General features: G+C 32.4%; 7 protein-coding genes, 1 long non-coding RNA gene and 1 pseudogene across 8 annotated transcripts; 5 read left to right on the forward strand and 4 right to left on the reverse strand.

The window, feature by feature from the left end:
• Nucleotides 1-1,280: 1,280 nt before the first annotated feature.
• On the forward strand, nt 1,281-2,837 carry LOC131616432 (uncharacterized). Its single transcript, XR_009288097.1, has 3 exons — nt 1,281-1,574; nt 1,848-1,887; nt 2,381-2,837. It is a non-coding gene; the product is annotated as an uncharacterized LOC131616432 (long non-coding RNA).
• A 2,217-nt stretch (nt 2,838-5,054) lies between these two features.
• Nucleotides 5,055-7,268, forward strand: LOC131619942 (uncharacterized). Its single transcript, XM_058890981.1, has 4 exons — nt 5,055-5,900; nt 5,998-6,056; nt 6,202-6,534; nt 6,695-7,268. The coding sequence occupies exons 1-4, from the start codon at nt 5,055-5,057 to the stop codon at nt 7,266-7,268; spliced, it is 1,812 nt and encodes a 603-aa protein (XP_058746964.1).
• Nucleotides 7,269-12,885: 5,617 nt separating this feature from the next.
• On the reverse strand, nt 12,886-14,975 carry LOC131616430 (mitochondrial intermembrane space import and assembly protein 40 homolog). Its single transcript, XM_058887759.1, has 4 exons — nt 14,754-14,975; nt 14,598-14,629; nt 14,373-14,498; nt 12,886-13,331 (listed from the first exon to the last, which is right to left on the reverse strand). Exons 1-4 carry the CDS (start codon nt 14,851-14,853, stop codon nt 13,143-13,145), a joined length of 447 nt encoding a protein of 148 aa, XP_058743742.1. The 5' UTR covers nt 14,854-14,975; the 3' UTR covers nt 12,886-13,142.
• Nucleotides 14,976-24,436: 9,461 nt separating this feature from the next.
• Nucleotides 24,437-26,405, forward strand: LOC131616424 (protein NODULATION SIGNALING PATHWAY 1-like). The gene has a single exon (XM_058887754.1). The coding sequence runs from the start codon at nt 24,606-24,608 to the stop codon at nt 26,268-26,270; it is 1,665 nt and encodes a 554-aa protein (XP_058743737.1). The 5' UTR covers nt 24,437-24,605; the 3' UTR covers nt 26,271-26,405.
• A 113-nt stretch (nt 26,406-26,518) lies between these two features.
• LOC131616425 (E3 ubiquitin-protein ligase SPL2-like) lies at nt 26,519-29,169 on the reverse strand. Its single transcript, XM_058887755.1, has 6 exons — nt 28,726-29,169; nt 28,505-28,606; nt 28,108-28,275; nt 27,858-27,979; nt 27,346-27,465; nt 26,519-27,097 (listed from the first exon to the last, which is right to left on the reverse strand). Exons 1-6 carry the CDS (start codon nt 29,089-29,091, stop codon nt 26,812-26,814), a joined length of 1,164 nt encoding a protein of 387 aa, XP_058743738.1. The 5' UTR covers nt 29,092-29,169; the 3' UTR covers nt 26,519-26,811.
• Nucleotides 29,170-37,798: 8,629 nt separating this feature from the next.
• On the forward strand, nt 37,799-38,501 carry LOC131616427 (auxin-binding protein ABP19b-like). The gene has a single exon (XM_058887757.1). It carries the CDS (start codon nt 37,799-37,801, stop codon nt 38,438-38,440), a length of 642 nt encoding a protein of 213 aa, XP_058743740.1. The 3' UTR covers nt 38,441-38,501.
• Nucleotides 38,502-43,647: 5,146 nt separating this feature from the next.
• Nucleotides 43,648-70,241, forward strand: LOC131619943 (uncharacterized; annotated as a pseudogene).
• Nucleotides 70,242-77,791: 7,550 nt separating this feature from the next.
• LOC131619944 (F-box/kelch-repeat protein At3g23880-like) lies at nt 77,792-79,102 on the reverse strand. The gene has a single exon (XM_058890982.1). The coding sequence runs from the start codon at nt 79,100-79,102 to the stop codon at nt 77,792-77,794; it is 1,311 nt and encodes a 436-aa protein (XP_058746965.1).
• A 5,589-nt stretch (nt 79,103-84,691) lies between these two features.
• Nucleotides 84,692-88,478, reverse strand: LOC131616433 (probable GTP diphosphokinase RSH2, chloroplastic). Its single transcript, XM_058887760.1, has 6 exons — nt 87,377-88,478; nt 87,085-87,270; nt 86,108-86,568; nt 85,767-85,925; nt 85,333-85,684; nt 84,692-85,122 (listed from the first exon to the last, which is right to left on the reverse strand). The coding sequence occupies exons 1-6, from the start codon at nt 88,088-88,090 to the stop codon at nt 84,814-84,816; spliced, it is 2,181 nt and encodes a 726-aa protein (XP_058743743.1). The 5' UTR covers nt 88,091-88,478; the 3' UTR covers nt 84,692-84,813.
• Between the last annotated feature and the right edge of the window lie 55,701 nt (nt 88,479-144,179).

Raw genomic sequence — 144,179 nt, forward strand, 5'->3', positions numbered from 1 at the left:
TTTGTGACATAACAATTTTACTTGTCTAACACTACAATAGCAGTGTCACGTCTTAAACGGAGAAAGACGGAAAATCTTAAAAATTATAAAATAAAAAGATTAAAATGTTAAATTTTAAACTTCCAAAGTATTTAAGCATAATTTTTTTAAAAAAATTTACAAACTGATTTATAACTTAGAAAAAAAGTTATATAAAAAAAAATCTTATTCAACAGAACTTAAACTCATCTTTTGAATATGTGTCACTTGTTTTATACTAGAATAAAATAATTTAATTACAATATATTATAAAAAAAATTTACACTATCAATTAATTTTATTGTTGATTAATTTAAAATATTTAACTTTTATATTAATTTTTTATATAAAATAAAATAATACAATTGAATAATTATGATATATGGTGTAAAAAAATTTACACTAAAGAAGCATAGCAATTAAACTCAAAATAAAATGTATTCGTTGTATAAATAATACTCCAACTCTTATTTTGGAGTATATTAAATTTTCATTAACTAAACTACACAAATTATAAGAGCTCCAGCACTTATTTTTAGAGCCAAGTTCGTTGAATATAAGTTTAAATGTCTCTTTGCTCTATAGCAGCCCCATGGACATGGGTTTGAATATTATAAGCATTTTGTTTTGTCTTTTTCTTTGTCCTTTCTATGAAAATAAATAAACTATGTTGTATGACACATATTCTAACTTCTAAGTAAGTGTGCGGAATTGAGTCAAAAAGAAAAGTTTGTGAGCAGAATTGAGTCAAAAGAAAAAGAATTTGTAGGCGGAATATTTTGTTACAATTCTATGGTACAAGAAAGTAGATTTTTCTTAAATTAAAAAGTTGGTCTTTTAATTCTAATGTATGTTTCATATTAGTCTTATATTTAATATTCTTTTAATTCTTTTTAACTAAATTATTCTATTTAGTTAATTTTTAATTTTAAATATTTAAAATGTAATAATATTATTGACTATCTCATAAGTTTTATTATATTTTTAAAATTTAAATTATTCAATCTTTTTATTAAAATAATATTATTGAATTTTGTAGATCTATTAATCTACAATATAAAAAAGTTCAATGCTCTGGAAAATACCATTATGCCCCTCTCTTCATTTGGCTCGTCCACGTGGATGCTCTCTTCATCCACCTTGCTACCTTTTTTTTCCATCTTTTCATCTTTCTTTCTCTATATCTTACCAACTTGCCTATTCATTTTTCTTTTTCCATCATCTGCTTATAAGATTTCAAATATTTTTTTTAACATCATTTCTCATCAACTGTGTAATAGTAACCAAACTAACCTACTATGCTTGTATTTGGTACTTTTAACCCCCCTCCTTCAATATTTTTCTCTCATAACAAACACTCTTCTTCTCTTTCTTCTTTTTCTTCCTTATGTTTCTAATCTTTTCCACTTTCACTTCACCTTCTTCTTTAACAAAATGTTTTCTTCTTTTTTCTGCTTTGTCTTTCTCATCTTCAACTTTGTTTTTGATGATCTATTATATTGTATTTTGTGTTTTGCAGATATATTAAAAGTTGTTCATCTTCATCAAGAAATAAAGTAAACTTTTCAATGTCTATCGGTTCTCTCTCTTCTTCCACAACACCTCTCTCTCTCTCTCTCTCTCTCTCTCTCTCTCTCTCTCTCTCTCTCTCTCTCTCTCTCTCTCTCTCTCTCTCTCTCTCTCTCTCTCTCTCTCTATCTCTCTATCTCACATTCTCCTTTGTTTTTCTTCTACTTCATATTCTCTCATTCTCACATTCATTTTTATCTCGTTACTTTATCTTCATAAATGTTTTACAATTTTATTTAACATTTTTTTTGTTTTTTTAGGTTGCAAATCTATACCGACAGGAACCCCATGTCGATCTAGGTATAAGTTTCAAATTGTAGATCTTTTTGTTTCTTCCATTGAATATTTATGTGCTATAAGTTTGAGTTTTTTATATATTTTCTAAATACTTCTTTTTATTTTTTATTTTATCAAAGATTTCATATTCCATAATTTTTTCATATATTTCTGAAAATAAATTTCTATTTTATTCACTCCAAAAATATTTATAAAGTTTTGCACTCGGTTTTTCATATATTTCTAAATATTAATTTTTATTTCTATTCAATTCACTTCAAAAAGATTGATAAAGTTATGATCATTATACCACTTTATTTGTAATGAAAGATAACATTTTTTTATGATTACTATATAAATGATACTTAATTTGTATTTATCCGAAAACAAGGGATATTTGAAGTTTTTTCTTATTTATTTTCAACTTTATTATTATTATTATTATTATTATTATTATTATTATATTCTATTGATTATCTTATATAATGACTAAAAAAAATTGTTGTCATTTTTTTAGGAGCAAACATGATAATTGAAGCAGAGATCCATGATATCATCACTTGCAAGAAGATATCATCATTTTTAAAAAAACCATCTAGAAGTGGGAGAAAAATTTGTGAGTAAGATAGTAAATGGTTTAGAAGAAGTAGAAGTGTCAGAGAGAAAGAGAGAGATTGAGAATAAAATAACATAAAAGAGTTAAGAAGAGGTGTGGGAGAAATAATTAAGTGTAACATATATTATAAATCAGAAATTTTCATACGGTAGAAATACGAAAAGTTGATTCTTTATAAAATAATATTTTAATTTAAATTATACCACAAATGTATTAATTGAATGAAATTATGTCAGATTACATGTGGTTTCTATTAAACTAGTAGGAAACCCGTGCTATCGCACGGGTCTGGTCGAGGTTTCACATTACATGTATCTAAATATCACTTGTAAAGTTCTTTTATATAAATCAACCATATATATTTAACCAAAATGCAAACAAATTTTAGTCAATGTTAATCCCAAAAACATAATAGTTAACAATGAAAGAGCTAATAATACATCAATTTTTTTAGCTCTTTAAGTAAAAACAATAAACACATGGATTCATATTACACGTATCAATGACTAAATTATTAAATATGACATCATATTTTCAGTTAGATAACATTAATATATTTATAACTTATAATACATAATATAACTTATTTTGCAGTTCATAAATATTCACGTAATTTCAATCAATAACTGATATCTCATAGATATATTCACATCTACCGTCAATTAATTTTATAACTTCAAATATATAAAACAGTAACAAAAGAAATAGTTAAAAGATAGACATTAAAATGATCCGTCAATCACTCGTATCTCATAGATACGTTCACATCTACCCGTCAATTCAGATGAGTTAAGAAACCCCAGTTGAATACAAATGAGTTAATTCTAAAAATTTAGGCTTAATACATCCTTTGGTCCCTCAGTTTAATTTTAGGTTTCAGTTCAGTCCCTGATGTAATTAACGTTACGTTGTGGTCCCTTATTTGTACTTCCGTTAGAGCATGTTGTCCTTTCTGTTAAGTTTTATGTTTTTCTGTTAGTTTTTGCCTTGTTAGCAGTCCAGCTGGGCATCAGTAGCTGACATGGATTTATGATTAAAAAATGAAGGAACATTTCTGACGTTCCTTATTTCTTTCTCATCTATCATATTCATTTCACGTTTTCTCCCACAACCCCCTTTCGTTCACTAGGGTTCGTGAATGATTCATCTTCATACATAGTTCATTCCCAGCTTCATCTTCGTGCAGTAAGGTACCATGCGTTAAATGTTATCAGTACTGATTTCTTACATTTTCCTTCATATCTCCTACTGGAACTTCGTTCATCTATCATACTGATGGTTCTTTCGTCTTCATTTGTTAGGGTTTGTGGAACAAGAAGACATTCTACAATCTGAGATAAGGTATGAATGATGTTTTGCATTTATAGTTTTGTTACGTTACCTGTTTTTCTCATTTAGGGTTTTACATAATCCGTGTTTAGGTAATGGATACTCGTTTTGTATGCATTGTTCATCACGGGGGTGTGTTTTCTGAGTTCACGAAATTAGGGTACAATGGGTTAGAGGAAATCTGGCATGTGGATCCTGATTTTTGGAGTTATTTCGAAGTACTAGATGGGTTAAATGAGTTAGGTTATCCAGACATAGATAGTCTTTGGTATCATGACGAAATGGAGAGCAATAGCATTGTTGAGTTGACAGATGACATAGGAACTAGGAGGATGCATGTAATAGCTGAGTTGACTGGGGAAGTCCATTTATATGTTTTGTATCCTGTGCTAGAACCAGATATTATTGAGGATATTGGCGGAGTTGAAACTAATGTAACAAACACAATGGATAAAGGAGAGATAAATGATGATAGTTTAGGAGACATGGAGAATGTAGTAGGGACCACTGAAGATTCACTTAATATAGAAGCTGAAGTTGAAGGTACAGACACAGATATGGAATATGGAGACAAGGGGACCACAGAGGTAGAACAAGTTGGTGGGACCATGGAATCAGGACATAGTGAGGGGACCAAAGAAGCAGTAGCGGTTGAGGGACTAAACTGTAACATGGAAGATACTGGGGGACTGAACTGTGACAAAGATGTTGAAGTTGATCTGAACTTTGAGAAGGAGGTTGAATCTGAACTGAACTTTGAAGAAGAGTTACCAGGTGGTGATGTTGAGGGGACCAAAGATACTGATGGACTGAAAAGTGGTAGTGAAGATAGTGCAATAGGAATAAACTTTGAAGATTCTGATAATGATGTGGTGATGACTGAAGCAGTGGCAGTTGATGATGCTGAAATATCTGAGGATGGGACAAAAAAGGGTATGGGAAAAGGGAAAAGTAAAGGAAAAGTTAAAGCTAAGAGGAAGGGGAATGGGGAGGGGAAGGGGAAGGGGAAGGTAAAAGGGAAGGGAAGATTGGAATACCTAGTAAGAAGAAAGTTAGTGAGTGTGTCACATCTGGGGAAAAAAGCCTTTTAGTTGATGATGAGGTAGATGAAGAAGAAATACAAGTAAATTTGAAGGGTTTGAGTGATGTTGAGACTGACAACAGTGAAGTAGGATTTAATGAATGTTTTAGTGAGGATGATTGTGTGACAAAGACTCTATTTCAAACCTTCAAAATGCCTAAAACTATGGAGGATTATAAGTGGGAGTTAGGAACATACTTTGCAACTAACCAAGACTTCAAGGATGCCATAAGGACATATGCCATACACAATGGTAGGGACATGAAGTTCAAGAAAAATGATAAAAAAAGGATGAGAGTGATATGTAAAAAAGGGTGTCCATGGGAGGCATATTGTGCCAAAATTCAGAATGAGGAAACATGGCAGCTCAGGAAGATTGTTGACAAACATACTTGTATTAGGGATTTCAAGGTAAATTTGTTAAACTCAAAATGGCTGAGTAGTAAGATACAGAAAAATGTTAGAGAGAATCCTAATTTAAGGCTAGCTGACATTATGGAAAAAACTCAACAGAAATGGAATGTGGGAATCAATAGAACTCTTGCATACAGGGCCAAGACAAAGGCAATTGACATTGTTGATGGCTCATTTAGAGAACAATATAAAAGGATACATGACTATGCACATGAACTTCCAAGGGCCAATCCTGGTTCAACAGTCAAAGTAACCAGTCAACCATTCCAAGGTGAAGAAGAAAGCATTGAGAATCCTCAAAGTCAACTGAGTCCCCATTTTCAGAGAATGTACATTTGTTTTAAGGCATGCAAGGACAGCTTCTTTAAGTGCGGGCCTATAATAGGATTGGATGGATGCTTCTTGAAGGGTTATTATGGTGGACAGTTTCTTGCTGCAATTGGGAGGGATCCCAATGATCAGATGATGCCTATTGCTTATGCTGTGGTGGAGGGAGACACCAAAGATTCATGGAGTTGGTTCCTTGAGTTGCTGATAGCTGATCTTGGTGGGGAAAGGATTTGCAAAACTTACACTTTCATAAGTGATCAACAAAAGGTACTCTTCTGTATAATTTGTATATTTGCATAAGGGACTGATGTATAATTTGTATATTTCCATAAGGGACTGATGTATAATTTGTATATTTTCTTAGGGACTATTAACAGCCCTAGAAGAACTATTGCCTCAAGTGGATCAGAGGTTCTGTGTCAGGTAGGATTCAATACATATAATGTTCTGTATATTCATTTGCATTCTTATTGTTCTGTATATTCATTTGCATTTACATTCTTATGTTGGTATGTGTCTGGTATGTTCTGATGACTCATTTACATTCTTATTGTTGGTATTTTTATAGCAATTTTAGAAAGAAATTCCCTGGTGCCAAACTCAAGGAATTGATGTGGAAAGCTGCTACAGCTAGTTATACTAATGCATTTGAAAGGGCTATGCTGGAGATGAAGGGTGTTAATGAGAATGCCTTCAAGCATTTGATAAAGCTGCCAGCTAGATATTGGAGTAAGGCATTCTTCAAGCCATATCCTCTTTGTGATGCCTTGGTGAACAACATGTCAGAGGCTTTCAACTCTGTGTTTGTGACTTCTAAGGCCAAACCTATAATTACCATGCTTGAAGAAATCAGAGTATATCTCATGCAAAGGTGGGAGTCAAATAGAGAGAAAATTGCCAAGTTTGACGGAGATATTTTGCCCAATATCAAGAAAAAACTTACATAGGAATCTGGAAGAACAAACTACTGGATTGTGAGGTATTTGAAAAATCCTATTGTGTGTTGTATAGTGTAGCAATTCTGAGATATTTATTATAGCTATTGTTTGTTGCTTATACAGGCGTGCAGGTGAGATTGACTATGAAGTGAGGCACATCTCAAACAATGGAGAAAAGTATGTGGTGAATTTGTCCACCAAGCTGTGTTCTTGCAGGTTATGGATGCTGACAGGTTTACCTTGTTGTCATGCCATGAGTTGTATGAAATCACAACAACTTGATATTGAAAATTTTGTGCCTGACTGTTACAAAAAATCTGTTTATGAGGCATGTTATGCAAGTGTTATTTTTCCTGTCAATGGAGAAAATCTGTGGGAGAAGAAGGAATATGCTGAATTGCAACCACCACCTATCAAGAGGCAGCCAGGAAGGCCAAAGAAGAAGAGAACTAGAGACCCATCTGAAAGTATAAGGAATGAGACTCAACTCAAAAGAGCAAACTTTGGCATTAAGTGCAGTAGGTGCCACATGATGGGGCACAACAAATCAACATGCAAACTGCCACCACCAAGCCAGTCTGCTCAACCTGAAACTACTCAGCCTGAGCCAATTCAGCATGGACCTAGCCAGCCTGAAGCTACTCAACCTGGAGCTACTCAGCAAGAATCAACCCAGTCTGAAGCAATTCTGAATTAGGCTTTTATGCCCTTATGTATTTTGTGTATTATTTAGTCTGAACAAAAACCTAGGCTTTCATGTCATTTTGTATGTTTTTGTCATCGAACAAGTAATTAGGCTTTCATGCCATTTTGTTATGTTTGTGTCATTGAACAACTTATTATGTTTGTGTCAACAGAACACATAGGTTTTATAATGCAACGTGTTTTATTTTAACTCCTTATGTCAATATTTACATATAGCCATCAATCTACAAGTATACATATAGCCATCAATCTATAAGTATACATATTGTTACAATATCAATCTGCAAGTATACATATTGTTACAATATCAATGCAAGTATACATATTGTTACAATATCAATCTGCAACAATTATCAATTTGCAACAATTTTTACAAGATCAGTATATAACATATAACAGATGGTTAAATAACACTCAATATTGCTAGAAATCAATTCATTCAACCAACATCAAACTTACATACTTTCACAAGATTTGTTACACCTCTATTTCAAATACATAGTTACAAAGACTAAATTAAACCCTAGACTAATAACAGCAAAAACTATTGCATTCTTCAACAATCCTCTCATGCTCAGAACTTCATTCTTCAACTTTAAAATCTTCTTCCTTTGCCTTTCAATCTTTAAATCCCTTCCATCAACAACCTCATCACCAACCCACTTGAAAAAATTGCATCCCTTCTCCATATGATTCCTGTAATTCCTACAGCCCCAAAACTTTTTCCCTACATTAACACTATTTAGATCTGTAACCGTGCGCATCACACACTCTTCTTGGCACCAACAATCAATCCTTTTGCTTCTTAGCACAACAGACCCAAATGACCCACAACTCTGGGTGTTTGATTTTGAGTAGTGACTGGAGTTCGTAGACATCTTCACACGCTCGATTTCCTGGTCACTGAAGAAACAACGAAGAACAAGAGATGAAGGTGATGAATGTAGAAGGAGAGGAGGCACAAGTTTGCCCTAAAATGTGAAAATGGATTCTGATAAATGCAAACATGATAATACGATAATATAATGCACTATGCTGAGTGAGAAATTAAAAAAAAAAATCCTTGTTGGCATGCAAGATCAGCAAATTTAACGTTTTCACACAGAAATTAACGGAATGGATCAACATTCATAACGGAAGTTTCCTTAAGGGACTAACATGTAACGTTTATTACATAGGGGACCAAAGTGAAAACATAAATTAAGTTATGGGACTTCAGGACTAAATAAGCCAAAAATTTATTAAACCTATTTGAGATATTAGCTCATTTTCCCAAACGTAAAATGTATAACAACTCCCGTTAAATGCTTAAGAGTTTCTACATTTAATGTATATTATTATAATATAAAAAATATATAATTTTATAAGTTTAAAAAATATAATTTTAATTAAGAAATTAAACATAGTTAGAGAATAAAATTTACTAAACCTATTTGAGATAGTAGCTCATTTTTTTCAAACCTAAAATGTATGACATCTTCCGTCAAATATTAAAAGTTTCTACGTTTGATGTATACTTAAAATATTTAAAAATTAAACAAATAATAAAAATATGAATATATTAATAGAGTAATTAAATCTATGTACAATTATAAAAAAAATAGAAATTTAAAACCTATGTATGGTAAATAATATATATATTTATTCTCATATATTTAAAATAATCACGTTAAGTAGTCTCCATTGAATAGTGTAATAAATATAAAATCAAAAATTTAAAATGCTTTGTAACTTATTCCCGTTTATAAAAACAATAGTAGTTTATTCAATTTATAAAATTGACTATATTAATAAATTTTTATCTTCTATCATTATTTTTTATGATTACCATTTATCATTAAATTTTCCTGACTACCCATTAACATATTTTTAACATGATTACAATTATGAAGTTAATTTGAAAAAATTCTGAAATTTTTTAATTATTTCATAAGTTTTAAAAAAATACAAAATCTCAATTAATTTTGTTTTGTTTTATTAACCTTTCTATAAAAGTCTAAATAATTTCAAAATAAATTTTATCCCAAATAAGAATCTAAATAATTACAAAATAATTTTTCATAATAGTTTTATTTATAGTTAATATATTACTAAAATTTTAAAAAGAAAAATAAATTTAATAACAACAACCACGTAAATTTTGAATACTAAAAATTATATTATATTTAAAAATTATATGTTTAGACATTAAATTAAAATTTTGAATACTATTTTCATAATACAAAACATATAAATTTGTCACGTATAATGCATATCCTAATTTTGCTAATAGTATAATGACTTTATTCAAGAGAAAGAAAATATTAATGTGAATTTCATTTTTTATTTTATTTTAAAATAACAACTTTTTTATTAATGGTGGTAAATTAAAAAACACAATATATTTTTATTATCAAATTACTTTATTACTTAAATGTTTTTTATCCTCTGTTTGATAAAAATAACGGTTGAGTGATAAACTATCTGATAACTGATATCTTAGACTGATGTCTCATGATGACTGATAGCTTATAACTTATAGACTAAGGACTTATAGCTATAAGCTAATTGAAGTGATTGATAAAATTAGCGGCTCGACTAACTCATAAATTAAAATGATATAAAAGACATTTAATACATAATTATTTTATTTTAAATTAAATTATAAAAGGTAGAAGTGGATTTTAGTTAAAATAATAGGGATAAAAATGGAATAAAAAATGATGAGCTATAAGATAAAACTCTATTTGAAATAGCGTATGAAAAAACAGTTATAAGCTAGTAAAATAAGCTATAAGCTTGTGAAGAAAAGACTATTACCAAACATATCTTTTATTGTCTTAAGAGGTTATAAGTTATAAGCTATAAACTATAAGTTCCAAAAATGTCATGCAAAACAAAACCTTAGTGTAAAGAATTTGGAGTGAAGGGGGGCAACTTAAGAAGTTCATGAAATTATTTAATAAATAGATATTAGATTAGTAAAATATCCTTTTTAAAATATCACACACACACACACACACACACACACACACACACACACACACACACACACACACACACACACATATATATATATATATATATATATATATATATATATATATATCCAGCAGAACAATAATGCAAACCAGCCCGATGTGGGTCGGGAAAGGTTGCAGAGAAGTTCGATACGGGTCAGGAAAGGTTGCAGAGAAGTTATGTGTTTCTCGTTTTTGGATCTCATTCTCATACGTTGAGGTCTCTCTTTTATAGTCTTCCTTGTGAGACAAGGGTAGTCAACGTTATAAAATCATATATGGCTATTGATGTGGCAAATATCACATAAAAAACCTGTTCTAAATGTCTATCAATGTATGTCTTAGAGTCGATTACTTCGCAGGCTAGCTCAGTTGGGCGACTTGGCTGTCCCTTCACAGGCAAGTTCTGATGGGCGACCTGCCTGTGGGCTAGCTCTGCTGGACGACTTGGTTGTCCTTTCTTGGCCTAGCTCTACTGGACGACCTATCTATGGGCTAGCTCCACTAGGTGACTTGGTTGTCCCTTCGTGGGATAGCTCTGCTGGGCGACTTTCTTGTGGGCTAGCTCCGTTGGGCGACTTGGCTGGCTATCCGGGCTAGAAATTAACATTCTGGATAGCAACTCTTCTAGGATGTACTTTAGCCCCCAAGCACGAAGTCTATAAGGATGAAGTGTTTGATTACTTAGATTTTATCCGAGACCAACATCCCGGATAGCAATTTTCCCGGGATGTACATAAGCCCCCCAAGCACGAAGTTTGTATGGGTGAAGTGTTTGATTGCTTAGACTTACGATATGGTCTAGTGTCTTCATCTAATTTGGAACGTTTTTAAAAGATCAAGGGCATGACCGGAATTCATAGCCCCATTTGGAGTTGACGTGTAATTGTTTTAAACCCGTTTGGGGTTCATTGACATTCCAGAGCCTCATGGAAGTCTTAGTTTAAAGTTCCCCCGTGGATGTCTTGGATTAAAGCGCCCCCGTGGATGTCTTGGATTAAAGCACCCCCCCCCCCGTGGTGGTCTTGGATTAAAGTGCCTCTTGTGTAGGTCTTGGGTTAAATCATTCTCGGTGGAGGTCTTAGGGTTAAATCGCCCCTGGTGGAGGTCTTGGATAAAGTGACTCCCGTGGAGGTCTTGGGTTAAATCGCCCCCGGTGGAGGTCTTGTGTTAAATCGTCCCTGGTAGAGTTCTTGGGTTAAATCGCCCCCTATGGAAGTCTTGGGTTTAATCGCCTTTTGTGGAGGTCTTGAGTTAGATCGCCTCTAGTGGAGGTCTTGGGGTAAATAGCCCCCGGTGGAGGTCTTTGTCGTTTTCGGTCCTCGCTCCTGTTGGGGGATAAATCTTTGTTCGATTTTGTCCCCGATGTACAATTGAAATGAAATTAATCGATTAGTAATAATTTTTAAGAAGTTGCCTAGCTTTGCGTCGAGTTCTCGCCCAGACGGGATTAATCGACTTGTTTTCTTCAATCTCCTATTTGTTTTTGTTTGTGCGACATCTTGATTTCTTCTTATCGTAATGGATGTTGGCTTCTCATTGAGAGTTTAATTTCTTCAATATAAGATATTCCGTTGTTCCGAGTTCATCATGTCCTACTTAAAAGCTAAAAAAGGTAGGCTGACTCCCGCCCACGTAGGAAAAAGTGACGACACCCATCTCTTCTTAATAAATTAAACGAATTATTTACAAACGACAGAGACATCTGCTTGCCTTATCTAGTAATGAAAATATGAACCTGTGCTTTTAAAGTTTTTTAAGGCTGATTCTGGCCGCTCTGATACTTATGAGTTATGATCAGGGCTGGCCCAACCTGTTTAGAGGCCTAAAGCAAATTTTAAAGTGAGGCCTTTAAAATGTATTTCAAAATATTAATTTTGTGGTTGTTAAGAGTTGAACTAATACCAAAAAGAAAAGAGGCCTATATTTTACCAATTCAACTATAAAAATATATGTAATTCAAATGTCATTATATATTTTTATATCTAAATAAAAAAAATTTGAGGCCTTTTTTTAAGCCCAAACTTTTGAGGCCTAAAGCCCTAACTTTAGCAGCTTGGCCCTTGGGCCGGCCCTGGTTATGATATGGTGTAGTGTGACACGCCTATTCGTAGGCGACTTGATGAGGGAGTTGAAACTAGAAAACCATAAAAAACATTCTCTTTTTTATTTTTTTTTTAATTTATAAATATTGAATCATTACCAAATTATATGGACATATCATTTAAAAAGGTTTAGGAGCTAAAACCAAATGAGTCGTATATTACAACTGCCAAAAACGCTATTAACCCATAAAATAATTAGCGTAACATAAGATTGATTTATGTCATGCTGGAATTTAAATTCGGATTATTTGTGCATAATCGTGTATTCTAGAAATAGAAATGAGCCTTCTTTCATGCTACAGTTAGAGAAATGTTATTTAAACACAAAATCTTAACATAAAATTCAACAACAAATTATTTGGCTAATGCAATATAAATATATTGTCAATGCAATTCAGTTGATGATTATTAAACATAAAAAAGATGTTTCAGTTTACTAACCCTATACTCAACGCAATTAGTTATAATTTTGAACATCATTAACCGCAATAAAAAATGATTAAAAGGTATAAAAATGATTAAAAGGTATATGTATATAGTTGAAAACTTGAAAATCATGATAATAACATTCTAACTCATGATTAGTTATGTTCAATTGATAGGGAATGTAAAAGTAAGATGGAACGCTCTGATGATTAGTGAATATAGGAGATGTCTCAGGCCCTAATCCAACCTATAATGTTTTCAATCAGGCAAAGCTAATACAAATTTAAAATGAATTTGGCATTCATTCTGTTATTTGAGTAGGACTCAGCTCTTCCCTTAAAGCTTCGACTTTGATTTTTTAGATCTTCTAGATTCCTTAGCCCAATCAGGAGGAGTTATTTTGTATTCTTGGACTGGCTCCGACTTTGTGCTTTCCTCTTCGCCTAGAATGTCCTTAGAGAACGCATCTGGATTGGCTTTGATGCAGCTCTGCAGAGCAACAAATGGACTTACGCAGTCTGAGCCCTACAAAATTGGAGCAATAGCACATTTCAACACTTGATGAAGAATATAGAAATTCAATACCTGTAAATAAAATATTATAAGAACCATAAAACAATAACAACCTAGAACAGTTTGGTTATCACATTTTATTCAGTTATTTGTATTGTTGTTTGCCAGCACCAGACAACCTCCACCATAACTACTTAGCATCAACTGCTGCTGAATGCTCTCTAGTCTACCACTCTGTGCCCTTCTATTTCTAAACATGTTCTCATAACAAATTTTCCAAACAAGTGTTTCTGTTTTCCCATCCCTGAAATTGTTTTTCATATTAACATTACCGAATAGATAATTTTTGTTCCCAAAAGAAGTTTCTCAATTATTTATAAAACAGTTTTCAAAAAGAAAAAAGTGAAAAACTCAAGCAAACAGGCCTCTCTCTGTTGCGAAGGTTTAAGAGAGCAAACAAAGTGTAACCAAGCTCGGTCAGCAATTGCAATTCGTAATTGAGACCGCTTCATCGAAAAATGTATATCTTAAAAACAGCAATTGCGGTTGCACCAACAGTATTCAGTGTTATCAATGGCAGGTCCATGGCAGAGAGCCAAAATCCCACCATACCCGCTGCATTGTGGCGCCGTCATAGTGGATTACGACAGAAAAACCCACAGTATCGGCAGCAGATATTTACCATTGCAGCGAGTCCAAAGACCGCCATTGATATTCGCTATGGCGCCGCCATGGCAGATATTCGATAACACTGATGGTATTCGACAATAATTTTCTCTAATATCATGAACCGCAGTGAAATTTTCATTTAAAACCTTGAATGTAACCACTAGTTGAAGAAACACTAAACTACAAACAAAGTGTCCACCAACTCTATTACAATTCATGAATCTCACATCAAACTAAATATGTTATATTTTCATCAACTAACAGCAAATCAGTTTCACAACACATCTTCTTTCAGTAAACAAAACCTCAAACTCTAAGGTAATCAAGAAAACTAATTTAACTGTAAGAATAAAGTAAAGTATGAAGCAAACCATTAGCACACACCTTTTCTTCAGAAGTACTCTTGAGAAAACAAAGAAACGCCTTTGAGAATTGACCCCCACAAGCACCACTTCTTAGGTCAGCAATACAAGGGCATTCAAGAGCTTTCTGAGCCATTTCCTCAACATTCTGAAAAAATTCAAAAAAATTCCAAATTTTCATCAAATTGATCATCCACCCAACTAGCTAAAAGTTGATATCTTTATATTAAAAAGAAGCCAAACAAACCGCAGTGTTTTGATTTCCATATGCAGCAGCTTCTGAAACAAAACAAAAATCACATTGAAATTGAAATTTCAGCTAGACATTAACACAAACATGTTATGCGCGTGAGCAATGAAACTTGAAAAAAGGATCAAAAGAATAAGAAATGGCAAAACCAACCTGCGATTACAGATTCCAGAGAAGGGGGATTGGAATTTGAACTCGAATCCACTGTGGTTGTGGTGAGTGGTTGTGCTTCAGCGCTTTCAGCTTGACCCATCTTTCTGGTTCTTGTTTCTGTTAAGCAATCAAGATTTAAAGATCAAAATTCAATTTCTTCGTTAATACTTTTTTTCTTCTTCTTTCGAGGCAATTTCTTCTACTTATAGCTAAAACCCTTGAAACCCCTTTGTCAAAGTCAAAATACAACACTAAAACCCTTTATTTCTAGCAGTCTTTTAAAAACCAGACCGGACCGGCCGGCCGGACCGGTCGAACCGGGAATCGGTCTGGTTCAATAGTCGGATCGGGTATGCCATTAACTGGTGGAAACCGGTGAAAACTGGGAAAACCAGAAAACCGGCGGTTAATTGATTTTTTTTTTTAACTTTTTTTTAACATTTCTTTAAAATTTTTTTTTTAATTTTTTTTAAATATATTTAGTAGTGTATTACTTAAATAGCATTCTCACATAGTTTTTTTCTTTAGTGACAAATTAAAAACTTTATTGTCTATTTGTTATTTTTACTAATAAATTTTCTTAAATAGCATAAACATATTGAATTTTATTTGATTTTCTTTTTAGGAGGATCCTATTTTGAATTAAATTTGGTACACATTGGAGTTATTTTATTATAAACTATTCAATTAGATTATGTTGTAATTAGACTTTGTAATTTTTTACTATTTTGTTATGTGTGATACCTTTGTTTAAAATTTGAATTTAAGTTATGAAATTGTGAATTTATGATATGATATTTTTAAAAAATTTAAAAGCTAGTTATATTTTTTTAGAGACTGAATCATCTGGTTTGACCGATTTTATACCTATATAACGACAGGTCTATTCAACTGAGTTATCCGGTTTAATTCGGTTTGGTCGTGCGGTTCGACCAGTGACCCAGTGGTTCGACCGATAAACCAATGACCCAGTACCCTCACCGATTCGATGACCGGTCCGGTTTTTAAAACACTGCTTTCTCGTCAAATTATACGATATTTTGAATATTTTACACAATTTAAAAAATCAATTATTTTTTTGATTTCAAAACAAATGTAGAAGAAAAAAGTTGTTTCTAAATGAATGTGATTTTCACTTTCTAATATAAAAATAATTGCTATTTTTCAATTGTGTACTTTCAATAAATTTATAAGGTTAATTTAGTAAAAAAAAAAACAAATGTTTTGCGACATAATTATTATATTCTTTAATTTGTGCGCAAAAAACTCAAAACGACACGAAAGGAGTAATTTTGTATGAGAAATAGAAATTATGTATAAATTTACACTAGTGTCCTTCATTAATTATATAAAAAAGAGAAATTATGAGAATTGAAAAAACGAAAAGTAATCATCGGGATATTAGAAAAATAGTCATTAATATTGTATTGAAATTATAAAGTGATTTATAATTTGGGACAAAAATTTTTTTACAAAGAAAATTATAATTTGGGAGAGATGAAATATAAAATATAAAATCTTTTCCATAATACATTTTCCTTTATAATTAGAAATTGAGGACTACAGAAGAATTCTTAAAGGCAGCCCATGGATTTTCATAAATTTGTGGTTCATTTTACAAGATTGGGATGGTGTCAAACCCCTGTCTTACATGGAATTATCCACATATAGGGCAGGAGATGATCTATATTCGGGTTGGATTTGGTTCCTTTCTTGTGGATTATCTCAGGTTTAGGTTCTGCTTCAATCTCAGCCCTTAATCTCTCCTTTTTCTCTCTCTTCAAAATTGATTTGTTTTATTTATTTAGTTTTCATGGTTTTTCACCCATTGGATCAACAACATGAGGGATGGCAGCATATATAGGGGCAGAGAGGATCTATATTCGGGTTCAAATATGGGGTATCCCAATTAATGGAAAACCTTTCAAATGGGAATAAAGATTGGTGAAAAAATAGAATAGGTGATTGAAGCAAGCCTTTATGAGATGGAGGACAGGACCAGCATGATCAAAGTCGGAATCAAAATCAGTGTTGTGAAACCTATAAAACGGATTGTATATGAGTAGCACAACTAATGGAGTTAACTAGATTGGTTTTCGCTACCAAAGACTACCAATGTTATGCTTCAACTGTGGCACCATTGGCTGATAAGTGCCAATTTGTAGTGCTTTTTGTGGCACTTATTGTGTTTTTATGTAAATTCCGTTGAATAATCACTTGTTTAGTGTGTAAATAGGTTTAATTTGTTTATACTCATGTTTTGGGGTATTTGTTCCCACCTCCATCAACCTTCATTTTTTGGTAGAGGGAGACTTAGAAACATCAAATGGGGTTGCATCTTGATGATCGAAAGTCGAATTTCTCATTGATTGGTGTTGACAAACCAAATAATGTTTGGTTCCTCTTCTTCTCTTCTCTTTGTATTCTTCATTTTTTGGTTATGTTTGTATATTTAATTTGAACATATGTATATGTATTGATCATGGTGTTGTATAATATATGCTTTACAAATCAATTTTGTGCTTTCCTTGATCTTTTTGCATTTATGTTTGGATTTGTGTTGTTGTAGAGATAAACCTCACAAATTTTGATTAGGGAAGGAAATCTATTAGTTTCTAGATTCTAGAGATAGATTTAGAGCTAATAATTACGTGGGTATCGAAGCTTAATGCTTCAGTGTTGTTTGAGTCGGTTGAGAGATCGTTGACAAGAGTAATATGGTTGCTCTCTCAGCTCAGTGTTGCAGAGATGGGCACTGTTGTGAGCGATATGTGATGATTTTGATGAGTATTGTATGTTGAGTGCGACTTATCGATATGTTTAAGTTTGTTTTAAGTTTGTTATGAGTATTGTATTTTGAATGTATTCTTGTTCATATGTTTAATTCCCACATTTACTTTTTACCAATTCAATCCAAACTAATAACCGTGGACACCGTTGAATGGCAGTTCGATATCACTAATATGTGTGGACACGATAAATTTCCGAATAAATACTTCCAAAACTTTTGTTGCTTGCCGCTTTACCGCTTTAACATTGGCCACAATGAAAAACACTGTCAAAACACTACAATCCCCAAACAGTGCTAATAATGTTAACATTTTTGGGCTGTGGGTGAAAACTAATCAAGGTGGCAGAAGGATCATTCAAAACTCAGAGAAACAACTCATTAGAAATCCTAAGAAAAACATAGTTGAGATACTTAAGATTTTCACGATGGCGATGAAGAATACATAAAGATGGTAATAACAACCCCTTTATTTATATTCGTGGTTAATAAAAAAAAACAGGAAAAATAAATTAAAAATAGAGAGCCCAACTAAATGGATCAATCTAAGTTAAAGCTAAGAAGCCCAATACATAAAAGAAGTTAAGAAGCCCAATACATAAAAGACAAAAATAGCTATAGTTTAACAACAATGATAAACTCAAGAGTATTCATATTTGTTCATCAAGAGTCAAATTTAAAATCAAATTATAAATCAAATCACAACAAGAATAGAGTTTCTAGGAATCATTTTTAAATGTTATACTAGTTGTTAAAATTTTGGTCAATGGGTGAATTTGTACATCTCGTAAAATTTATAAGCTTAGGAATTTCAATGCAAAGTGTGCTTGATTATCTTAAATTTTAAGTAAAATCTATTTTGAATTTGAGCGTTAAAGACACCCATTTACATCCAAAAAAATAAATAAATAAATAAATAAATAAATAAATAGTAAAGCAAAAAAATCAAGCTTGAAGGTCTCTTATTCAAAGTTTAAAATATCTCTTTTAAAGTTTATTTTTAACTTCACACTCTTGGATTGGCATCAAACTAAAAAATAAAAATTATATATATATATATATATATATATATATATATATATATATATATATATATATATATATATGGAATGTATCAAGTATGAGGGTTTTTAAATATATATATATATATATATATATATATATATATATATATATATATATATATATATATATATATATATATATATATATATATATATATATACATACATCGTACTGGTGCATGAAAATAAATTCAATAAACATATGTAACTCTTAAAAAGTTCTTCTTGTTGGTTAAGTAGCTAGAGAATAAACTGAATTTAAATATGAAAGCAAATAAACAAATTAAAAGTACACTGTATAAGTTAAAAGAAAAGATGAAGAAGGGACGCCACGCATAGCTTGCTTACTATTAAATATTTGAAAACAATATTATTATAATTTTAGCATCAGACAAATAATGTTAATTAATACTAATATATAGTAAGTCATTTACATATAAGATTGCTTTTCAAATTCATCGATTTTTACGACATAGATAAGCCAAGGGAAACTACACCAGTAAGTTCCACGAAGGGTTCATGTATGTGCAAATCAACACGTTAATGATTTCTATTTTCGAGTAAGTGTTTGGTTTGTTTCTTCACAAGGGTTGTTTAAAGATTTTATCGGTTTGTCTTCTTGTGATTTATCATTATTTTAAAATAAATGCTTAAGATTAAGGTTATCAGTGTACAATTGTACATGCTAGTAGAAGAATAGAGTTGAACAGAGTGAAATAAATGAAGGGATATGGAAAGAAGATTCCATCTTATCGTTTAAACATGAGAATTTAACAAAATTATAGGAGTATATGACATCTTTCAATTTTCATATTTCCTTAATACTAAAAATATCCTGTCAAAAAATATCAATTTTTTCAACAAAATTTCTGACATATTAAAGATTTTTGGTATGTATAAATTTTTTGATGTTTATTTAAAATTTTTGATAAGTTGTAATTTTTTTGAAAATTTCCGTATTGGAAATTTAGTTGAAAGGAAAAACTTTTGGTACTGTATTAATTCAAAAAAATTTAACAATTAGAATTTTATCGACAGTTTTGTAGGATCGTGATTTTACTGACAATTTTGTGTGGTCTAGAATAAATCCAAAGTTGTATAAATAGGGGTATATGTTATAGAGAAATACATCTCAAAAAATGACTATTCCTCAATTTTTTATTAAGGCAAAGCCTATTTCAACGGAGACAGTCCTCCTGTTGAATTCAAGCTTCCGGATGGCGCCACATCTTTTGCCAACTTGACATACAAGTTGAATGAATTGCTGCCTGATAGCGATAACAGAAGGGTGAGAAAGATTGAATTGATAGTAATGGAATGGTGAAATACAATCTGATTGAGTCGAAGACCGATGAAGATGTGGCAACTTTGTGGAAATCATTTTGTCGTACGACAACTAAGGGGTCGATTGAGTTTGATGCGCAAATTCCAAGATTTTTCGACGACATAATCAAGATGCTGAAACGTCCAGAATCACCGGATAGTACCTAGATTTCCATGTTTAGTTATTTTTAATTTAGTATTGATGTATTGCCTAATGTAATGTTCATCTTTGAATCGAAACATGTAATCGCCAAAAGATTATGCAATAAAAAGTATTGTGATAAGTAGTATGAGTCACAAAAAATACAAAAAAAAATACAACTATCAAATCAAAAATCTAAATAGACCCTTCATGGGTTATGTGTGCTAGACGAGGTAATCCTGTAAAAACCTCACCATCCGGGTTTATCAAAGCTATGAGGCTATCCATAATAACAAGGATCAATTGAAGGTCCACATGGTCATCTGTGTCTAGTGGAGGTGGTGGTGGCACCACGTCGTCAACCTGTACCTCAACATAAGAATCCCTAGCATCAGAAGCCCCCCAGCATTAGAAGACCCTACTGTCAGAGCATCAAGCCTCCTCCTATACTCAACAACACTGCCATGATAAGCTTGTCTGCCCTTCCATCTCCTCTCACGTGGAGCATCCTCTAAGGCATGATGCACTCTCCTATCGCCGATGTGGGGGAAATGCTCATATATCCAAACTGAATAAATAAAAACTAATTAATTTCACATACAACAATTAAATTAAAACAATTAATAAATCCTAGTATACCTGTAATAGACTTAAATTACCAAAAAACTGTTTGGTCTTAGGCACAATCACAACTCCAAGTGTCGTATAAAGCATGGCCAATGCAACTACTCTCCAAGTCCATCATGGAGCTTCTAGGCTACTAAACAACTACAAGTATCGAACATCAATATAACTGTTTGACTTATCCGTAAAGAGAGTGCATGCCATTAAATGTAGCATGTACGCCCTAGCAGCACTCTCATACTTCCCTACCTCCACAAGCTCCTGGTACCTGTCCCGTAGCCAAGAAATCCGAAGATGAAGTCCCCTGTTAAAAACAAACTCTTCTAGCACGGCCTCCTCAGCGACTTGCAGATCCTCTATTACCTGTAGCAATGATGTCTCCTGGTTAGCGACAGGACCTTTAAAAAATCTATCGGCGACGGAAAAATGAAACAACGAGGAGACATAATCCAAAGTGATATTCATCTCTCCAAATGGAAGATTAAAGGAAGATGTCTCCGAGTGCCACCGCTCAACAAAAGTAGACATAAGGGAGGTGTCGAGCATGGTCAGTGAGCAGTCGGCAAACTCTGTATGATTGAAATCATAAACAATATGTCAGACCTGCTCAGGCATCAGACTCAGTGGGAAGTTCTTCAACTTCGAACCGTGTGAGATGCAACCTTCAGGGTCAGACGTTCATGTAGGAAACAAAATTAAAAAAATTATTAGTAAACGTTCAACACATCACAGAACCATAATAAACATTTTACAATTAAAAAATATAACATATATACCTCTTCGCTATACTCTTTATGCGACTTGGTCAACATACCCTGTGAGAACAGATCGATCACTAGGTCCTCTTGAAAAGGCTTCATTTGTGTAAACATATGGATTTGTAGAAGCACGAGCGATGACGTTTGTATTAGTAGGCGTATCATCGCCGGCAACAGGAGGTGTGAGAGGAATGAGAAACACCTCATCAGCATCAGGAACTTGCTCAGCTGACACATGAACCTCCTCAACAGCAACCTCTTCAAGAGGTACCTCATCAGCAATAGGTACAGGTACCTTCACAGCTGCAAGTACCTCCACAATAGCAGGTACCTCCACATTAATAAAGACTCTAGCAGCGCAGCATCGGAGTGCACGAAACTGGCCATGCGTCTGCTCAACCATCTGTTTCTGGTGAGAACTGGTCAGAGCATGTCATCTAACCCGTTGTTGCTCTATCAGTGATCCTATTGGCAATGGTGTTGCTCTTCCCTTTGGTCCTCTGGAAAAAAATGAAAAAACGAAAAAAAAATCAGTGAAAGAGAAGGTAGCAAAAATTTTTAAATTTTTTTAATTTTCTAAAAAAAATTGAACTACCAGAAATTCAGAATTTCCGGCAACATAACCTCCCAAAATACCATAATTGTTGAAATTTCTAGTAAGAAATTCCAGAGTTTCTGAAAATTTCGTGAATTTCTCCCGGAAATTCTGAAATTTTCGTGATTTTCTCCCGAATATTCCCACTTTTTTGATATTTTACTTACTTTTTCTAAAGAATTTTTGGTATCAAGGGAAAATTTCTGAAATCGCCTTGGAGTTTTGAAATTTTCACTTCGTTTTAGTAAATTTGGCAAAATGGTGAAAACTGTGTGTAAGGTTATTATGGTCTTTTCGTGCCTTTTGATGGGGTGTCAAGTACAAATCAGAGGGTGGTAACTTAAATGCTCTTGGAACAAGGAACAAGTACAAATCAGAGGGATGATGATCATAAGGGTGGGTTAGACAGAGACACGAGATCTGAGGGATGATGATCGTGAACAAGTACCTCTAGTATATGTTCATTATGTCAAGTACAAATCAGAGGGATTTATTCTTACCATGTCTAAAGAAGAAGATGAAGGAGAATTAATTAGCAGGAGCTAGAGAATAGAAGGTAATTGATACCATGTTGAAACTTAAGAAGCATTACCATGAATCTCTTATTCATGTATTCATTAATTTATTCAAAAAATTGAATATACAATTGGTTAGTTTCTCAGCATTACCATGTACCAAAATCCTAACCAAATTCAACCCACTCCTAACAACCAATCCTTACTAACTAAAACAAAATACATAACCAAAATACAAAATTGAGCTTTTCATAACAAAAAATTTAAGAAACTAAAAGGGACACTTGTAATAGAGATTAATTAGTATATTCTAAACACCAAATTAAGAAATTAAAAAATTCAGCACCGAGTTGATAGAAAAAAAAAGACCCCTAGTGGAGCATAGCCAGCCACCATGTTTCAACATAATATGAGTACTAAATTGTAAGAAAAATATTAGTAATTATTTTACTTATATACAGCAAGTAGATAAATAAAATTATTTTAAATTTTAACTATTTTTATTAATTAAATATATTTATTATTTATTTAAAAATATTGATTGTTACAAAAAAATTGTTTGTAATTAAATTTTAATTTTTTTATCACTGCTTATTTTATATAAAAATTAATGAAGAGTTTTTCTTATTAACATCAACCAATTAATAACCATTTTGCAACTGTCTTTGAAAAGATTTATATAAGATACCTTTTTTTTTTCTCTTCATTTTTTTCCCTCTATATTTCTTTCATCAATGAAACAAAATATAAATAGAGACTAAATTGTCTCAATTTATTTAGAGACTAAAACTTGTTTTTTTATTTATATATTTTGTAAGAAATAAATTGATCTCTTGATTTTTCTTAATGACTAAAATAAATCTTGACTACAATTTTGTATTTTTTTTTAAGTTTACTTTTTAAGAGAGATGATTATTTTTTTTAATTATTTATTAATAAATATCAATAATTTATTTACATTAATACATAAATATAAATAAATATTGTCAATAAGAACTGAATCTTAGAACAAAGTTAATTTATTTCAATCATAATATTTATTTTTATTGTATATCAATTTAATATTATAAAAATTAACATAAAATATTTCAATCATAATATTTATTTTTATTGCATTATCAATTTAATATTATAAAAATGGACAAAAAAATTTCAACAGAGCCTTATATATATATATATATATATATATATATATATATATATATATATATATATATATATATATATATATATATATATATATATATATATATATATATATATATATATATATATATATATATATATATATATTTTGGTTACACAGAGCCTTATATTTTATAAGTTAGTGGTAGTACATATTTTCAACACATCATTATCTCTTGTTATTTGAGTTTAAAATCAATCTCACTAAATTAGGAAAGTCCAAAACATTTTAGCAAGAACATGTAAGCTTCAATGAATAAAATATCAGTGTCAAATAATATGTTACCATCATTTTTTGTTTCCACAACATATAATAACAATTCAACACCTATGAACAACAAAACACAGTACAAAAAGTTCCACAAACCCAACCAGACATAAACTTTTCAACAATAATCAATTAGTCAAACAATATTTGCCGGCTAAGTTTTCAAAACAACCTATCACATTCTTCAACACACAAACTAAATCTTAAATAGTATATACCAATCTCCAATATAATACAAAAACAACAAGTTAACCACACAACATAAACAAGAGACAACCTCGTCTCCTAGTTGCCTATGTTAAACCATTTAAAAAATCTCAATAAAACATCACATCCTCCAAACCAACAGCACACAAACAATTAGAAAATTCCCTTATTTGTCACTACTTGTTAATGTAACATAACACCTCTATTATATGCTAAATGTTTTATTTTATAAGTACATGTGAGAAACTGTTGAACTTCAAAACTTAAAAGTCTTTGGTTCTATCTTCTATGATCTCTTGTTTTTGGTCAATGATCCAATACTATTAACCTTTTCAAACCCTTTGATATCTTGAAAGTTTTTTTCTTTTTTTTTCATCGTCGCGATGATTATGGAACCAAACCCGACTTCAGATCACATTCTTGACTGGCTTGAAGGTTCGGTTTCGTTCTTTCCGTCGTTCTTGGATGATCCGTATAACAGCGGTTACATCCAAGAGTATCCGTTATGGGATCAGAGTCAAGATATAAGGAGCCAGTATCAAACTGATGTGATTATTGATTCTTCTAATGCAACAAACAGCGCGAACAATGTTGCTGCTGCTAGTACTACTACCACGAGCGCGACTTCCCTTGAGCCTAATAGTTCGAATAATGTAACTTTTTCTGATTTACCGAAGAAACGAAATGTTGATGATGAGTCAAGTCTCGAGAAACAATCACGAAGCCAGAAGAACAAGAGAGTCAAGAGGCGTGTGATGAATGAAGGTGATAATGGAGATGCGGGTCTTGAAGGGACAGTGGTTAGAAAATCTGGTGGGAATAAGAAAGGTGCTGCTAAGGCTAATGGAAGTAACTGTAACAATGGAAACAATAAGGATGGTAGATGGGCTGAGCAGTTGCTGAACCCTTGTGCTGCAGCAATAACCGGAGGAAACCTGAATCGCGTGCAACATCTTTTATATGTTCTCCATGAGCTAGCTTCACCTACCGGTGATGCTAACCACCGGCTTGCAGCGCATGGTCTCCGAGCGTTGACACACCATCTGTCTTCATCTTCGTCGTCTACCTCTTCAGGGACTATAACTTTTGCATCTACCGAGCCGCGATTCTTCCAAAAGTCGTTACTGAAGTTCTATGAGGTTAGTCCTTGGTTTTCCTTTCCTAATAACATAGCAAATGCTTCCATCCTTCAAGTTCTAGCTGAAGAGCCGAATGATTCGCGCGCTCTTCATATCCTCGACATTGGAGTCTCTCATGGTGTGCAATGGCCGACTTTTCTAGAGGCCTTGAGTCGTCGACCTGGTGGACCTCCTCCTCTGGTTCGCCTCACTGTGGTTACTGCTTCATCGACTGAAAACGACCAAAACATGGAGACACCATTTTCAATAGGTCCATGTGGTGATAACTTCTCTTCGAGACTTCTAGGTTATGCTAAGTCCATAAATGTCAACCTGCAGATAAACAAGCTTGATAATATTCCATTGCAGACATTAACGGCTAAAATTGTTGACGCCACACCTGATGAGACCTTAATCGTCTGCGCTCAATTCAGGTTGCACCACTTGAATCATAACAATCCTGATGAAAGAAGTGAGTTTCTGAAAGTGTTGAGAGACATGAAGCCTAAAGGGGTGATATTGAATGAGAACAACATGGAGTGTTGCTGCAGTAGCTGTGGCGATTTCGCGGCTAGATTCTCTCGACGAGTGGACTACTTATGGAAGTTCTTAGATTCAATCAGTTCAGCATTCAAAGGCCGCGAGAATGATGAAAGGAGAATGATGGAAGGCGAGGCTTCGAAAGCATTGACAAACCAGCGTGAGATGAACGAAATGAGAGAAAAATGGTGTGAAAGAATGAAAGAGGTAGGGTTTGCAGAGGAAATATTTGGAGAGGATGCGATTGACGGAGGTCGAGCTTTGTTAAGAAAGTATGATAGTAATTGGGAGATGAAACTCGAAGAAGAGAACAATACAAGTGTGGGACTATGGTGGAAGGGGCAACCTGTTTCTTTCTGTTCTCTGTGGAAATTGGATAAACAACATTGACAGCATAGTTTGTTGTTGGAGTTCTGTGTAGAAGTTACATGTGACATTGTAGTGCTTCCTTATCCTAAATTTTCAACTATAAAAATGTCTGTATGATTAAGAGAGCTGCAAATTATTTAATTTGATGTCTGTTTTTTAATGTTCCATTAAGGCTCAAGCATTACAGTAAAATTCATGTTCAGTTTGTTTAGAAAGGATTCAACTCTGAGTAACTTCTCACTCTAAAGAAAATTAAAGAACTTCAAGTATTAACAAGAATCAACTAAGGAAAATTTCATTTACATTGATTTTGCAACAAAAACAGTAGATATTCGACTTTTCTCCCTAAATTATGCCACCCATTTTCGAGGAGGAGTTTAAACTCTTCCGGAAAAATCTGATAAACCTGATAAATTAGAGAAGTTCATGTCTTCATATCAAATTCGAGCAAAGGCATGTTTTCACTAAAATGATAGATCTATACAAGTATATAATGCATCACTCGTCATCAACAGGAATGGAAGGCTCCTGCCAGAGTGAATGGAAAAACCAGCCTGTCTACTCAAGATTCGAAGATTCGAACTGAATCCCGAACCTCCTGACGACAAACTGGACACTTGGGTGCCACTTCACTTTCAACTGATATAGCACACCCTTGGCAACATACAAGATGCCCACATGGAATAAAAACAGAACGCCTTCTTCTCATCAGACATATAACGCATAATTGTCCATCTGGAACATTTTCAATATCGTCGTCATCTAGCTGAGAATCAACTTCAGTGATTGTTTGCCTTTGTTGTTGGAGCTGCCTTCGTTGCTTCCATTGTTTCCATCTATTCCAGTTCCTGAGAAAATGAACATTTGTCCACAAATCAATTCTAACAACTAATAACAATATTATTTTAAATCACTCGTGCATTTTTTATCATCATCAAAATTAAGGCCGTCAATGGGTGCCAAACAAGTTACACAATTCCTCCATTGATTCATTGTGTCAAAATTTATCCAACCAAAGTCACAGAAAATTCTGAAGTGATTAATGGAATCAAGTACACAATAAGTTTAAAGAAATTGGTCAAGAAAACCAACATACCTCATAACTGCATAGCCAATGATCCCAACTGACATTGAACCAAGAACAATGCCACTCCAAAACAGTAGTCTTGTTTTGAAGGAAAGATCTACAACCATCTGATTTTTACTCAAGTCAGACCTACAGAAAACATGAATCATTTGCTGATACTCGAGTTATACCATATCATAAATGCACTAAAACATGCAACAGGAAGGAAAAAACATCAATAATTCGGTATATCCATCATAGTGCCGCAATTGCGGATATTTGATAACACTGTGCCACAATTAGGCGGCTAGGGGCAGACCACAATGAAGGTGGAATTTCCAACAATAGTCTAACAATAAACTAACATTTCCCATAATACTTTTCCTACAGGACCACCATCAGTAAAGAAAAGGAACAGCAGTAAGTTACCTAAAAATGTAACAATCCCTACTATGATTACCTAGCGTATGCCAAATACTAAATTGAACATGGTTTCCAATGATCAACATTTTAACAGTTTATTTCAAATAAAAGAAACTTACAGAAAATACGGAAGATCTTCACAAGACTTGATTTCAGCAATTCCATTTCTTAAACTGCAAAGGCCTACAGCATTGATATCCTTCCCCAAGGGAAGAATTTTCTCTTCATCAAGCAGTCCAACCTGCAGAAAGAAAACATTATATGTTTACATTTCAGTAAATCTCATATACCCAAAATCAACAATCTCACAAGAGACCGAGCCAGAGAGGCAAAATTCCAAAATCAAACTTATAGTGAATATTAACATACCATATATTCATGCCCAAAAAATGCTTGCAAGAGAGTATAAGGAGGATTTATGGGTTGCAATTTGTGATAAACTGTTGTAAGAGGTAAAGGATGTGTCGATCCATCCATGTTGACAACAACATACTCGGTATTTGACTGTCGTCCAACATCAATGAGAACAAAAGGGACCTATAATAAAAATATAGTTATAATAATGACTGTCGTCCAACATCAATGATAAGAAAAAAGTCCTATGACATAAACTAAGATATTCTAAAATATTATTAGAAGTTTTCATATATTGTGCTAAGTTCATCTTTTTCACTCGTAGCATGCCCTGATCAGCAGGATCCTGAAGTTGAATGAGCCAGAAATTCTATATACAATAAGAGCCACAAGTAACAAAATCATGCATTACCTTTCTTAAGGATGTGGACTCTCGATGTCTCCGAGATTTTATAAATACGGCTCGAAGATCAGAAGTCCATCCAAATAAGCCTTTCCATTCGCTGTATATACACTTCATGACGATAAATGATAATTAGTCTTCTAATCAAACCCTAAAATGGCAAATACTGAAATACCAAACCAAATAATCCAACAATTCTAACCAAACAAACAAAACCATAAAACAGTTACCGTTTGAGTTCTTTGAAGAACAACCCCTCTATCACCAGACTCCCGAGAAATCAAAACACCCGGCCACAACGCTTTCCAACTCCCATCCACAGCGGACTTAGCATCAACAGTACCACGGACAATCACAATTCTCCCATCGCCGGAGCCTCCGTCATCCTCCGAGACGTTGTCTTCGAGGAGCGAGCGTAGGTCGGAGACGGAGACGGAAGGAGCGTGGGTGATCTTCCGGAGAGCGGCGGAGGTGAGGGTGAATTTTTGAATGGTGCGGACGGCGACGTAGGCTAGGGATAAACCTAAAACGGCACCGTCGAAGGATAGGGCTATGTGGGAGAGAAAGGAAACTAATACTTGGTCTTGAGAGGACATTGATGATTCATAAGGGTTGAGTAGAACAAATTGTGTTTGCAGAACACGATGTTGCAAATTTTTAAGAATGAGCTGACAGTTTAGTGATACTTTAATGAAATAGTTGAATATATATGTTTATTTTACCTTTAAAAAAACTGATTTTTTTTTTTTTTTTAAAAATGTTTTTAGGAAATAAAATTAAAAATTAAAGAAATTTAAATTAATAAATATATATTATTTAAAATTAAAACATACTTGAAATTGAATTGTATAATGAATGAAGTTTTTCTTCATCTATTACTTTTCAATTTCTGAATCAAAATCCTTCCAGGTTTGTGAGCTCCCTCTGTTAGGTGTTTTGGCTTTTTCGGTTAGTTTCGTTTTTGTTTTCCTTGTGCTTTCTTCTCTCTTTCGTTTTTGTCTCATTTTCTCTATTCAGTATACTCCCCTGCGTTTCTGCCATGGAAATAAAGAAAAATAATTTCTCTAATATCATAATGAAAACACCCATGGAGGCGGAGCACATAGGTCTTCATATGATGAATTACAAAGTGTTTTTCATGAATTACATGATGAATTTTTTAATTACAAAGTGGTTTTTATGAATTACATGATGAATTTTTTAAAAAAATTAGAAAATGTTCAAAACAAAAGAAAATTATTTTAAATTTAGAAAGCGTGGCTAATGAGACAAAAGTGGAATTAGAGAAAGTAAAAAATTCTACATGCAATAAATATAAAGATCATGAATACAAAATTGTTGAATTAAACCAAGTGATTAAGAAATATGAAAAATGCCAAATTGGTTTGGAAAATGTGTTAGTCAAAGATATTCAAGCAATAAATATGGATTTGGCTTTTCTAATTTTGATAAACCTAGTATAAGTCAAACTATTTTTGTAAAGGCTATTAGCAAATTCAACAATAAAGAATCAAAGAAAGAACATGTTGTAAATCATCATAAAAGGTCTTATGATAGAAATCATTTGTATGTCTATAAAAAGAATTATGCTTGTAGACCTATATGCTTTTATTGTAATGCAAAAGACCATACTTCTAATGCTTGATACATAAGAAATTATGATATTCTCCATGGTGAGTATGTATGGGTGAGGAAGAGATCTAACCCAAAAGGACCCAAAGAAAGTAACTTTTTAAAATTTTGAGTAACTTTTTAAAATTTTGATATACAAAATTATAGTAAAATGATGACCCACCTCCACTAAACATCACCACAGAGGTTAATGATGAGAACAATAATATGACTATAGTGCCTACTGTAACAACCCAGACCCCTCGCAAGACGCTCCCGACACTGTCACCTCACAGACTTCTCTACTCCCTCACTAGTAGAATTTTTGCCTTTCGTGGGAATCGAACCATGTACCCTGGGGTTCAAGTACATGTTCAATCCATTCCCACTACCACTTGAGCTACTATCCCAATTGGTAGTGGGAATGGAATTAACGTGTACTTGAACCCCAGGGTACAAGGTTCGATTACCATGAAAGGCAAAAAAACTATACTAGGGAGGGGGCTAGATAAGATCGTGAGGTGACAGTGTTGGGAACGTCGAAGGCTCGGGCTGTTACATAAAAAGAAGTGGTAGTGGGAGTGGAATGAACATGTACTTGAATCCCAGGGTACATGGTTCGATTCCCACGAAAGGTAAAAACTCTACTAGTGAGGGGGGTAGAGAAGATCGTGAGGTGACAGTGCCGGGAACGCCGAAAGCTCGGACTGTTACACCTACCAACCTGCCAACTTTACTTCCATCGTCCGTCTTACCATAAGGACTACTTCTGCAATTAATTTATTGATGCACCAAACTTATCATCTTCAGGTACATCATATCATTTGTCTCAATACTTATCTTGTTTAAAATTGTCTCGTTTCCACAATCATTTTTGTTATATATCTTAATACAATAACTAAACCAAAGTCGTTTATTGAGCCCAACAAATTTGAGAGTTGAAAACAAGCTATGCAAATTGAATTTGCACCTCTTGAAAAAATAGGTACATGGGACATCGTGGATCTACCTCCAGATATCACAACAATAGGTTGCATGAGGATAATTAAAACCAAATTTCACGCAAATGGCTCACTGGAGAGGTTTAATTAAGGCCAAATGGTTGCTAAAGGCCACAACCAAATAGAAGGGTTGAACTATTTTGACAATTGACACATAATCCCCAATGGCAAAGCTAACTATATTCAGACTGGTCGTTCCAATCGCTTCCATGAGTAATTGGTTCATTCACCTTGGATGTGAATAATTCATTTCTCCATTATGATCTCCAAGAATATATTTAGGCTGACTCATTTCTCCATTTTGCAGAATTTGATAGGATCAAAGCTATATTACATAAATAATTCCAAAAAAAAAAATTAGGCTGACTCAACTACTTCCTTGGCTTTGAAGCGACCCACTTAAAAACATGCATTTCCCTATGCTAATGAAAATACTATTGAGACCTAAATTCTGACACATGCCTCCTTGGTGCAAAACCAGTCAACGCTCTTGCATATCCTTCCATCAAGCCCTTCCATGATGACAGTTCTCCCTACCATGACATAGATGTCCATCTAAGATTAATTGGAAAAATACTTTACTTGATAACAAGCAAGCTAGATATCACTTTCATCACTAAAAAATTTAGAAAATTTCTCAATCACCGACTAGCACCCATTTCAATGTAGAAACTAGAGTACTTGGATATCTCAAACATTACCTTCTTCAAGGTTTATTTTTTCGAGATATTCATCACTTCACTAGATTGGTTTTTTAGATGTTGATTGGGCTAGTTGTGTAAAGAGCAGAAGATCCATATTTGGTCAATGTTTCCACCTATGCAAGTCTCTCATTTCATGGCGCACAAAGAGTTAACTAACTATTTCTAGGTCATCCTCATAAATTGAGTACCGTGAATTGGATACAACAAGTTGTGAGCTCCAATGGCTTCTGTATTTGCTTGAAGGCATCAAATTCTCATCCTCCAAATTGCATGTACTCTACTGCGACAACCTAAGTTCCATTCATATTGCAACAGATCTTGTGTTTCATGAGCACACAAAATACTTGAAGATTGATTGTCTCCTTGTTAGAGAGAAACTACAAGTTGTACTACTTAAACTCATACACGTCTCTTCCAAAAACCAACTTGCAGATTTCTTCACCAAGCCACTCTTATGTCAACCATTTCACTTACTATTATTCAAGTTGGGGATGATAAACATATGTCATCCAAATTGTAGGGGATATTACTCAAGAAAGAAGAATTTGTTAAAAGTTAGTTATACTAATAGCTAACTTGTTATTGAAGCTTTTCTTTTATATATAGTAAGCTAATTAGTTACTTAAAGATGAAACTTTCCATTATTAGCATGTGTTAGTTAGGAGATAGTAAGATATTACTAGAGATTAACATTATGTACAACAATCATACCATACCTAACATATACTCTCCCTCCCTTATAAATAGCCATTGTAATCATTTATTAAATCCTAATGAAGTATATCACTTAAAGAATGAATTATATATATATATATATATATATATATATATATATATATATATATATATATATATATATATATATATATATATATATATATATATATATATACATATATATATATATATATATATATATATATATATATATATATATATATATATATATATATATATATATATATATATATATATATATATATATATATATTGGAATTGACTAAAATATGTGTTTTAAATAAATAAGATTTAAAGCTTTAATAAATATAAATTGATCGATATTGACTAAAATATGTATTTTAAATATGACAATATGTTTTTTTTTTGCTCTAGCAATTAAAATATAGGTGATTTATTCAATGTTTTAAAATTCGGACCGACTATCGATCTGATCAAGCTATTGGGTCATTAGGTTATTGATCAGATCGGTGGGTCATTGGTCGGGCCGCATGACTTCTAATAATGTGAAAATATAAAAAAAAAATTATAACATAATTTTTTTTTCAAAACGTTTGTTAATTTATAGTATTATTCTATCGTATGATTAATTTTTTAAATTTTTAAATTTGTTATATTATTATATTTGTATGATTAATAATAAATAAGTTCAATAAAAACTGGATTAGACATAAATGTTCTAATAATAGATTGTATAACTCTACACCAAATTAAACATTAAGCCTAATATATATATACAACAACAAAACTGTCATTTATTTGTTTAATAACAAGAATATGGAACACTTATAATAATGACACATATAAGAGAGCAGTTACAAATATAATTTTTAGCTTCCCAAATTAATAAAGAGTTTATAAATCCAACAAGACTTCACAATAATTCAAAAAATAATTTACGAATTCCCTAATTAAAGTGTAACTGTTATAAGATATACTACTAGTATTTAGACCCGTGCGAGGCACGAGTTAAATATTTTCTAAGTAAAAAATTTAATTTTAAAAACATTTATAATTTACAAATTTTACTTATAGTTAGATTACCATTGTATAAATTTTATTTATAGTTAGATTATTATTGTATAGATAATATGTCATTGTTATTAATAATATACATAAAAAAGTTTACTTAACTAATTTTTTTTTTTAAATTATAAAATAATTTGGGCATTTCTAATTTTTTAAAATTTTGTGTAAGTTTAAAAAAAAATTAACTCGTTAAATAATTGTATCAACAATTGATTTTTCACACTTATAAAAATATTTGCAAATTATTCCCGTTTATAAAAATAATTATATCATCAGTTGACTTTTTCCTATTTATAAAAATATTTATAACTTATTACAGTTTATAATAATAATTGTATCAACACTAAACTTTTTTATGTTTATAAAAATATTTGTAACTTATTCTCATATATATATATATATATATATATATATATATATATATATATATATATATATATATATATATATATATATATATATATATATATATATATATATAATTGAATTAATATTTTAAATGTCTCCCATAAAATTAATTAATTATTATTTAATTGATAAAAATGATATATGATAGTATAAATCTTTAAATTATATAAAAGATCAGTTTAATAAATATGTATTGATACTGAGAAAGCTTGCAGAAGAAGGAAATCAAAAAATAAAGAAACATCAAATCTATTTGGAGGATGGAGGGTTGCACAACATTATTGTAAATAGTAAATAATTATGTTAAAGTAATGATTACAAAAATATAGATAAAAAATATACTATTAAAAATAACAAATAAAAATATGTCAATTTGTGCTTGTGATCTAAATATGAAAATTGTATAGTGTAGAATTCTTTTATTAATTTTTAAAGAAAATTTGTGTTAGTTCAATAAAATTAGATATACAAATTAAGTAGTCACGGCTCATTGTATTGTTTATTTTAATAGAAAAAATAAATTAAATAATAAAAAGTTAAGTATTCTCGGTCCCTAGGGCATATCTATTTTAAGTAGTCTCGTTCCGTAGAAAATATATAAAGTAGATCTTTTATTTAATACATAATAAAATAATTGAATAAAAAGAATGACAAATTTGTGTTTTTCATAAGAAAGTTGTGTTTTTCATACATCCTAGGGCATGTCTATTTTAAGTAGTCTCGTTCCGTAGAAAATATATAAAATAGATCTTTTATTTAATATATAATAAAATAATTGAATAAAAAGAATGACAAATTTGTGTTTTTCATAAGAAAGTTGTGTTTTTCATACATCATAATTCTCTCATGTCTAAAATAAATATTTATAGTAATTTTAAGTATAAATACAACTTGCATAGGTATATAATTATGTCTAATTTCAATGTATATTGCTAATAATAAATTTAAATATATCATAAATATTAGTAAGTTGTATTTTAGTTTTAGACTAAAACCTATTTTAATATGAATTTATTAAATAATAATATATAATAATATATGTTTTGTATAATAAAATTATATCATCTCATTCACTAAAACAAAGCAAAAAATGTCAAACTCTATTAGCTTCTAAAATAATTTACTAACACAAATAAAAAATGACTCTTATGATATTTGAATATAAAAATTTAAATGTAAATTTAGAATAAATGCTAAAATTTTATTATAAAAAATGATAACATTTTTTCATGTCAATTTTATTTTTGCTTGTATCATATCATAATATCATATACCATTTTAAATTAGATATATGATATTTTTGTTTAAAAAATTATAAAAGAAATCATACTTAGTTGATTGAATCAATTTTTTTAAAAGCAAATTGATCTAGTCTAAAAAATTAACTTTCTAAATCAAAAATAAATTTGAAAATCAAAATAAAATAAAATTAATTAATTTAAAATAAAATAAATTAATTTGATGTTCTATTAGTAAGTACTTATATTAAACATATATAAGAAAATAAAAAAAATGATGGACTATAACATATTACCTTTTTAAAATTAATCATATATCAAAATGGTCTTATGAAAATTGTGTATTCACCTATTATTATTATTTAATTTATTGAATCTTGTGAAAATTGTGTTTTCACCTATTATTGTCCGTGTTTTTTTTACCAATAACAAATATTTGAAATATTTATAACGGATAACATTTTATCATAAAAATATTACTAACCTTTTATTATTGTCATTAAATTAGTGCTTCTAATTTCTTATACTCATTCAATTAATATTTCCGTTAAATTATTATGTTTTTTATAAAATAATATATGTATAGGTATTTGTCATTGGAATTAAATGATAAGTTTATAATTACCGTTAAATTAAAAATTTTCTTTCCTATGAATATCGTGATGTTTTTATTACTAAATAAAAATAAATTTATTGAAGAAGAAATTAAACATAATATATTATATATTATTGAAGAATATATTTATTAAAGGAAATTTATTGTTTTCTAACTAAACAAAATATATATTGAAAGATAAATTAATCTTGGAAGGAGAGATTATAAACTAATAAATTATTTAAAAGTAAATCATATTACTTATTGAAGGATACATTATAAAATAATATATAAAATATACTATGCTAAAAATAAAATATAAATAAAAATAGTATATAAAATAATATATAAAATATAGTAAATAAACTATAAATATTAAATTTGAGGTAAAAAATAATTTTAATTACTATACTAAAAAATTGAGGTAGTTATGAAAATTTTAAAAGCACAATTATGAAAATGTTCCAATAATATATTGAAGAATATATTTATTAAAGGAAATTTATTGTTTTCTAACTAAACAAAATATATATTGAAGGATAAATTAATCTTGGAAGGAGAGATTATAAACTAATATATTATTTAAAAGTAAATCATATTACTTATTGAAGGATACATTATAAAATAATATATAAAATATACTATACTAAAAATAAAATATAAATAAAAATAGTATATAAAATAATATATAAAATATAGTAAATAAACTATAAATATTAAATTTGAGGTAAAAAATAATTTTAATTACTATAGTAAAAAATTGAGGTAGTTATGAAAATTTTAAAAGCACAATTATGAAAATGTTCCAATAAATCATGTTATTCTATATATAAAACATTTACTTATAATAAATTTGTAATAAATCTATACAAATCTATACAATTATAAAAATATATAATTATTGATTTTATTTGATTAATTAGATCATATAATATTTATAAAATAAATACTAAAGTTATTAGTATTATTATCAAATATTGAATATTAGGATTTCGAAGATATTTTTGAGAAATAACATGCGTGAAAAGTATCAACAAATTAAACATTAAGCCTAATATATATATACAACAACAAAACTGTCATTTATTTGTTTAATAACAAGAATATGGAACACTTATAATAATGACACATATAAGAGAGCAGTTACAAATATAATTTTTAGCTTCCCAAATTAATAAAGAGTTTATAAATCCAACAAGACTTCACAATAATTCAAAAAATAATTTACGAATTCCCTAATTAAAGTGTAACTGTTATAAGATACTATACACTAAATCATCAACAGTTACATTTGCTTGGAGCAGTTATAAATATTTTTAAAGTATTGTTTAAGTCTTTCTTTTTTTATTTCTAATGAAGAGTTTTTGAAGAATAGAAAAAGGTTAAAAAAAATAAGAATTCAACAAAATTATTGAAGTTATTTTTGGATATATTAATATATGCTAATTTGATTTTTTGGAAAAAAAAAGTTAAAAATATTGAATCCAATAAAATTATTTAATTTAATTATTAATAATATAAATGTATGTTTCTTTTACCTTGCAAAATGGAAACAGTTACATATGAAAACTTTATCAATTCGACTTTTCAATTTATCAAAATCCACAAATTTCTTTGAGAGTTGCAAAAATAGTAAACAGTTAAAACTGCTTTATAATATGTTAATGGTCACATAAGCTTTAAAAAGTTAATCACAAATTTATTCCAAAATTGAATTTGAAAGAAATACAAGAATATAAAACATTAGGAAAAACGTGAGAATCTTTTCTAAAATTAATAATCTTTTAAAACAATTTAATACACATAAAAAGTAATAAGTTTAAATTAAATAAAATATCCAAATATCTTTAAAATATCTAGAGTATTTATAACTTCGTATCTTCAAAATAAAATAATAATAATTTATACGTATTATAAGTTTAGGGCTATATATATATCTTCCATCTCAACCTAAATTCTCTTATCCTAAATTTTAAAAGATGAATACTATTCACATTCTATTTTTCATTTTTGCATTTCTCTCATCATACACCTTTCATACTATTTCTTCTGCCACTGATTTCTGTGTAGCAGATTTATCACTTCCCAAAACCCCTTCAGGATCTTATCCATGCAAACCAGAAGCAAATGTAACTGTTGATGATTTTGTGTTCTCTGGCTTAGTAGAGGGAAAGCCAGTAGCACCTTTTAACAGCGGATTAACCTCCGCAACCGTCGCAAATTTACCGGGTCTTAATGGACTTGGTATTGCTGCAGCAAGAGTAGACGTTGGTGTAAACGGAACTGTACCAATTCATAGTCATCCAGATGCAAGTGAATTAATTATCATTGTTGAAGGTGAATTAACTGTTGGATTTATTACACCAGCAAAAGCTTATGTGAAAACTGTTAAACCTGCTGATGTTATAGTTATTCCAAAAGGACTATTGCATTTTGTGATTAACTCTGGTAAAGAAAAAGCTGTTACTTTTGGAGCTTTAAGTAGCTCAAGTCCTGGTGTGCATGTAGCTGATTTTCTTTTATTTGGGAATGACTTACCAACTTCTGTCATTGCACAAACTACTCTACTTGATGTGTCACAAATTGAGAAACTTAAGGCTGCGTTTGGCGGCAGTGGATAGAATTGCTTAGTTATATGCTCGTTTGAAAATAAAAATTAATGAAAGTCTTAAATTATATCAATGGTTTTTTATTGAACAATTTGCTTGTTATCAAGACTCAATATCTATAACATCTTACTTCAATTTAATCTAAAGAAATTCTTGCTTACATCTATATAGATTTTCATCCCTTACATTCGCTTGACATATATATATATATATATATATATATATATATATATATATATATAAACCAACAAAATCACGAATATCGATTTCAAATTTTTTTGGAATCAAGAAGATGGTATATTAACAACAACGTAATCCAAATCCAAAAAGAGAGAGGGAGCCAAAACCAATATTCTCTAATTTGGAGTTCAACATACGGAGGAGGAAGATCTTACAAAATTTAGAAAAGCATTCATTAGAATGGCGGAGAACCTGAGAATGACCTATAATATTTATGAAGTCTTCAATACTGAGGGATACTTTTCTATAGAAGTGACTCTCTGAGGTGCAAACTTATGCCTTTGTGAAATAAGGGAATGGAGACCGGAGGATATGGATAATGAACATACAACATGACTTAGATGATATGGGATACCATGTCATGCATGGTCTCCTAAATCCTCAGACTTCAATACTTCGTTGATATGAACTTATGTGTGTTATGATGACCAAACTAGAAGTTGGATATGCACACACTTGATTACAAGTTGGATGCATTCTAAGCATGCAAATTGTATACGCTAGCGAAAGCAGTGATAATCATAGCATCAACAATCAATCTTGGTGAAGGCATGTTTGACATTCGAGACGGATCTCTACCTTCTTGTATGGGACCTGGACATGCTGGATTTTTTATATTTTGAATAAACAATCTTGATATTATGCAAAGATTTATTGCATACAATGTATTTGTGATACTCTGGATAAATAATCTAACCATTTTAAAAAATAAAAAATTACTCTAACCCCTCAGTTTTGGTTTAAAATCGAGGGGTTAGAGTAAAATATTTTTTTTTTTAAAAATTGTTACATTGTTTACCTAGAATATTAAAAATACATTGTATGCAACAAATATTTTACGCGACCTGCTCATGCTGTAATTTTAATATTCTGGGTAAACAATTTGATATTCTGCGAAGATTTGTTTCATACAATGTATTTTTAATATTCTAGGAATAAATGATTTTACTTTAACCCCTCGATTTTATTGAAAACCGAGATGATAGTTAAGTGTTTCTTTCACTATTTTCATTCAACGACCTTAAACAAATCTCTTCCATCCATATAAAGGTTATCAACACTCAAGAATCCACCATTAGTGATCCGTGTGAAACCAAAGGGACGTCCATTATATATATATAAGTTCTCTTACGATATTGGAAATCTAATGAAACAAATGAATCACTTGAAACATAAGGAAACTTGAAAAAGTTCTCTTCGATGGATTGCAATAGTAGAAAATCAATTGAGTTCAAGGTTTGTTCTATTAAATTTTTATTTATTTCAAAAATATTTTTGATTATTAATATTAATTATCTTACCCATTTTTTTACCATAAATAAATTCATACAAGATCTGTAAAAAATATCCTTTAACAAACTTTTTGTTTTGTTTTGAGAAAAAAGGTTCCCAATATTTGATCGAGCCCAGAATATTAAAGAATTAAATATCCAACATATGATCTTTATGGACAATTAATGTAATATTCTTTGTAAATACTGTAACGAGTTTTATTAAAAAAAACTAATGTCCCTTAGGTTTTTATGATAAACGAGATAAAAAATGCGCTAGTTTTTGTAAATAATAAAAGTGCACAAATTGGGGTTCGAGTCCATGCCATAATAAACTTTTATCTTGGTATTTTAAAAATCGAGGTGTTAAGTCATTATTTTTCATGATGCCCTTCGCTACCTCGATTCTTTTACCGATGTAAAATGTATTGGGCGTCCGATGTTAGAAATGCTTTTTGTAATAGTGACGATTTCGGCACATAAAGTATTATTGTTGGACGCAAACAAGAAATGAGAAAAGATGGGGATGTAGGGAAAACAAAAAAAAGGAATTAATTGTCTTTAGAGAAAGAAATGATGAAAATCTTGGTCTAGAAGGTAGGGGACAATGTGAAGAAAAACAAGAAAGTCAATCAATTAAAAAAATCCAAGATATGGGGAAAGCCAATCGTTGAGCTCAAGAAACGTGGGAAAATGAAAAAGAAGAGTCATCATATAATGCACTTCTCAGTAAGGTTGTGAACCTATGTGTAATCAACGGGATTAGTAAGAAAATGATGTGGATTGTGGAGAGTTGTTGGATGTGCCTGTATTTGAGATTAACAAAAGGATAATTCTTGTGTGTTGATATGATTGTGGAAGAAAAGAGTTCCCTTTGTGGTGGTCGGTCGGAATCGATATGGTTGGTCCACTATAGTTCCCTCCAAGCCCTTGTTCGCACGTAGCTTAAGAGAGTTTAGTATATTAGAAGAAAAAAAAAAGGAAGTTCTGCCTAAATCAATAATTTTAATAAACATAAATAGTAATATAGGTTTCAAAGTACAGTATTCAAGTATCTTCAAAATAATAATTTCAAATTAATTAAAAGACTAACCAATAAATAAGATATTTTGTTATAAAAATTAATAATATAATAATCGAAAATTTAAAAATTTAGAAATTAAAAGATCTTCTTTTCATAACAATAAAAAGTTACTTTATAATAATGAAATGATTGTATTTTAAACCTACAAGAGTTATATTTTATAAAAACTAATAATGTAAGGATGAGATAGCTAAACTCATACGTATTATTTGAGTTTATATATCAAATATTTTTTAAAAAATAAATCATATTCTAATGTTACATATTATATATATATATATATATATATATATATATATATATATATATATATATATATATATATATATATATATATATATATATATATCCTTAATATATTAAAACACAATATTACGTACCATTTTAAGCGCCTAAATGCAATCAATTCCCGCCTAAACCTATTTACTTAATATTTGCAATTTTTTTCTATCTCAACCACATTTATTGGAAAAAACAAGAACATGTTTGTTGTTAATGTATTTCCTTTTTTTTTCTCAACCATTTATTCTCTTTTCAATAGATGTGATTTAATTATTAATTATAATTATAAATTATAATAAATTATAAACCATTTCCAAGGAGCCCTTCTATATTCTTTTTTATCCCAACTACTTACACTCTCATTCTATATTCCTTTTTTATCTCAATCACTTATACTCATTTTCTTTAACCCCACGTTCACCTCTTAAAAAAATTGACATATCAATTCATTATTATTAAATTGATTAATTGTTTAGTAAATAAATTTTTCATCCCATTAAATTATAATAATTACAAATCTATTTCATCAATTTAATTTATTTATTATATTATTATTTTTTATTATTCCCTTTTTTATATCAATTATTTATATTCTTTCTCCTTTTTTATCTCAACCATTTATATTCCATTTATATTTTATAAATAGCTCAATATTTAAAATTACGATTTAATTTATATTCTATATTCTTTCTCTTAAATTATATTTTATAAATAGCTGAATATTTAAAATCACTTAATTATTTTTAACAACATATTTTTAAAAAAACTTTGATTTAAAAAAAATTATATATTTAATGTAAGTAACAATTTAAGATTTTGATATTTTTAACTTAACTAGACGTCTACCCGTGCGATGCACGGTAAACTCTATTAAATTGTTATTTATAATTATTATAATTTAAAGAAATCGTGTCGAATATATTGCTATAGATATTTTCAATATATTTTAAAATATTTCTTTATAAATGATAAATTTAAGTTGTATTTATATCTTGACATTTATTCGTAGTTATCAATAATTTTAAATTATTTTTAAAAGTGTGTTCCCTTCTCTAATTTTGCAATTTGCGCAATTGTTAAAATTGAGCAGGGCAAAGAATTCTACTAGACAGACACTTTCTTAATCAAGTTTATTCTATCACTCACATGTAAGTTTTTTTTTTATGTTTTTATTTTATTTTGTGTTTGTGGTGTTATTTTTTTTATGTAAAATATGTTGGTTTATTCTTTATTTAGAGTAACTAAAAATATAATAAGATAATAAGATGGGTTACTTTTGCAAACTGCTAAATTGTAATCAACATAGTTTATTCTATTTGCAGTTTTATGAAATCTATTTTACATTTTGAAATAACTGAATATTATTATTGAAATCCACATACTATTTTTTGTGTTACTATTGAAGACAAGTAAATTGAAATCCATTGGTTTAGGTTCTAATTCAATCATGTTATACCCATTATTAGATATACTACTTCCAATATCTATCCTATTGCTTAATGCAGAACATGAGTTGCAATTTTAAAGTACGGTAATGGAGGAAAATGTACGATAATTATCTCTTTTGAGAAGGATAATTTATGTTTCATGTTTTTATTGTATCAGTGGAATATACTTTTTTGTTTTATAATATGAAAAAATATATATTTTTGTTATTTTCATACATTTATATTTTTACATATAAATATAATATATATTCACATTTTGTCCCGTGCATCGCACGGGTAGAAGTACTAGTATATATATATATATATATATATATATATATATATATATATATATATATATATATATATATATATATATATATATAATGAAAAGGATAAGAATGTTAAATGTTTAAAGATATGTATAAAAAAAGTATTTTAACGGGATATATATGGATATAAATCTTATTTTATAACCAAAAATTTAACCTTTCTTTAGAAAAAAAATTATTTTATAGGAAAAGTAGTTCTTGAAAATATATTAATAATAAAATTAGTTATAAAAATAGTAAAAAAGATAAATTCGAGAGGTACATTTTGGAGAAACATAAAAATATAGAATATTAAAAAAATTGGGATCTTTGTTTAAATTAATAATCTTTTATATAATTTTATATACAAAAATAAAATAATCAAATATCATTAAAATAAATCTTCAAATTTCAAATTTTCATTCCTTTAATACCTAATAATAATATTTTATAATTTATTAAAAAAAATAACCAATTAAAGTTGAAAAGTTAAGGGGACAACCTTTTATATATTGTAAGCTAAGGCTATATATATTTTCCATCTCTCTTGTAGAAATATCACATTAAATTCCTCAATTCTCTTATCCTAGTCTCATTTTAAAACATGAATTTTATTTTCTTTGTTTTTGCTTTTTTCTTATCTTATAGTTTGCATGCTGTTTCTTCTGCCACAGATTTCTGTGTAGCAGATTTATCACTTCCAAAAAACACTTTAGGCTATTATCCATGCAAGGATGAAACAAAAGTTACAGTGAATGACTTTGTTTTCTCTGGCTTGGTAGAGGGAAAGCCAGTAGCACCTTTTAACGTTGGAGTAACCGCCGCAACCGTCGCAAATTTACCAGGTCTTAATGGACTTGATATTGCTGCAGCAAGAGTAGACATTGGTGTAAATGGAACTGTACCAATTCATAGTCATCCTGATGCAAGTGAATTGCTTATCATCTTTGAAGGTGAACTAACTGTTGGATTTATTACACCAACAAAAGCTTATGTGAAAACTGTTAAACCTGCTGATGTTATAGTTATTCCAAAAGGACTATTGCATTTTGTGATTAACTCTGGTAAAGAAAAAGCTGTTACTTTTGGAGCTTTAAGTAGCTCAAGTCCTGGTGTGCATGTAGCTGATTTACTTTTATTTGGGAATGACTTATCAACTTCCATAGTTGCACAGACTACTCTACTTGATGAGGCACAAATTAAAAAGCTTAAGGCTGTGTTTGGCGGCAAGAACTAGAATTGCTTATTTATGTGTTTGTTGAAATTATGTTCTGTTAGCAAAAAAACTTATGTGATTTTCATTTTTAATATTACAAGATAATAATAGTAAGGTTTTTAATATTTCTTATATTATATCACTATTATTTTTTACCGCTTAATGCAATTTAATTTAAAGAAATTCTTTCTTGCATTTATATGGATTTTGATCAGAGTCGTCTTAAATTTTTGAAAATTGTTCGTAGGTTTAACTTAATTTAATTTTGGAAAAATAAATAGAGTCCATATGTTGTTATCGTTTAATCATAACAAATCTCTTTTGATGGTGAATGTAGTAACTTGAAGAAAACTTTGACGAGAAGAAGGAATCTGAAAAAAGGTTGGGAATTTGGGGAAAAGGGTTAGCATAATTCCTTCATATTATGCTTGTCTAGTCCCAAGAGGAAGGGTGGAGCACACTGATTCAAACAAAGAAATAGCTGACGAAAGTGATGACATATCGATTAGTTCGTTCTCGAATGTTAATTCCATGACGGATTCAGAAGTACTGATGCATTGTAACGAGAGGTCAAAGAGGGATGAACAATCTGAGGTAGGGAATAAAATTTGGGGCACAATTGCTAAGCTGGGTGTGGTAAGTAGAGTAGCCAAGGGAGTGATTATCAAAGAAGTGGAGGGTATGGAGATTAGAGATAAAGAAATACGAAGAGCAAAAATGGCGGAACGCAACATGTCTTGATGAATATTCTTTCATTCAACATAAGAGGAGGAGGGAGTTCTTTGAAGAGGAAAAGGGTGAGCCACCTAATTCAATCAGGGAAATTTGACTTTTGCTTTCTTCAGGAGACAAAACTTAGTGCTTTTGATGATTTGGTTGCTTCTTCCTTCTGGGGAAATCAAGATGTGGAATGGACAGCATTTTACTCTCAAGGCGCTTCAGGAGGTATGGCAATTATATGGAGAAAAAATTCCGATTTTGTCTTTGTTAACTATAGTTTTGTGGGAAGTGGTTATATTGGTATTAATGTTATTTGGAAAGTAGGTGTTTATAATCTAGTTAATATCTATGCGTCGTGTAATGCTGCAGATACGAGAGCCTTATCGAGTAATTTGGTGGAGAGAAAGCAGGGTAGAGATCAAGGTGAATGGTGTTTAGGTGGGGACTTTAACGAGGTCTGGTGTAGGGAGGAAAGAGTTGGTAATAGAGGTAGTCATAGCAGGAGAAATATGGAGGACTTCAGGAAATTCATAGAGGAAATGGATCTCGTGGACATACCGTGTATTGGAGGAAAGTTTACATGGTTCAAAGGGAACGGAACGACAATGAGTCGTCTTGACAAGTTTTTAGTCTCTAATAAGATGATAGAAGACTGGAGCATATTGGATCAAAGAGTGCGAGAGAGGGACATTTCAGATCATTGTCATATATGGCTCAATATGGGGAAGATAGATTGGGGTCCAAAACCTTTTAGGTTTAATAATTCTTGGTTCAAGCATGGGGGTTTTCTACCTTTCTTGAGGGAAGAATGAGGCAAGTTAAGTGTAGAAGGAAGAGGGGACTTTGTGCTATATGAGAAGCTGAAAAAATGAAGGTTATTATAAGGAAGTGGAATTGTGATGTCTTTGGTTGGATTGATCTTCAGGTGAGTGAAAAAGTGGAGAAATTGAATGATCTAGATAGAATGATTGTTGATCAACATGGGGAGGATATTTCAGCTTTGGTTGAAGATAGGTACAAAGTAACTGAAGGAAGGCATGCTAAGACTTAAATCAAGGCAGCTATGGCTTAAAGATGGAGACAAGAATACCCGATTTTTTCATAACTCTTTGAAGATAAGGAGGAGGAGGAATGCTATCACTGGCATTATGGGGCGAAATGACCTAGTAGAAGGGGTAGATGGAGTGAAAGAAGAAGTGAAACACCATTTTGAGGAGTTCTTTAGGGAAAACAGTAGGAGAAGACCTGAACCGGGTGAATTAAATTTTAAAAGATTAAGTGAGGTGGACAACTGTTGGCTGGATAGGCCGTTTACGGAAGATGAAATCAAAGACACGGTGTGGGCTTGCGATGGGAGCAAAAGCTCGGGGCCAGACGAGTTTTCATTTTCCTTCTACAAGAATTGCTCGGAGTTTATTAAAGCGGATGTATTTAAGTTTGTGGCTGACTTTTACAAGGATGCTCGATTAACTAAAGTTGTTACTTCCTCCTTTTTAACCCTTGTTTCGAAGATAAATAATCCTCAATTCCTCCATGAATTCAGACCTATTTGTCTTGTTCAAAGTCAGTACAAGATTATATCCAAACTTATGGCAGCAAGAATCAAAGGAGTAATTGGAAAGCTTGTCTCAGGTAATCAATATGCATTCGTGCCAGGCAGACATATGTTAGATGGAGTGCTGTTGATCAATGAGATCTTGGATATGGCAAAAAGAGAGAAAAGAGGGTGCGTTGCTCTGAAGGTTGACTTCGAAAAGGCCTATGACTGTGTCAGTTGGGACTTTTTGCGTACGATATTGACCAATATGGGGTTTGGTAACAAATGGCTAAGTTGGACGGAAAGCTGCGTATCTACAAGTTACACTTCTATCATCGTCAATGAGAGCACTACCAAGGATTTTAAGGTGGGAAAAGGCCTCCTTCAAGGGGACCCGATTTCACCCTTTCTATTTGTTTTGGTTATGGAGGTTTTAGCGGGTTTAATGAGAAGGACAGTGGATCTAGGCGCTTACAAAGGTTTTAAGTTCAACGGAGAAGAAGAAGTTAACTTAGTGCAGTTTGCTGATGACACGATCTTAGTGGCGGATGGGAATATCGATAATTTTTGGATGATGAAGTCAATACTTAGAGGGTTTGAACTAATGACAGGGCTGAAGATTAACTTTGTAAAGAGTAAGTTGTATGGGGTAAACGTGAGTGACTGGCTTATGGAGCCTGCGTCAAATGTCTTGAACTGTGATATAGACTTTTTACCATTTAAATATCTAGGAGTTAAAGTTGGGGATAGTCCAAGAAAGATTTCAATGTGGAAGGAATTACTTGACCAGCTGAAATCTAGATTGGCTACTTGGTGAGGAAGACATTTGAATATGGTGGGGCGTGTGATGTTAATCAATGCGGTGTTGAATGCAATACCTATTTTTTTACCTCTCTTTCTATAAAACTCCATCTAAAGTGATCAATGAGATTAGGAAGATACAAAGCAATTTTCTCTGGCACAAATCTGAAGGCAGACGCTCTATCCACTGGGTAAGTTGGAAATTCGTTTTCTATCCTAAGGATGAGGGTGGTCTTGGCATTAAGGATATCAAAGTCTTAACTTCGGCTTTGCTGCAAAAATGGAAGTGGATGATTATTAAGGAGAAGGATGCAGTTTGGAGTAGTTTGCTTAGAGGGAGATACGGGGACCCGATCAATAAAGTCTTAATAGGGAATAATTCGGTGATAACAGTCAAGGACTCCATATGGTGGTGTGACATACTGCAATCGGGTTGTTCTAAAGATAATGGTGATAATATTTTTACAGGTGCAGTTTTGTCTAAGGTCAACAATGGTCGTGGTACTGCTTTCTGGCACTCTAAGTGGCTGGGAAATCAAGCTATCAATGATATTTATCCGGAGGCCTTTGCAGTAGCTTCTAACCCAAATAGCAGTGTGGCAAAGATGATATGTTGGAGCGGCCAACAGTGGACTTGGAACATGGAGGAATGTTTGGATGTCAATGATCCATGTTTTCATACGGCTAGAGATAATTTATTGGAGCTGCTTCAAGATGTTCCTATGGCCAGCAATGAAGAAGATGTTCATGAATGGATGCTGGAAGCGGAAGAAGTATTTAAGGTTATTCTTTTTATGAAATATCTTAGAAGGGTTACTGCTGATACCTTTTGCCAGGCAGATATAGCAGAAGTAGTGAAATCGCCGTGGAAGGTAGAAGCTCCTCCTAAGTTGCAATTCTTTGGTTGGAGAGTTCTACTCAATCGTATAGCAACCAAAGATAATCTTCTCAGGCGAAGCATAATTCCGGTGAGCAATGATCTTAACTGTATTTTTTGTTTGTCTCAAATAGAAACTATAGAACATATCTTTGGCTCTTGTTCTTTTCCGGACTATATATGGCGTAGAGTGTTTATGTGGTTGGATTATCTTGAGGAATTAAATTTAGAAGAGTTCAAGTCCTATTTCCTTCATGTTGATAAAATCAAGAGTGGGATGCAAAGAAAAATAGCAGCAGTTGTTTGCTTAGTGACTGTTTGGAGTATATGGTTATCTAGAAACGATATTATATTTAACTATATTAATCCTTCCTTTGACGACTGTACATCAGCCATTGTGTTGAGATCTTGGATTTGGCTATCATCTTGTTGTAAGCTTCTATCTGGATGTAATTTTCATACCTGGAATACTCACCCTTCTTTTTGTTTTGGAAGGTAGAGTTTTTCCGTTGTTGTTGTTTTCGGTTGATAAGCCTCTTCTCCTTTAATAGATATCTTGCCTATTAAAAAAAATATTTTGAGAGCTCTTTTTAGTTATAGTTTAACAGTAAAAAAATTTAGACTCTATGCAATAGTCTGCTTTTACCCACCTTCAAAATGGTCTTAATGTTGAAGTCTTACACTCCCTTGACTTCATAAATATATTCAAATAAAATCAAAAATATCTATTGCAATTAAATTTGAAATCAAGAAGATAAAATTTGGTGTTAACGATTTTTGACATTGGTTTGACATTTTGAATATCTTTCAATGTGCTTATTTGAATTTTTATTTTGACATAAATTTTGTGACACTATTTAAAAGACTAAAAAAAATAACTTATGACATTTTTCATTTTTTTTAATTATCTTTAATTTTTAAAAATAGTTGATGAAGACAAATATATGAAAAAATAATTTAAAATATTTTTTATCATAAAATAGTTAATAAAAATTTATTAATAAACACTTATTTTGATGATTATTTGAGCTATAAACTTTAAAAATGTTTTTATTTAAACAGTCCCTTAATGTTTATATCGATTTGAAATCTATGAAATAAGGATATCTTTAGTAATACCTCCACCAATATACGTCTAGAATCATATTAGTAAGATATTAAATTTTTGGTATTGAGTACATACAAAGCAGATAAATGACATTTCAACAAGTATATATACATTACTAAACTACATCTAAGCTATGTATACAACATGAATGTCTACATCAAACTACAAGTAAAGGCACAACAAGGAAACCGAAATCAGGTTTATGATTCTTAAGAATATTTTTAAGAACCAATCTAGTAGGGGCATTGGGAAACCCTCGTGCATTCCAAAAAATACACTTCATGAGGATTTTCTTGGAACACCAGCTTGGGATCTAGTTAAGTAGGTTTTTCTAGTTTTGGATATTTGTCTAAGTTTCTTTGTTTGAGATTTTGTCATGGTTGTTTGAAATTGCAGATAATCTGCTTCAGTATCTTCATAATCCTCATAATTTTCCTCTTGGTCTCCTAACTCAGCAATATTGGCCCAGGAGTTTTGTGAAAATTATGCATTTTTCTTTTGTGTTTCCTCTATGTTATCTTATAAATACGAGCCTTGAGTAGCATCCACAAACTCCAAATCATTTGAGCTAATAACTTCCTCAGTAGGAACTGGTGAAGAGTGTTTGATAGGATAATCATGAATAAAATTCCCATCATAGTTTTCAGTTTCAGTTTACAACAAAATGATAGGGCTAGCATCTGGCAGATTTAATCTTTACTAGTTTAACCAGTGTGCACTGCCTTTTGATTTGTAAGAGTTATCTCCACGGTTTCAATTATAATTTCCTTATTTTTCTCTCCAACTGGTTTGAGTATTTTAGCAGGTATACTTTGGTTTTTGAAAGGACGTTTACCATTTTCCAGGTCTGTGAAGGCTCATTTTCTTCTAAAATTCTCCATAGAGTGTCCCACACAATTACAAAAGCTGTAGAATGTAGGTAGCTTTTCATATTCTAAGTCTACAAAAACGCGTACCCTACTCTTTCCACCAGAATTTTGTAACTTAAATCTCTTGACATGACAAGATCAATGAGCACATAAATGAATGGTCAAAGGGCCTGTCAAAATATGTTTTTTTCTTGTTGAATCTATACTTATAGGAGTTCCTATACTATTGGAAATGGAAAAAAGTATCTTTGGCCGCCAATATTCCTGTGAAAGCCCATGTATTCTGACCCAAACTTGTGTAGATATGTGTTGAGCAGAGGAAGGAATGAAACCCTTAGACCATGGGAATAACTTTAAAACCCTGGGGTTAACATTTCAAAATCTAGTAGCTCTAACCCTACGAACATCTTCCAGATTAGAAAATGAAAATTTGAACAAAAACTCACCTAAAAAAATGAATCATCTTTCCCAATGGAACTCCAAAGAAGGGTAGGCTTCACGCGCAAACTTGCCACTATGAGAGGGGTAGAGCCCTTTGGCCATAGGATATTCCCGTGAAGATTGTGCTTGTAGACTTCCAATCCTAAAAGACGTTCTTCTTCTGGGATGGTGATGGACAGACGGTCTCCATTGAGACATGGAATGGAAAGTTGGCAAAGGGGTATGTCACTGTAACACCCTTCTAAACCCCGCGGAAATAAATAGAATTCATTCAGAGTAAACATGAAATACAAGGGTATCACAATTAATTTAAACAAAACACCATGTCAATTGTCATGCCACACGAGGAACAATTTAACATAAAACACCATTCATGTTCAACACAGCGGATTATAATTCATAATGTTGCATATTCATCATCCATGCAATTAATCCAAACCAAGTCTAAACAACAAAATCAAAATAGAGTAATTCGTCTCTAAACTAGCGTTCCCCAGTGTTACAATCAGAGCATGACCGACACGACTCATGGATGAACTCTAAGAGCTATCCTCACCAATCAGCTAAGCCTCTACTCCTCAATCTGAAAAACAACATGTAAGGGTGAGTCTCATTCACAATTAACGAGTATTATATAGTCATAAGCAATAAAACGTTAAGGAATTATTAATCACTCAATCCTACATGTATACGATCATTCCAACAAATCACATTCGTCAAACATACCAAATACATCCTCAATCACAACACAATTCATTCAAGCTATAATATATCATAATGCATATGAATGAACTAAAGCTAATGCATGTGGTACCAACATGGGCTGAACCCATCCAACTGATCTACTCATCATCGAGATACAGTCCACCGGCACAAATTCCGCACAATGGGAATTACGTCCTACAAAATCCACTCATCATCGGGATATATCACCAATGCAAATGATTCATGAATGAATGCACACATATCACATACTTATATCATCATCAATACGATGCTTAACATCGTCTATTTTCATCTTATCTCATCAACATCGTAAGCATGTACATGTCTAGGCATCATTCAATCATTCTCACATATTCACCACAATTGTCATATTAATATTAATCACATATTAAATACAATCACAAATCATCAAACCATCACACAAACACATGGTCATATATATAAACACATTTATACATATACAATGTTTCAATCCACCAAAGCAATTTAATCGAGTTTTTACAATAAAGTCGGCCACCGCCCATTTTATCACTTCATCATGTAAAACATCTAATTAGCTTCGCAACGCCCAAAATGGCACATAAATCGGACAAACGGATCAAAAGTTATGACCTTCAGAATATTTTTCAAAAATTGCATGTTGTGCGTCGACGCACAGCCTCCTTCAGGTCGACGCATAGAACTCCTACCACTCTCGGGTAAGCGCACGCTGACACTATAGGTCGACGCAAATTCCTGAATGTGTCAACGCAACTGACACTCAGGTCGACGCATATTGCGTTTTATGCATAATTTTGCTGCGATTCGGACACCATTCCCCTCTCAATTCAGTCCAATCACACCATAATCATACCCACATCAAAACATCATCCAGTGACATAATATACTACAATTATAACACATTTTAGAGGTCATCTAACATCAAAATATTCATTAATTCATTAATTCATCAAAACCTAACATTCCTACTCATTCATCATACATCTAATTGACCCAACTAATAATCCTAAACAATTCTATCACTATCGATTACATAATAATCATTAACCGAAACGAATCCCCCCTTACCTTAGGTTTTATCTTCGGTCTTCCCCTTTTCCAAAGCTCTTCAGGTTTCACGTTCTTTCTCTTCTCCCTAAATGCTTCTCCCTAAATGCTGCAATCCCTCTTTTCACAATATTTCATCTATTTTATGAAAAATATAATAATTGTGGTTAGTGGGCTTAGTAAGTTAACACCTCCTACTTACTAACCATAACGCAAGCCCAATAACTATATTTTCCAATATTTCTCAATAATCCTCACAATATCACTTATTCAAATTAATTAATTTATCCTTATTTAAATTAAATAATAAGAAATAATTATGGGGTGTTACAGCACAGACATTTTGTAAAGCTTCAACAAAGGATTTAGGAACTTTCTGTAGGGCTGGTAAGGTTGTTTTTGGATAGGCGATGGGTTTGGTTTATACAAAGGTTTCTAGAAATGCAATGTTGGTGATGGTTTCTTTTCATGAAGCAATTAGAATGTAGATGATGAAAAAAAATAGGTCAATAGTGACCGACATTCACAAATCGCCAGATACGCGTGACTATTCTATTTTATGCATAAATTCCATATAGTTGGGGATTATGGAAGTTGACCTCTTACAACTAATATTTTATGTGAAAATATGGAGTTTCAAGCTTAATTAATGTTTTGCTTGTTGTAGGATCGCAGAAAAGAAGAGTTTTCTTATGAAATCAAAAGATAAGGGAAATATTTATGTAGTAATAAACCAATTGCATTTTTTAAGTTTGTTTAATTATTATCCATCAATTACTTTAGAAATGCATGTGTTTTGCGCTTAGAAATTTGATATGTCACTGAGTTTCGTTAATTAAAAACTTTTATATATATGTTTAAACAAGTTTATTTTAATATTTTATAAGCAATGTCTCGATTTAAAGATCACTTCAATGTTTTATGCGTATGGTACATAAAAATGAAAGGTTTGAAAAAAGACATACTCTGGACAAACATATATCCAATGTTAAAGTAATTTTGAAAAGATATATGTTATCATTGTTTTGCATATATGTACTTTTGAATTTGTATAAGAGGGATTATAAAGTTTATGCAAATTTCAATTACTTTAAGAAAAGTTCTTATTATATTGGCAAAATACCATTTTTGGTCCCGTATGTTACCTCGGGGTTCATTTTTGTCCCTTAACTTCAAAAAGTTCCATGTTGGTCCCTTAACTTTTCAAAAGGTGCCATTTTAGTCCTTTTTGTCATATTAACGACGGAAAAACTAAAAAATTAGTCGCTAGATCAGTCGCTAATATGACAAAAAGTACAAAAATGACACCTTTTGAAGATTTAAGGGACCAATATAAAACTTTTTGAAGTTAAGGGACCAAAGTGAACCATGAGGTTAACATACGAGACCAAAATGAATACTTTGCCTTTTATATTTTAGTGTAATATAGTTCTAATTGATCATAATATATATTATTAATCTATGAATATGAAAATTTAAATACAAATTTGGTGTTGAAAAAATAATTATGAGTATTCATTGCCCAATCCATTTTTTATTGTTTTATAAGTATATACATCAAGAGAATATGTGTTGCTTAAAGTATATATATATATATATATATATATATATATATATATATATATATATATATATATATATCACTCTTATTACACCAACACTTTTATTAGAAAGCGCTGCCTAATGATGTCTGACACTTAAATCAGCGCTTTTATCAAAAAGTGTTGCCCAATGATTACACTTATGCTTTTATCATAAAGCGCTGCCTTAAAGAATTTACGCCATCACTTTTAATAGAAAAGGCTTCCTAAAGTGAATTAAAACCAACACATATACATTAAAAATAAGCATTGTCTATACCTACTGCAGCGTCAATATAGAGAGCGCTTGAAATTTTGTCTAAGATATAAAAAAACATTGTCTAAGGTAGGGCTGTTCATGGTTCAGTTCTGTAAGAAAACTGAACTGAACCATACCGAACCATTACATAAGGACTCTCGAACTAAACTGAACCGTTTCAATTTTTCTAGAACCAAACTGAACCAAAGGTCTTGGTTTGGTATAACGGTTCTTAATTCCGAACCATACCAAACCATTTGAAGACAAATTTTTTCAAACTAAACCATTTGTTAAAGAACCAAACCGTTATATTTAGTTTTAAAAAAAATGACATTTTTTGTTTTACACAAAAAAATGTATTTTTTTTTTATTTTTGAAAAAAATCAACTTTTTTATTTTCGAAAAAAAACGACTTTTCAAATTTACGAAAAAAATGACTTTTTTATTTTAGAAAAAAATCGAATTTTTGTATTTTTGGGATAAATCAAGCTTTTTTCCCTCATTTTGTGAATGACTTATTTATTGGTTATTTAATCAAGTGTTATTCAAAAAAATCGATTTTACTGCATTTAAAAAACGTTCTTACTATATTTTCAAAAAACACGATTTTACTGTATTTTTGGAAAAGCTTGATTTTATAGTAATTTAAATAAAAAAACTCAATTTTACTGTAATTTCAAAAAACTCTATTTTACTGTATTTAAAAAACAATTTTACTGTATTTTAATAAGATTTTTACTATATTTTCAAGAAACACGAATTTTACTGTATTTTTGGAAAAACTCAATTTTACAAGTATTTTTAAAAAAACCCAATTTAGTTGTAATTTCAAAAAAAACTCAATTTTACTGTATTTAAAAAAATGAATTTACTGTATTTATGGAAAAACCCCAATTTTAGTGTATTTTTGGAAAACTCAATTTGAATGTATTTTTTAAAAAACTCGATTTTACTATATTTTTAAAAACTCGATTTTACTGTATTTTTGGAAAAACTCGATTTTATCCTATTTTCAAAAATCTTAATTTTATTATATTTTCAAAAAAAACTCGATTTTACTCTATTTTTAAAAAAAAATCGAATTTGTTGTGTTTTTAGCAAAACTAAATTTTACTGTATTTTCAAAAAATATCCCGATTTTACTATATTTTTCAAAAAATACAGTAAAATCGAGTTTTTGAAAATATAGTAAAATCAAGTTTTTTTTGAAAATACATTAAAATCGAGTTTTTCAAAATTATTGTAAAATCAGGTTTTTCCAAAATTAGTGTAAAAGCGAGTTTTTTTGAAAAATACAATAAAATCGAGTTTTATCAAAATTACAGTAACCAAAAATATAGCAAAATTGAGGTTTGTGAAAATACAGTAAAATCGATTTTTATGAAAATACAGTAAAATTGAGTTTTTTTATTTTCGAAAAAAATGACTTTTATTTTTCGTAAAAAATCGACGTTTTTATTTTTGAAAAAGAAATTCAATTTAGAAACTAATATAACAAACGGTTCGATTCAGAGTTAATTGCTTAACGGTTCGGTTCTTGAACCATTAATAAAATATAAGTTTGGTTCACTAACCATATGGTTTGGTTATTTTAACTTCAGTTCGGTTCGGCTGTTCTTTTGAACAGCCTTAGTCTAAGGTCTTATTTGGCATAGTGACCTAAACAACAACCATAAAAAGATGACTGCATGTGAAAATGAAGCCAATAAAGATATAGAGAAGAAGAATAACAGAAACTGCATATGGATTAAAAACAGGGAGACATATGATATTGAATAAAATACTTGGAAAAATTACATAAATCAAGATCAAGGAAATTAAAAAGATAGAGAGAATATGAAGAAGAAAAAGGATAGTAATATGAACAAAACTGATAGAAACATGACCAATGAAGAAGTCGTTAATAATATTTTGCCAGCCTCGGATAGTTATAAGGTGGATAGGAAACAATAAAAAGGAAGCATTAGAAGCTGATTTGGAAAATGAAGGATAACAGAGAAATTGAGAAAGGGAAAAAGAATATAAACCTTGATGAAAAAACCATATTGAGATTTATAATATAGGAACCATCTCTTAACACCTACAAATCAACATACAAGAGAAACTAACACGCGGAGAAACTAACATGCAAAACCTGGATCAACAAAAGAAGATGCAAAACTTCTTTAAGCAAAAGATCGACATTTATTATGCATATTGACAATAAAGAATAGTTGCAGTATCATAAGCGAGCAACAAAATAAAAGCTTCGCCAACATGCAAACTTATCAAACAGAGAAGAAGGACGTTACTTGAGAAACTAACAATATAATAATGAACACCAATACATATCTTACTACCGAGGGTGAGTGAAACACAAGAGCTTGGTTCAGAAATGACATCAATTAAACAATAGCTTCAGCTACTTGGAATCAAAGGAGCTTCAAAAACCCTATAGATGTTGAGGGTCAAGCTATCCTAAATGTGTTGGAGTTTGCAAGAAAAATGAAAGCTAACAAGTCTTAGTAAGGGCAAACTATAAAGAAATTGTGAATATGATGGACAAAAATTAGAGGAGTTGTGTTGGGGTTTGGAAGAAGAGAGAGACGAGTGGAAAGAAGAGAAGACGAGGTACGAAAATAGAATGATAGGTTTAATGTGGATAAAACACTCTCAATGTTTTTAAAAAGTCTAATGGGCTTTAGAAATGAATAAAAAACCCACATAAACCGAAATAGTAATAGCATGACCTACACTTTGGCTAAAAGAGTTATAAATAAACAAAATAGGGAATTTCTTAATACACTCATATGTCTCTTCTTAGAGACCTCTATCAAAAATACCAAAATATCCCCAAACTTCAGATGTGCATATCCGAACACACCTTTTATTGAAAAAATGTTGATTTTGCATGTGCACTTCCGAATACACATTTTTTTCAAGAAAATGTGATTTCGCATGTGCACTTCTAAAGACACGTTTTTTCAAGAAAAGGTGCTTTCGCACGTGCACTTCTGAAGACACATTTTTTTCTAAGAAAAGGTGACTTCAGATGTGCATATCCGAAAACATGTCTGGGACAGCAGAAACAAAATCCTTAATACCAAGGCAACAAAGCATATATTCATCATAAATTATCGAAATTACGTAGCTAGTTCAACAGAAATTTAACGTTATAAACAGGTAGTTGAGGAAGTCACAACATTTTGATAACATCTTCTCCCGATCTTTGAAGCTTTGCATCCAACTCAATCAGACCATTTGAAGAATATTGTTGAAAAATTGTCCACATAACCTCTAAATTATCGTTCTTTAGCTCAAATGGGGGTAAACTTTACTTTTCCTTCATTGTCAAGTGAAAGGTGAATGATACTCAATATTGACCACCTTTGGATTTTCTGGATATTGCAAGATAGAGTTCATTATCGGAATCAGCTCAGCAAATGGGATGTCGTGCGAGAACCTAAATTAGAGCGGCTTCATGTAACCAATGAAGTAGACAAAAGCAAGGTGAGGATAGGTTTGAGTCATTTCTGATTCTGGCTTGTGATGGAAATGCTTTAGAGACCATATTTATAGACTTTTTGGAGCAATATGGACCCAAGAAATCTTATCTTGCTATCAGGGCATATTTCGGAAATGCAAATGCGAAATAAGCATTGATGTTTTTTTTTCTTCAAAAAATTGAAGGTTCCTTCATATGTGCATATCCGAATTATGCAGAACCACAGAGACATTCTGTTATGGCAGAATCAGCAGCAAATCAACATAGAAAAAAAATAAAATTGGTAAGAATAAATATTGATAACATGAAATATAAACATATTATATATGTATTGAATCGTATTGGTTTTACACTCTTCATGACAATACATTCAAAAAATAATTTGATTACATTCTAAAATGCACCGAACAAATTCTTACCGCTTAAATCTAAAATCAAATCTTTCTTCGACTTCTCCCTATTTGATTCTCTCTCATGCTTCATCAATTTTTTGGACTCCACCATCATTTCAAAAAAGTGATTTGACCAAGTTTATGCCTCTTTTATATGATGTGTCATCCACTGACATGTTGTAGCGGAATAGGACACCCTGGTTTCAAATAAACTTGTACAAAGTAGCGCGATTTTTAATACCCGATACAAATGATGCGGCCGGACGGGTCTATAGGTGGACGACTATGAAGTGGGAAAATGTTTGAAAATACAAATCTTATCAGATCGACACACACCCTGTCATACTCACTTGCTATAAGATAACTCATCTCAGGGAAGGACATCCACTTTGGAACTTGTACCTTACCGCTAATAGATGGAACAAAGGCATTGTTAATTTTTATCAAAGTTGGCTTCATTCTCATATAGTAGAATGTAAAGTTCGGATGCAACGTTTAAATAATAAAAAATTAGAAAAAAGTGATTTCTGATATGCATATCTGAAACATCTTAAAAATGTGATTTCTGATATGTACTTCTGAAAGATATTATGGAGTTTTCAGAGGTGTTTTTCACCATATAGGGGTGGTCTAAGAAATTCCCACAAAATATTTTTATTGATATTGGGCCAAGGCCCAATTAGAATATTCCTTATTATTTAAATTAAATATGTGTTAGATTAAAAAAGTACTTTGAAAAATCAAATTATATGAAAATGTTACACATTAAAATATAATTTTAAATGATATATATATATATATATATATATATATATATATATATATATATATACTCACCTGCTGATCAGAACCAGAAATAGGCCAAAGACGTCCGCATAGTGTTGGTGATGAGGAAAAGGAGGGAGTACCTGCAGGGCACTCCAAAGATCAAGTAAGTAGGAACACAAATACATTTTAGTGTTTCAAAGATTTGAAATTGTGTTACTTGGCCCTCTCGAATGAGAGGGTTTATATAATGCCCCCATCGCTTAGCTATTGGTCCGTGTTTTGAACTAGATCGTGGATCAAGGCCCAAAACGCGTGACTGCCAAGATTCTAGGAGTAAACTTACGAATCCTGAGAGGCTATCTGAAACTAGCCGTTGGTTTGGCAGAGGGATGTTGCTGGACGACAGGGACACTTAACGAGCAAGGGTTACTCTACTCCCCGACGGGGAGTGGGATGCCTGCCTTGCTGCTGGCGTAGAGGCTGGTCTGGTCGGGTATAATGATGGTGAGCTGTCCTCGACACGAGTAGGGAGAAAGCCCAACCAAGGGGACAGGGAGATGGCGTTCTTGCTGCCCTTAGGTGATTGGGTCAAAGCTTATTGGGTCGTCCTAGAAGCAGAAGTGAATTGGGCCATGCCTAATCGTTGAGTTAGACCAAAACTATATATATATATATATATATATATATATATATATATATATATATATATATATATATATATATATATATATATATATATATATATATATATATATATATATATATATAAAGAACGTACATTGTCATTTAATTTTTGAAGTTGTATACTTTTGAAATAAAATTACATTTTAATTTTTTAATTTTTATTTTAATTTTTTTAGAAAAATAATATTAATTTAAAATGTCAAATATAAAAAAATTAAACATTATAAAAAAACTTTTAAATTTTAAAAATAAACGAGTTGAACCGATTTGTTCATAAACTTAAAATGAGTTGAGTTTAAACTTAAAAGAAATTGTGTCAAACTCGAGTCCAATTTTAAGTTGAATCAAATTTTATCGAATCAAAATAAATTGAGACAAGTCCGACTCGGCTGATTCCCAATCCTAGTCATCAATGACAAAGCTTTCGGCTAAGTTTATTCCTATATAAAATGAAAAAGGTGATGAATGTGTAAAGAGACGTAAGAAAAAATTATTTTGACTGGAAATATATAGATATAATTTTTATTTTTATAAAAAATTAAACCTTTATTTAATAAAAAAATATTTTATTGAAAAATTAGTGTTTAGATTGATAACATACTAATGACAAAATAAGTTATAAAAATAGTAAAGGATGATTTATAATATGCTAAAAATAATTTTAAAAAATACTTTATTTGAGAATTGCATTTGAAATAAATATAAAAATATAGAATATTAGAAAGAAAAAAAAGTGGGAAACTTTGTTTAAATTAATGATTTTTTATATTATTTAATAATCTCTTTAAAATTGTTTTTAAATATATTAAATAATTAACGTATCTGGACAATATGTAGTTTATATATATATATTAATTATTTAATGTATCTAAAATAACAAACTTTTTATTATAAATAAGACCAGATGAAGTATACATAAATAAGAATAATTTTAAATTAAATAAAATGATCAAATATCTTTAAAATAAGTTGAATATTCAAAGTTTCATATCTTTAATACCAAAAATAATAGTTTCAATTTTATTAAAGAAATTCAACAAATAATAAGTTGAAAAACTAAGGTAGACAACCTTTTATGTACCATAAACTAAGGCTATATATATATATATATATATATATATATATATATATATATATGTAACACCCATATATAAATACATGCATCAAATCATATAAGTATACATGAATCCAAGTATTTGGTACTGAAATACCAATAAGTTCCTAGACAACACATTATACATATTAATGCCCAAATACTAAAGTTCTACACAGTGGCATAATACATACAAGATGTTCAAAAATAAAAGCTAAGAACTAGATCAAACAATGATCTCAAAAGAACTCCACAACGGAAGCTTCGCCATATCCAAAATAAGAACAAGGAATAAGGAAATCAAACTTCTTTCTCCTTACCCTTCGCGGAACCTGTAGTACCTGAAATCAATATATAATGGGGTGAGATATAAAATCCCAGTGGTTTCCCTATCCTATGGATCCTCTCGGCTTTACAAGGTTCTAATCTATAAGTCTCAAGTCATAAGGAACTAGACCTTGAGTACACACACTAACATTATATGGAATCATACTTAGAGTTCAACAACTCAACACAAGATTATTAATCGGAAACCATTACCAAGGCATCCCCATATTCCCGTCCCCTTCTACGTCTAGGAGGTGGCACGAGTCATGAATCCTTTGGAAAAATCTTGACATACGAAATGGATTCGGACTCATGAGCCTTTCCCCATGAATCGTCACTTCACATGGCCCGTACACCATCACAAGTCTCTACCCGTAGGTTCCATTCGTACACAAAAGCGGGAGTCAAACCTGCCAAGATTATGTGCCTTTCTGCACGGTGAATGCCTGTTAGCATTCAAAGGAAAAATAAAGAATAAAGAAAATACTACGGTTCCGATTAATACATCAACAATGGTGATCGCTTCCGCAAACCACTAGGCCTGTTAGCCTTTCCTCATAAGATTCCAACACGTATGTCCATATAATGTCTCATCCTAGGTTTTCTTTGTTAAGCTACATAACCTAACAATTCCTAGTTTTTCCTCACTTATCCTTTATTCACATAACAATGAAGTTATTCTACCCTCTTGATATAAACATTTATAACAAGGTATACTAATCCACCTGCAATAGAACTCAGTAACAATTAAAGAGTACACAAGCATCATACAAAAAGCATAACGTTCTCAAGAATTTGAACGAAAACCAACCCAAGTACTCAAGCAATTTCCTGATTCTCGATTAATTAATTCTCCCTTTGTTCCCAAAACCTATACTACTAGAAAGTACACGCTTCTAGCTTCCTATCACTTCGAACGGTGATCAAAACAGAGTTATGGTTCAAAAGTTATGCTTGAAACAATTTCCATTAAGTTAAGAAAAATTGGTTAAGGAAGCTTCAGTTCGCGCCGCGCAACAACTAGGTCGCGCCGCGAACCCTATGGCAGAAGCAAACCACTATAATTTCTAACACTGTTCGCGCCGCTAACTAATCTACGCGCCGCGAACCCTATGGCAGAAGCAAAGCTCTAAAGATTTCCAACTGTTCGCGCCGCGACACCCAGTACGCGCCGCGTGCTGAAGGCAGAAGCAGAACCCCTAAAACCTGCATAGTTCGCGCCGCGCAGCCCCGTTCGCGCCGCGAAGCGCGCGAGAACTCAGTTCTCAGCTCTGCCTCACACACAGATCCATGGTTCAAAAACCATCTAAACCCATTCACACCTGTTTCAGATCATAATAAGGCATAGATACAACCTATAGATGATATAATTATGGATTGTAACCACTTATTCATAATCATAGATGAATTTGATCAAAACCTAGATTTCCTCTATACAAAACCCTAAATCAAAACTTATGATTTCTCATCCACAATCAAAGCTATAAGTTTCTAACTAGAACCCACCTCGATTAAGAGTCGTTGATGTCGAAGATGAGTTGATTCGGCGAAGAAATGGTGAAGATCCAAGCTTTTCTCCTCTTTCTCCTTTGCTCTTCCTTCTCTCTACTTCTTCTCTATATCTTTCTCTTTTTATGTAGAATGAAGAAGAAAAGCCAAAGGAAAGGATATAAGAAAAATATCTTAAGTTACACTACTAACTAAATGTCCAAAAGTATCTCTAACGTATCAATTGATAAAACCTCAGTGTCAGTTAATACATTAGAGCATTAATTAATACGGGGTATTACATCCTCCCCCACTTAAATAGAAATTCGTCCTCGAATTTAAGAATTACCTGAAAAGGTGAGGGTAAGCATCCCGCATTTCCGATTCAAGTTCCCATGTAGCATCGCCCGGATGCGTCACATCCCACTGAACCTTGACAAGAGGAATCTCCTTGTTGCGTAACACTTTAGTCTCTCTTCCTACGATACGGCTCGGTAAGGGTTCAAAAGTCAAATCTGATTCTATCTCAATTGCATTTGGTAACACCGGCTGGAGAGGATCGGGAATAAACTTCCTCAGTTGAGACACGTGGAAAACATCATGCATTTCTGATAGAGAAGGTGGTAAGGCTAAACGGTAAGCTACTTCACCAATCCTCTCTAGAACCTCATACGGTCCCACGTATCTCGGACTTAACTTCCTTGACTTAAACGGTCCTTTCAACCTCAACCTCGGAGTAACTTTCAAAAATACATGGTCACCTTCCATAAACTCCAAAGGTCTCCTGCGGTTATCCGCATAACTCTTCTGACGATCCTGTGCTTGTTTAACCTTCTCACGAATCATTCTAATCTTGTCCGTGGTCTCTTGAATAATTTCGGGTCCCAAAATTCTATCATCACCAATTTCTGACCAACACAACGGTGTTCTACATTTTCTCCCATATAATGCCTCATAAGGTGCCATACCGATACTCGCATGATAACTGTTATTGTAAGCAAATTCAATCAATGGTAAAAGCTCCTTCCAATTTCCTCTACTTTCAAGCACACACGCTCTTAACATATCCTCCAAGGTTTGTATCGTCCGTTCCGTCTGACCATCCGTTTGAGGGTGGTTCGACGTGCTCAAACATAATTTGGATCCCATCGCTTGCTGAAAAGCTCTCCAAAACCTTGAAGTAAACTTTGGATCTCTATCCGACACAATACTAGAGGGTACACCGTGCAACTTCACAATCTCTGCGATAAACAACCGTGCAAGATGACTTGCCTTGTAAGTAGTCTTCACGGCTAAGAAATGTGCAGATTTCGTCAACCGATCTACAATCACCCAAATAGAATCATATCCACCTTGAGTACGAGGTAAACTAACCGCAAAATCCATTGAAATACTATCCCACTTCCATATTGGAATCTCTAGTGGTTGTAACAATCCACCCGGCCTTTGATGTTCGATCTTTACTTGTTGGCACACCGCACACTCTGATACGTACACTGCGACATCTCCTTTCATTCCGGACCACCAATAATCCCCTTTCAAATCTTGGTACATTTTTGAAGAACCCGGATGTATCGTGAAAGCACCCTTGTGGGCTTCATCCAAAATCCTTCTTTTCAATAACGCATCGTCCGGAACACAAATCCTCTGATTAAACATAATCATCCCATCTGTAGCTCGAGTAAAACCTGGTTGAACCAATACCTCTTGTAACTTAGTATCAGACGCTTGTGCTTGTTGGATGTCGTTTCTCAAAGTAGAATTAACATTCAAGTTTCCCATCAATACTCCATTTTGGGTCCAAACAAATTGAAGGTTGAGATCTCGAAATTTCTCCAATAATGCATACTCTGACATCATCAATTCGGCCCTCTTTAACACCTTCCGACTCAAAGCATCCGCCACTTTATTTGCTTTGCCTGGATGATACTTCAAGTCAAAATCATAATCCTTTAAGTATTCCATCCACCGCCTCTGACGCATATTCAACTCCTTCTGGTCGAATAGGTACTTTAAACTCTTGTGGTCGCTGAACATTTCAAAATGAACTCCATACAAGTAATGACGCCACACCTTTAGGGTAAAAACAACCGCAGCCAATTCTAAATCATGAGTTGGATAATTCTCTTCGTGAACTTTTAACTGTCGAGATGTGTATGCTACCACCTGACCATCCTGCATCAAAACCCCTCCTAATCCTTTCTTGGAAGCATCGCAAAATACTTCATAGGACTTATTTGGGTCAGGAACGATCAAAACAGGAGCAGTCGTCAATCTTTCCTTCAAGCCAATGAAACTCTGTTCACACCCCGAATCCCAATCATAAGGACACTCCTTCCGAGTAAGTCTAGTCATTGGTAAAGCCAATTGAGAAAACCCTTTTATAAATCTCCTGTAGTAGCCGGCTAAGCCCAAGAAACTTCGGACTTCTGAGACATTGCTCGGTCTCTCCCAATTAATTACCGCTTCAATTTTTGTCGGGTCCACTGCTACACCTCCTTGAGATATAACATGACCAAGAAATCTTACCTCTGTCATCCAAAACTCACACTTACTTAACTTAGCAAACAATTGATTTTCTTGCAGTACCGACAGAACAATCCTCAGGTGTTCTTCGTGCTCTTGTGGAGTACGAGAATAAATAAGAATGTCATCGATAAAGACTACCACAAATTGATCTAAGTAAGGCTGAAATAACCGATTCATATAATCCATGAAAACAGCTGGAGCATTCGTAACACCGAAAGGCATCACCAAGAATTCGTAATGACCATAACGGGTTCTAAATGCAGTCTTTGGCACATCTGAGCTCTTCACACGGATTTGGTGATAACCTGACCGCAAATCAATCTTCGAGAACACACAGGCTCCTTTCAATTGATCTAACAAGTCGTTTATCCTAGGCAAAGGGTATTTGTTCTTGATGGTGGCCTTATTCAACCGACGGTAATCAATACATAGTCTCATCCCACCATCCTTCTTCTTTACTAACAACACTGGAGCTCCCCACGGTGAGACACTAGGTCGCACAAAATGTTTAGCCATCAGTTCTTCCAATTGCCCCTTCAATTCTCTTAATTCAAGTGGTGCCATCCGATACGGAGAAACGGATATAGGAGCCGTTCCCGGTACCAGGTCAATAGAGAATTCCACTTCCCTTTCCGGAGGAAGAGAAGTGACATCCTCGGGAAAAACATCGGAAAATTCTCTAACGACAGCAATTTGTGAAACCTCTAACTTGTCACCCGTCTCCTTAGTGAGAACCAACAGAACAGACTTCTCTTTCTCAAACAAGAGATTAATCATACCTACCGTACCTTCTAGTATAGTAGTCAACACATCCTTTGGAGTAGCTTCTTCAGTTGGGATAATGATTAACTTCTCCTCACACCCAATGAACACCGAATTAGCAGAAAGCCAATCCATTCCCAATACAACGTCTACCTTCTTAAGTGGTAAGCAAACAAGATCAATCTGGAAATTCCTACCACCCACAGATAACACACAATTTTCACACACCAACGGTGTCTCTACCATCTCATCCATAGCAGTAGTAACCGCCATAGGAGGAAATAAAGGAGTAGCTTGCAACCCAAGTCGCTTCATACATTGTAATGACACAAAAGAGTGTGTTGCTCCACAATCAAATAGAACAAAACAAGAATGCCCATTAACGAAACACGTACCCGCAATCAAAGAGTTATCACCCTTGGTCTTCTTAGCATCCAAGGTATAAACTCTACCAGTACCCCTTCCTTGAACTTGATTCCTATTCTGAGGACAATTCCTAGCCATATGCCCTTCTTGATGACAATGGAAACACTTCGCCCCTTCAAAGGCACATCTTCCAAGGTGATTCTTACCACAACTACGACACACCGGAGGTGCACTAGACCGAGAACCTTGCACTTGCTTTCCTTTGAAAGCTTGTGGCCTAGGTCGAAATTGTTGGCTTGGCCTTCCTCTTTCATGTTGATTCTTCTTCTTCAGATCTTCCTCAGCTTGAACTTTCTTCAAACTAGTCTCAGCCACATAACATTGTCGCAACAACTCCGTATAAGTAGTGAACTCCCTCTGGGACACACTATGTGAGATATCAGCCCTTAAACCAAACAGAAACTGGTCCACCTTCCAACCCTCATCAGGAGCATACGCGGCCTGCCTAGAGTAAGCAGCCAAAATTTCAAACTTCTCAGCATAAGTAGCCACTGACATATTGTCCTGCCTTAACTGCTGGAACTCCAATTCCTTCTTAGTCCTCAGTGAACTAGGAAAGTATTTCTCCATAAAAGTGGTCTTGAAATTCTCCCATTCCTTAGGTACACCCTGAGTAGTCATCAAAGCAGAAGCACCCTTCCACCACCTCATAGCTGGACCTTTCAGCGAATGAGAAGCAAACACTACCTTGTCCTCTTCACTACAATGCACGATCTCAAAGATTCCTTCTACATTGGCCACCCACTCATGCGCCTTTATAGGATCTAATCCACCATGAAATTCCGGAGGATTCATGCGAATGAAATCTCTATAAGTCCCACCTACAGCTTCGGGCACAACCACTGGAGCATTATGACCGCCATTCATCTGTTGCATCATCTGCAGCATGAACTGATTCTGCTGCTGTTGCATCTGTTGCATGAACTGGGGCCATGGAACATTCGCACCGCCATCCGGTGTATTCACTTGTGGAGGTCGTGTGGGGGGTCGACCACGAGTCCTGCGTCCGTCCGCCATGTTCCTGGAGGTTATCAAAATGGGATTAAGTTGATCAGGCTCAATGCCATAGTCATAACACAACAAAACTCATGGGAACACAACACATCTTGGACAGAAAGAAACACTTATAATATCTCATGGCTAGGTCGAGGATACGACCTGCTCTGATACCAACTGTAACACCCATATATAAATACATGCATCAAATCATATAAGTATACATGAATCCAAGTATTTGGTACTGAAATACCAATAAGTTCCTAGACAACACATTATACATATTAATGCCCAAATACTAAAGTTCTACACAGTGGCATAATACATACAAGATGTTCAAAAATAAAAGCTAAGAACTAGATCAAACAATGATCTCAAAAGAACTCCACAACGGAAGCTTCGCCATATCCAAAATAAGAACAAGGAATAAGGAAATCAAACTTCTTTCTCCTTACCCTTCGCGGAACCTGTAGTACCTGAAATCAATATATAATGGGGTGAGATATAAAATCCCAGTGGTTTCCCTATCCTATGGATCCTCTCGGCTTTACAAGGTTCTAATCTATAAGTCTCAAGTCATAAGGAACTAGACCTTGAGTACACACACTAACATTATATGGAATCATACTTAGAGTTCAACAACTCAACACAAGATTATTAATCGGAAACCATTACCAAGGCATCCCCATATTCCCGTCCCCTTCTACGTCTAGGAGGTGGCACGAGTCATGAATCCTTTGGAAAAATCTTGACATACGAAATGGATTCGGACTCATGAGCCTTTCCCCATGAATCGTCACTTCACATGGCCCGTACACCATCACAAGTCTCTACCCGTAGGTTCCATTCGTACACAAAAGCGGGAGTCAAACCTGCCAAGATTATGTGCCTTTCTGCACGGTGAATGCCTGTTAGCATTCAAAGGAAAAATAAAGAATAAAGAAAATACTACGGTTCCGATTAATACATCAACAATGGTGATCGCTTCCGCAAACCACTAGGCCTGTTAGCCTTTCCTCATAAGATTCCAACACGTATGTCCATATAATGTCTCATCCTAGGTTTTCTTTGTTAAGCTACATAACCTAACAATTCCTAGTTTTTCCTCACTTATCCTTTATTCACATAACAATGAAGTTATTCTACCCTCTTGATATAAACATTTATAACAAGGTATACTAATCCACCTGCAATAGAACTCAGTAACAATTAAAGAGTACACAAGCATCATACAAAAAGCATAACGTTCTCAAGAATTCGAACGAAAACCAACCCAAGTACTCAAGCAATTTCCTGATTCTCGATTAATTAATTCTCCCTTTGTTCCCAAAACCTATACTACTAGAAAGTACACGCTTCTAGCTTCCTATCACTTCGAACGGTGATCAAAACAGAGTTATGGTTCAAAAGTTATGCTTGAAACAATTTCCATTAAGTTAAGAAAAATTGGTTAAGGAAGCTTCAGTTCGCGCCGCGCAACAACTAGGTCGCGCCGCGAACCCTATGGCAGAAGCAAACCACTATAATTTCTAACACTGTTCGCGCCGCTAACTAATCTACGCGCCGCGAACCCTATGGCAGAAGCAAAGCTCTAAAGATTTCCAACTGTTCGCGCCGCGACACCCAGTACGCGCCGCGTGCTGAAGGCAGAAGCAGAACCCCTAAAACCTGCATAGTTCGCGCCGCGCAGCCCCGTTCGCGCCGCGAAGCGCGCGAGAACTCAGTTCTCAGCTCTGCCTCACACACAGATCCATGGTTCAAAAACCATCTAAACCCATTCACACCTGTTTCAGATCATAATAAGGCATAGATACAACCTATAGATGATATAATTATGGATTGTAACCACTTATTCATAATCATAGATGAATTTGATCAAAACCTAGATTTCCTCTATACAAAACCCTAAATCAAAACTTATGATTTCTCATCCACAATCAAAGCTATAAGTTTCTAACTAGAACCCACCTCGATTAAGAGTCGTTGATGTCGAAGATGAGTTGATTCGGCGAAGAAATGGTGAAGATCCAAGCTTTTCTCCTCTTTCTCCTTTGCTCTTCCTTCTCTCTACTTCTTCTCTCTATCTTTCTCTTTTTATGTAGAATGAAGAAGAAAAGCCAAAGGAAAGGATATAAGAAAAATATCTTAAGTTACACTACTAACTAAATGTCCAAAAGTATCTCTAACGTATCAATTGATAAAACCTCAGTGTCAGTTAATACATTAGAGCATTAATTAATACGGGGTATTACAATATATATCTTCCATTTTTCTCATGTAAGAATATCACAATAAATCCTTCAATTCTCTTATCCTAGTCCCAATTTTAAAACATGAATACTATTTTGTTTGTTTTTGCTTTTCTCTCATCATACACCTTCCACGTTATTTCTTCAGCCACTGATTTTTGTGTAGCAGATTTATCACTTCCCAAAACCCCTTCAGGATCTTATCCATGCAAACCAGAAGCAAATGTAACTGTTGATGATTTTGTGTTCTCTGGCTTAGTAGAGGGAAAGCCAGTAGCACCTTTTAATAGCGGATTAACCGCCGCAACCGTCGCAAATTTACCAGGTCTTAATGGACTTGATATTGCTGCAGCAAGAGTAGACATTGGTGTAAATGGAACTGTACCAATTCATAGTCATCCAGATGCAAGTGAATTAATTATCATTGTTGAAGGTGAAGTAACTGTTGGATTTATTACACCAGCAAAAGCTTATGTGAAAACTGTTAAACCTAGTGATGTTATAGTTATTCCAAAAGGACTATTGCATTTTGTGATTAACTCTGGTAAAGGAAAAGCTGTTACTTTTGGAGCTTTAAGTAGCTCAAGTCCTGGTGTGCATGTAGCTGATTATCTTTTATTTGGGAATGACTTACCAACTTCCGTAGTTGCACAGACTACTCTACTTGATGAGGCACAAATTAAAAAGCTTAAGGATGTGTTTGGCGGCAAGGCCTAGAACTGCTTATTTATGTGTTTGTTTGAAATTAAGTTAGATTAACGATAAACTTATGTGATTTTCATTTTTAATAATACAATATAATAGTATGTTAGTTTCGTATATTATATTATGTTTTATTACAAACAATTTGCATGTCATCAAAACTCAATATCTATATTATGTTTTATTACACTCAAATTTGATACCATGTATTGTTCATTATATTTATAACAATGTTTTTTTTTTTACAATTAAAAAAAATATTATTTATAAAAAATATAATTTTTAAATTTATTTTATAACACAAATATAAACTTGTGTTATTAATCAATTTCACCATTGTATTAACAAAAAAATATATTTATTAATTACATATTTTATGGTAACATATTAAACAAATTCATTATTTCATTAATCAATAAATTACACAATATTAACCAGTCAGACACTAAATTGTGAAATACAATAATTAATATTTATATTCCATTAATCAACTTTATTTTACTACTTCAATTTTTTTTTAAAGTTATTAATCAAATTATGAATTGCATCTTATTTATTTTTTGATGTCAAATACTCATTTATCAAATTATAAATTGCATCTTATTTCTTTTTTGATGTCAAATACTCGTTAATCAAATTATGAATTATATTAACCAACTTATTACAATTAGTTATTGTCTCCTCTCTTGAATCCTCTTCCCATATTTTCTTTTTTTGTCAAGAGGTGAAAGCGGTTTGGAACTATGTCTTCATGTGGCTTGGTATAGCGGAGGAGATTAGTGTGGAAGATTTCCTTAGGTTCGAAGTCATCTAAGAAAAGGTGTTAGGTAGCAAGCGTAGAATTGCTATCAATTTTGTTTGGATAGCTACTCTTTGGTGTATTTGGCTTATGAGGAATGCCATGATTTTTAGGGGGGTGGTTTTTAGTTTTGAGGTGGTGTGTACTAACATTGTGTTTCATTCTTGGAGATGGTTAGGTTGTGGATATACGAAGTTTAAACCAAACTACTACGAATGGTTTAAACTTCCTTTATCCGACAATCGTTTACCATAGTGCCTTGTTATTTTGTAAGGGTTGCACCCCTAGTGCGAGTTTTTCAATCAATCAATTGCTTATTAAAAAAAAGACATATACTTATCAACCAAACTATAAAAATGTCGAAAAGTCAAAATTATAATTATCACTGTTTATTTTATCTGTGAACAATGATAAACGGCGTAGGTATAACAATTTAGTGTCAAAATAACATTTTTGTAGTTGAATGCAAATTACTTTCTCTGGTCACTATCCTAATAAGCAGCTTTTTTTTATACATTTACAATTAGTGTATCTAGTTCATATATAAACTAGATACTTTAATTGTTAAATGTATCAGAAAAGTCAAAATTGCTTATAATAGTAACTGGATGGAGTAATTTAAAGAAATTTCCTCCTACATTTATACGAATTTGACACCTTATATTCCCTTGACTTCATAAATATTTGCCCATAAAATCACAAATATCGATATTGGTGAAATATGATGTTCACATACACATTCCGACATTGGTTTAATATCTATGGTATGTTTGAATGGATTTATTTGATTTGATCTTATCCACTAACATAAATTTTATGACTGTGTTTGATAGACCCGGTCAAAACAACATTTAATATTTTTTTATAATTTATTTTAAGATCATGTTAACAAGTGTTTTCGAGGTACTTTTTAGACATCTAAATAAAGAAAACAATCATTTTTATTTTCAATGCATTGATTACAAAAAATTTCAAAAAAACATACATTTTTATTCTTTAAAAAACTCAATTATTTTTATTTTCAATACATTGATTACAAAAAATTTCAAAACAAAACATACATTTTTAAATTTCTAAAGAATATCCCTAAAATACTAGTTAGTATTTCCTTTTTTTTATAATTTATTTTTATAATCTCTCTAAGAGGGTTAATAAAGACAATTTATAGCATATATCGATGTATTGTCTTTTCTCCTCAAACAAAAAAATATTCCATAGAAGACTAACCAACAAATAAGATATTTTGTTATAAAAAATTAATAACAAGATAATTGAAATTTTAACAATTTAGAAAATCATAACATCTCCATCTGTTTGACAAAAAAAAAATTATATAGCAATGAAATGATTGCATTGAAGCTTTATTTTTGACAAATCTCTAAAGAAATGTGAGAAAATATATTTTGATTGGATATATATAAATATACATTTTATTTTATACTGAAAAATGTAACTTTTCTTTATAAAAAATTATTTTATAAGAAAAGTAGTTCTTGATAGTATAATAATAATAATAATAATAATAATAATAATAATAATAATAATAATAATAATAATAATAATAATAATAATAATAATAATAATAATAATAATAATAATAATAATAATAATAAAAATAGTAAAGAATTCTAATATGTTAAAAATAGTAAAAAAAAAAAACTATTTTATTTGAACGTTGAGTTTGGCTTAAATATAGAAATATAAAATACTAAAATAAATTTATAAGTTTTCTTTAATTAATAATATTTTATATAATTTAATCTACACAAATAGTAATATATTTGAATAAATAAAATAATCAAATGTCTTAAAAATCATCTTGATTATTTTAACATTCATACCTTTAATATCAATAAAAGATAATTTTAAATATATTAAAGAAAGGGTTAAATAAGTTTTTGGTCCATATGAATATTGGAGTTTCATTTTTAATCCCTCTTGAGTTTTGAAACGATTTTTTTTTTGTAAAAACTGCCTAAAGGCATGGAGGGACTAAAAATGAAAACTGCAATATTTATATGGACCAAAAACTTATTTAACCCTTAAAGAAAGTGACTAACTAATAAAATGAAAAGCTAAGGCTATATTTTTTCATAAACAAAAGATTGAATATAAGGAAGTACATGAGTACTCAACCGATAAACAAGAAAGCGTTCCAAAGAAAATTACGACGAGGGTGCACGAATGCAAGTTAAATGATCCACTAACCAAATATTTTGCTCCAATCATCCGGAATCATCGGAACACCTCTTCTTTCAATGTCAAGTTTCGAAAGCGGTATGGGAAAATATCTACACTTGGTTGGGAGATGACTTGGAGTTTACCTTGGAGGAGTTCAAAAGTTTTGGTTACATCCAAGAAAAAGTGAGGAAATCCAACACTAGAGTTAAATTAAACTCAATTTGGTTAGCTCTAATTTGGTGCATTTGGATAATGAGAAATGCCATTATTTTTGATAATGCTTCTTTTAGCTTTGAAATGGTGATCTCCAACATTTTGTTCTTTTCTTGGAGATGGTTGTGTAATAGTGACTCTACTTCTAGGACTATTTTTTATGATTGGTACAAGTTACCTTTAAACTGTTTTAACTCTATTTAGAGTTCTTGTTGTAAGGGTTGCACCCCTAGTGCGATATCTTATATCATTGCTTATTAAAAAAAAACTTAATATAACTTTGGGACCCCTATAATCTTAGAACGAAACCAATCCCATGAAAGAGAGTTACTCAGATCAACAATTTCACGAACACCTTTATGACCACCTTAAAAAAGGATATCGTTCCTCACAAGCCAATTTGACCAAACCAGAGCCAACCAAAAAATACAACTGAGATTATTTCTAACCTTGTTTCTGAGAAGGCGAAGAAAATCCGCGAAGTGATCTGAAAGAAACGAAAGGCACAAAAGAAACAAGACCAATCCAAAGGAATAGCTGCTGCCAAACCTGAAATGTTGAAGGACAAGTAAAAAAGAGATAAAGGAGATTCTCGTCTAGACCTAAACAGAACGAACAAACCAAATTATGCTGACCCGAAAGGATTCCTCTCTTTGCTAATTGATCCTGAGTTTGCAACATATTGTGAAATAATCTTTAGGCGAAAAATTTGATATTATTAGGGACTTGTGACTTCCATAACCAAATGAAAGAAGGCTCCAAGTGAGTGAAAGAACCCGAACATGCAGGAGAAATACAGTAGAGTATAGCAGTTGCTGCTTTGACCGAATAATATCAACATTCCTCCACCAAATATAAGAATCCACCCGCGATAGATTAGGAGCAAACATCACAAGACAATTATGCAGGTCTTGAAACTTCGTAACATCAGGAGAAGATAGAAGAACCTGCTCACGATTGATATTCTAACTCCACATTCCATTGGACCAACTCCCCATCTCCTTTACTTGAACTCAGTTAGGCTGCAGCGAGGCAAATAATGAAGGGAATTGAACAAATATAGGAGCTGCTCTAAACCATTTGTGTTGCCAAAAGTCAACGAGGGATCCATCTCCAAGTTTTCCCGAAATACTATTTCAATCAGTTGATATCACCCCCAAGATCCAAGAGACAATGTTAGATCCCTCCACCAAAGAGATGGAGGGAAGGGGATCAGAATTCTAAGTTTTTATATTCATCCATGAAAGCTAGATCAGGCCTTATGTGAAAAAGGTATCTTAATGAACCAATAAATCTTTTGTACTAGGTTGGTCGAATTTATCTTCATCTGATTCTATCGACAGTTGCAATCTTTGTTCAGCAGGTGTTGAAGCTGAGTTGCATATCTTCTTTGATGCATCATCAAGCCTTTACTACTCTTGTTGAATTTGATGCCAAGGAAGTATGAAATGTTGTCCATATCAGACATTCTGAACTCCTTGATAAGATCACCTTTGAAGTCTTCAATCTTTTTCTTACATCTACCTGTTATTAACAAGTCATCGACATAGACACATAGTATAAGCAATTCACTCTTGCTTCTTCTTAATACACTCCATGCTTAGTTGCGCATTTCACAATTTCCCTCTCCCTTGGGAAATTGTCAATAATCTTATTCCAATATCTTGGAGCTTGCTTAAGTCCATATAGGGCCTTATGCACCATGTAAACCTTTCTCTCTTTGACATGTTTCACAAACCCAACTGGTTGTGCAACATAAACTTCTTCGTCTAAGGGTTCATTCAGGAATGCACATTTCACATCCATCTGTCATATGTGTCAATTGTTCATATTTTCTAAACAGACACCCAACCTGATTGTTTTGATCCTAGCAACAGATGCAAAAACTTCATTGAAGTCGATTCCTTCTTTCTGAAAAAATCCTTTCGCCACAAGTCTAGCCTTGTGTCGAGTTACTTCACCTTTAAGATTACACTTCACCTTGTATACCCACTTCACACCAATTGCCTTCTTACCTTGAGGCAATTCGACAAGTGACTAAGTGTCATTGACTTCGATGGACTTCAGTTCCTCATTCATAGCTTTCACCCACTTCGAATCCTTTAATGCCTCAGCTGTATTGAGGGGTTCAACATCTGCATAGAACACATAGTGTATCATCTCACCTTCGTCATATGTATCATGTGTATGGCCATAAGTGAAATAAGAATACAAAGCTTTTGGTTTTATTACCATTTTTGGGGTTTAGAATCAAACATAGAATTCCTTGGTGAAACATAACCAATGCCTTTTTTTCTCATTTCTACTTACTCCATAGATCATGGAAGCCATCTTGCCTCTATTTATGTTTCTTGTTAGAAATTTTGGAAAAGATGAATCATATTTCTTTAAAACACACTCAAAGTATATGGGAACTTCTAAAAGAATTTCCTTATCTAGTTTTTCACTCTTGCTTTTGAGAGCATAGTTTTCTTTTTCCAAACAATCAATTTTTTCTTTTAAAATATATTTTTCTTTTATCAGCTCACTATGGGCTCTAGAGTCAACTACATGAAACTGTTTCAGATTCTTGTATCTCTTCTGAAGCGTGTCAGGCAATGTTAAAAAACAAAGAAGACACGCTGGAAGTCATTGTCACCGACTGCGATACCATATTGATGAATTCGGTTGCTAATGTCTTTTTTACTTCATATGCATTACTTTGTAGGTATCACATCACAAAGAATGTGAGCATTCAAGTTAAACTTGCTGTAGGGACCAAACCAATTAAGGGTGTAGAGGAAATTATTGTCAAAGCTAGCGCGATTGTGAAAAGAATAATGAATACATGGAATGTTATAATAAATTCTTCTACGAAATAATCATATGTCGATGTCGTTTTGCTTTTTAGGAAGGTGTGTGAAAAATATCCATATTTATTGAATATATTGAAAGTCCAATTCTAGACCAGATGAAGAAGAAGATTTTTTTTGCTTGGAATGATCAGGTTAGACACTTAAGAAATGCAACAACTAATCGAGTTGAGTCTTCCCATGCTACATTGAAGAATTGGTTGAAAAATAGTAAAGGTGATTTGTGTAGATATTGGGACTCCGTAAACTAGAATATCCAAAATAATCACAATGAGATCCAAACATCATTTGGTCACAGCATCATAGTGTTGTAACACATGTTCAAAGACAACAATCTTTATTCACAGTTCGTCGACAATATATCTCGAGCAGCACTTAATTATATTTTTCACGAAGCCAAATATAAGAGAATATAGGTTGCGATAGCTCAAAATGTGGTTGCACACTTAAGAAAATGTATAATCTATACTTGTCTAATTTCAAAGTGGGTGAAACATGATAGCCCAATAAGAATGAATGAGGTTTGCACTCATTGGAAAAAGCTCAGGTTTGATGAAGAAGAAGAAGAAGAAGAAGAAGAAGAAGAAGAAGAAGAAGAAGAAGAAGATAATGGTGGTGGTGTGATGAAGGACGGTAAATCAAATATATTTATCTTGACCGAATGAGAAGAGATACACGAGAGATTTTTGAAAGAAGGGACATTATAAAAATCCACATTAAAGAGCAATGGAGGAAGATTTCTTATCCAGAAACCACTCATTAGAAATCAATCATCTCAGCTGTAAAAACAAAAGGTGTTCCTAAGTCAGTCAAACATACACCGAGTGACAGTTCAACAATGCAGTCTCTTTTTTATTTTGAACATGTTGACAAAAAAATTCCGATTCTCCAACTCCAAAATTTATTAAAAAAAAAATCATAACTGGCATCATGGAAAAGCATATCTCATTTGCTGGGAGGGTAACTTTGACGAAGAGCGTGATGGAGGCTATTCCTATTTCCCAATGATGACCAACATTATACCTAAGACATGTATTCATCGCATGTAGAGGAAATTTATATGGGGAGACACAAAAGAGAATAGAAGGTATCATGCGGTGAACTAGGACATTATTACAAAGCCAAAGCAGTTGGGTGGCCTTGGTCTTGCACAAATTCATGAACTTTGTGACTCTGAATTATTCTAAAAAAGTCTACTGCAACCAATAGCATAGCACAAGCACTACCACAAACAACAATAACAACAACAACACAATAATAATAGCACAAGCACTAACACAATAATATTAACCTTTCCATTATCTTTGACTTACAAGAACAAATTGACAATGGCATATTAGCCTCAATAAACATCACATCATCACACCAACAATTCAACAAACCAGTATGTATTAGTGCAGTGATCTTTTGTTAATTTCAAATTATGAATTTCCAAAAAGACAAACTAGTATCAAATTAAGAATCATAGAGTTTAGATCAAGAAAAAAAATGCGAGCATATAGCTTCAAATTTATTATTCTAAACATAAAACATTTCCATAGCAATTATCCATGAATTCACCAGTAATCATAGCAATTACATTATGGTTAAAATTTTCAAGTGAGATCCTAGCATTAAGAACATTAGGAACAAGGTGATATCAAACTCTCGGTGCAGATTTCTGGACGGGTTTCAAACATGGCAGTAACCATAAAAGTATCATTCTTAAAATTGTAAATGATCAACTTCTTTTCCAATCCCTCCTCCAACAACACCTGGTCGTCTTCAAAAACATACAATGCATAGGTCAAGAAACAAGACGATACACATTGATCTAGCAAGTTAGGAACTTTGACCAATCTAGTCCAAGACTCTTTAACTCCATACTCTTTCATTACCCAAACATCATAGTAAGAAACTATGCACAAGCAATCCTTCAAGACACACAATTTCGCCCCCCACACAGCTTTCATTCCATGATCAGGAGGAGGAGGAGAAATCTTTTCATAAGACTCCTCACCTAAATCAAAAGAAACAATAAAATATGAACAACAGCAGTTAGGATAGGCCAACCAATTAATTGTACCGCTTAAATATATCCCGTGTTGATCATCGCTAAAGTCAGAAGAAAAAGGAAATATCCGAACGTTTCTCCAAGAATTGGTACTCAAAGTATAAACGTTAATTTTAGTTGTGCGCAAATGGGTACGACTGTTGTAAAGAACAACCACTTTGTAATTATGAGAAACATGATCGTAGCCGAAGCCATACTTTATCGCTCGAGTTACATTTTGAGCCATCACTTGCGGGTTTTCAAAAGAAGGCAATTCTTTGAATTTTCTAATAGAAGGGTTCCACAATACAACAGAAGAGTTACTAGTATGGGCAAGACAAAGGATTCCGTGACACGAGCCAACAATGTAATGTAAAGTTTTATCAGAAGGAGAGTTAAATGGAAAGGCAAGCTGAGTGAAATTACTAGTTAGGTCTGTGAAAACGGATTGGAGTGGGTAAGACTTTAAAACATGCCTCTGTGAAGGCTTATGATAGCTTATGAAATGGAGGTTCTGCTTGGTTGATAGCTTAAAGTGGTTTGTAGAAAATTTGTGATCGGATATAAGTGAATTCCAGGACTTGCAGACGCATCGGAATCGAACGAGCATTTTGACGGGTAGCCTAGAGAGTATCTCAGTTATGAGATCAAAAGGAAGAGTGGGAAGTGAATCCATGATGATCATGTTGTTAGGGTTAGGGTTTGTTGTTGACAGCTTCAAGTGTTTTCTGGCGAATTTATGAATAGATATTAGAGAATTCCAGACACATAGCATCACTGGAATGAGATTACAATAAAGAGTAGCAAGTGAATCATCTTCTTCTTCTTCTGGAATGAGATTACAATCAAGGTTGGCAAGTGAATCATCTTCTGAATTCATCTTAGGGTTTCTTCTGACCATGCTTTCTTGGTTAAAGCAATAGTATATATATACAAAAGGGTCATGCTCGAAAAATAAATTTTAACACGTCAAATTAATTTATTTAAATATATATAAATAGAAAACTTTGCATTATTAATATACGAGTATTTTTTTACTTTGAGTTAATATGTAAATTTGCTAAAGAACTTATTGAATAGTATTAAATTTATTAACTTATATTAATTTTATAAATATTTAAATTTATTATTATAAACTGTAATTAAAATATAGTAACATTTCTTTAAATTTTATATTAGATTAGATATTAAAATTTAGTTTCATTGCATTTGTTTTTTTATATAAAATTGTTGATTTATAAATATCGATAACTTATTTAGATTAATTTATAAATATAAATGAATGTTATTGTCGAAGATTGAATTTAAACTAGCAGTTTACATACTAATACTCGCTGAAAAAACAATTATTCACCACATGATTTTAATTTATTAAATAATACAATAATTTTTTGTTTTTAAAATATTTTATATTGAAGGTAACCTTACCCAACTCAAAAGTCAAAATAAAATCTCCTAAGGCCGGCAAAAATATCGCATTCACGTAATCAGAGAATTTTTAACTATTAAATCTTAACCGTCCGATTTTAATCGAAAGACTATTAACTATTGAATGCGTGAATGTAATAAACCGATGCAATAAACATTTAAGCCATCAATTATAAAACGATATCTCAAATACATTTGTCAAAAAGTGATGAAAATCATTGCTGTTTATAATGCATTGATTTTGATCAAAGCTATATCCAAACATATAAACATTGATTAAACCTAAGTACTCCTAATTATAAATCACAACATGAAATATGAACACACCAAAAAAAAGTAGAAAATATACCTTACTTGCAATCCAATGAATCTCCTTTCTATACCATACTTTTTCACCTTTATATCAATTCTAAACATTCTTTAATCTTCTTCACTTTTTGGCCGGCTGTTTGTCTATCACACTCCTGTCATCCAATGCCATCTAGATTCCTTAGCCCATCACCCCCACTACTTTCATCTTTTCTACATATTTATATTATCTTCATCTTTACCAATTATTAATGACCGTTTGATCAAAATCAAACCGTTAAGAGTTCTAATTCGATATTTTAATTTTTAAAAATCAAAATATATAATTAAAATCAACGGTTTTTCAACGATCGTAACATGTTAATTTAAGAGTATTTAGATGAGATGGTAAAGATTTTTTTCATCTTAACTAAAGATTATGGGTTCGAACCAAAGTCTGAACACGCAACAATGTTAAATATCTTGAGTGAGAGTTTTACCATTTATTATAATTCTTTCTGACTTTGAATATCAGTCATTACAGACGTGCGCAAAAGATATTTGATTTATGAAATTGATTATTTTGCATCAAATCCAAATTCTTTTTCCACCTTCTATAAATACTTGCCACAAGTTAAAATTTTGACAATCAAAATCCAATGTGGCTTCTTCATATGCAAGTAAACCCCAACAATTATTTTTCCCTCTAAGTTCATAAAATGGATACAACAACATATGCTTCCTCAAACCATGGATTTTCACAAAGATCACTGGCTATGGTATTGGCTTTAGTCTCAGCTATAGTATTATCTCCTTTATATGTGAACTCAAAGAGTGATAGGAGATATTATGAATCAAAATGGACTAGCTCTGGTTTTGTTTTGCCCATGATTCTTTTTGGACTTATAATTGCCATCAAAAGAACCTCTTCATCAAGCTCTTATTCTTTGTCATCATCTACTAGAGCTTCATTGCTACCATCTCATGATCCTTCTTTGATTCTTAGAATTGGAAACTCTTCTTGGGGATTAGCATGTGTTTTGGTTATGCTCATGCTTGTTCTTTATTGGCAAACCTCGGTTCAAGAGTTTTTATGGAGATAAAACAATCGATATGATCAAGGTTTTAAATCACGGTTGCAGATGTGATCAATTGCGTCATGATATTTGATATTGCAAAGAATCGTGGCCAGAGATATCAACTAAAAACCATGGACAATGAATTTTTCGATCTTCTATTAACTTTAGTGAATTTTTATGTGGCACATTACATTATGTATTATGTGAATTTATGTAATGATATGAGAAACTAAGAGTTATGTTTAGCAATTTTGAAGTTCTCATTTTTGTATTTGTATATCTTATAATTATATAACATCCATTTAAATTGATGTTCAGAGTTGCATAATACAATAATTGTTAAAAATTATGATTGATTTTTCAAAATCAATAATTAATCATCTAGATGTATGATTGCTCTCATTTACAGCATGTTTGCTTTTCTTTTTTTCAAATTGATTCAATCTTCCAAAATCAATTATATGAGAAGCTCCAAATCCTAGATTCCACATTAAATCCCAAATCAATTATTTATTTACAGTTGGTAGGTATTTAACGAAATAATTGTAATCCTTCTATGTTCGAACTTGCATCTTTCTTTTCTTTGTGATCCATCTCACATTTTCTTTTTCTCTTGCACAACTTATTTCATTTTTTATCCTATTTCTGCATTTTTTAATATGAATCTATTATGCATCTTTTATAAATTTGTGTTGGAGATAACAATGCAAATTTATTATTCATTAATTATTATTAATAATGTAAGATATTTGATCGAATTCTAGTAAGGTCGGAAGGTAGTTTTTTAGTTCGACAATTCGACGGTATCTTAGCATGTCGTCGAAGTTTGTTCACATGTTGTGGTCGAAGTCGAAGTATGCTAGATTTGTTAGCATGTCGAATTGGGTATGTTTGTTAAGCTCAATTGTTTAAGTTAGTTTGTTTTCTAAATTAGCGTGTGTAATGGGTCTGTGTGTAAAAGCTCATTAGCTTAGTGTGTTAATTAGTTTCTTACAAATAACATACTAGTCTCTCATCATTGCATAATGCAAATCCTAATTAGGGTGAGAGGTTATATGTTATTTTGTAACACTTGTAATCTTGTTTCAAAGAAAAAGTAAAGAATAGCAGTTTATCACAAATTCATCGTGTTCTTCTTGCTTCCCTTTTTTCTACCCTTGTGGATTTCTTGCAAATAAAGAAATCGATTATGCTTTGTTATTTTGACATTGTTTTCACAACAAATTAGTGATGTGAGCGTGGAGAAGATGTCGCCAACGAAGTATGAGATTGAAAAGTTCAACGATGTGAATGATTTTGATCGGTGGCGCTTGAAGATGAAAATTCTACTAGTTCAGCAGAGTTGGTTAGAAGCGTTAAAGGAAGCCGCAACCATGGACGATGTGTTAACGGCGAAGGAAAAAACGACTTTGGGAGAGAAAGCACGCGGCACTATCTTATTTAACCTTGGTGATAAGGTTCTTCAAAAGGTTTCGAAGGAAACGACGGTGTCGGGTTTATGGGTAAAACTCAAAAGTTTGTACATGACCAAATCGTTGGTCAAACGACTCTACCTGAAGCAAGATGTGTATTCATTTAAGATGAGTAAAGACAAAGTGTTGGATGAGCAGTTGGATATGTTCAACAAGCTGATTCTTAATCTTGAAAATATCGATGATGAAGATCAAGCATTGTTGTTGTTGTGTGCTTTACCCATATCATATGCTCACTTCAAAGAAACTCTCTTGTATGGAAGAGAGTCTCTGACCTTTGAAGAAGTTCAATCAGCCTTGTATTCTAAGGATTTGAACGAATGAAAGGAACATAAATCATCGTCTATTGGTGAAGGTTTGTCCATTAAGGGAAAATTCTTGAAAAAGGATGGCAAGTTCGACAAGAAGAAGGGTAAAAATTAGCATAAGTCTTTTAGTGGTGATGCATTTGGTATCCGATGTTAACAATGTTAGAAGGAGGGTTATACAAGAAAAGTATGCATTTAACGCTTTAAAGATCATAGAGGTAAGGATAATAGCAACGCATCCATTGTTCAAGATGATTTCGACTCATCTGATGTTCTTGTGGTTTCAAGCAGCGACTCAAGTAAAGAGTGGGTTATGGATTCAGGTTGCACTTAGCACGTGACTCCAAACAAATACTTGTTCGAGGATTTATGTGATCAAGATGGTGGATTTGTATTGTTGGAAAACAACAAAGCTTTCAAGATGACATGTGTTGAATCTGTGAGGTTCAACCTCCATGATGAGTCAATATGATTGTTGACTGAAGTCAGTATGTACATGATTTGAAGAGAAATTTGATTTCTCTTGGTGAATTCGACAAGAAATGATATGTTTTTCAATGAGAGAAAAGTATCCTAAGAGTCTTGAAGGGATCGAAGGAAGAATTGAGAGGCGGGAAGAAACAAGGCTTATATATCCTTGAGGTTGAAGTTGTAAGTGGATCTGCAAATATTGCATCCACGAAACTTTTATCGAAGACACAAATTTGGTACATGAGATTGGGACTTGTCGGTGAAAAGAGTATGGTCGAATTGGAGAAACAAAATCTACTTGGTGGAGACAAAATCGAAAAGCTGACATTTTGTGAACCTTGTGTACTTGAAAAATCTTGCAGAGTGAAGTTCAATAAATGCAAACAAATAACAGATGGATCCATTGATTACATCCATGTTGATATTTGGGAGCATGTAAGGTGTTCATCACATTCAGGAGCAAGGTATTTTCTATTCATAACTGATGATTATTCTAGAAAATTATGGATATTCATCCAAAAGATTAAGAATAAAATTTTTGAGAATTTCAAAAATTAGAAGACTGCGGTCGAGATGATATTTTAATATAATATTTAGATGTTAAATATGATAGTCTTTAATCTTTATATTTTTTTAAATAATGCAATTTCAATCTAATAATGTAATTCCTAAAGTTGCTTTAAAAATAAAGAGAAGAGGAAATGAAAGAGAAAGACGTGATGTGGGAATCCATATTGCCCACACCCACACTCATCAATTTAAGCATTTGCTACGGTAAGCAGATCAAATCAGTTGAATGAAAATGGAACAACTGTATATAATCTCCTATTTAAATTCAATTATTGAAATCAAATGTCAAGTGCTTGATTTTTAATGAAAAGTTTTGAAAATAATGTCCCAAAATCTATTGATTAGCCAAATTTTAAAATTATGTCATGTATCATCTTTTAAGATTTATTTACCCTTCTCTTCAAAAATAAAAATAATTCTAAGATCCAATGCATAAAGAATACTTTAAAACAATGAACTTGTAATTGGTCAGTCACATCTCAAAGGAATGCATACCAAGTTTTTATAACTAATGGGGGACAGTAATGCATGTGCGTTTGGAACATGTCTTGTATTGCACTCTACGCAAAGAATAACCATAAAAGACATAAACCTAAAATTAAAAAGGTATAAGAAAAAGGATATACTATAAATCTTAGTTTGTTGTATTAATATGCTCTCTTCAGTCTTAACTATTTCGAGTTAGTGATCCATGATCCATTGATTTTGTGATATTGATTGCAACTTTGCAAGTACAGACTCTACTGTAAAGTAGAATGTTGATATGCATAATGTTCTACAAATTCATATTAGTGAATAGATAAAAACTACTATTTGATAAAAGCAGGACTCGCAAAATAGAACTTAATCATTGGACCAACTACATAAATCACAATTGAATCAAGTTAGCAAGTTCATAGAAGTAACATTTTTTTTGTTCTGTACAGATTTTATCTATATACATCATAAACTGTGACTAAACAACAAGTTGGAATATATATCAAAGTCAAGCAAAGGTCAACTGGTGCCAACCATGCTGCTTGCAGTAGTAGTTCCCATTTTTGATACAGTTAGCCCGCGATCATACATTCGCTGGATTTCTTCCCTATATTCAGTCAGATACCTGTCAGGTATGGCCGGTGTAAGCTCGACCACGTCTCCCATCTTCAACTTGCAATTTGGATCACTTACAGGCTTGTGATTCAGTCTTGGCCTCAATTCTTCCTTCAGAGGGAACCTATATGTCGTCAACCTACAGCTTGCTCGCCCGGCTCTCTCCAACAAATCGAGTACTGTTGAGTTTGCACAAAACTCTTGAACAGACATCTGCGCAGCCAGAAGGACAATGACGGTAAATACAGATGTTTCAAACATATCATAAGATTCTAAATTTTGGTTGGCATGAAATGCAATGCATGTCTTCTTTTTCACATTTTTAACACAATCAGCATCTGACCCTTGTATGTCGACAAGAAACATTGTGAAAACTACTCATGCCAAACAAGCCTTATATATTAAACAAAATCTAGCACATACCTTATCATTCTCAATCATGATAACGAACACAGGCCCATCCTGCGCACAATCAGGCTTATAAGAATATGGACAATTATCAGCATGAGAAGGGAACTTGCAAGGTGGCTTGATTGAGTCGACACATCCAACAGAAGTAGAATTTTTGCTCATTGCTTCACACTGCCAGGTGACAACCCAACGAGCCCATTCAACCATCTGAAGCACATAGGAAGAAAGCTGACAATGATCTTCCTTGTACCTCCAATGAGCAGCAAATCCAAATTCTGCTTGCGAATGCATATCTTTTGTTCGAACTTGTACTTCGAGGGGAACCTTGCCTTCACCCATCACCACAGTATGCAGAGATTGATACCTGTGAAATACAAAATCAAAGTCAGACGATATAAAGACAGTCACTTGCAAGTGTGCACTACTATTATTGATCTGTAACATACCCATTGAACTTGGGGCCACGAATGTAATCTTTCAGTTTTCCAGGTACCTCTGACCATAACTGGTGAACAATTTTTAAGGCTTTGTAGCAGTCTTCCTCCTTCTCAACAATCAAGCGCAGCCCATAAATGTCATGGATATCATCTATGGTTAGTTTCTTCCTGCAAATATGTAGACAAATGAATAATTGAGAATTGGAAGCTCACAAAAAGTACACCCTGTTGAGGATGATGATATACCTTTACATCAGTAGTTTTAAATTCAAAATAGTTTCATTCACATAAACATAGCATGCAATTTATTTAAGTGGACAGCCAAATAAAAGAAGCAAGGTAAAACATACTTCAACATTTTGCAATAAATGCTGTACAAGCTCTTGTGCCGCCCAGAAATGACATGATAAGAAATGCCTTCATCTTTGAGTGCTTTCTCTAATCTTTCTATGGCAGAAGCAATCATTGCATCATCATACGATTCCACAAGTTTTGACGAAAGCTCCATGTGCTGCACAGGGTTGAGATGCTTAAAACATAAATTTTCCAACTGTTCCTTCCAATTGGCTATTCCCAAGCGATTGGCCAAAGGTGCAAAAATCTCCAAAGTCTCCTTTGCAAACCTCTGCTGCTTGGCAACCGGCAATGCATCTAGTGTCATCATATTATGCAATCGGTCTGCCAATTTAATAAGGACAGCTCTTGCATCTGCCATGGCAAGGAACATTGTATGCAGGCGATCTGCTTCAACAGACTTACTAGCTGTGTTGTTGTCTCTGGCCAGCTTGCTTAAATGACTTAGTTTAGAAACCTAAAATGCCATAAAAATCAGTTAGATTCTTGAAGAAAAAACTATAGAAAGATCAATAAGCATAAGTGAAGACATAAATTGGCATCATAAATTATACACACAACAAATGAAAGCATCAAAACTATAACAAAAAGCTAAGCAAACAAAAGCTTACTGCACAAACCAAATAGATAAATTATTGTTACTTTCAAGCAATAACAATCACTAAAACATCAAGAAGGAGAAAACGGATCAATAGTCAACATAGAGACGAAACAAGACAACAAAAACATGACAGCTTCCAGAAATCACTCAAAGAGGAACAAAGCCAATAAGATATGTAAAGTGTACACCCAGCATTTGATGGCAGACAACAAGTCAGTAACACTAGATCTAAAGCAGAAAATTCAGGAACAAATTCAATTGCAAAGCCTGATTCAAAGATTGGCTAAATACATGCAAATCTAAAAATCAAATTCCAATATCTTAATCTAAAATAACAATCAATTATTGATCAACACCAAACAAATTCCTCACCCCTTCAACTAAATCAGCAACTCCAGCTCCAAACATCCCAAATATATAATCATAAGTAAGAAAAGCATCATCAAGTGTATCATGCAAAAGCCCTGCAGCAACTACAGTGGAATTTGCACCGATCAAAGCCAACAACACGGCAGTTTCCAAACAATGCTGCAAATACGGATCACCACTAGCTCGCATCTACAAACAAACAATTCATCAAAATCATTCAAACAAACCAAAAATCAATCCTAAAAATCACACATTCCAAACACAATCACACACAAACACATAAAGCTCAACTAACCTGTCCTCTATGTGCTTTCTCAGCTTCACAAAATGCCTTAATAACAAACTCTTCACAAAAGATCTTGTGCCTCAATTGAGCACTCATCAACAACTTCTTAGCATAAGGCTCAAACTCAAATCCAAAGCAACCTTCCACAAAAGTATCCTCCAAATTGAAAGTCAACTCATCAACAACTCCAGAAGAACCACTTCCATCAAATTCACCACCACCACCGCGAAGCCTAACATCAGTAGTTTCATAATCCAAACAAGAAGAACCCAAAGCACTTCTCACAAACCCTTCAAATAACCCACCAGCACTACTCCTCGACGCACCACGAACCGTCCCCATACTACTACTACACGAAACCGGACACTGAAAAACCGAAACCGGACTCTGAATCTGATGATCCCTATCCCTCTTCCAAGATCCACCAAACTTACTCGGCGAATACGAATACGAAAACGAACTACCAAGCTCCTTCAATTCATCTTCATCTCCACCGGAAAAGCTCGTCAACGGAACATGCTTCACCGCCACCGAAGACGAAAACAAACACGACAATCCACCAATCATAGGCCTCGCCGATGTCGACGCTGTAGCCGTCGATGCCGGGGACGAAGATCTAGATCCGAAATCGAAATCATAGGAAGCGTGAGGACTAATCTGATGCGGCGCGGAACATACACTACTCGGTGGACTCGCGTAGAGAGATATAGTTGAAACCGCCATGAAACAAAACCTTCTTCTTCCTTTTGAATCCTTTTGAATTTAGGAATTAGGGTTTTCTATTTTTTTTTCTTCAATTTTTATAAATCTAACAGAGAGAGATAAAAGAATAACAGAATAATTAGATTTTTTATTTAAAGCTGCAATCTACAGTTATGGTGGCTCAGAATTTGAACCAGAGAAAAAGTATTTTGTACAGAAGAAAAAAAGATTGGTTGAAGAATTGAATATTTGTTTTTTTAATTATATATATAGAAATTATTATTGTACAAAGATTGAAAGAAATGAGAAGAACCCTAAATAGAGAAGAATTTACAAAAAGGGGATTATGAATTTGAAGGAAAGAGAGTCAAACACGTTTTCAGAAGGAAGCACGCAAGAGAGAGAGAGAGATTTGTGTTGTCTGAGAAATTTGTAGAATATGTAATTTGTATGTTTTTATGTTTGATTTTTTTTTTTTTTGGAATGAGGAATGGGTAAGAACCAGGGAGGGTGGAAAGTGAAATGACGGGTTTAACCTTGTAAAGACAATAGATACCAGCGCACAAGTTGAGGTGTGATATGGGAATTTAATTTAGGATAAGATTGGTTTTTTTAATGCTGTCTGTCAGATTTGGTTTGTTAATAGTACAGAGGAGATATTTTATTTTGTTCTGCCTGTTTATTGGGTGGTGTCTTGGCTTCATTGAATCTGGACGGTGTTCTTGGGGAAATTAAATCCGGGGAAAAGGTAACAGTTTTTGTTATGGATTTTTGGTATAATAGAATTTACTAGTGAATATTGTACCTAAGAAAATGGATATACCGATGAATAATGCTCTTTTTTTAAATATACTAGTGAATTTTGCTAATTATTTTAAAGATAGTCAGAAATGCTAGTTATCCTTTTTTTAAATGAAAAAAATAATAATTTTCAACCTACCAATTGTATTTACGTAACAAAATAATAATTTAAATGGTAATTATAATATAAAAATTTACAATGAATGAGATTTTTGTTTTTGTTGTTTTTTTTTTTTTGCTTTATAGCACCGGTTTAGTCCGGTTCGGGGGCGAGTTCTGGCATCAAGTGGTTCCATTGAGTTAAGTTTTATGGACAAAAAAATTACTTATATTTGCTTTATATTGAATTAAGAGGATGATGATCCTCCAAGTGAGTTTGTTGGTAGATGAATGGAGGTGATATTTGTAAATACTTGGACGCTCAAATTAGAGAAAGAATGACGAGTTGTACATATGTAGAGTAGAAGACTGTGAGTTTTTTCTTTTTAGTTTTAAAGGTCTTATCAGTGGACTTCGAGGAGACCGGTTTTATAGTAGGGAATCATAATCGTTAACATTGTGCCACGATCGTTACTATTGTATTTGCCTTTGTCCTTGTTTTTGTCTCTAGCTAGTCATCGCATATAGGGGGACTAATTACATTGAGTGGGGTTGAGTTTTTGATGGATTGGATATGAGTATGGTCTAAAACAGTTGTCTCCCAAGTCTACAGTCTGAAAGAATGAGGTACGGTAATTTAGTTCAAGTAATAGGGATATTCAAAAGAGAATTTCATTTGAAAATCAAGGCGGTATTTAGGACTTAACTCAAGAGGTGAGGACAACCTAAAAAGGGTTTTATCTAAGTCGACTAAGGAGAAAACCTCAACCATGATTAGTGATATAAATGACCTTTCATCGTTCTTCTTCTCATAATTGTATTGGTTGTTGTCGTTCAAAATTAGTAACACTAGTGAATTTTGTCATTCTTCTTCTCAATAGGTATTTTAAGTGTTATAATTGCTTGTTTGTATTTCGACTATGAATGTTAATTCAAAGGTTTTTATGATAGTTGTGATTTGACTTAAGGGGTTAAACATTTGGTATCTAGTTTTCATATATTTGGTTTTGATATTTGTTGCAAGTTGTTAAATTAAAATTAACCATTCATTTTTTATATTGGTCATTTAATATATAACTAGGGGATTTCATTTGGAAGAATTATTCAAACATTGCATCTTCTTTTTTACAAAACTCACTTTATGTTTTTTCTCTCCTTCATCTTCCAATTTTCTCTATTTATAGTGTACATTTTTTATTGTTGGAGTTTTGTTAGTGATCATAAAAGACTAATTTAATCATATATCCTCTTTGCGAATCATATTAGGGGAAAGACGAACAAATTTTGCAAGTTTCCTTCCATCTATGATTTTTTATTTATTTGCGTCTTGTTTTAGAAAACGGGGGTAGATAATTAAGATGGTGAAGTTAGTCTTTCACTACCATACGTGATGGTTTTAGTGGCCTTTTGTGGTAGCAGCAATTTTTTATTTTCTCAAAAGGGTTAACCTCATATATTCCTAGTTATGTTTTAGGCATTTTGTTTTATGGTTCTCCTCTGTGTAATAGTTGTCTGGGTTGGATGTCACTACTTTGACTTTGTTTTATTATGGCACGGAAGTTCTCCCTATTTGTTAGGCCATTTCACTTTAATAGTGGTGGAAGGTTGGGTTTGATAGTGTAGAGTTCTTTTTTTTATTTCATGTATTAAGAATAAATGGGCAAGAAAAATTCTCATAAATTTAGTCCCCCTACAAATGAGGATGGATATCCTTGGATTAGCGAGGAGCCATGCCAATATTCTCGACTTATGCATATGCCAATACTCTTTCATCATGGTGAAAGATAATGTTGGATAAGTGACTCCAAAACAAGAGAAGTGATGAATGATGTTGCATTAAAAAATAGTGTCCTATTAAAAAAATCTTTTGTAAAAGAAATTGCTTAAAACAATTTTGAAAAGAGTAAGCAGTGGCATAAGTAAAACGAGTAAAATCATAGTTGAAAATAAATTTGAACACAACGAAAATAAACAAGCAATGAAAATAAAGAGAGATCAGGGAGAAGAATAATGCACCAGAGATTTATAGAGATTCGACCTAACCATTTGTCTTATAAACGAAACACGAGATTTTGTACAAGGCTAATCTTGAACCAAATGAGAGTTTTTATACATGACACAACTCACAAACCAAACGAGGATTTTAACAAAAAAGTTCTCGCAAACCAAACGAAAGCCTTTATAGTAGGTGGAGTTCACAAACCAAACGGGAGATTTTAACTGATAACCCCACAAACCAAACAATAATATTTTCCATTGGTTTAGCTTAGAACCAAACAACATTATCTCACTATATAAATTTAAAAAATGCCCCAACACCTGAACCTAATGCTTCACAGGTAAGTTTCACTCTCTAATCACTAAGGCAAAAGTAAATAAGAAATAGAGAGAGAGAGAGAGAGAATGGAGAGTGAGAAATAGTATTCAAATTTCACTTTTTGGTGTGAATGGAATGGAAAATGAGCTCATTATTTATGACAAAGTTTGGCTTAAAATGGAAAGAATTCACGGGCTTTTTTATGCTTATAGTCTATCATGCATATCACGTAATCGATTTATGTAGTTCAAATGCGAAAGGTTTTGAAATTGCGCCATCACTAATCCATTATGGCTTCCTCTGATCTATTATGAGTGGTACAATAGTGATAATTGATTAACACTAATGGGCCAATTGATTATGCCATGTAAAAATCCTCTTAATTGATTATAATAAGTCTTTAATCCATTAGTTAGACACAAAAAGGTTTTCGGGTAATTTTAACAAAGTCTGAGAGGATTTCTAATCATTCGAAAGGGTATTTGTGATTTGCATTAGTAAATAAAGATCTAATCTTATATTTTACAAATGGATATCACTCAACACGGACAAGACGAGCTTTCAAACTTTATCTCTTTCACAACTCTGAAGATTCAAGATCCCTTGCTTGATACATCTATGATTTAGCACTTCATTTATGATTTAACTTTAGTTATATTTTATGAAGCTTGATAAGGATTATTAATAGATACCATCATTAAAGAGATTTTTTGATTGAGATCATCATAGATTCCACCCAACACCCCTTGACATTAGGTGTTGTCCTTTGGAAATAGGCTTTAATATCTTGATCTCCAAGCAAGACAACTTGATCATCACATCAAATGAAGACTTCACTTCATACTATTATTATCATCAAAACCAATTAGGTCAACAAATAATGCAATCATTATACCTGCAAGCAAATAATTCCACATCTCCCTCTTTTAGGTGGTGACAACGCATTTCTCAAGGAGATTGACAGACAAGAAAACAACAGTAACATATTAGAGTGGTTAAACATTATGGAACCATGTTTTGCAGGTTAGTGATCAAGGAATATCTCTGGAAGATGAAGATGATTGTGATGATGACAACTAGTATTTGATAATAACAACTAAATAAGGTGCAAGCATAACAAGCGGTTAAAGATGCAAGCAAATGAAGCTACAATTTAATGATCACTGCAAATATACTCTAATGATGGCATTCCTCTAGAATAAATATCAAGCCTCATCTATAATAGGAAATAAAGCAAGTGTCCATATGACTGAATTATTTGACACGTATTAAAGCTTCAAAACATGAAAGAAAGGAAGTGTGGAAGCTCGCCAAGTTGCGTCTAAGTGATCTAAGGGTTGTAAAACACAATATTTTTTCCTAAATTTATACAGATACGCACACACTAAAATGAGTTTTAAAACTTATTAATATTAATAAAATATTTCTAAAAATGCTTTGATGTCATGCCAGTTGAATTGTGAGCTATCGGAAAAGTTTTGGGCAATTTTTGTACTGGATAATTGATTGTGTTAGTGAAAAAATGTTCCCTAAGCATTTATGAAAATGCCTTAATAAATGGTAACGACTATATATCTTTTCTTTCCTTTTAAAATATTCTAAACGATTAATTTTAGACAAACTGATCGATTGGAGCATGATGCCAATTGATTTGCTCATTAATTTTGTCCACAAAAGTTTTCCTTTTTTGTGGTAACCTAGAGCCTATAAATGCATGTTCATTCCCTCCTATTTACACATCCAGAATCATGAGTTTTCATATCTTGATCTGCACCCTCTCTCTAAAAATATATTTCTTCACTTTCTCTCATTTAAATTTAGGCATAACTCTTGCGAGAAAGGTCTTTTTGTTTAGTGGGGAATCTTATAATTTTGAAAGGGTAGTATTGTGAATTTTCCAAGGAATAATTTTTACCTTGGTAGAATAATCCATAAGGGATCTTTTTTTGTTCAAAGCTAAATCTATTTAAAAGCTTTAGTATTGGGAATTTAGGTTTGAAGTCCTTAGTTTGAAAACTCAGCTTGTTCAAAAGCTTTCATCAATTCGAGATCAGCTCGGTATAAAATCTCACATTAGTTCGTGGTTATCTTGGTAAAAACCTTGATTCGGCTCATAAGCTAATTAAGGTTTGAGATAAACCCGGTATAAAATCTCATAGATTCGTGGTCAGCCTGTCAATGCCACGGTTTTGTTCCTGAGTTTAACCCGCTTTAAAAGCTCACCTTGGTTTGAGATAAGCCCATGTAAAATTTTGGTTTAGCTTGACAACTAACCGCTTCAAGTTGTTGTTTGGAAAAAAGACTAACCGCTTCAATCTGTCGTTTGGAAGAAAACATGACCGCTTATCTCCTTTGTTCGATGTTTAGTTTGAAGTTAGCCCGAAACTTCACTTTCCCTGTATAAAGGGGTTCGAGAGTTCAACCTACTAAAAACTATTAAGATTTACTAGATACTCTCAAGAACAATTCTTGGGGAGAGGATTAAGTATTTTCTTTTTTACTGAACCTCTTAATTCCTGGTGTTATCTCTATATCCCTTAACTCTTTATTTTTCGTATTTTATCCTTAATTTCCGCTGTTAAATTCTAAAATATTTTTGAAATAAATTTAAACTCTAAAAAATGATCCTAACAGTTGTTCAAACTACCATTTTTCTGAAAGCATAATTTGTAACATCCCGATTTTATCAGCTATTTTATTTAATTAGTGTTATTTGGTGTTTTTACTAATTGTTCATGTTATTTAATTATTTGGTATGATATTATCTAATTGAGTTTGTGCTAATTGGATTAATTGGAATATTAGTAAATATTATGAGACAATATGTTATTGGGCCTAAGTGGTAGAAATATGGGTTAAGCCTAATTAAGTTGAGAAAGATAGTAAGAGGGGTTAGGTTAGTATCATAACTTTCACTTTGGGAAAAAGAGAAAGAAGAGTAGAAGAGAGAAGAGAAGAGGATTGTGAGATTCTTGAAGAGAGGAGGAGATTGACTAGAGGTAAGGGTTAGAATCCAAATTAATATAGGTTTATATGATTGGATAATGTTGTGTGTTTGTTTGGTGTATAACTTAATCTTTCAATTTCATGATTTGGAAATGTTAGGGTCTATGCTAGATTTATAAGATTTGTGCTATTAAACATGTTTTTAGTATAAATTGTTGGTAATACATGCTAAATAATGGTTGTAAATGCTATTTCTCATTGTATGAAAGTGGTTTTGAGGTGTGGAAGAGCCATTTTGTAGAACTGAGTTTCTTTGCAATTTTTCTAAGCGAGATAAGGCCGCTAAGCGAAGTCTGGGAGAAAATTCAGAAAATTGCGAGTCTGCTAAGCGAACTTGGTCCGCTAAGCGAGGCTGCGAAAGTTGAACGTTTCTGTTTTTAGTTGTAGCTAGCGCGCTGGGAGGCCGCTGAGCGAAGTTTGCTGTGTGAAATTTTAAGAAACTTCTATATGTCATATTTTTTTGATCCGTAACTCCTTTTTATGCGCCGTTTGAAGCGTTAGGAAGCTAATTTGATATTCTATGTGATGGAATATGATTGGATGACACTTATTGAATTAATTATGATGTTAATATGTGGATGACATGTAATTATGAAAGTGTGTGTTATTGATGGATGAATTATGGCTAATATTCATGGATGTATTATGTTATTTGATAACCGTGATATATGTGATTGAATTGCTATGTGCTAATTGATGCTTGAGAATTGGTTTGAAATCTTGTTGTGTATATGTGTTGCAACGTTGGAAAGATGTGATTGTGTAGTTTAAGAGGTAGAGATCGTCTTAAATGAATGAGTCTTGTTTTATTGCACACTTACACAAGCATGAGTCTTTGAAAATGGCAATGTCGGGCAATCTCGTGATGATTATTTGCTTGTCCCAAACCTAACGCCGAATGGGGTTTGAAAGCTTAACGAGTATGGGGCTTTGAGGTGGTTATCTAGTCTGTAGAGAATGACAATCGACTTGCCGGAAATGATAATAGAGGGATCCACATGCATATCGCATAGAGTCACACTTGAGTCGCAAGTGTCGGAGTGAATTGTGTTGTGTGTGATTATGTGATATGATTGTGTGGAATGATTATTGGTGGATATGCATATATGTGGATTGTTGTGAATTGATGTTGCATACTTGAGTGTATTTCATTATTGAATTACAATGGTTGGTTTTGGTAATTGGCTATGGTTACTTGAATAATGGAACCTTGTCGATTGAGATAAACATGTTAATCTTGATATATGGTATATGAATGCATGTTTCGAGAAGAGTGATGAATTTGTGAAATGTATTCTTGTTGTGTTTTGTATTTCCCATTATTATGTTTATCTATAATAATTTGAATTCTCACCCTTCTGTTTTAATGATGTTCATCGTGACATCGTGCAGGTTTCGATGAATAGTAGCTTGTCCGAAGATATAGCTGATGAGTTTTGGTTTTGTCTTTGATTAGAATCGAATGCTCTGATCATGTAACACTTGAGAGGGTTTATTTGAACTCATGTTTTGACTATTTGGATATTGTGATCTTGTGTGTATTTAATTTGATATTTGGATATGTTATTAAAGGCTATGTAGCCTAGATCTTGGATTTCATATAGCATAGAGATTATGTTATTTTGAATTGGTAGATGAATATAGTATGTGATATATTCATTGAAATGTTTTGAGTTATAATTCTTCCGCATGTGATATGTATTATTTATGAAAGCATGAGGTATCAAATTGTGTTACTATATGATTAGTGCATGTTTTGTATGTTTGATCTAGGTTTTCATTGCGATGAAAATAACATGTGACGCCCTTTTTATTTTATGCATGCTTTACTCTGTGAATATTTATTATAATTTGGGGTTAGAAAATGGGTGTTACTGGAGTCATATATCCAACAAGTGGCATCAAAGTCAACTCATGTTTAAGAACTAATTATCTCAAGAAAAAGATGACTTCCAACACTTTTTAAATAAGAGATCTTTCCTAAACACACATCCACCGCTTAATGGTGCTAAGTTTGAAAATATGGAAAGCTAGATTTAGATCTTTATTTAAGGTTTTAATAGTGAATTGTGAGAAACTATAATCAATTGTTCATTTATCTATATTCATCAAATAGATGGAGAAGTAGCAGATAAACCCGATTATTTTTGGATTGTAGAAGAAATGAGGAAATTTGAAATAGATGTCAAAGCCAAAAACTTTATATAGTAATGACTTTATACGATAATTAATTTCTTTATATCCATAATTGTAAAACCACCTATAGTAGTAGTTATTGTGCTAAATGCTCTCCCATTTTGTAATATCTCTCTACTTTATTTAATGAATGAGTGTGTGGCTATTATTTCTTTCAGCTAATGATGTGATACCTTACCAATGAAAATTTGAAAAGCAACATAAAATAAGTCACCAGAAAAGAATGAAAGAAAAAAGTTGATCATTCCAGAAGTTCCAAATGTAGATAGACAATTCATGAAGAAAACATAGGAAACTGAATTGTACTCAATCTCTAAATACCTCAATGAGTAAGGTTTGACCCAAATATTCCACTGTTTACTTTTCCTTCTTATGAGAATATTCATATAATTGTTGTTTTTTAGAAAGTCTGATGTTTTTTAGAATATTCAATTAGTTTATTGGTTTGATGATTGCACCCTAATACACTTGTTTGTAAAAATTCTGAGTCTTTTCAAGCCACCATACTATTATATATATATATATATATATATATATATATATATATATATATATATATATATATATATATATATATATATATATATATATAGTTTAAATCCTGAGCCTGAGCCGTTAGTGACATACCCTAATATGTAGCCCATTTCAAACCAAAGACATTGACATTATTACTAATCATTTCAACCACTAGACCATTGTTTATTCAATGACTTCTCTTTCAAAAATAATAATAATTATATTTTGAAAATTATCCAACATTATATTTACCTATAAATGTTATTATCTAAGACGATACTAGTGGTTAATTAATTGCATTGCTTATGTGTATGTAATGTGGGTTTAATTTTGTAGTTGTGTAATATGAGCATAGCAAGATTGTAGCTACCTAGGTGTATTGAAAAGGTAGAAAATGATTATATTTATTTTATTACTATGGGAAAATAATACAGCACTTCATCTAGTCATCCTCAATCAATCTCATCCTCATCTAGAAGGTGTTGTATATGTCCACAATAATGGGGAGTCAAATTTTGAAAGGGCAGTAGAAATAGCTTCCTTTGTTAGAAATTCAGGGACCACTTAGTTTTGGAGGTATTTGATCTAAACCAAACCTTACACCAACCAAGCCTTGTTGTTGCTGATGTGTGTGTTTTTTAATGATAGATTCAGTTTTCATGCGTTGTCGGCGAGCTTGTTGGACACGTGTTCTCCACTGACGGCTATACTTTCCCGAAGAATCTTCTTTCGTGTTCTTGTTCTACCCACGGTCACACTCCATTGTGTCTCACTCTTTCCACGTGCATTACCGACTTGGTTGGGTTAGGCTCACTCAGCCTAGAGGTGGCAAACGGCCATATCCGTCCCGTTTATGTCCGCTCTACAAAAACTCGCGAAAAAATGAGACAGAGCGGGGTGGGATATCTGATTGTGCGGGTCTAAAATTTTGTTCCGTCCTGCAAAAAAGTGAAGGCGTGGCAAGAAAAGTCCGTGGGCATTGAATCTTTTAGGCCCAAAAATAATAAAATTGTATGAAAAAGTTAATGTCCACAAAAAAATGGGACGGCACGGGACAGACACACTAAATATAGTGGGCCTAAAATCTTGCTCCGTCCCGCGTAAAAGTGCGGACAAAACAGACTTTCCCCGCGGTCCGAGTCCGTTTTGCCATCCTACACAGCCCCACTCTCGAACAATCATTTATTGATAAAATATGTTAAATTATTATTTTTATATATATTTGTAGCATTAAAAATTAGTTTTGGTACAAATATTACAAGGTTGTCACAAATAGACATACACCAAGTAATTTGGTTGCCTTTCTGGAATTGAAGTTGTTACTTGGCACTATCACTCATTCACTCTATCAGATTGCAAGGGTAATATATAGAAAGATAGAAAAAGTGACTAAAATTAAGTGCATTGAATGAATGCTCTCAACCTAAAGTCAAATAGAAGGAGTCAAGCATGTTTTTGGTACGTTGAAGTTTAAAAGGTTTATAATATTGTTAACTTAGAATTTTAGGCTTGGAATATAAAAGAGAATCCGTAAGTTTCGGCACACATTTTTTTATGATTAAAATTTTAACTATATTATAAAAATATATCGGCTAACACACAAAAAAAAAAAAAGATAATGTAAAAAAAAAGAATTTAAGTTATTCTATATGATCGATCAATCAATCTATAAGTCCATATCTTAATTTTTTTAAAGTGTGATACCTTATAGTCACTCTTCTTTTAATTTAACCGCTCAGTCTTAAAGTGTAATACCTTGTTGTCACCCTTCTTTTAGTTTAACCCCTTACTTCCATGTTAATGGAAGATGAATTTTATTGCATTTTATTTAATGAATTGTATTTTACAATTATATAGTACATGTATTTATACTCGTGAATACCCGTTGCTTTTCTACTACACATACATTTAGAGTTATGTAATACTTTTATATATATCGCGCACCTCTAGTACACACATCTAGCATATTTAGTGCACCTCTTCTAATACTCTCCAGAAGTTTAAGGAGAGATGTTAGAAGCGGCTTTGAGTTTGGTGTATAGATCATTAAAAGTTTTCGTGCTAAGCGACTTTGTGAGTATATCTGCAACCTGCATACTGCTAGGGACATGATGGATCTTCATCTTCTTGGCTATGACCCTCTCCCTCACCAAGTTTATGTAGAGCTCAATATATTTCGTACATGCATGAAATATTGAATTGTGTGACAAAAGCATGTCACTAAGGTTGTTACAAAGATGCGTGTGTGGGGGAGGGGGAGAGCAAGAATGGACTGCAAGTTCACTGAGAAGAGTAAATATGAAGTGTAATGAGTGCTAAGGCACAATAATTTTCCTCAATACTTGATCTAGCAACAAGAGGTTGATGATTAGAGCTCCATGATACAAGGTTGAGGCCAAAGATGATGGAAGAGTTAGAGGTAGACCTGCGATCATCTGGATCCCTTGCCTAATCCAAATCACTATAGCCCCTTAGAGAAAACTTGTGTGCCAAAAGAGATGGAAAAAGTAGCAAGTTATGTGTAATAGTACCATTGGGATATCTTAGGATCCTCTTGACGACAGACCAATGGAAGTCTAACGGAGAGGACATAAATTGGCAGGCCTTGTTTACACAGAAAGCAATATCTGGAATTATAAGAGTCACATATTGGAGAGAACCTATCATAAATCTATATAGGCGAGGGTATGATAAGGAGTGAGATCCATGTTTACTTAATTTGCAGCTGCTCGCCATAGGAGTGGATGTATCATTTGCATCACTCATCTTGGCTCGAGCAAGAAGATCTATAATATATTTGGACTGTGTGAGGAACATACAAGTAGTTGATAAGTGCTTGACTTTGATACATAAGAACTTCTCAAATTTACCTAACTTTTTAATGCAAATGTGGCATGGAGGGAATCAGTTAACCTGTGAGTTATAATGGATGATGACTCTGTGATGAGAATGTCATCAACATAGGCTAGGCATAAATGGTTAGGCCTTGATGTGAATAAATGACTAAGGAACGATTACACATGCTTTGAGAGAATCCAAACTGAATTAATGCTTGAGTAAGTTTCGCATACCATGCTCGTGAGGTTTGCTTAAGGATGTAAATGGCTTTATTCAATTTGAAAAATAAGGTTGAATCTTGTTTTTTGAAACGAGATGATTAAGACATATACATATCTTCTTGAAAAGAGCCATTGAGGAAGACATTATTAATGTCAATTTGTTGGAGATCCCATTTGTTGGTCAAAGCAATAATAAATTTAACCTGATTGTGGCTAGCTTTACAACCGATGAAAATAACTCATTAAATTCAAACCAAAATTGTTGATGATATCCTTTGGTTACAAGTCGGTATTTGTACTCGTTGATTGTCCCATCAGGATTCTCCTTCATTTAGAAGATCCTTTTGCATTCGATCGATTTTTAGTGTTGTGGAAGGGTGGATAAAGTTCAAGTTTGGTTGGCTTAGAGAGCATCATAATCCACTTGCATAGTTTGGTATAACTCATGTTGAGAGAGTGCTTACTTGACATTTTGAGGTTCAACATGAGATAAAAAGGTTTTTGGCTTGGAATGGCCAAACTTTGCTCTTGTTCACATATGATGATTATTAAGACACAATTATTTTGGATGTCTAGAGCTATGTATGAATGGTGAGATATACATATCAGACCAGTTGGTAGTAGTAGGGACATGTGCTCCTTAACCACTAGTTGTAGGTATGGAAAATGTCGTGTCAAAAAGGGGACAATCATGAACAACTTGAGAAGGAGTGAGCATAAGACTAGACTGAGACACTTAAGTAGGACTGCTAGGAGTACTTTATGGTAAAATATGCTCATACATATGACATGCACTAGGATTTTACATGATAGTTTAAGATTTAATCGGTGATAGACTATCACGTACTACCTGAGGAATTGAGTCAGTGACCATAGGTGTTGTGGCAATTATGTTAGGAGTGTGATGAGTAGATAACTAAGGGAAGGTAAAAGACTTAGATCCACATGCATGTTGTCTTAGACAGGTAATGTTGGCTTGAAACATAATAGGAAAAGGAAAATAATGCTCATTAAACACAACATTCTAGAGTTAAACACTTTACCAAACATGCTCAGGAACTAAAAGCCCTTATGTTGAGATGAGACTCCTAGATACATACACTCTTGACTCCTTTATTTTAGTTTGTGCTTGTTCTAGTGTCTTGTAAAAAGAAAACAAACACATCCAAAAACCTTAATGGTCTTTTAGATGGGCAATTTGTGATACAAGGCATGATAAGGATAACGGAACTTAGTTAAGCCAGCAGTTGGGAGCCTATTGATTATGTGACAGATGTGGCAAGGTTATGGTTCCAAAATCCAAGAGGAATGGATGGGTGAGATAACATGGTAAGCCCCATTTTAACAATATGTCTATGTTTTCTTTTAACGGTTCCAATTTAGTGAAAGATGTGAAGGAAAGTTAGTCTATGTGAGATGCCTAACTTTGGGAGATATTTAGTAAAGGGTATAAACTCTCTTCCATTATCTGATTGCAAAGATTTTATAGTGGTATGAAACCGAGTTTTGACAAAGGTGAGAAATAGTTTGAAGGAATGAAATTGACTTATGTTTCCATAAATAGATCCATGTAATATAGTAATATAGTAATATAGTAATATATTTGGTATGAGCATCTACAAATGTAATATAGTAATGGACGTCAGAACTAGAAGGATGAGGTGAAGGGCCCCAAAATCATTATGGACAACTTCAATGGGACTAGTATAAATAACAAATGATAAGGGGACATGTATTCTATGAGATTTTCTCAAACAACATAACTTATAAAACACAATGTTTTGTTTATTAGAGATACTTACATTACAATGTTTCAAGGCAAGTCTAATAACAGAAAAATGAGCATCACTAAGACAATACTACCATAACGAGTTATCATTAGGTTTATTTACTTCAGTAATAACAAAACATGAAATTGAATTAACATTTGTGCTAAAAGTAGGAAAAACACTAAGATTGATAGTACTAAAGAAAGATGTCCTTGAAGGCTCCACTAACAATTGCGGGAAGCAATACAAGCCACTTGAGTCAAGATATCCTTCTAGAAGAGCGAGCTTAGGAATATGAGATTTAACACGTCACTTATCAGCAAGGAATTCAAACACAACCTTATTATCTTTAGAGAATTTAGATGTTGATAATAGATTTCTTATTATGAAAGAAAAATAAAGAATGTCATTAAGAGTTAGAGAGGTATTAAGGTTGTACTTGGAAATCACATAGGAGGACTTTATATAATTAATAGCTAAGGTGTCACCATGAGTTACACAAACTTGACTGTGACATGTATAAGGTTTCTTGACGTGCAAGAAATGAAAATGAGGAGTAAGATGATCGAAGGTACATGAATCATCAAATCAAGCTTGCTTTTTAAGTTCAACAGGTAAGGAATACTGTAGTGGACAATGGCCATCATAGTTATGGCTTGAGAGTATGATGTAGATACTTCATGTTTGTCAATAGTTGGCACCTTGAAATTCTGATAAGTTGGATTGAGCATGTGTAGGTGTAAAGGTCTCATCAAACCTATGTCAACATTCAACAACAAGATGACGATACTTCCCACACAATTGACAGGTAAGTCGATAACAACCTCTACCACGAGTCATGCGACTTGTGTATCAATTGCCTGCACAATTTTCACACAATCATGTCTCTTAAATTGCTTTAACCATGGTTCATGACTAATTGCAAGAGTTTTATGGAATTAGGACTGGCCATCACCATCACCTAACATAATATTATTTTTATAGGAATTAAAAATTATAGTTAACTGTAATTAATTTTCTATATTTCATATAAAATATCTGATAAATATATTAAATTTCCCATTTTAAGTTTAATGTAAAAATTTCTAATATATCTTTCATTTAACATTTATTTTTTTAAATTAAATGAAAAATATATTAAAAATAATAACATTAACTAGATCAAAAATAGTTACTTTTGTTTATACTAATCACTAAAAGTTGAAGTATTATTTTGACTAAATATAATGATAAATTATATTTTGAAACAAAAATAGACTCTTTGTCGATTTTTAAAAATAATGTATTTCTAATTGCTTTATATGTTCTTGTGTATGAATTAAAGTTTTAAATGCAAAAATTGAAATTCAAAATGTGTGTTATTTTCCTTCAAAACAATGATGCTAATCACTATATTAATTTTGATTCCATTGATTAAATATCATAAGTAAATAATTATTATATCTTTAAATTTATTTGAACCCTCCCTAAAATTATACGAATTATCGCATGTTCATATAAAAAAAACTTGTTTTTCTAATAAATATTTTTATTCAACTTTTTTTTTTTGACAAGATTTTTATTCAACTTTTAAAGAACGTTAAAAGTAATTCTTAAAATATATATTTAATTTTGATATGTCTGATTCTTTTAAGTATAATTGATTTTGTCTTAAAATAATTTTGTCTTTAGAACATATTTAATTGAACTTAAAATTATAACTTTTAATTATAAAAATTCATTTTTATGTTCAATTATATTGTGCAACTCATTTTATATAAATAAATTTAATTAGAAATTATTTTATTTTTATTTCAAATTAATTAATTAAAATTAATTTATTGTTGCATAATAAAAAAGACGCTTAATTTTAACCTTCCATGATAATTGTCGTATGCATTGCATTCAAAGCACTTAACATCTAACCCCCTCAATTATGCATGTGATTTTGCTTCACAAGAACTATCACTAAAACGTGCAAGTCACAAGAAATGTTGCTCCATGGACTTTTGATTTGCAGTTTGCATTCACGCTACGCATTATTTATTAATTATTAATGGCGGGGGAATTATTAAATTAAGACAGTGACAACTAAGCTACTATCTTTGATACTAAGAGGCAAACAAATTAAAAGTCAGCTTAAGCTAACTAGCAGCTTTAAACTTTGACAAATTCATATTCCTATTTGGTTTTTGAAGGTTGCTGCTACTTCTTGGTTAGTCCAACGGGGTTAAGTTGATTTGTTCGGTTGTTTTTGTCACTATGTTGATATTTCTAAGAACTTGCACTATACGTAATGTGCACAAACTCGACTAGGTGCTTAATTTTTCTAACGGAAAAAACCTTATGAAAAATAAGAATATTGTTGAGAATATAACAAGTGTGAGTGTGGGGAAAATAATCTCACATTGAATAGAAATGTGGTGATTTGAATATTTATAAGTGGAAGAACTCGAGCACCTATCACCTTAAGATTTTAGGTGGAAACTAGTAGAAGACCCGTGCGTCCGCACGGGTAATTTAAATCTTAAGATGAATAATGTATTACAAACGTATAAAAAAAGTTTTAAAACTCAAATGAAGAATGTTAGATTAAGATTCATAAAACATAATATAGATGAAGATATATATAGTAGTTATTTTTCAATATATAAAAAAAGTTAGAAATGCAATAGACAAAAGGGTATTATGGTGATAGCGACCCATGAAAGTAGTGAGTTTCAGTGATAAAATTCACATAAGAAATGTATTATGATGATAGTGACCCGTAAAAATAGTGAGTTTCATTGATAAAATTTACATAAGAAAAGTATTATGGTGATAATGACTCGTAAAAATAGTGAGTTTCAGTAAATTCAATATCTTAGATCGGCTTGGTTGTTATTGATATATAATTGTTATTATAAAATCACTAATAACAGCAAATATTTAATCTAAATCTAAACTTTATTATAAACGTTTTTGTAGCTATTATTTAGAATATACTATAGGACTGTATTTAATAGTACTTTTATTGAAAAATAGTTTATAACTTTATTTGAAATATTTTATTCCAAATATAAAATTTATTTAAATTGTTTAAGTTTCAATTGATTATTGTATCTTCTTAACATTAACATGGATTGTCTATTTAAAAAAATCGTAACATAAAAAAATCTTCTTAATATATATATATATATATATATATATATATATATATATATATATATATATATATATATATATATATATATATATATATATATATATATATATATATATATATATATAAATATATATTTTGAAGTCTAATTTTTCCATTCAAAACTATTTAGGTTGAATATATATTTAAAAACAATACGAATATATTAAAATGGAAGTCATGAGACATGTCTCAAACCAAATACAAAGTTTAGCCTAGCAATACAACTATTTACCAATTACCACTCATTGCAATGCCATTGAATCATGGAGCATTCTTTGTAAAATGTGGTTATTTACTTATTAAAACATACAACATGTAAACACAAAAGCCATCTTGCTTATCTTGACGGCAATTAGTGAGTTAGCTTTTATAGCACATTTTACAGGATAATGAAAATATATGTTTCGTGTATTTGATTTTATTGGAAGAATCACTATCAATGTTACTGTAACTACTACTCCAAAATCACCACTACAACTTGAGACATAGCTAATATTATCACTTTTCAAAATTATCTATCTTGCAAATATTGTCATTCACAAAATTAATGTAAAAATGATACAAACATATGTCAATTGAGATCAATATTGTTTTGGCAATTCTGGACCTAGATTTGCAGAATTGCAGGCAATCTCATTGATATCAAAGTAACCAGCATAAAATCTATCCAAAAGGAAATGTTGCCAAAGTTAAGTAGATGGATCATTAAACAACAGATGAATATTGTATAATCGGAAGCACCGAAGTTAAGTAGATGAATCATTGAATTCAGCAGTTTTTCCATCCCGTATGACGTTCTAACCATTTGCTGAGCTGTTGCATTCGGTTATCCAAAAATATACCTTCAACCTATTGTCAACATCAAGTCGCTCATTATTTCCAAACAACAGAATGTCACCTACAGAATAGACCAAATCACCATTTTTGTTACTAATGACTCTTTCACTACGTGTAACACACGCGAATGAAAATAACATCAATATTCAGTGGACTGTCTTCCATTAGCTCTGACTACAGCCATGAATCCAGCACTTATTCCAGCACAGATTACAAAAGACACATACTGCTGTGTGTTTCGGCCAGCTATAAAATAACAAATTTTCAAATTTAAATAAAAAGAAAAGAAAAGGCAAAGCAAGCATCAAGGAAAATTTATTCAGATGAAGAAAAAGAAAGTTAAATACCTTGATGGAGAGTGAAGGAAGTTGCTGTCAAACTACCATTTATTAAAGCTGATGCCACAGGGACGAAACTTATTCTTTAGATTAGAGAACCTGAACAGAAAAAGTGAATAATATAAGACACTTCAACTAAATCAAGAGTTCCATACTTGTTATCTGTGTATAATTTATTAATTTCATTCCAAAATGAACATGAAATAGCTAACATGCCTTTTTATCATCCTAAATTGACAGAGATGAACAAAAATATTTAATCATATGTACAACATTCATTTATAGATCAGTTGATAGAGCAATTTCAGGTATTAACAAACAAACAAAAAATAAAAACCTTGAAGCATGGAAAAACGAAAAATACCAGAACACACATATGTTGGCCCTTTATCTTCTCCATCAGTTGTCGCAGAAGGAGAGGTGGTGTTCGGCGGCGAGATCGCTTGAAACAAAAATTAAACCGGTTTATTAGGAAGTCCGTGAGTTGAGAAATATGAAAATAGACCAGTTTTCTTTTATTTAAATAAGTGCTCTGTATATCAAAACCTAATGATTCACACTAACCACTAATGTAAACTTAGAATAAAAAAACAGTCAAAAAAACCAAAACGGAAAAGTGCACAAGAAAACAACATACCTTTTTGCAGTTTCATCAGAACAAAATCCTCAAAAGCTTGATAACCAGACCCAAATAGTTTACTCGGCACTTCAGGCTCGACAGACTTTAGAGAAGCCCAAGAATCTGCAGGCATCGCAGGTTTAAGAGGTAAAACCAGCAATGAATTAGCAAGAAGACCAATCACATTCCCAATTGTAGCAACCTGAAAAAAGCCACAATCACAAATCAGCAAATCACTCACACAAATCCTTACCATCCTCATTCAAATAGAATTAACAAAACCAATAAAAACATTAACACTTAAACTCAACCAACAACATTAGATAAGAAACTTACAGCTCTTTGTTTAGTTGCCATGACAACAAAAGCAGAACACTCTTTCTTATTCCTTCTGATAACATCTTCAGCTTCACCAAACTTTGAAAACAATTCCCTAAATTTATACGTTGATCTTCACCGTCCTTCTCCCACGAAAATGTTAGACTCAATGAAAAACTCAGAATTCAGTCCCATTTTCATCGTCCATTTGTTTTCCTTGATTACACTCCTGTAACCAAAAAGAAAACATACACATGTTTAATTTAGCACACTATACAAAATATGGATTTTACATTAAAATATACAGCATAATTATAAAAAAGACATACCACAAATAGGGAAGAGTGGAGATGAGGTCTTGTTATGGCCAGAACTGTACTTGTGCGTGTCTAACTGAGAAATGCAAACACTGAACTTTACATAGCAACTCAAAAAACAATCATATAAAAGTATAAATCATAATAACACAAAACCAAGTCATAAAACCTAGGGTTTCAATTTCAAAAAATGTAAAACAGAGTCGATAAACTGAACTCAATCTACAGATCTTGAACAATCAAACTGGGAGGAAGAGATTGCCTCACCTTACCAACCTTATCAGTATTAAACAGCGTGTACAAATACTTCGGCAGCAGATGCCAGTTGAAGGTAAAAATGTTATTTTTCTAAAACAGAAGAAAACTTGGAAGAAGATGCCAATAACATTAATATTTCATATAAAAAGATAATTTTTCAGAAATTGAAACCAATATGAGAGATATCTTTATGGCTTTCTCCTCTTCCTTTTTGTAGATCTCGACTTCCTTTTTCGTGTTCTTGAGTTCACGCTTCAGTGCTCTGCAAACCAATAAACCATGAATTTAAAAAATAAAACATGAAAAATTTAAACAGTTGCGGTGATGGTGACGACAACGACGATGATGAGTAGTGACTGTCGGAGAAGGAGAGGCGGCGGTCGACGGCGAGATCGCTCGAAATCAAAATCCAACCGGTTCATTGTGACACTCATGAGATGATGAATACGAAATGGGCTTAATATTTTCTTTTAAGCGGTGGTGGCCGGAAAAAGGGCCGACGGCGGCTAGGGTTTAATGGAGAAGAGAGGGGGACGAGAGAATATGGAAGAGAGAGAGAGAGAGAGAAAATGAAAGAAAGATAGGGAAAGTAGTGTTGTGTTGGATGGAAAAGTGAAAGCAAGTACAAATTTGCATAAGCTGACGAATGAGCAAACAACACATGGCTGTAGAAAATATTCAATTTGTTAATTACTGAAGTAACCTTTTGTAAGGGTAAAGTTATTTTGTTAGAAGGTTAAATTAGGGAGTTTGGTCAATTTTATAATATTGGGTAGATAGTAGAAGTGGTGTGTCTCCTACAAATGTGTGTTGCTCAAACAGAATGTCCCGAAATAACAATGCTCCTCGCTCGACTCTCCCCCGATGTTGTTATAACAAATGATATTATGAGCCTTTGGTTCGAGAAAGGGACTGACTTACTTGTATCGAAAATATCTCCACATCATCGTTGGTATGTGTTCCACATGTGAGTAGAGTGTCTCGTTGAAGAGTGTCCATGCAAGAGTGTGTGGAAGAGAACACTTTCATTTGAGGGGGAGCAGTGTGGACTCACACTTGAGGGAGAGTGTTGATAATATAGCAAGTGTAAGTGGGGGGAAATAGTCTCATATTGAATAGGAATGCGGTGACTTGAGCATTTATAAGTGGGAAAATTCACTCACCTATCACCTTAAGGTTTTAGGTGGAGAAGTGGCGTGTCTCCCACAAATGTGTGTTGCTCAAACAGAATGTCCCGAAATAAGAATGCTCCTCGCTCGACCTTCCCCCGATGTTGTTCTAACAAATATTAGTGGTTTATTAATTTTTAATATACAATGCAATTTTTTGATAGGGTATTTTTTCTCAAAAATTATCATCTATTCTCTCAGTTTAAGAATAAAATCAAGAGATATTGTTTTTTCTTTAAAAGTGGCATTTCTTTATTATTTAAAATTTTATTTTATTATTAAATATTATATTACCTCAATTTCTCAAATAACCGAGAGGTATGATACCCATATTTTACTATAAAATGATTTTTTCACCAAGTTTTGCTCTAAAGTCTAAACCTAACTCACATGTTCAACTCCTCTATACTCTTAAACATCATTCTTTCGGATGGATTGTGAGACATAATTTTTTTTGTTATGTGTTGTTGTTCTTCTTACACTAATCTTTAATAAATATTTTTCTGTTCTTGCAATCTATCTCACATAATATTGTTGTTGTTATTGTTGTTGTTGTTGTTGTTGCTCTTGTTGTTGTTGTTGTTGTTGTTGTTGCTCTTGTTATTGTTGTTGTTGCTCTTCTTCTTGTTGTTGTTGTTGTTGTCATTGTTGTCGTTGTTGCTCTTGTTGTTGTTGTTGTTCATCGCCATCGTCGTTATCGTTGTTGCTCTTGTTGTTGTTGTTGGTCTTGTTGTTGCGGTTGCGGTTGCTCTTGTTATTCTTGTTGTTGTTGTTTTCACCTCTTACCAATGTTTAATCGAATAACTTTTCAATATTTTAATCAAATAAAACTTTCTATATTGATTTCTTTGTTTGACATCATCGAAAAATTTATTCTTAATCATATTGCAATACACAGAGAAATTGATGAATGGTAAAAAAATGAAATAGAAAAATAATACATGTTACTTCAAATTTTTTTTATTCACCATTTTTTTGGCACTAGATGACATCATCTATTACCGTTAAAAGTACCAAATTTATTGTTTTTTAATTTAAAAAGAAAAACATTTTATCTCGGGTTTTAGTCGTAACCGAGAAAAAAAATAAACGTGCCTATTGAGTTTCTTCGCAGTCCTTAAACAAATCTAAGTCGTCTATTTAATGAGTATCAACGCTCAAGACACTGTTGTTGGTGCGGTAAAGCGGCAAGCAACAAAAGATTTGGAAATATTTATCCGGGATTTATCGTGTCCATAGAGATTGGTGAGAAGAACTGCCGTTCGACTATCTCGCGTTCTAAGTTTCATGAATTGGGTGCAGAAAGGTAAATGCGGGAAAAGTAAATAAAAGCAGATAAACAATCTCAATAGTCTAAGAGAAATAGTTATGGAATTGCATTTCGTTCTACCCGTCGAATACTTAAATCTGAAAATCTATCGCTCGACACTCACAATACGCGTCAACATCACCGGGCATCACTCGAGATGCCACATCGGTGTCCATGTCTGCAACACCGACGAAAGCTCAACCGTACTATTCACATCAGCGATTTCTCCACCGACACAAACAACACGGAGGCATTAGACTCGATACCCACAACGATTGTTAGTCCTAAATCCATGTCTGCAACCCAGAAACTAACAGTTATCATTCCTAATCAAGATCTATGGTGTCCATGTCTGCAACAACACAAATCCAGAGCATTTAAGCAAAAAGATCAAGAACAACAACAATGATGATTTGTAAAGCGAATATATAAACGATCCCAAGATCCGCAAATATACATACAATAAGAGTAGAAACATACATACAACACCCACCATTGGAATGAAACAAAGGGAAGAGAGAAGATGAACCGGAAAGATCTCATCGGTACAATGAAATCGAGACAGATCCATGATCAATCCACACGACGTCGCACCTAATGGTGTTTCCTAAACCTCTAAACCACTAAGAAAGGATCAGATCTCAACTTGTCAAGAAGAGGTGATAAAAAACCTAGAAAAAATCTGTTTAAAACTATTTATACAAACTGATTTATGCACAGCGCGCGACGCGCCCAATCCAGCGCGCGTAGCGCGCTCTCACTTATGTACCAAACCGCCCTAACGTGCGAAGCGCCCTAAAAACCACGCGACGCGCCCAAACTTCTGTCAGCTTATGTTCTTCAAACTCAAAGTGCGCGACGCGCCCTCCAGCGCGCGTAGCGCCCTGCACCAGAACAGCAGAATTATTTCCTCTTTGTTCTCGCAGCTGTGTCTTCGACACTTTATTTCTCAAGGCTCCGAAAACGCAAGAATACCTACAAAAATACAACAAAACTATCAAACGGTATAAAAGTGTATGAAAATACAAGTATTCGTAAAGTAAACGTAATTACACAAAAACGGGGAATTATTCAAACGGTATTAATAAAAGTATTGATAAGTGCCACTATTTATATACACAAAATAACTACAATTTGGCACTTAACAACTGTCATTAGTGGTTCACGTGAAACCTAAAAAACATTTATTTAGAAGACTCATGCCACATTATAATAGCATTATGAATATAAAAAAATCGATCTTGATAGCATTTGTCTTGAAACTTATTAAAGCTTGAAAAAGTTATCTTTAAAGGATTGCAAGAGCAGAAAAATATTTGGGTTCAAGGTTTCTGCTATAAAATAATCATATAACTGCATATTTATTTTATTTATCTAACCTTTTTTATATGAGAAATAAATGCATGAATTATCCAACATTTGATCTTCCCCAAGATTCAATGACATGAGGATCTAACATTTAATCTTCATTGACAGCAATGACGAAGAATCAGATCAAAATTTGTTATATATTTTTACTTTAATATTCTATGTAAACAATTAATATTCTGTGTAAGCAATGTGATTTTGTAAGCAATTTAATTTAATGTTCTATGTAAACAATGTAATTTATATTTAAAAAAGTAGTTTTTTTCCCCTTAGTTTTGGTCATAAACCGAGAGGTATGTGGCGCTGGTTTTGAAAAAAAGTATTTGCTGAGAATCAAACCAATGACCATTTCAATTATGCCTTCGGTTAATAAAAAATCGAGGGGGTAAAGTGAGAAGTTTTCATGACGCTCTTCGTTACCTCACTTGTACCACCGAGGTAAAAAACCTCTTCGCACCCGAGGTAACATGTGTTTTTTTAATAGTGGTATGACATAGAGTTCTAAAGGTTTTGTTTTTGCTGTTGGTTCCAGGTACAAGCCACCGGATGAAACAATTTATGATCTCCTTTCGTGATAAAATGATGGGCCAAAATACAACTAACACACTAAGACTTCGGGTTGGTCTGTATAAGGAGAAACATGCTAAGCTTGAATATTAAGATGGTAATTGTTTATGTCCTATGGTACTTATTGACGATTTTGTTTTTGAAGGCCCGCAAGAGCTATGGAAGGATGCTCTAGTTGGGAAACTATTAGGGAAAATCTTAGAGTATCATGCAATGAAGGATAAACTACAACATTTATGGAAATTAAAAGGAGGATTTGAGGTCATGGATATTGGTAATGAAATCTTCACGATGAAGTTCGATTTAGAGGTTGATCGATCCACTATCAAGGAGGGTGGTCCTTGGATGATATTCAATCACTAGTTAACAAAGCAATGTTTAACTTTGGAGTTTTCTCCCCTTATTTCAAAAATAAATAAAACTAAATAAGTCCATGTTCATTAATTGAGACTGTCCAATTTTCATTCTCAAGTCACATGAAACCTCCAAATAGCTTAAAAACACTCTATCTTCTAGCCACATATAATTAAAATCAAGGTTACCAAACTTCTCGTATTACTTGCACTCATGCATCTTCAATTCATATTTGTACAAATCTTTCCTACTTAATGCATCAAACATAAAATTTTCCCCCTTTCCATGATGGCATTGTAGTTCAAAGTTGTAACCTTTTATAAAATTCATCAAATTTAGTGTTGAAATATATAAATTTCTTACACCTAGAATTTTCTGAGATGATACCCTCTCCAAGAACACGTCTCTTATTTTTTTCTATTTAGATTCTTTTCTTGGTTATTTTCATGACTCGTGTCCTGGCTTTAGTAGAAAAATAGAATTATTCAAAGTTTAATTTATGGTTATACACATGTCATTTTTTAACTTAAAACATAACACTAGATTCAAACATGCTGTAATTTATGGTTATACATACTGTCAATTTTACCTAAAATTTACCTCACTAGATTCAGACGGAGTATTAATTTATGGTTATGCATACTGTCAATTTACCTTACTAGATTCAGACAGACTGTGTTGGCATAACTATGGGCCCGTTTGTTTTGGCTTTTTTTAAAAATAATTTTTATGTCGCTACATAATTTTTTGAAAAAAATTTTTACAAAGAAACTTTTTATAAAAGCTTCAAATTGAAATTTTTGTTTGAATAGTTATTCTTAAAATGTGACTTTAGGTATTTCATCTATTTATGGAGAAAAAATTTGAATATCAAAATTTCAAAAAATCACTTAATTTTGAAGCTATTTCAAATAGATTTTCATAAAAATCATTTCTGAAATACAACTTTTTGAAAAAATTGCAATTTTGACTAAGTTTTGGTCTTCAATAATGTGTGATTATGTTACAGGATGTCAAAATTAGTGTTTTATTTTAGAAAAAACGAATATAAAAAAACTTGTAATATTTTAAGAAAATGATTTTAGAAAATCTATTTTAAAAAATACAAAGAAAAAATCTATTTTTTTAAAACTGAAACCAACATGCCCATCCACACTTACCTTTTCACTTAATTTTATGGATGTGAACATTTGAGCTTCATTACTTCTATGTGTTTTGACTACCAATGGTATCATTTAATTTATCAGGAAAGACTTTGTTGAATAGTGGGGTTTTATACTATTGTGTCTCATGTTGAATATGACAACAATGGTTTTTTATGTAGTAATTTTTTGTGGATATTTCTTGTTGACGGGTTTCGTTTGGTTCTCATGATGACTATATAGGGAACGAAAAATGGAAACCTTTGATTTATTCGACTCTAACTACATAGTAGTTTCACTTTGGTAGATTGATATTGTAGCAACCTGCCCTAAAATTTAAACTTAGAGAGCCGCCACCTATTCTACCAAGGCGAATAGGAAACCTTGCGCAGTTAAGAGATCAGGGTAAGATACTATATTCAGGTCGAGGGAAGGTGTTAGGCACCCTCAACCCTTTCCTAAAGGTTAACATTGCAAAGATAAGGGTTATGGCAAAACATAAAGAAAGATGACAGACAGTTAATAGGGTTAAAGGCTAATTATTTGAACATGATTAGAGTTTGGAAGAGGGGGACTCGCCTTGTTGCCAAGTGCCTACGTACCTCCTTAGGGAGGATCAGAGTCTACGTAGTTCGGGGGACGGGTTGTACGCCCTTAAGATTTGAAATTTGATTTGAAGGTTTGAAGGCTTTGAATAGCCTGTCGTAGATAAAAATCTGTATTTGGAGTTTGAAGTTTGAAAAAATGTTTTGAAGTTGTTTTAGATGTTCTGGGCGTACAACCCTGACTTGGCACAATTAACCGCAATGATCAATAGGTTTGATCACCATAGTCAAAAGATTAGGGGTTTTGTACCATTACCAATTCAAATCGATTGATTCGATTATCACTAATAATGAATTATTGTGTTTTATTATTTTTTTTGTGAATTTTATTTTGTATTTGTTACCTCTCATAACCGGTTAATACGATTACGAATAATAACAAATTGACGTCTGGAAAATAAGAAAGGTTAATCATCGCGACTAATAAGATAGTCGAAACCATTTAACCAAATAGGAATTAATTGTATTTTAATTAAATAAATATTTTAAGAAAATTAATTATTGCCCATCACGACTAATGAATTTAATCGGAACGAATCAATAAGTTAGAAATTTAACATTTATAATATATATTAACTTATTTATAAAAATAAATTATTATATAAATAACTATTAAATATAATTAACCAAAATATTTAAATTAATAAAAACAAATAAGTTAATTAGTGATTTTGATTCCATATGGTTGGTTTGGGGGTGTATGTTATGGGAGATCAGATCTGGGGCGCAGGATCTGAGTTAGTGATACATAGAGGGTTTAGATCTGAGGGACCATGGTAAGCTTAAAGTTCAGCGCAGCATGTGATCAAGGATTGAGAAATTTCAGAAAAATAAATGTTAGGGCCAGGGATCGAACCCTGGACCCTAGAGACAAACATGTGCGCCTCTACCACTCCAGCTAAGCTAATCAGTTGTTTAAACAACGTACTCAATGCATTATAAAAAGTAAGAGGAGGCAAACATGGAAACGCGCGCGAGATTCGAAATGATCCAATAACAGGGTGACATGTCATCGTCGTCCCCAAAGGGCCTGCAAACCAACTGGAAAACTCCCTACGGATTTGCTACGAATTTTTTCGTAGCCAGTGCACCTGGAAAATAGCGAACAGCATATGCCTGGAAATAAATATTTCGCACCCGTCCCATTCTCTCTGTCTCAATCATACGAACGTGTTCATGCTATCAATTCAACCTAATTTCGCCTCTATTGAAAAGCCCTAATTATGAACCCTAAAAGCATAAATCGGTCAACAATGGTGAAACATGATTTAACCATGCAAACTTCAGCTAAATGATCCATAAACGTTCCCACTGATCATATGAACCATAAAACACAAACAATTTAACCTGAGAATGCACAAATCATGCCAATCGATCCAATGTTCAGAGCGACTTACCTTGGTCAATCGGAGGTGATTCTGGGGGTTTTGATGCAGAGCAATGATCCAGACACGTTCCAAATCTCCTGAGGAAGCTTTTGGAACCTTCAAATCTTGTTGAAACACCTTGATTGATCGAAACCGAATTCAAGCTTCTTAGAGATTTTTTTTTTTGTTCTTGAACGTGTACCTCTGCCCAGAAAAATCCTCCCCTATTCGTATGCCCCTCTTCCTCTATTTATAGTGAATGAATTTAGGTTAAAAAACTCCACCAATATTCACTTGAATCAAATCTTGCCTCCTTTGAAAATTGGATTTAATTTCTTGAATCTTAAGCTACTATATTTGGCCTATTTTGTATCAATTTCCTCCAATCCACTTATGCACGAAAATTGAATATATTTTGCCATTTAATGATGGTTGGAATTTGCCCATGTGGATATTTTAACATAATATTTGATTTTTTTACTTAATTACATCATAAAAATGAAATAAAAAATATATATTAAATCAAATAAAAGGCTAAAATTTGTGGCATGTGGTTTTGGATAACATAGATATCTTGTGGGCCAAGGTTGAGTCATAGAAAGATAGGCCCATTTGCAAGAAATCCAACTTAGGCCTCCTTTAGTTCACATTTGGTCCTCCAAAATCAACCAACTTTGATCCATCGTATCTCACTCAATTTTTGAGCTATGAAGGAGTTCTAATACTTTTTGGAAACCTCAAGAGGTCCTCTATAAGCCACTTTGGAACATATTTTTCATTTGGAGCTTTTATCTCGATCATATCCTCTTTGACAAAAAACTGCTTTTGGAGGATGCCTGAAAAGGACCTGTAATCTTTTGCACTGTATCTCTCAAATGAATCATTTCTAGCCCTGGCTTGTGAGAGACAAATTTGTAGATAATCCAATTTCCTTCAAAATAGGCTTTGAGTGGGTAATTTTTGATGTTCCATGTGAAAGTTATGCCCAGTCAAAGTTGGGTTGACTTTCTCCTAAGAAACCCTAATTTGAACCTTTTTTGTATTCGTTCATCTCTGAGTTTCTATTAATGGAATCATGATCATTCTTTGATCAAATGATGGTTATACTTCACATGCTTGATGTTGACCAGAATTGGGAGGCTTTGACTATGCTCTGATTATGGTTGACTTTTAGGTCAAACCAGTTGACTGTGGATCATCTGGACTTTGGAGTGAGTAGTCTTTGGGATTGAACCTTGAACTTTGCATCATTGTGAATGGAATATGGGAGGCAAATTTTGGGGTATGACAGCTGCCCCTGTTCAATCTTCTTGAACCTGAAGAGGTAGAAGATGATTGGACACTAAAATGCCCTGAAATTTGCTTGCATAAGGAAAGAGCTCTGTGGGGAGATGGGCTTATAGATGCCATCCATTCGCCTGGTAAGGTACTTGTCTAAAGCATATGCTTTTCAGTCCTGGATTATTTGATTGTATCTTGAGGAGAGAGAGAGTAATGTCTTACATAAGACTACCTGAAGAGATTCCTGAATAGGATGTATTGAAGGTTGACGTGGAGAAGCTTAGGCTTTGAACAATGCTTAGGAAGAATGCCTTGGAGAAGACTAACTGAGGAGTTCTATAAAAGAACTAGGTGTATCTTAGAAAAGATTAGATAAATATTTTAAGAAAGCTACCTAGAAAGGCATGGTGTGTCTTTAACAAGACTGTCCTAGATAGGCTGAGATGTGTCTTAAACAAGATTCACTTGGAGAGGTTTTTAGACGGAGATGGGATGTCTTAAACAAGATTAACCTAAAGAAGTTGAGACATGTCTTAAACAAGACTACCTAGAAAGGCTCCTAAAAGATATGAAGTATCTTGAACAAGATTACCTATAAAGGATATGAAATGTTTTTAAACAAAATATCTAAAAAGATTCTTATAAAGGATAAGATACGTTTTAAACAAAACTATCTAAAAAGATTCCTATAAAGGATGTGATATGTTTTAAACAAAACTAATCTAGAAAGATTCCTATAAAGGGAACGATATGTTTTAAACAAAACTATCTAAAAAGATTCCTATAAAGGATGTGATATGTTTTAAACAAAACTAATCTAGAAAGATCCCTATAAAGGGAACGATATGTTTTAGACAAAACTAATCTAAAAAGATTCCTATAAAGGATGTGATATGTTTTAAACAAAACTAATCTAGAAAGATTCCTATAGAGGATATGAAACGTTTTAAACAAAACCATCTAAAAAGATTCCTATAAAGGATATGAAACGTTTTAAACAAAACTATCTAAAAAGATTCCTATAGAGGATATGAAACGTTTTAAACAAAACTATCTAAAAAGATTCCTATAGAGGATATGAAACGTTTTAAACAAAACCATCTAAAAAGATTCCTATAAAGGATGCGAGCGTTTTAAACGGAATTACCTAGAAAGGTTTGGGATATGTCTTAAACAAGACTGCTTGGGAAGGTTAGGATAGTTATCTTGGACAAGACTACCTGGAAAGGTAAGAAACTGTTTGATTGCTTCTGGATTGCCTTTGAAGAAAGACTTGGAATGAAGTATTGGAATTGTATCTGTTAAGATTGAATCGTTGATACGATCATGTTTGCGTGGTAATTTGATGATAACATCTTTTTGATTATGAAGTGTCCTGAAAAGGCAGTGTTAGTTTTATGCAATGTCATGATGCATGTGTCATGTAATGAGATTCTCAATGAGAATTATGCATGTACGCCTATCCCATACTGCGGGATGTGAATAGTACAGGCGTGAGAAGATCAAATATGCAACAATGCTCTTTGTATGATGCTAGTCTGACTTCCCGAATATCGGAAATCTTGAGGGATGTGCCCCTTGATTTGAAGGAGGGACCTTTCGAGGGAACTCGAATTTCACCATGTCTTGCCTGATATGCATTGCCCCAGGGTTTGAATTCTTGAAAGATATGCCCCCCAGTCAATAGGATTCTGGATTGTATGCCCCTGTTTTAGGAAAACCCTCTGAACGTGGTTTCCCCATCTAAGGGTTTTTATCAGGAATGATCGTCTTTGATTAGACCAATTTTGAGGTCTCCTCGATGCTAAGTGTTGATTTGAATGTGAAGCAGATGTTTTTCAGAATGAGTCATGCGTTTAGGTCGCATCCTGACGGACAGTGATTTGCTGAGTACTCAGAATGAGATGATGTCTTCTATAAGATTACCTGAAGAGGTCCTTGGAAAGAATGGGAAATTGTCTTAAACAAGACTGCGCTTTAAACAAAGCTCAAAGGGATATGTTTGTGAGGAGTGTCAAAAATATTCCTATAGAGGACAAGGACTGTTTTTGTGGTGTTTTAAACAAAACTTAGGAAAAGACATCTTGGAGAAGATTACCCCTAGAAAGGACGGTGAATTGTCTTAGAAAAGACTTTGTACTTTAAACAAAGTTTGACAAGGTTTTTTGGAAGCGTAAGAGAAGTTTGAATATGTCTTAAAAGACTAACTGAAAAAGTCAAGAGATGTCTTACAAAAGACTACCTAGAAAAGGTTCTTGGAAATGAATATATCTTAGAGAAGACTGTCTGAAAGGGTTTGCAAATAGAAAGGATAAGAAGGCGGGTCTTTAAAAGACTGTTTGGAAAAGGTTCCTAGAAAGGGTAAGAAGTATTTGAACACGTCTTAAAGAAGACTATATGGACAGATTGAAAAGTATCCTATAAATGTTCCTGAAAAGGATGTGAGAGTGGCATTGACATCATCTGATACTGAGCGACCTTTGCAACGTGCCCCCAGGTAACGGGCTTGCCCCATGGACTATTCAGCGTCCTTGAGAGATTCCATGGATCTTGATTTGATTGCCCCATGTAAATGGGATAAATGACGAGTTATGCCCCGTGTGCATTTCAGCTATCTCAGTCATGTGTGAGAGATGCTTCTTCTTTTGACAAGCTTTTAAAAGCTACTCCGTCAGTCAGTAGGATTTTTAGACATTAACCATGCCCCATGCAACTTCTCCCTGATGTTAACATTTAAATCTATATAGACAAGTGTACTTTATAATGAAATGCAAATGCATACGTCTGTCTTGAAAGTTTGAAAACATTTTTTTTAGTAAAACAAAGTTTTTTTTTTGTAAGAAAGTGATATCAACTCAAGAGTTATAGTAGACCTTAAGGAGTCAGGATACCTTTAGTAACGCTATGCTTTCGAACTAACCATGCTTCAGTTAGGACTTTTAAAGGTTGTAACGTGGCCTGGTTCACGGTTTAAAGAAACAAAAGATAAAGGCTCAAAGTTTATTTGTACCCATCCCAATCTTCGTGATGTTCTCCAGTCCTATGCTCAGTTAGCTATGCGTTTAGTCTCCAACAGAATTTGGGAATTGTGACATTGACATTTATGATGGTTCAAAAACCAAAGGTTTATCTGCAAAGGCAGACATTCTCCTTTTTTGTAGTATTTCCTTTTGTCGGAGGTACATAGTAACTTTTTCGACTTTGTTATCCCTAACTTTTTCTGAACTGTTTGTTTTAAAACTACAGTTAGCGGGATGCCCCAATTTTGCCTAAGTCTCCTTAATAGGTTTTGACTTAGCAGGCTCTTGTATTGCTTTCTCTTTCTTTGAGGACATTGACTGCCGGTCTTAATGATGATGGGGAACCATCGGTGATTATGTTCAAAGGAACAATCTTGGAATAATTAAGTTAACTGAGCAGCTACCCTACCCCAGGTTATATATTAAGGGTTTTATTTTATATGAAGGAAAACTCCTACTTCTTTAGGCTCAAAGGGGTTGACGAGGGATTAACATCCTTATATCTCCACTGTTTGGGAATCGAAACAATGCCTGTACATCGTCAACACGGTCTGTTCGAAAGCATAGTGTATGAAATTATGGTATCGTTTTCGTCATTCTCCCTCAAAAGGTGTACGACTTTAATCGAGAGTTGAATATCACAAGATGAGAAAACCGAGTAAAAACACAGTTTTAAATATAGTGAGAACACTAGGAATGAATCAAGACAAACGTAAGCAATGCATTAATGATTTTTGAAAAAGTACATAGCATATGTCATAAGACTAATGTTTAAACAAACATAAAGAAATTGCAAATGGAAACAAAACTAATGATCTAAGAAATCCTCCTTCTAGCCACCTATGGTGTTAGACTTGCTAGGATCTTCGAACTCAATGAGCCCTTCTTCAATCAAATCTTGGATCTTGTGCTTCAATGGACCACAATCCTCTGTGTCATGACCAGGACTATCTGAATGATAAGTGCACCTAGCATGATGCTTGTACCCGGGAGCGGGGTTAGCCGGAGCTGAGTATGGAGGCAGCAGAGTTACCAAGTTCTGACTGAGCAAATGCTGTAGAGCTTGAGATAGTGGCATGTGCAATGGGGTGAATGATCGTTTTGGCTTGGACCTCCAGGGGCGTTGGCCACCCTGTTGTTTTTGCTGATCCTTCTGTTGTAGTGTTGGTGTTTGATTAACCAGGATCGCTCCAACAGTGTTGGGTTCCCTTTTTCCGTCATATGACTTTTTTGTGTGATAGGAACCTGAGGGTGCCCCTTGTATCTTCCCATTTTTTATCCCATCTTCAATTCTTTCGCCAATGACTACCATGTCCGAGAACCCCGAAGATGTGCATCCGACCATCTTGTCGTAGTATGGTCCTTGCAAAGTGCTCATAAATATGTCCACCAGTTCTTTGTCCATTAGGGGAGGTTGGACTCGAGAAGCCATTTCCCTCCACCTTTGGGCATACTCCTTGAATGATTCATCCTTCTTATGTGACATGTTTTGTAATTGCATCCGATCGGGTGCCATGTCCAGGTTGTACTTGTAATGCTTTAAGAAGGTGTTGGCCAAATCGTTCCAGCTTCGGACAGAAGACTTCTCTAGTTGCATGTACCAGTCAATAGACGCTCCGCTTAAACTTTCTTGAAAGAAATGTATCATCAGCTTTTGATCGTGGGCGTAAGCAGCCATTTTTCGTACATACATGCGCAAGTGATTCCTCGGACATGTGAGTCCTTTGTATTTCTCGAAATCGGGAATCTTGAATTTGCGAGGGATAGTCAAGTCTGATACCAAACTCATTTCGAAGGCATCCACATCAAAGACATCGTATCCTTCTATCACTTTTAGTCTCTCCTCCAGTGCCTTGATTTGTTCACTACCCTTGGAGTCTTCCCTAGAGTTAGGAATAGACTGTTGTGTTTGAGGTACTTGGTCTGAGTTGTCCACCTCTTGCACTCCGTATTGTAGATCCAGGTAATCATCGTCCTTAGGGACATTGCTAGCAGGAATGCGCACTGTGCGGGTTGTCCCTTTTGTTTGTGGAGTGGGGACAAATCCTTCTTGGGAGGCCTCTCCTTTCTCTTGGAATTGGATAGATCTCCTAACAGATCGGACTTGAGGTCTGTCCTTAGCAGGGCCAAAGCCTGGAACAAATCCTAGCAGCGGGTTTTCGTCATTGGGGATCTCATCCTGAACCAGGGTATCCCCAGACTGAACCTCTTTTGCTTTGTCTCGTTTGTCTAGGAGGGCCTTCATGAACTCTAGCATATGAGCCATACCTCCTTTAACCTCTTCCACACTGACCTTCAGTTGATCTACTTCCTCACGAAGGGCGGCTTGATTCTGTTCCAACTGATCCATTGATTTCTTCTGCTGAAATCTTGTTTGATAGTATGGTCGGGATGTTAGGTTATCCTTCCCAATGGTCCCTTGCTCTGGAGATAGAAGAGGAATCTTCTCTTAATGTCATGAAAATGATGTGTATGCCATGCATGATGCGTATGATATCCTTTTTTCTTTTTTCTTTTTTTTTTTGAATAAAATACGATGCAAGAATGCACATGATGTATGATGAATGAAAAAAGAAAGAAATAATAAAAATAATGATCAACACAATATATACATATAGGACAAATCACATAAGTTCATAGGTTCGACGTAGCGGCTCTTGGGAGCCAACCTTTTAATAGGGGGTGTTCTAGAAGGTCTCATGGGGTCGTTCGTAGCCTCCGAGACTTTTTGTCTCTTCGGATTTTGGAACAACTCATTTTATCCATGAGGTTCGAATTTTTGGGGTAGGTTCCCGGAGAGATCGGCTAAGTATCCAGTCCAGCCCTCCACAAAGTCAAGCTTCGTTTCGGACCTTTCCAAATACCTAACCCACTCCGAGTGGAGTTATCAGTGAGACTCGTAAGGCGATTCATGTCCCCTTTTGGTCTAAAAGTTAACTCCCACACTTAGGGTTTTAACACTACATAATATATCCAGCAGTATATAAAAATATAGCAGGAAATAAAAATATAAACATATTCACATAAGTGATCAAATATAAACATATCCTGAATAATTAAATATTTTTAAATAAAAATAAATAAATAAACAAATTTAAAAAGAATTAGAAATAAAAATAATTATAAACCCTAAAAATAAGCGCGTTAGCCAAACCCTAAAAAGTTGCCAAACCTAAACCCTGCCAAAACCTAAAACCTATAGGAGCATAGTAATTCACCGAAATAGTTATCCCCAGCAGAGTCGCCAGCTGTAGCAACCTGCCCTAAAATTTAAACTTAGAGAGCCGCCACCTATTCTACCAAGGCGAATAGGAAACCTTGCGCAGTTAAGAGATCAGGGTAAGATACTATATTCAGGTCGAGGGAAGGTGTTAGGCACCCTCAACCCTTTCCTAAAGGTTAACATTGCAAAGATAAGGGTTATGGCAAAACATAAAGAAAGATGACAGACAGTTAATAGGGTTAAAGGCTAATTATTTGAACATGATTAGAGTTTGGAAGAGGGGGACTCGCCTTGTTGCCAAGTGCCTACGTACCTCCTTAGGGAGGATCAGAGTCTACGTAGTTCGGGGGACGGGTTGTACGCCCTTAAGATTTGAAATTTGATTTGAAGGTTTGAAGGCTTTGAATAGCCTGTCGTAGATAAAAATCTGTATTTGGAGTTTGAAGTTTGAAAAAATGTTTTGAAGTTGTTTTAGATGTTCTGGGCGTACAACCCTGACTTGGCACAATTAACCGCAATGATCAATAGGTTTGATCACCATAGTCAAAAGATTAGGGGTTTTGTACCATTACCAATTCAAATCGATTGATTCGATTATCACTAATAATGAATTATTGTGTTTTATTATTTTTTTTGTGAATTTTATTTTGTATTTGTTACCTCTCATAACCGGTTAATACGATTACGAATAATAACAAATTGACGTCTGGAAAATAAGAAAGGTTAATCACCGCGACTAATAAGATAGTCGAAACCATTTAACCAAATAGGAATTAATTGTATTTTAATTAAATAAATATTTTAAGAAAATTAATTATTGCCCATCACGACTAATGAATTTAATCGGAACGAATCAATAAGTTAGAAATTTAACATTTATAATATATATTAACTTATTTATAAAAATAAATTATTATATAAATAACTATTAAATATAATTAACCAAAATATTTAAATTAATAAAAACAAATAAGTTAATTAGTGATTTTGATTCCATATGGTTGGTTTGGGGGTGTATGTTATGGGAGATCAGATCTGGGGCGCAGGATCTGAGTTAGTGATACATAGAGGGTTTAGATCTGAGGGACCATGGTAAGCTTAAAGTTCAGCGCAGCATGTGATCAAGGATTGAGAAATTTCAGAAAAATAAATGTTAGGGCCAGGGATCGAACCCTGGACCCTAGAGACAAACATGTGCGCCTCTACCCCTCCAGCTAAGCTAATCAGTTGTTTAAACAACGTACTCAATGCATTATAAAAAGTAAGAGGAGGCAAACATGGAAACGCGCGCGAGATTCGAAATGATCCAATAACAGGGTGACATGTCATCGTCGTCCCCAAAGGGCCTGCAAACCAACTGGAAAACTCCCTACGGATTTGCTACGAATTTTTTCGTAGCCAGTGCACCTGGAAAATAGCGAACAGCATATGCCTGGAAATAAATATTTCGCACCCGTCCCATTCTCTCTGTCTCAATCATACGAACGTGTTCATGCTATCAATTCAACCTAATTTCGCCTCTATTGAAAAGCCCTAATTATGAACCCTAAAAGCATAAATCGGTCAACAATGGTGAAACATGATTTAACCATGCAAACTTCAGCTAAATGATCCATAAACGTTCCCACTGATCATATGAACCATAAAACACAAACAATTTAACCTGAGAATGCACAAATCATGCCAATCGATCCAATGTTCAGAGCGACTTACCTTGGTCAATCGGAGGTGATTCTGGGGGTTTTGATGCAGAGCAATGATCCAGACACGTTCCAAATCTCCTGAGGAAGCTTTTGGAACCTTCAAATCTTGTTGAAACACCTTGATTGATCGAAACCGAATTCAAGCTTCTTAGAGATTTTTTTTTTGTTCTTGAACGTGTACCTCTGCCCAGAAAAATCCTCCCCTATTCGTATGCCCCTCTTCCTCTATTTATAGTGAATGAATTTAGGTTAAAAAACTCCACCAATATTCACTTGAATCAAATCTTGCCTCCTTTGAAAATTGGATTTAATTTCTTGAATCTTAAGCTACTATATTTGGCCTATTTTGTATCAATTTCCTCCAATCCACTTATGCACGAAAATTGAATATATTTTGCCATTTAATGATGGTTGGAATTTGCCCATGTGGATATTTTAACATAATATTTGATTTTTTTACTTAATTACATCATAAAAATGAAATAAAAAATATATATTAAATCAAATAAAAGGCTAAAATTTGTGGCATGTGGTTTTGGATAACATAGATATCTTGTGGGCCAAGGTTGAGTCATAGAAAGATAGGCCCATTTGCAAGAAATCCAACTTAGGCCTCCTTTAGTTCACATTTGGTCCTCCAAAATCAACCAACTTTGATCCATCGTATCTCACTCAATTTTTGAGCTATGAAGGAGTTCTAATACTTTTTGGAAACCTCAAGAGGTCCTCTATAAGCCACTTTGGAACATATTTTTCATTTGGAGCTTTTATCTCGATCATATCCTCTTTGACAAAAAACTGCTTTTGGAGGATGCCTGAAAAGGACCTGTAATCTTTTGCACTGTATCTCTCAAATGAATCATTTCTAGCCCTGGCTTGTGAGAGACAAATTTGTAGATAATCCAATTTCCTTCAAAATAGGCTTTGAGTGGGTAATTTTTGATGTTCCATGTGAAAGTTATGCCCAGTCAAAGTTGGGTTGACTTTCTCCTAAGAAACCCTAATTTGAACCTTTTTTGTATTCGTTCATCTCTGAGTTTATATTAATGGAATCATGATCATTCTTTGATCAAATGATGGTTATACTTCACATGCTTGATGTTGACCAGAATTGGGAGGCTTTGACTATGCTCTGATTATGGTTGACTTTTAGGTCAAACCAGTTGACTGTGGATCATCTGGACTTTGGAGTGAGTAGTCTTTGGGATTGAACCTTGAACTTTGCATCATTGTGAATGGAATATGGGAGGCAAATTTTGGGGTATGACAGATATTACTGCATCAACATGAACAAAATGCATCTTTTCAGAATCAGAATTTATGTAATAAAATAGCTATGATTTTAGCTACCGATTATCTATGAAATTTTATGGGTTCAAGTATCATGTTGATCTTAGCCACGTGGCATGACACGTCAACATCTGACCACGGTGACATTGCCACATGGCGTGCCACATCGGCTTATGTTAACGGAAGTTGACGGGAGGGACCAAAAGTGTGGACGGAAAATTTTAAAAGGACCATTCCTTGAAGGAATTTTTTTTTATGGAACTAAAAACGAAGTTTGAGATATTTAGAGGGACCAGAAACTTATTTAACCATATATATATATATATATATATATATATATGTATATATATATATATGTATATATATATATATATGTATATATATATATATATATATATGTATGTATATATATTAGAAAATATGCTAAATATGCATACATAGATTGACCTATAAGGCTTCATAGGTAAAATGAACTCTTTGAAAGTATTAATGTGAAACATGCTTTTAAACAGGCTTCAGGTCATACCAGACTTTTAAAAAGGCCAGGACAAGCCACATAAATAGTCTATACTAGGCCATTGACCAGGCTCATACCTGTTAAATTTAGACTCAGATCTTCTAAGACCTGATCAAATAAATAATTCAGACTTTTATGATCACTAAACATTTCAAACTAGGCTCTGTAGAGATAACGCCTTCACACTTTTAGTGCAAAGGAAATAGCATCTAATTCTATGTTATGGGTGTAATAATTTATTTTATGTGTCTTCAATTGTTAAGAGACATATGCTGTCATTTTTTCTCTCCGCATTAGAACACACATCAGTCCTTTCTTAGAAGCGTCACAATACATTTTATATTTCTGTACGGGGTCCAAAATTGTTAAAACCAGAGTTGTGTTCAATGTCTTTTTTAAATTCTTTTTTCAACTTCTCAGTGATGTTCTTAGGTTGCTCCAAATCAATCAAAACTTCAACCTTCGAGGGGTATAAAATAAACATAATAAATAACATAATAAATAAGTACAAACTAAGGCATAATAAATAAGCACAAAACAAAACATGATAAATATGTATACCTAAAATATGCTCATGTAACCGGCAAGTTGCCTTGTAATAAAGGTAGTCGCCTCTCAAAGGACGTGGTAAAATAGCATCACAACAACACAACCCCATCCCCAAATATGAAATCTAAAATTAGCGAACAAGGTTATGTACCTCGCATTAATGTAAACATGCGAATTATTTTCCAAATAGTGCTTCCAACGAGATGCAACATGCACACCCTGGCGGCGTTCTAATATACAAAATACTCCACAAACGACATATAAGTCTCTCAGAGCCAAGAGAAACGAAGACGAGCACCTATGTTAAACCTAAACTCCTCCAATATCATCCCCTGCATACCCCCTAAGTATGTCTCTACACTCATTGTTGCAAGCTTTATGCTCATCAACACAGGGGTGGAGAATTTACCAACAAGAGGGAGAAGAAATAAACTAGAGATATTGTCCATTGTAATTATCATCTCACCAAATGGAAGGTGAAACATAGATGTCTCCTTAGGCCATCGCTTTATAAAAGCATATAAAAATGGAGCATCAAGCATTAGTTACTTCATCTACCAACGACAATAGGCTAACATCATCTACAGTGTCCTAACCTCTTCCAAAATATGCACCGTCGAGAGTTTCTTCCGCTTCATACCATGAGTAGATAGGTACCTTCAATGGAGGTACGATCTTGTAACAATTAAATCACAAATAATTAGTTACTTTCAAATAATCATTAAAATATACAACATTTTTCAATGATTTGTACTTTAAGTGGTTACTTTCAATATAATCAACTTAAATTAAAATATTTATACATCTCCCTGCCATAATCTAAAGGCAACATGATCGGCAGACCAAGTCAACATTGTAAGGTTGGGGGGCCGTCTAAGGAACCCCTCATTTGTAGGATTATCACGATCGTCACATATATCAGCCCGATTGTGCACTTCACACGCTCCTCTGGTTCTACATAGTCGGTCACGATAGTTTTGCTTCCTCGTGTCACTTCTAGAGCGATCAACTCTACCTCCTATACATAAAGAGTACATGATTTATGAGTTTCTAAGACCTTCTTAAGCTGAGAATCGGTGAGAGATACTCTACCTGCCTTAGTGCGCAAGTGACCATCACCATGATATTAACTATTTCCATCAATACTATTTGCGAAATCCCTAATAGATTTGTCACTTAGTCTAGACACAATTTTACCATATTTTCCTCTTTGTCTAACTAACAAAAAAAAATAAACAAAAAATGACCTATATACTACAACACATTTAAAAAAAAATGGTGTCACATACAAATATATGTCATTTTTAGAAAAATCATGTGTCACTTTTACATTTCATTGAATTTGAAAAAAACAATATAAATTATAACATTTATATTTGAAAATTTGAAAAAGCTGGTATTCACATATGAATTTATATAAAAAAAATTTGAAAAATACGATAAAACCTAATATTTTAGATATTGATTTTAAAAATCTGGTAAAATACATAAAAAGTAATGAATATTTCCTATCCATGCAAAAAATTGGATACAAATTTGAATACTTTAAGAAAAAAAAAAAATATTTATTTGTAAATGTCCGGACAATTCCACCAAAGATCTGAAATAATACAATACTTTTTTTTTTAAATCTGAAAAAGTTTGATTTTAGTTTTATAATTTCATCTTTTTATTTGTTAAAGGATATTTTAATAAAATTATCCAAGATATAAAGGTGTTAAAGATTAATTAATTGAGGGGTATAAGGTATAATCCTTGACAATTTTATTATCTACCCCCTACTTCTAGAAATCTCCTAAAAAATTCTTTAAATGTCTCTATATTTCGGAAGTGCATCTCCGAATATATTTTTTTATTTTTGAAAAAAAAGGTTATTTCGGAAGTGCATATCTGAAGACATTTTTTTTTATAGAAAAATGTGACTTCGGAGATTCATTTCCAAAAGCACAATTTCTTTAGGGAAGAGGTGTCTTCGGAGATGTATATCCAAAATATTCTAATTTTTGGTCATGAAATTGTTCGGATATGCATATTCGAAAAACTCAATAATTATTAAAAAATTAAAATAAAAGTGAATCAATACAATTAATAGTATAATTAATTGTATTAATTAAAATATATTATTAAATATATATTATTAAATATATATTATTATAATCAAGATATAATAATAATATTAGCCTAATAAATATTTAAATCAACACCTTATTTTAATATGTAAAAGTAATAATAATAAAGATATTTATTTATATTTTTTTTATGATACATAAAAAAATCATTTCATAAACTAATTTTTTTATAGTTCAAAAAATTCATTTTAAAAACAAAATTTCCGATACAATTTTAAAGTTAGAAATTATTTTATTAACTTATATAAATGAAAATATTCTTATTATATTTCATAAGTAAATTTTGCATTATATAAAATTAAATATATAATTTATTCACTAAATAAAATTAAGACAAAATCTTCTTGTAATTTTTTTAAATTAAATTAAAAATAATTTTTTTATCATAACGAATTATTAAAATAATTTTTATATTTGTGATTTTTATTTATTATTTTGAAAAGTTATGTAATTCAAAAATTATATTAAAATATGAATAAAATAGCAAATAATTTTATTCTTACTTGATCTCTTTTATTTTAAATTTTTGTTGAATAATTATATTAATGTATTTATTTTTTATATAATCATAATTATTGTGTATTAGTTATAATTTTAGTAATTATTAATATGAAATTTATTAAAAAATAACTAAACTTTTTTATGAATTTTATTTTTTAATTTATAATTTTGAAGCAAATCTATAATGATTTAAATATGATATCGATTTGTATCATGGTAAACTTCAAAAGCAGTTTTATCAAATAATATTAATTTGAGAGATACTCTTTCTATCTTTCTTTATGCGTTATTTATTACTACCTCCATTCCTTTATAGAAGAAACATTTCACTTTTTATATTTATTGAATAATCAATGTATCTGGTATGCATATTGATTAGATACATTAATTATTCAATGAATCTAGAAAAGTGAATTGTCTCTTATATAAAGAAACAGAGGTAGTATATTTTTAGTATTTGGAGATACATATCCAAACGCACCAATGTTTATAATTTCGTAGACCAAATTTAAGAGACATCTCTTTTAACTTAAAATTTAATTCGAAGATATATATCTGTATATGTTAAAAGTGCGTCCAAAGACGCATCTTCTAAAATATCATTTATTCAAACAATTGTGGGTGGTTCGGAGATGCATCTGTGAACGCTTTTGATCCCGTGCCAAACCATTCCCTCTTCCTCCTTCATTTTCTAAAAAAAAATTAAAAAAGTCATTTGAACTCTGAAACGATTTTACCTCCGCATCCATTCAATCAAACATATATCATTGGAAGATTATGTTTAGGTTTGAAAGAACTGGTGTTTTATCCTAATTAACAGTGTTATTAGGTTTGCAAGAACTAGTGTTAGCCTTAACCAACAATGTTAAATTGTGGTTTGGAGGTTTGGATGGAAGATTATATTTGTTTGAAGCATCATGCATCATATATTTTAGATTTAGGTTAGTACTTCGATCCGGTGTTAGGACTTCGATCTAGTGTTAGGAATTCGGTCCAGTGTTTTAGTATTTCAGTAAAATAACTTTGAATCTGGTCTATGTTTCGTGATATTGGGTGAGTGTGATTAATTGTGAATGATGTTCATGTATGTTAAATGATATCCTTGTAGCTCTGATATTGTAACAACGGAGTTGGAATCATTTGGCTATGTTCTTTACTTTAAATCGAATAATCGTACCTTATGGTTATGATTTGAATTTGAATTTCTATTTCAAGTAAAAATTTGAGGTTTATGTTGGGGTGACACCCTTGTCTCATATTCTTATGTTCCACATTTTGTTATAAATAAATAATTTTTTTTACTGTGGGTTTATTACCTAGATGGTACTCAAAGAAGGTCAACCATCTCCCTGGCCTCGCAGGAGTGAGATTCACTAAACTCCTTCCCCCGACTTGTTAGAGTGAAGTGGAATCCACGTTCCTTTAAAAGCTCCCCATATAACTAGTTCCTTAGTTCCCGATACAATAGAAAAGGAAAGATTCAAAGTAGATTATCTAGTTCAAGAACAAAGAAGAAACATGTTATCCGCTCATATTTTTGATAGTAAGATACTCAGGATGTTGGAGAAGCCAACAAAACTATTTCACTACAACAAGACCAGGGATCCCGATAAACATATCAAGCATGTTGATAATGGACTGGATTATTATCACGCTGAAGGATCTCTCAAGTGAAAAATCTTCACATTAACCCTCACAAAAGCTGTTAAGAAGTGGTACAAGTTTCTTCTAGGCGAGAGCATAAAGTTGCAGGGGACCTTTGTGATGAATTCACCTCTCAATTTACCGCTTAAAAGAAGCATTCGACCACACAGGAGCTACTTAGTGGATTAACACAAGGCTAGAAAGATATCTTTTTGCAGGGGACCTTTGTGATGAATTCACCTCTCAATTTAAAAGCTTTTTCTTTCTTCTTTCCAATTGTCAACATTTTACCTTTTTATTTTATTTTAGAAGTTAAGTTCTGATCGTCATTTACATTACCATAAACAAAACACAAAATCAATAACACTTTGGCACTATGTCCTAGAATTACTAGTCGACCTTGCAAGTAACCTTTAATAAAGAGACTAGAGGTTGTTTACCAAAATCAAGGGTAAACATATACATTGAAAAAAGTGGTTAACCTATTCAAAGGAAATCAAGCCCTTGTAACGTGCGTGGTTCACCATACTATGTCAATCCTTAAACATAAGGGAAAGAAGAACGCTTCAAAACTGCAAACGAAGAAATAGTAGAAACAAAACAAATAAACAATGAAGCTTTATGAGTACTCCCAACACGATATCAACACAATTTCCTACAACAAGGAGAGAAGCAAGCACTACGAATAAGAAATGAGGACATTCGTACGCTCGAGCACAGATAATCCTAGCCTCTAACTCATCACACACCGTCCAAATCAATCAAATGATCCCCAACATGATATGCCACATTCCACGTGAAGCGATTACAAACGCCTTTTTTTGTTATATAAAGAGATAAGAGACCATTTTATAAGTAATTCAAATTCATCTCCATCACTCACCATTTTTCATTTTCTCACCAATTTGGGCGGTAGAGTGTTGACTTTAAAAGTACACTCCTCACAGATTCACTTCACATTTTTTTATTCCTAGCAGAACAGTAATAAAACATAATTTAATAAAAAAATATATTCCCTATCTTATTTTATTTATGTATTTTCACAAAATAACAATAAATAATAAATGAATTACCTTACAATATTCACTCTTTCAAATTAAGTATTCACTCTTTCAACTTTATTGAATGGATGCACCAAGTGTTAGCTTTTCATTGGTCTGAATTAAATAACATTGTCCCTACAACTTTATTGCATGAATGATGACATCACATGTAAGCCATGGATGATGGAAGTCATATTTAAATTTCTTTTACATTTCATTTTCCCACACTTTCTTACTTTCATTTTAATTTTTCTTAATTTATTTATTATCACAAAAAATATTAATAATCTATTTTTAAATTTTAATCTTACTAAAAATTTCAAATTTCTTTCGCATTTCATTTTTCCATACTTTCATTTTAATTTTTCAACATTTATCTATTATCGCAAAAAATATTAATAATCGATCATTTAATTATTATTCCCAAAAATATTTAATTATTTCACGGGCCACTATCAACTCAATATTTAATTTTTTTGAATCGATCATTACACATTTTCTCTATCTTAATTAAAATTTCAAATTTCTCTCACATTTTTTCACACTTTCTTACTTTCATTTTAATTTTTTCTCTATTTATTTATTTATTTATTTATTATCTCACGGGTCACTATCAACATAATGTCTATTTTATTTTAATCAATCATTGTCTTTATTTGAGAGATAATATCTTTATTTTTATTTTTTTCTCCATCTCACGATTTTTTATCATTATTTAATACAATTAAATTTCCATGATTATTGTTTATTTTACATTTGTTTTTAAATATATTTTATATCGCATCAAATTATTTTTTTATTTCACGGGTCATTATCAATATAGTAGCTATTTTATTTTAATCAACAATTACTATTAAATGAGAGATAATTTTTATTTTTAAATGTTAACATTTCATTTTTATTATCTCCATCTTATTGTATTTTTTATATGATTATTTAATATAATTGAATTTATATGATCATTTTTCATTTATAATTAAACCATAGTGATCTATATCATTTTCTTTTAATTGTTGTTGGACCGTCAATTATTAAATTACCTGACCCAATTTTGCTATTGTGTTCTTAACCTATCTTAAACATTTTTTTGTGGATCATTGTTTTCTATATAATTATTGTTAAATTTACAATTAAGTAAATTATTTCATATTTTTCATTTATATTTAAAATTTTACATTTGCATTTGTTAAAATTTTATTTTTTTCTCCAACTCACGGTTCTTTATTACACACAAAATTAGCACATGAATACGATAATAATGTTTAATCTTAAGGGCCACTTTCAGTATAATGCCTATTTTATTTTAAACAATAATGACTTTTATTTGAAAACTAAAGTATTTATTTTCAAATTTCAAAATGATTCCTATGGATATTTGGTTTTTAAAGAATTGGGAGTATCACAGAGCAATCAATAAAACTCAAACTCTATTCAAGTAAAACAATTCCTTTTAATTATGCATATTGCTTATAATTCCTTTTATTTATATTATTCGTATCATTACAAAAATACTACACCAGAAAAAAAATCACCCGTGCGGAAGCACGGGTCTCTGACTAGTTTTGTTATATAAAGAGATAAGAGACCATTTTATAAGTAATTCAAATTCATCTCCATCACTCACCATTTTTCATTTTCTCACCAATTTGGGCGGTAGAGTGTTGACTTTAAAAGTACACTCCTCACAGATTCATTTCACATTTTTTTATTCCTAGCAGAACAGTAATAAAACATAATTTAATAAAAAATATATTCCCTATCTTATTTTATTTATGTATTTTCACAAAATAACAATAAATAATAAATGAATTACCTTACAATATTTAAATTTTTAATCATATAATAGATGTTTGTTTAACAATTACCAGAATTCTTATACTAAAAAGAAGGAAAAACTAGTAGAATTCAAATAACTATTTATATTTTTTGAAAATTAATTCAAAATTTAAAATAATCTAAACAAGATTTATATGTTGTTGAACTTAAAAATTACTCCCTCCGTTCCTTTTTAAGTGTCGTTTTAGAAGAATTTTTTTGTTCTTATTTAAGTGTCGTTTTATAATTTAATGTTATAATTTGTCATTTATACCCTTATTTTTTCAATAACTCCACCTCGAGAAAAGAGAATATATGATTGAATTTATTTAGAAAGAGAAAAATAAATAAGGGTATAATAGAAAAAGTAACTCTAATAATCCACTATCTTGGTGGAAGAGCTTTTTGCTAAAACGACATTTAAAAAGGAACGGAGGGAGTAATAAATAATTCAGTTACCAACTCACAACTTTCATTCTAATTTCTTTATCATGAGATTGAGACTAATGGCCCAATTTGTTTATGGCTGATAACCAAATTCGTATTTCAATAAGTTGGATTAGTAAAATAAAATAGTAGTCTTTTTTAGGTATACTATTTGCACCACTTGTCTACTAAACACACACTGTTTTTATTTGTGTGTATCTTTTCTATTCACAAGAAGGACTTCTTGTAGTTATATATACCAAGAGAAATTGAATTCAAACATAATTTCGAAGTTCAGGTTAATTTTACTTTCAAATGTAATAATAAATTTTTACTAGAAATATTATATATTTTTTTATTTTTTAAAATATTATTTCGTTGCTGGAAAACAATTGTGATGTTTAATTAACAATTTTTTAAAAAGATTAAAACTATTAAGTAGTATATTCACATTAGAGTTAGAATTTTTTGTAAAAAAATGAAACTAATGACTTAAATGTAAGAATATAAGCATTCAATATATCCAAAATAACAAAAATAATTTAATACCAAATTTCTATTTTTATATAATTTATTCTGAACACAAGTTAACATGATAAAAATACTCTAATTTAAGTATTTAAAAACATATTTTTAATGGAAAAATTTAACTATTATAAAAAAAATCAGTAAAAATAAAATAAATATTAATATTAATAAAAGGAAAATTAAAACATTTTGATGCATGATTTTCTTTTTGTTACACTTGATGCAAGGTTTGTTTTTGTTATGACAATAGGATAATTTGTGGAGGTTTGTTTTCACCGAGTTTATGATGATGACTTATCTAACATAAAGATTAGGGGTGTAATTAGATTGGTTTGGACTAATTTTTGGTAAAAAAAAAGTCATGATGATGACTTATCTAACATAAAGATTAGGGGTGTAATCAGATTGGCTTGAACCAATTTTTGGTAAAAAAAAGGTTAGAATCGATGGTATCTCTATTGATTTGATTTGGTTTGATTTTTAACATTTTTCAAAAATAGAACCGAACCAAATTAACTGGTTGGTTTGGTTCGGTTGATCGGTTTATGATGTTTTTTTTCAATATAAAAGTTTACACTAACATGTTTCACACCTCAAACACAAATCAAAACTATTTTATAACAAAACTAGAAAGAATTTTTTAAAGAAGAAGAAACAAAAAAAGCTAAAAATAAAATATGAAGACTAACAAAACGACGATATAGAAAACAATAATTATGGCAGGCAGTAAGAGCAGCAATTCCGTGAAAGCAAGTTTTTGTAACTTAGGATTTCAACTTTCAATATTTTGTAGTTTACTTCTATATTTGTATTTTGCAGAAAGGAATGAATTATACAAAAAGATAGAGAATGGTCGAACCGATACAAAATTTGAGTTTAATGATGGATAGTATAAAACATTTTGAGCATAATTTTATCCTTTGATTCGATTTATCGGTTTGGCGGTTCTTAAAAACAAAAACCGAGAACCGAATCAAACTACATCGATTTTTATTGATTTGGTTTGATTTTTGAACCAAATCAAAAAAAAAAATCTTATTTCAATTTAATTTAGTTTGGATTGTTAATTCAATTGATTTTTTTTTAATTCGCTGACATCCTTAATAAAAGTTAAGGCTATTAAAAGGTAAGAGTGGAACGATCATTAATTAGAGAAAAGATTGGAGAGTTAGGCTATGTTTGGGAATTTGGAGGAGAGGGGAGGAGAAGGCTTCCGAAATCGAATTTTTAAAATAATATAGAAAAATATTTGACATTTTTTGGAAACATGATTTTGTTTAGAATGATAAAAGACTCATTATCATTACAAAATTTTTAATTTTCAAAATAGTATAACAATCTAAACGATATTTGCAAAATTTATGTAAGCCCTCCAAAACACTCCTTCAATACAATTTTTGAGTTCCTCCATTTTATGGGGTTTTTGGTGTTATGAATAAAATCAAATCCTCCAAAACCCTCCTACCCAAAATATTTTTATTCTTTTCACTCAATTCTTCCTATTTTCTAAATCCCTCCCCTCCCTTCCCCTCCAAACTCCCAAAGATAGCCTTAAAGTTATAATTTGAGTAATAAGTTAGTACAATTTTTTTGGCTTTAAATGACAATATGACATGACAAGATTGATCCACATCATTCTAATATTTTGGTCATAGAATTAGTTTAAGACCAAATTTTAATTTTGGATGTTATAATAATACTTTAAATTAAAAATTAAGTTTGTTTTGGGTGCGCGCCTAAGAAGTTGTTATTTTAGATACTATGTCTTTAGTTGCATGCATCTTAGGCACTATGTCTTGATATATATATATATATATATATATATATATATATATATATATATATATATATATATATATATATATATATATATATATATATATATATATATATATATATATGAGTTTAAAGATAGTGCACTGTCAGTGTAAAACAATTTTACACATACAACCAATCAAAATGCTTTAATTTGCCATGTAATTTTAGTTTTTTAAAATTAAAAATGGGATTTATTCTGATGCATGTCTCTCATTGGTTGACAGTGTAAAATATTTTACACTGTCAGTGCATTTCCTTTTTTCCCTATATATATATATATATATATATATATATATATATATATATATATATATATATATATATATATATATATATATATATATAAATTTTGTAATATTTGGTAATTTTTAGAAATAAAAAAAGGTACTGAATTTAGAGAAATGCTCTCTAGGATTCCTCTTTAAACAAAATTTGAATTTTATCAAGAGCCACTTACTTTTGTGGTGCATTTGAATTTCATATGCAAATTTATTAGATGAATTAAATTATTTATTATTTTTTTAAATTTTGTTATTCTTTTTTATAAACACTTGTATTAAAAAATCCAAGAGATACAACTAAATATAAAGGGAAAAACGAAAAACTAAAACCATCAACTTAACCAAGATAAGACTATAAATCTAAAAAAAAATCGGGGTTGGTAAATCAATCGTCCATAAGGACGTCACTCGACCCTTTGGATAAAATAGAAACAATCCCAACCTAACTTCTTGAAAAAGATCAAGGTCTCAACACCGCTCCAAACATGATTATAAAAAATAACCTTATTCCTATCCAGCCAAATACACCAACACACCAATAATTAAACAAAAGCCATAAAAGAGGAAGCGAGAAAAGATGGCAAGATATTAAAAACCTTTTCAAAGGAAGAGACCCTAACACCCTCCCATAAAAAAAAGTCCGACCACCATAATGAGTCAAAAGCAACACACAAGTGAAAAAGACACCACATATTCACCTAAAACCTTAAGGTGATAGGTGTATGGATCCTCTCACTTTTAAAGTGCTTAACCTTCACTTTTCCAAGCAATATGGGACTAACAACTCACACTTGTACACAACAATCTCTTCCTCAAGTGTGAGTCCATCCATTGTGCCCCCTTTAAATGGAAGCTCTTTCATCCACATACACTTGTACCGCCGTTGCGGACACTACAATGGGACACGCCGCCTGACCACCACATTGTTAGGAAGACTTTCGATACAAAGAGTCGGTCTCTTAATTGAAGTACTATCAGCTCTAATACCAGAGTTGAGTCATCATGGGGAGCATTCACATTGGGTCAATAGCAACACACAAGTGAAAGAGACACCATATATTCACCTAAAACCTTAAGGTAATAGGTGTATGGGTCCTCTCAATTTTAAAGTGCTCAACCTTCACTTTTCCAAGCAATGTGGGACTAACAACTCACACTTGTACACAACACAATCACCTTACAACACCCAACAACAAAATATCCAACTATTTTTGTTTTTGAGTTAGCCAACTGTCTATTTCTGTCTTGACCAACTTCAGCTCGAAACTATACATGTATTAAAAATAGAGTAACACTATTCTTACACCCATATTATACACCAATACTTACACCAAACATTGTTAACCGTATTTATACGGTGAACAATGTTTTTTAAAATAAAATAATAATATTTATTTTTATTTTTAAAATTACGAACGACACTGTTCATGTACGAACGTGCATTAACCAACTTCATTATTGCATTAACCAAGTTTTTACACTGTATTAACCAAGTTTGATGACTGCTAAAAATTATTTTTAATACCAGGATGTTGCATTAACCAACTTCATTACTGCATTAACCAAGTTTTTACATTGCATTAACCAAATTTAGTGACTACTGAAAAATACTGTTCATGGGTGTAAGAATAGCATTACTCAAATTTGGTTACTGCAGTGTAAAAACATGGTTAATGCAGTAATGAAGTTGGTTAATGCAACGTTCAGGTATTAAAAATAATTTTTAGCAGTCACCAAACTTGGTTAATGCAGTGTAAAAACTTGGTTAATGCAACATCCAGGTATTAAAAATAATTTTTAGCAGTCATCAAACTTGGTTAATACAGTGTAAAAACTTGGTTAATGCAATAATGAAGTTGGTTAATGCACGTCCGTACATGAACAATGTCGTTCGTAATTTTAAAAATTTAAAAAATATTTTTGTAAATATTATTATTTTATTTTAAAAAACACTGTTCGCTGTATAAATACGATAAACAGTGTTTGATATAAGTATTGGTGTATAATATGGATGTAATAATAACATTATTATTATTTTTTTTTGACAAGAAGAATAACATCACTCTTAAAAATATAAAAGTGTAAAAAATTATTTAATAAATTGTAATGTATGAATAAATTGTTCGGTCTATCAATTATCATCAAAATCTTTTAACCCTTAATAAATTATCACCCAAATATAAATTTCATTCATTTTACTCTCTCTTCCAATATGTTTCTATTTCGTCTATGAGATTTGTGAATAGGAAGGTTCAGAATTCAGATTGTCGACTTGATTTTTTTTAGCATGATTCTTAACTTTGTCTTTTACTACTCAAAATTCAAATACAATCCATTGCCCTTAATGTGGTTTCTCCTTAAGACTATGTTTGGGAGTTTGGAGGGGAAGGGAGGGGAGGACTTTGGAAAATAGGAAGAATTAGGTGAAAATGATAAAAAGATTTTGGGTAGGAGGGTTTTGGAGGGTTTGAGTTTATTCATAACACCAAAAACCCCATAAAATGGGGGAACTCAAAAATTGTATTGAAGGAGGGTTTTGAAGGGTTTTGAAGGGCTTACATAAATTTTGAAAATATCTTCTAGGTTGTTATACTATTTTGAAAATTAAAAATTTTGTAATGATAATGACTCTTTTATCATTCTAAACAAAATCATTTTTTCAAAAAATATCAAATATTTTTTTATATTTTTTTAAAATTTCGTTTTCGGAAGTCTTCCCCTCCCCTCTCCTCCAAACTCCCAAACATAGCCTAAATGTTAGTTGAAGTATTAAAATTTCACAAAAGATAATACAACAATTTCTAATGATAGTGTTGTTGAGTTAGTGGAATCGTATTTGACCCTTTAAACACAATTATTGACCCAAAAGTTATAAAGGAAATAATATTGTATTGACTAACTTAAAACATGGTTTATGATTAGGTCTTCCTTGTATGGACACCACACACTACCCGTTATTTATACAGTAGTTCCTCTCTTAAATAACAACATCAACAAAAAGCTAAATGCCTTTAGCATATTTATGCAATTGTCCTTTAATTATACACTTCAATTAACTTATTTTGTTTTTCAGATTTGTTTTAAAATTAAAAAGCATAGCTAGAAACAAGAAACAGACACTTAAAAAATGACAATTGTATTATATTATATCTCTATCTAGGTTTTCATGTGATGTTCTATATATATATATATATATATATATATATATATATATATATATATATATATATATATATATATATATATATATATATATATATATATATATATATATATATATATATATATATATATATATATATATATATATATTTAGAATTAAATAAGTTTGTGGTCTTTCAAAATATTCATTATTTTAATTTTAGTTCTTAAAATATTTCCTACAAATATTTATTTTCTTAAAATTGTCCGTTCATTAATTTTTCTAGTTAATTTCTTAGGATAGATGTTGACGAGACACACCAAGTGAGATGACATCGTAACAAAAATGCTTGACACGATGTGTCATGTGATAATTTTTTTAATCCTTTTATATTAATAAATTAAATAGGCATGTATAATTTGGATGTTGAAGTTGCTAAATGATCAGTGCATTTTAATGCACATTCTCTTATGTTTGTTCTTAAGCATTTTTTTGATTTTCTTTGTTTACTTTTATGTTTTATAATGTTTTTCTAATTTAGTTTATTTTTGGTTTAATTTGATTTTCGCACTTTATTTTCAGCATTAGTAGTCTGCACTAAAATGATCATAAGTGGAGCTCCGGGAATCCGATTAAGGCGTTTTAATAATTGCCGGAAAGCTAAGAGAAAGAGCTACAACTTTCGTGTTGGAGTCAAAGTCAGATTTGAAGCGCATATTTTCCAGAATTTCGTTTGGAGCTGTCGCATTAGTTTTATTTAGTTTTGGATCGTTAGTTTTGCGCCTGGGTTATGTTTGTTTGACCCAGTTGGGTTATGACCCGAATTATTATTTCTCCCATTTACCTAGGTCTAGCCGCTAAAGTTCATTGTTACGTTTTTATTATTCAAGAAATTATGAGTCAAACTTGTACGAATTCCATGAAGAACTAATTCCTTTGAGACAAATTGCTGTATTCAGGTTCTGACCTTGAGGTTATTATAATTATAATCCAGTTCTATTCCTTTCAATATTAATCTATGTCTCTTGTTTGCTTAATTCAATTTGCATAGACTATATTGATTTAATTCGATTGGTTGTATGATCCTAACTATAGTCACGTTATCGTTTGCTTAATTCGTTATCGTGTCCGTTTAATTCATGTTTGCTTAATTCATGAAACTTAATTTTGTTTGCTTAATTCTGATAATAGGAACGTACAACTTATATTATCAATTGCGCTTGTCAATGGATATTATGATCGAATAGGAATTGATAATCCGCTTAGGAGGTTGGAATTACAATAATCAATGATAGATAGAAACCGAATCAGCAAATTATCATTTTAGCTTATTTTATAATCACTTATTTTAATCTCTTATTTGCTCTATTGTTCATAAATCGATCTAAAACCATAAACCCCAATTTTATTTATATTAGTTAATAACAAAACAAGAATCCTTGTGATACGACTCGAGTCATTGTCGCTATATTACGTTTTCAAAATAACTCGTTTTTGATCCGCGTGCTGCAGCGGATCACTAAACAAGAAATAAACAACAAAAGTTGGCTAAGCTAGAAACAAGCATCAAAATTGACTAAGCTACAAAAGTTGGCTAAGCCAGAAACACACATTAGGCTCAGTTAACAAAAAATGGGTTCAAAATTTGGCCAAACCAGAAGTAGGCACCAAGGCATGCTAGTCGAGGATATGCGCACTTAGCGAGCACTGGTAGCCAAGAAGACTTACAGGATAAGTTATTTCAAAGTGAAGGAAGGGTTTGTGTGATAGTTGAGGAGAGGAGGTGCGCCTAGTGAGATAAGGAGGCTAGGGAAAATTGCAGGAAATCTAACATACTTAACCTGGAAGAAAGTAGGCATGCTAGTCGAGGATGCACGATGCGCCTATAGAGCCTACCTGTCCCAAGCCCATTAATAGAGGTGTCATTTTCAATTAAAAGATAATTTCTGTGGATTAAAGGTAGTATAAAAAGAAAGTAGATTCACCTTAAATCTTAATAGGAGAGAATAATGAGAGGAATATCGAATGCGGAAGCGTTGCTCGAGGGATCACTACTGATGTTGTTCAACCTCTTTCTTATAGGATTCATTGTAAAGCTACGATACGTAAGCGTAGATAATTTTGTTTTGTTGGGGTTAGGTGCAGCTATCATCATACTCATGTATTAATTACAATCATGGGGATTTAGGCAATTCAACTTAAGCATTAATGTTGATGATTCTTCATTCTTAATGCTTGTTTTAGATTAACAACCTAAAACACATTCTCATTGTAAAACTTGACATTCGAGAGGTGCTCTGATCGTTACTAGATCCAAGTCTCCATCTATTGGATGATAACGTCTATAGATAGGTGTTGAGGCGGTAAAGCGGCAAGCAACAAAAGATTAGGAAGTATTACTCCGGGAAAAATTATCGTCTCCACAGGGATCAGTGCATTGAACTGCCGTTCAACAGTTTCCATAGTTATGAGTTTGGATTGAATGGGTTGAAAGTAAACAAGGAAAATATAACATATGAACATAAAATAAATTCATTCTTCAAATAGAAGAAACTATCAAGTATTGCATATAATCTACTCTTCACAAACTTAAACTTATTGACCAAATATACTCAACTTGTAACCTATCAATATTACCACATGTCAACAACACAACCCACAACATTATCTAAGTGACGATCTCTCAGACACCTAAACAACACATGAGAAATCCGAGCTTCCCGTAAATGTCGATCTCTCAGACAAACACGACCACTCAGACGCATTAAGCACTGACACTAAGTGATTATCAACCTAATCCATCTCTGCAATTAAGTTAATAGAAAATCATCCTAGATAAGCATTAGAGCCCTACATCTCTATAGAAACTCAAACACATAGCCACAAAGCAATAATCTAAGACAATAATCCATAAAAATATGAAAGCAAGATTTATATAACATAATAGTCAACAAATATACATGAGATCATAGTAGATCTACACAAAACCCACAAATGAAATCACAAAGAGAAGAAAAGAAGAAAAACCCAAAAATCTCCCGGTTTGTCGGCTCCGATTGATGAAGGATTCAACCCCGGATCATCCATTTGACAGCTCCAATGTGTTTTCTAGCATCTTTCCACTCAAAAAATGCTATTGGATGGATTGGAGCTCTAAAATATCCAACCATCATCTAAAAAATGTGTTTTTGGCCCTTAAAACGTGTTTCAGTCAGTACCGCTTCGCCCAGCGACGCAAACGGTTCGCCCGGCGACTCCAGGCAGTAGCAAATCACATTTTTGAGTATTTCTGCTTCGCCCGGCGAGCCAATTGCTCCGCCCGGCGAAGTACACCAGAACAACAAAAATTCTGCACTGTTTCGGCCATAACTTGAGAACCGTAACTCCGATTTTCGCCCGGTTTGAAGCGTTGGAAAGCTTATTCAATGCTCTATCTAACTATGAATAAATATCAATGCTTGAATACCTACAAAAATAAGATGAAAATAATTAAACTCAATGATATTTACACGATAACACAATATATACACTATAACGTAAACTATACCAAATATACACTAAAGTTAAGGTTTATTGACGAAAAGCAAATGAATTAAGCTGATGAGTGCTAATTATTCACACTCAAATTCACAACAATTTACCACTCATCAATAGGGTAACTCTTAATATTCGCACAAATATTGATAATTGATATCTTTATTTAGTG

This window comes from Vicia villosa, linkage group LG7 (assembly GCF_029867415.1).
Source record: "Vicia villosa cultivar HV-30 ecotype Madison, WI linkage group LG7, Vvil1.0, whole genome shotgun sequence".
NCBI classification, from domain to species: domain Eukaryota; kingdom Viridiplantae; phylum Streptophyta; class Magnoliopsida; order Fabales; family Fabaceae; genus Vicia; species Vicia villosa.

Coding starts and splice junctions, on each gene's coding strand:
- LOC131619942 (XM_058890981.1), top strand. CDS start 5,055: ATGGAGGATTATAAGTGGGAGTTAGGAACATACTTTGCAACTAACCAA. Junction 5,901..5,997: donor TCATAAGTGATCAACAAAAG/GTACTCTTCTGT, acceptor ATATTTTCTTAG/GGACTATTAACAGCCCTAGA. Junction 6,057..6,201: donor GATCAGAGGTTCTGTGTCAG/GTAGGATTCAAT, acceptor GTATTTTTATAG/CAATTTTAGAAAGAAATTCC.
- LOC131616430 (XM_058887759.1), bottom strand. CDS start 14,853: ATGGGTCAAGCTGAAAGCGCTGAAGCACAACCACTCACCACAACCACA. Junction 14,630..14,753: donor TCTGGAATCTGTAATCGCAG/GTTGGTTTTGCC, acceptor GTTTTGTTTCAG/AAGCTGCTGCATATGGAAAT. Junction 14,499..14,597: donor ATGGAAATCAAAACACTGCG/GTTTGTTTGGCT, acceptor GAATTTTTTCAG/AATGTTGAGGAAATGGCTCA.
- LOC131616424 (XM_058887754.1), top strand. CDS start 24,606: ATGATTATGGAACCAAACCCGACTTCAGATCACATTCTTGACTGGCTT.
- LOC131616425 (XM_058887755.1), bottom strand. CDS start 29,091: ATGTCCTCTCAAGACCAAGTATTAGTTTCCTTTCTCTCCCACATAGCC. Junction 28,276..28,504: donor AGTCCACATCCTTAAGAAAG/GTAATGCATGAT, acceptor TTTTTATTATAG/GTCCCTTTTGTTCTCATTGA. Junction 27,466..27,857: donor GAAGATCTTCCGTATTTTCT/GTAAGTTTCTTT, acceptor TGTTTTCTGTAG/GTCTGACTTGAGTAAAAATC.
- LOC131616427 (XM_058887757.1), top strand. CDS start 37,799: ATGAATACTATTCACATTCTATTTTTCATTTTTGCATTTCTCTCATCA.
- LOC131619944 (XM_058890982.1), bottom strand. CDS start 79,102: ATGGTCAGAAGAAACCCTAAGATGAATTCAGAAGATGATTCACTTGCC.
- LOC131616433 (XM_058887760.1), bottom strand. CDS start 88,090: ATGGCGGTTTCAACTATATCTCTCTACGCGAGTCCACCGAGTAGTGTA. Junction 87,271..87,376: donor AGAAAGCACATAGAGGACAG/GTTAGTTGAGCT, acceptor GTTTGTTTGTAG/ATGCGAGCTAGTGGTGATCC. Junction 86,569..87,084: donor TTGCTGATTTAGTTGAAGGG/GTGAGGAATTTG, acceptor ATGGCATTTTAG/GTTTCTAAACTAAGTCATTT.